Genomic DNA, 144179 nt, shown 5'->3' with positions numbered 1-144179 from the left:
CTATTCCGTTAAATTAAAGTTTTGGTCAGTAAAGAGAGGCATATTTAAGAGCATGCCCTCCGCATTTAATGTGCTATTTCTTGTTCTTGGATAACAGCACAAGTTGGTAAATACAGATGGCCTTTTTGAAGACAAGCATTACAAGTGAAAATTGCCTCCCCTCATGCATCATTTATTTTATGGCTCTTTTAGAGACATGATCTCTACATCAAACAAAGAGGGTGTGAAAGCTGTCTGCCACTACTACATTGCAGCTGCAGGGAACAGACAGACATAAGGAAAATTAAATGTAACTGCCAAAACAGCACTTTTACATCTGTAGCATTGTATGTTTTTAAATCATGGATAACATTAAATTGTTCTCCTGTACATAAACTAATATATTGTTATAGTTACTCACATGAACACCGGGGATACTCCGCAGCCTTCGTCTCCAGCAGGTTGCGCTTTCTCTCCCTATTTCTATAATCCTCTCTGGATTTATCATAGAGAATCTCATTACATTGGTACCACCACTCCACCAGTTCCCCCTCTTGTTCCCTGGTGAAGTTATATGGCCTTACCTTCTGCCATCGTACCTTTATGCTATCGTCTGCGGAGGATATTGGGGAGGCAACAGCTACTGGGGAGGCAATCTCAAATACACCTTGATCACCCTCTTCATGCTCCAAGGAGCCCACAGGCAGTGGTATATCTGGCATCTCCTCTTGCCTCTCCTCCTCTCTCTCTTGCTGAGTTTCCTCCTCATTTACCTGCATGGATAAAAACTTTCTTACTCTCTTTGACCCCTTTCTTTGCGTTTTTCTGAGAGGCATCTCTGCAAGTCTTACTGTGAAAAAGATTCTCAAACAATGACAATTAGGTGGGACATCCTCGATGGACACATGGTCCATTGGCGATATTGAGACCACCTTTTTTACTCACCTTATGTCCCTTCTGTCAAGCTTCCAGGTTTACCGTTCGCAGGAGTTCCCACGGTACCCGCAAGAGTCATTACGGATATCGCACGGATATCGCACTGGCATCTGCACTCATACAATGTTGCAACGCTGCTCAAGACACTATTGGAGAAATTCAAAAATGTTTGAATTTTCTCCTGACCTTACCAAGTCACACGACTACCTGCCGTTAGCGCCACGGAGGTCCTCGGTGGTCCACGAATGCCGTACTGCTATCGCAGAAGGTTCCCATGATGTTAAACTCTTGTTAGGTCTTGCTTCAGGTCACACCGTGAGAAAGCCCTTCTGCGCTTCAGACAGCGCGTTCGGCTAGTCCGTTGGTCTGCGGGAACTCATGGCTGCTGGTAATATGTTGATTGTCCCATCATTTTGCAAAGTTTTTGAAAAGCTGGCAGGTGAACTGACTGTCGTTGTCGGACAGAAGGCGTGCAGGGAATCCATGCATTGAGAAATGGCGCTGCAACGTTGTGTTGTTTATTTGTCCAGCCACGCCGGATTACTGTCATCAGCGGCCATGTGTTCTGCTAGGCTGCTCAGAGAGTTGTTCGCTGGTTTTGTGTGGGGCCCTTGATAGCGTGTCAGCTATGTGCGTGTCCTTGCCTTTTTTTTCATAGACAATCAAACCGCTGCAGCTGCATCATCATCCATTGTAGGTGGGCCGGAGCAGCATGAATGGGTTTATTCAAAATAGTGACCAGCGGCTGGTTTCTATAGTCACAGACTTTCCAAAAATAAAGTCCTTGAATCTTGTGCAGGCGAAAACCACTGCGAGCAATTCTTTTTCAATCTGGGCATAATGTTGTTTAGTGTCAGTTATTGTGCGAGAGGCATAAGAAACAGGCTTGCAGTCTCCATCAGTACTGGTCTGCAGGCAAGTCTGTACTGGGGCGTGGCGTGTCAAATGTAATAGTCAAATGGAAACTATTCCATAGTTTGCGACTTTCATTATGCATCATATTTTTAATGTGCACACACTAACACAGTCGAACAGCAACAGGCAATTAAATCAACACAAAAACATTTACGTAAAAAAGGTTTTATTTACTGCAAAATCTTACAGTATTTTATTTGCAGTGTCTCCTTTATAACATTTTAAATAACATTTTACAGAACAACTTGAATATTAAAACAAGGACAGCTTCAATTCTTGATTTTAAAAAATGTATACAACAATGACCCCAATCATCACATTCCAACCATTCATTACGCTTGGAATAAAGGGGATGTCATTTAAGACTGAGGGGAGAAAAAACTTTTTCACCCAGAGAGTTGGAAATTTATGGAATTCCCTGCCACAGAGGCCAAGTCACTGGATGGATTTAAGAGAGAGTTAGATAGAGCTCTAGGGGCTAGTGGAGTCAAGGGATATGGGGAGAAGGCAGGCACGGGTTATTGATAGGCGACGATCAGCCATGATCACAATGAATGGCGGTGCTGGCTCAAAGAGCCGAATGACCTCCTCCTGCACCGCCATTCATTGTGATCATGGCTGATCATTCCCTATCAATAACCCGTGCCTGCCTTCTCCCCATATCCCTTGACTCCACTATCCCCTAGAGCTCTATCTAATCTTAAATCCATCCAGTGAATTGGCCTCTGTGGCAGGGAATTCCATAAATTTCCAACTCTCTGGGTGAAAAAGTTTTTTTCTCACCTCAGTCTCAAATGACCTCCCCTTTATTCTAAGACTGTGGCCCCTGGTTCTGGACTCGCCCAACATTGGGAATATTTTTCCTGCATCTAGCTTGTCCAGTCCATTTTTAAATTTTTAAATTTTATTTTTATTAGAAGTACGGTAAGTTACAATAATACACAACACATAATACATACTTGATACATTTTTTGTACCGCTTAATTTTTTGAGCTTTAAAAAAAAGATAGAAGTAAAGGAAGTAAGGAAAGTGCGCAAGAGTCGTGAAGGTGCAGGAGAGTGTTGAGAAAAGAAAGCCCCTTAGAAAAGAAGTTAGAGAAGGAAGTAAAGAAAGAAAGTAAACCCTAGAAAAGAAGGAAAAAGAAAGGAGAAACAATCGCTCTATTATAACATTAAACTCTGCCGAAAGGGGACTGCCAACCAAGTCTGTTTTTGTTGGGGTTTTTTTTTTTACCAGATCCTGGTACCTTTTAAAAAAAAATGTATTTATTTATTTATTTATGTATTTAATCATGCATCTATTTATTTATTTATTTATTTATTTATTTGTCTGTTTGTTTATTTATTTATTTATTTATTTTTTAATTTACTGTTGCACCTTATGCTTGAAATAGTTCCAAAAACGTAAACCACGTCTTTTGGAAGTGGTCTGCTTTGCCTGCTAAGAGGAATCTCATCTCTTCCAGATGTAGTGTTTCAAACATATTTGATATCCACATTTTTATTGTTGGTGTAGGCGCATTTTTTCCAGAATTTAAGTATGAGCTTTTTTCCCATTATTAGCCCGCAGTCCATTTATAATTTCATATGTTTCTACAAGATCCCCCTCATCCTTCTAAACTCCAGTGAATACAAGCCCAGTCTTTTCAATCTTTCTTCATGTGACAGTCCCAGTAAAATTAGGCGATAAATAGTATTGGGTTGGCTAATGGGACTGAAAGATGATAAATACCCTGGGCCTGATGGTCTGCATCCCAGGGTCCTCAGGAAGGGGACTCTGGAAATAGTGGACGCATTAGTGATCATTTTCCAATGTTCAATATATACAGGATCAGTTCCTGTGGACTGGAGGATATCTGATGTTATCCTACTTTTGAAGAAAGGGTGTTGACATGGATAGAAAATTGGTTGGCAGACCGGAACCAAAGAGTAGATGTGAACGGGTCCTTTTCAGAATGTCAGGCATTGGCGAGTGGAGTGCCGCAAGGCTCGGTGTTGGGGCCGCAACTGTTTACCATATATATTAATGATTTGGAAGAGGGAATTCGGAGCAACACTAGCAAGTTTGTGGATAACACAAACCTGGGTGGCAGTGTGAGCTGTGAAGAGGATATTAGGAGGTTGTAGGGTGACCTGGACAGGTTGAGTGAGTGGGCAGATGCGTGGCAGATGCAGTATAATATAGATAAATGTGAGGTTATCCACTTTGGCGGCAAAAACAAGGGGGCAGATTGTTATCTCAATGGGGTTAGGTTAGGTAAGGGTGAGGTGCAGCGAGACCTGGGTGTCCTTGTACACCGGTCACTCAAAGTCAGCTTACAGGTACAGCAGGCAGTGAAGAAAGCTAATGGAATGTTGGCCTTCATAACAAGAGAATTTCAGTATAGGGGTAAAGAGGTTCTTCTGCAGTTGTATAGGGCTCTGGTGAGACCACATCTGGAGTATTATCTACAGTTTGGTCTCCTAATTTGAGGAAGGACATCCTTGTGATTGAGGCAGTGCAGCGTAGGTTCACGAGATTGATCCTTGGGATGGCAGGACTGTCATATGAGGAAAGATTGAAAAGACTAGGCTTGTATTCACTGGAGTTTAGAAGGATGAGGGGGATTCTTATAGAAACATATAAAATTATAAAAGGACTGGACAAGCTAGATGCAAGAAAAATGTTCCCAATGTTGGGCGAGTCCAGAACCAGAGGTCACAGTCTTAGAATAAATGGGAAGCCATGTAAGACTGTGGTGCGTAAAAACGTTTTCACCCAGAGAGTTGTGAATTTGTGGAATTCCCTGCCACAGAGGGCAGTGGAGGCCAACTCACTGGATGGATTTAAGAGAGAGTTAGATAGAGCTGTCGGGGCTAGTGGAGTCAAGGGAAATGGGGAGAATGCAGGCACGGGTTATTGATTTGGAACGATTACCCATGATCACAATGAATGGCGGTGCTAGCTCCAAGGGCCGAATGGCCTCCTCCTGCACCTATTTTCTATGTTTCTATGGGAGGCATCGCAAGTGAACGTTACTGGTAACTCCAAAGCAAAGTAGGCGAGAGTAGGTGCGCTAGCCAGCTGCAACTTGAGGATATCAAAAGCTCTTTGGTGCTGCGGATACCAGGACCATGCAATGTCTTTGTGTGTCAGTTCCCGCAGGGGGGCAGATATGTCGCTAAGGTTGGGAATACATTTCCCCAGGTAAGTTGACCATTCCAAGGAACCTTTGTAGTCTCGCAACGTCAGTAGGAACCGGCATCTTGTTGATAGCTGCAGTTTTTGACGGGTCTGCTCTGAGATCACTTGTGAAGACATGTCCGACGTAGGCAACTTCCAGGACTCGAAACTTGCACTTCAGGGGATTAAGTTTGAGCTGAATGTCTTTGGCACGGTCTAGTACTTTCTTCAGATTAACGTCATGTTCAGCCAGGTCTTGTCTGTAGATGAGAATGTCATCAACAATGATGGCGCCTGGATACTCAGCAAACAATTGTTCTATCGTACGCTGGAAACCTTTGCTGGCGGAGCTGATGCCAAAGGGCATTCTCAGAAATTTGTAGCAGCCGAAGGAGAACGTAGTAAGATTGGACGATTCTGGGTCCAGTGGAATCTGCCAAAACAAGCTTTTGGCATCCAGAACGGAGAATACTGATGCGTTGCCTATTTGAGCAGCAACTTCCTCTAATGTTCGCATAGGGTAATGCGGGCATTTGATAGCAGCATTGAGATCTCTGGGGTTTGTGCAAATAAGGATCTCCTCCTTGTTTTTCTTTGTTGCGACCACCATGTTGGAAACCCAGCCAGATGGGTCAGTAACTTCAGCAATAACACCCATGGAGGCCATCCACTTGAGTTCATTGTGAACTCTGTCATGCATGGCATGCAGAACACGATGTGGTGCTCAAACCACAGGAGTGACGTTGGGATCAACAGCAAAGTGGTACTTGAGGGGCAACTTACCAAGCTCGTCGTTAAATAGTCCTCTGTATTGAGAGAGTACTTGCTGAGTGAGAAAGAGTTGATGGACAGCACGGCCAAAGTATACTTGTCCAAGATCGTGGCATGCATTGATACCGAGCAGAGTCTCAGAATCCCCCGTGACAATTTAAAGCTTTAGGGTATGAGGTTGCTAGTCTATGGTGCATTTTAAATTACTGTCCAAGTGGGTGTAGAACATTTCCCCCATAGGCCTGAAGCGTGGCCGAGGCCTTTTCAATATGTTCAGCATTATGAATTTTTTTAAAATTCAGATAAAGTGATGACGTTACATTTCGCGCCCGTATCAACCTTCGCAATCACAGGCCTGTTATTCACAAACATGGTTACCTCAGGCTCAAGTTGATCGTTAGAGGAAGGGAGGAGAGAGTGGGTGGCAGAGCTGGTATCTGTACTTTCAGAGAGCTGTGCGGAGGACGGCAAGTCAGGCTCTTGTATTCGTTATCAGCAAGTTCATGTTGTAACAGGTGCAAACTCGGCCTTGAGATGGATTGAGCCTACGGGAACGGCAACATCTTGCACTGGTTGGATTTCTTGCAGAAATTACAGGTTTTACCATAAACAATACAGAATTCTCGACCCGTAGCATGAAAATAGTTGCAATTAGCACATTGAGCAGCAGACCTTCTCTGCTGCCAGGCCGGAGAAGGCTGGGAATGACTGTACGACAGGAGGTGTCTGTAAGATTGACACTATACTGCGAACGCTGGCCAGAGATCACAGACTTAGTGTGAGAAGATGTCATCTTAGCATTCCGACAGGCGTGCTCGGCTTGATTCAGGGTCAGGTCAGTGTTACGGAGCAGTTCATCCCCTAACTTGGTATTAAGCATACCTCCAACAATCTTGTCACGGATTAGTTCATCGCATAAATCACGAAACTGGAAGCATGCAGTGTACATCTGGAGGGTCATTGTGATGAACATAGTCGCGCACGAAAAGGCGCCAGCGTTCAGCAATGTAAAAGTCAAAGATTGGAGGACAAGGATGGCGAGACGGGTTAGCCACCATAGAGATAACTGGCACATAAAACAAATATAAAAAAACAAAACCCAATAAACATGAATGGAGTAGGTAAGACACACTCTCTGACACCATGTAATGAGTCGAGTCAAACACACATCAAGATACAACACATGTTTATTAAATTCCACTTACAGCATCAGTCTGCAGGACATTACAGTTGGGTTATTGATGGGGGACGATCAGCCATGATCACGGTGAATGGCGGTGCTGGCTCGAAGGGCCAAATGGCCTCCTCCTGCACCTAGTTTCTATGTTTCTATGTTTCTAGCAGCTATTCATACTGAATGGTATAGACAAGCTCTTGGTAATGTGAATCGCATATTAGGCGGAGCAACTATTAACAAGCACTAGAATTGGCTAGTAGGAAATTACCTATCTACACTGACTAGAGGTGAAGAATCCATTCTTGAAAAGACTCTGACTACAGGTGAAGATTCCCCTGGCGAAGTGGCTCCATCTACAGGTAATTAATCCCCTCTCAAACAGTCCTCCAGGCACAGGCAACAAATCCCATGAATAGCAGGCTCTGGCAACTCGCAAAGAATCCCCTGTTGAAGAAGCCATGACGTACAGACAAAGAATTCCCTGACAAACAGTTGCTGACAGAGAAATGTGAGGTGTTGCATTTTGATCTAACATGGCTAGGACCTACACAGTTCTGGGGAGTGTTGCGGACCAGAGGGATCTAGGAGTACAGGTGCATGTTTCCTTGGAGGTGCAGTTGCAGGTAGATCGGGTGGTCAAAAAGGCATTTGGCACATTGGTTTCATCAATCAGAGTATTGAGTATAGCAGTTGAGAGGTCATGTTGCAGTTGTAAAAGACATTGATGAGGCTGCATTTAGAGTATTATGTCTAGTTCTGGGCACCGTGTTATAGGAAAGATGTCAAGCTGGAAAGGGTTCGGAGAAGATTTACGAGAATGTTGCCAGTGTTAGAGGGTCTGAGCTATAGGGAGAGGTTGCAAAGGCTGGGACTCTATTCCTTGTAACGCAGGAGGATGAGGGGTGATCTTATAAAGATATATAAAACCATGAGAGGAACAGGTCAGGTAGATGCTCACCCTTACCCATAGTGGGTGAATTGAGGACCAGAGGACCTAGGTTTAAGGTGAAATGGAAAAGATTTAATAGGAACCTGAGGGGGGAACTTTCTCATATAAAGGGGGTGTGAATGAATGAATCTCGAATTAATCTCTTTATTGTCATTGCACATGGTAGAACAAAATTTAAAAGTCAATCCCACGGTGCGATTCACAAGAGCAATTTTAAATATATAAGAAAAGGTAAAAATATATACATATTTAAAAAAAATACAGATAAATAACAATAGCAGCTGAGGTAGAACCATTCAGTTGAATGTGAGTGTTATTTCTTATTTTGCATTGTTAAGTTCACGTATGGCTATGGGGTAGAAGCTGTCTCTGAGTCTGTTTGTGCGAGTTTTGAAAGACCTGTACCGTCTGCCAGAGGGCAGCAGGTGGAACAGGTTGTGTCCAGGGTGGGAAGGGTCCTTCAGGATGTTGGCTGCCCTGCCAAGGCAGTGAGAGCTGAAGATGTCCTTCAGGGAGGGCAGTGGGCAGCCAGTGATTTTTTGTGTGGTGTTGATGACCCTTTGAAGGGCTCTCTTGTCCACTGCAGAGCAGCTGGCATACCATGTGGTTATACAGTACGCCAGCACACTCTCGATGGAGCAGCGGTAGAAGGACACCAGCAGCTTCTCCTCCAGGTTGTTTTTCCTGAGGATCCTCAGAAAGTAGAGTCGCTGCTGGGCCTTCTTGACTGCTGTGGTAGTGTTTGTAGTCCAGGAGAGATCCTCCGTAATTTGTGTGCCCAGGAATCTGTAGTCTGAGACCCTTTCCACACAGTCCCCATTGATGAATAGGGGTTTGGGGGCTGTACTGTTCTTACGGAAGTCTATGATAATTTCCTTTGTTTTTGTGGTGTTTAGGATGAGTTTGTTGTCTGAACACGACGCTGCCAGTCTTTGGACTTCCTCCCTGTAGGCTGTCTCATCCCCTCCTGAGATACGTCCAACCACAGTCGTGTCGTCTGCAAACTTGACGATGGTGTTGGTGGAGTGGGTGGGGGCACAATCGTGGGTGTAGAGGGCGTAGAGGAGGGGGCTCAACACACAGCCCTGTGGGGAGCCGGTGCTGAGCGTGATGGGGGTGGAGAGGTGATGGCCCAATCTGACGGTCTGGGGGCGGTTAGACAGAAAATCCTTGATCCAGAGGCAGATGGGTTGGGAGAGTCCTAAATCCATGAGTTTGGTGACCAGTCTGCTGGGGATGATGGTATTGAAGGCGGAGCTAAAGTCAATGAAAAGCATCCTCACATAGCTCCCCTGGTGTTCGAGGTGGGTCAGTGCAGTGTGAAGAGCAGTGGCGATGGCATCCTCAGTGGACCTATTTGCTCTGTAGGCAAACTGGTGTGGATCGAAGGTGGGCGGGAGGCTGGCTTTGATGTGCTGCTGGACCAGCTTCTCGAAACACTTCATGATGACTGGTGTGAGAGCGACCGGTCGGTAGTCGTTCAGGCCGCTGATAACAGGCTTTTTTGGTAGTGGGATGATTGTGGCAGACTTCAGGCACGGTGGGATGATGGATTTGGACAGGGACAGGTTGAAGATTTTCGTGAAGACCTCGGAGAACTGGCCTGCACATTCCTTCAGAACCCTTCCTGTCACGCCATCCGGGCCGGCAGCCTTCCTCGGGTTCACCGCCCTGAGCACCCGCCTCACTACATGCTCCTGCACAGTGAGGGTGTAGTTGTTGTTGTTAGGGGCTGGTGGGAGAATGGTGACGGACTCTTCTGGTTCTGCCTCGAAGCGAGCAAAGAAGCAGTTCAGCTCCTCTGCCAGTGAGGTGTCGCTGTCGGCCATCGTGCTGTTGCTGGGCTTGTAGTTGGTGATGTGCTGGATGCCCTGCCACACCCGCCGTGGATCGTTGTTGTTAAAGTGGTCCTCTATTTCCTCTTGTGGGCCGCTTTGGCATCCCTGATGCCTTTCTTCAGGTTGGCTCTAGCAGCGCTGTACAGGGCTCTGTCGCCAGACCTGAAGGCGGTGTTGCGGAGAGTTTGGACCTCTTTTGTCATCCGCGGCTTCTGGTTGGGGTACACCCGGATGAGTTTGTCGACGGTGATGTTGTCAACACAGTTCTGGATGTAAAAGAGTACCGTGGATGTGTACTCCTCCACGTCCTGATTTCCAAAAATGTCCCAGTTTGTCCTTTCAAAGCAGTCCTGTAGCTGTGAGGAAGCTCCTTCAGGCCAAGTTTTAACAGTCCTGGTGGTGGGTTGAGCTTTTCTCCTGAGTGGGGTGTATGCTGGTGCTAAGTGAATGGATAGGTGATCCGACTGGCCTAAGTGTGGTAGTGGTGTGGCTCTAAACCCCTTCTTGATGTTTGAGTAGGCCTTGTCTAATGTATTTTCTCCCCTGGATGCACATTTGATGTGTTGTTCAAACTTGTGGAGAACTGATTTTAAATCTGTGTGATTGAAATCACCAGCTGTGATATGGGCTGCTTTGGGGTAGGTGTTCTCTTGTTTGCTGATAGCGCTATGGAGGTAGCCTAGGGCTATGCTAGCATTAGCATCCGGTGGGATATACACAGCTGTAACTATGACCACGGTAAACTCACGTGGAAGGTAGAAAGGCCTGCATCTAACTATCAGGTACTCCAAATCAGCAGAACAGTGTCTGTCTATGATTGTGGTATTTGTGCACCAGTTGTTGTGAACGTAGATGCATAACCCCCCTCCTTTGCTCTTTGTTTCTATCCCAGTGAAATGCTGTGCAGCCTGCTAGCTCAATGGCTCCGTCCGGTACAAGTGCGTGTAGCCACGTCTCTGTTATTAGCAGAATGCAACTGTTCGCGATGAATTTGTTTGCGGCGACCTGTAGTCTTAGTTCGTCCATTTTGTTGGTGATGGATCTGGCGTTGGTGAGAATGATGCTGGGTTTATGTGATGGTGGTTTATGTGGCTGTTGCCTTAGCCTAGCGAGTAGTCCGGACAGCGACCACGCTTTTGTTTCCTGTGCCTCCTCCGTCTCCGGCGTTTTCTGGGGCCGACAACAATCCACGGAGAGCCCGGTGTCCTGGCTGTCTCCTCCGGTATGGTGTGTGAATGCAGAAAAACACACTTAACTGCCTGTTTACACTGTAATCCGATAATCAAAAGATCCTGTCGGCTGAAAGTGAGATTCGCACGATAAAACGTAACATTGTCAAACAGACATACAAACAAAAACACACAAAAAAAGCACCGAAAGGGAGAGCTTCGAGTCGCTGCGACTGTGCGTGCCGCCATCTTGTCCTATGGGTACATGGAACAAGCTAACAGAGAAGGTAGTTCAGGCATTTAGTAAACTGTTAGACAGATACATGGATAGGACAGGTTTTGAGGTATATGGACTAAACGCGTGGCTGGTGATATTAATGTAGCTGGGACATGTTGACCAGTGTGGGCAGAAGGACCTGCTTCCATGCTGTATGACTCTGACTACAGGCGAAGTAGCCTATGAAATGTCTTTAATTCCAGGCGAAGAAATACTTGATGAACTGGTTCTGCTTAGAGGCACAGTAACTCCAATTGTACAGGCACTAACTCTAGGTAAACATCCTCCTGATAAACTGAACCTGACTACAGGAGAACAATCTTTTTATGAACAGGCTCTGATTAAAGGCAGAAGATCTCTAAATCCAGAGCCCTTGTGTACTGGCAAAGAATCTCCAATCGATTGGGCCCTGGCTACAGGCGAAGAATCTCCACTTGAACGGGCAGTGACTGCTGCTGACCATGTACAGGTTGTAGGTTGAGAAACCCTGGCAAAGAAGCCCCGACTACAGATAAAGAACAGGCCCCAACAGGCAATGAATACAGGCTCCGACTACAGTGTACAATCTGCTACCCAACTGGCCCTCACTTCAGTTGAAAATTTCCTTGAGGAACTGGCCCTAGCTACAAGCAAATACTCTCCAGTTATACAGGCCTGGACAGCGGGCAGCACAGTGGCACAGCAGTAGGGTCCCTGCCTTTACAGCCCCATGGATCCTCGTTCCATCCTGACTATGGTTGTGTCTGTGCGGAGTTTGTACCTTCTTCCCGTGACCGCGTGGGTTTTCTCCGAGACCTTCGGTTTCCTCCCACACTCCAAAGACCATGTAGGTTAATTGGCTTTGAAACATAGAAACATAGAAAATATGTGCAGGAGTAGGCCATTCGGCCCTTCGAGCCTGCACCGCCATTCAGTATGATCATGGCTGATCATATTACCTTTGTAAAGGTTGCAAATTGTAAAGCTAGTGTGTGTGGATCACTGGTCAGTGCAGACTCGATGGCCTGAAGGGCCTGTAATCGTGTAGTATCTCTAAACTAAACTAAGCAGCAGACCGTGATGGTCTCTTGGTGCACATGCCCCAACTACAAGAGTCTCCTGGTGCCCGGGACGTGGCTACAGACGGAGAGCCACCCAGTGCATGGGACGTGAATACAGGCTAAGACCCCCGCCGAGTGGCCACCCTGTCCCACCCCGAGGAGGTGGTGGGAAGGGGAAGTTGACAGGGTGAAAGGTGGAGCGGGGAGGAGCAACGGTGAGACTGGAGGAGATGGGGCTGGAGGAGGAGGTGCATCCTGACATACTCAGTGAAAGACAGACACAGTGATGGAGCAACTCAACAGACCAGGCCACATCTCTGGGGAACATGGATATGTGATGTTTCCCATCGGGATCCTTTATGTAAATATCCATATTCACCAGAGATGCCTCCTGACCCGCTGAGTGACCCCTGCAGTTCCTGGCTGCAGGTGATGAACCCTCCGATGATCAAACCCCAGCTACAGGCGAAGGAATCATTTACAAACTGGTTCTGATTATATGTGAAAAATCTCCAATAAAACAGACCTTGACTACAGGTGAATAATCCGCTTGTGAACATACCCCGCTGACTGGAGATGTATGAGCAGGCCCCGAGGACATGCCAAGAATTCCCTGATCGACAATAGGTGCAAGAGTAGGTTATTCGGCCCATCGAGCCAGCACCACCATTCAATGTGATCATGGCTGTTCATCCCCAATCAGTACCCCATTCCTGCCTTCTCCCCATATCCCCTGACTACTATTTTCAAGAGCCCTATCTAGCTCTCTCTTGAAAGCATCCAGAGAACTCGCCTCCACTGCCCTCTGAGGCAGAGAATTCCACAGACTCACCACTCTCTGTGAGAAAAAGTGTTTCTTTGTCTCCGTTCTAAATGGCTTACTCGTTATTCTTAAACTGTGGCCCCTGGTTCTGGTCTCCCCCAACATCGGGAACATGTTTCCTGCCTCTAGCGTGACCAAACCCTTAACAATCTATTATGTTTCATTGAGAGCCCCTCTCTTCGTTCTAAACTCCAGAGTGTACAATCCCAGCTGCTCCATTCTCTCAGCATATGACAGTCCCGCCATCCCGGGAATTAACCGTGTAAACCTACTCTGCACTCCCTCAATAGCAAGAATGTCCTTCCTCAAATTAGGGGACCAGAACTATAGACAACGCACCGGGTGTGGTCTCACTAGGGCACTGTACAACTGCAGAAGGACCTCTTTGCTCCTATATTCGATTCCTCGTGTTATAAAGGCCAAAATGCCAACACGCTTTCTTCACTGCCTGCTGTACCTGCATGCTTACTTTCATAGACTGATGTACAAGAACCCCCAGATCCCGTTGTACTTCCCCTTTTCCAAACTTGACGTCATTTAGATAGTAATCTGCCTTCCTGTGTTTGCTACCAAAGTGGATTAGCTCACATTTATCCGCATTAAACTTCATCTGCCATGCATCTGGTTCCGGTAGGCGGCGCGGCTCTGGCCAGTAGCGGCCTCTGCAGTCTGTCCGCGTTTTTATTATTTTCTGTCTGTGTTTTAATGTAGTTTTTGTTATTTTTTGTTGGGGTGTGTGTGTGGGGGGGTGGGGGTGGGGTGGGGAAACTTTTTAAATCTCTCCCTGCACTGGAGACCCGACCTTTTCTCGTCGGGTTTCCGTTGTCGTTGGGGCCGCAACGAGGAGCGGCCTCCAACAGGAAGAAGCCGGGGACTCTGGTGCTACGACTCACCGTCGCCGTCGCGGGGCTGGCCGAGTCCGGAACGGTTGGAGCGGTGGAGGAGCGCTGCTGCTGCTGCTGCCGCTGCTGCTGCTGCTGCTGCTGCTGCTCGATGCCGCTGCTGCTGCTGATGCGGAGGCTGCTACTGCGGGTCTGCGGACGGCGGCACCGGGAGCCCGCGGATCCCTGGAGAGAGACCGCTTTTCGGGGCTCCTGCAACGGCGAATTCTCCCGCCCGTGTTGCGGGGTTGAAGAGCTCCTGGAGCGGGGCCTGACACCACTGCCCCGCGCGGCTGGAATGGCCGCGGGACTTTGCGAGCGCACACCGGGGGCTCCAACACCAAGACCCGGTGTGCGACCTCGCACCACCCGGCGTGGCTTCAATGGCCGCGGGACAATCGCCATCGCCAGCCGGGGGCTTTGACTTTGACTCTGACATCGGGGGGGGGGGAGAGTGCAGTGGAGAGATAAGTTTTTTTTGGCCTTCCATCACAGCTTTGTGATGGATGTTTATGTAAAATGTAATTATGTTGTGTCTGGGGTCTATTTGTGTGTAATGTATCGCTGCAGAAACGGCATTTTGTTTGGACCTCCAGGGGTCCAAATGACAATTAAACTGACTCTTGACTCTTGACTCTTGATCTGCCCACTCCCCCAACCTGTCCAAGTCACCCTGCATTCTCATAGCATCCACCACACAGTTCACACTGCCACCCAGCTTTGTGTCATCTACATGTGATGAGCAGGTGTGACTACAGACGAAGAATTGAAGAGAGGCGTGGGATGCGGGAGGGGGTGGCTGGGGTAAGGGGAGAGGGTCTCCGCCTGTAGTCATGTCCCGTGTACCGGGAGACCATTGACACGCCCGCCACCGGGCACTCTCCGCCTTCCTGCATCCTGGGCAGCTGCGATCCTGGGAGATGGCGGCCAGACAGCTGATGGAGGTGGCGGAGGGCGAATTCTAGCCCACCCTCTCCCACTCCCTTTCCTCCTCATTTGCATGGGGAGACCACCCACCTGTAGTCAGGGCCGGTTCACCAGGGTATGCGTTGCGAGGGAGAGGGGGGAGGGGAGGGGGTTGGAGTAGACACGGTAGAAACACAGAAACATATAACATAGAAACATAGAAAATAGGTGCAGGAGGAGGCCATTCGGCCCTTTGAGGAAGGACCGCCATTCATTGTGATCATGGCTGATCGTCACCTATCAATAACCCGTGCCTGCCTTCTCCCCATATCCTTTGACTCCACTAGCCCCTAGAGCTCTTTCTAACTCTCTCTTAAATCCATCCAGTGACTTGGCCTCCACTGCCCTCTGTGGCAGGGAATTCCATACATATAACCATATAACAATTACAGCATGAAAACAGGCCATCTCGACCCGCTGAACACGTATTCTCCCCTAGTCCCATATACCTGCGTTCAGACCATAACACTCCATTCCTTTCCCGTCCATATAACTACCCAATTTATTTTTAAATGATAAAAACGAACCTGCCTCCACCACCTTCACTGGAAGCACATTCCACACAGCCACCACTCTCTGAGTAAAAAAGTTCCCCCTCATGTTACCCCTAAACTTCTGTCCCTTAATTCTCAAGTCATGTCCCCTTGTTTGAATCTTCCCTCCTCTCAGTGGGAAAAGCTTATCCACGTCAACTCTGTCTATCCCTCTCATCATTTTAAAAACCTCTATCAAGTCTCCCCTTAACCTTCTGCGCTCCAAAGAATAAAGCCCTCACTTGTTCAACCTTTCTCTGTAACTTAGTTGCTGAAGCCCAGGCAACATTCTAGTAAATCTCCTCTGTTCTCTCTCTATTTGTACATCCTTCCTATAATTAGGCGACCAAAATTGTACACCATACTCCAGAATTGGCCTCACCAATGCCTTGTACAATTTTAACATTACATCCCAACTTCTATACTCAATGCTCTGATTTATAAAGGCCAGCACACCAAAAGCTTTCTTTACCACCCTATCTACATGAGATTCCACTTTCAGGGAACTGTGCACAGTTATTCCCAGATCCCTCTGTTCACCTGCATTCTTCAATTCCCTACCATTTACCATGTGCGTCCTATTTTGATTTGTCCTGCCAAGATGTAGCACCTCACACTTATCAGCATTAAACTCCATCTGCCATCTTTCAGCCCACTCTTCCAACTGGCATAAATCTCTCTGTAGACTTTGAAAATCTACTTCATTATCCACAACCCCACCTATCTTAGTATCATCTGCATACTTACTAATCCAATTTACAACACCATCAACCAGATCATTGATGTACATGACAAACAACAGCGGACCCAACACAGATCCCTGTGGCATCCCACTAGTCACTGGCCTCCAACCTGACATACAACCATCCACCATTACTCTCTAGCATCTCCCATTCAGCCACTGATGAATCCATCTTGCTACTGCACCATTAATACCCAACAATTGAACCTTCTTAACCAACCTTCCGTGAGGAACCTTGTCAAAGGCCTTACTGAAGTCCATATATACAACATCCACTGCTTTACCCTCATCAATTTCCCGAGTAACCTCTTCAAAAAATTCAAGAAGATTAGTCAAACATGACCTTCCATGCACAAATCCATGTTGACTGTTCCTAATCAGACCCTGTTTATCCAGATGCTTATATATATTATCTCTAAGTATCCTTTCCATTAATATTCCCACCACTGACGTCAAACTAACAGGTCTATAATTGCTAGGTTTACTCTTAGAACCCTTTTTAAACAATGGAACAACATGCGCAGTACGCCAATCCTCCGGCACTATTCCCGTTGCTAATGACATTTGAAATATTTCTGTCATAGCCCCTGCTATTTCTACACTAACTTCCCTCAATGTCCTAGGGAATTCACCACATTCACAACTCTCTGGGTGAAAAACTCTCTGGGTGAGACTTAAATGACCTCCCCTTTATTTTAAGACTGTGGCCCTTTATTCTAAGACTGTCCACTTCTAAGACTGTCCACTTTATTCTAAGACTGTAGGTATGGGAAGGGGGGGGGGGGGGGGGGGGGGGGTGGAGAAAGAAAAGGAGAGACAGAGGGGAGGAAGGGAGGGGGACGGGGTGGGTGCAGAGGAGTTGGGAGAGGGAGTAGGAGGAGGGAGAGGGGGAGAGAGGGAGGAAGGGAAGGTGGATGGAGAAGGGGATGAGGAGGTGCAACATGACTTCCTGACATACACATGAAAGACACTCACTCTTTGCCATTTCTTTGCCCGGATTTACAACTGATCCATTTCCCGTTGAATCCTTGGACAACTAAGTGGCCACAGCTGAATCTCTGTGACCTACTGATCAGATCACCTCCATATCTAAATCATTTTATATGTCACCAACAGGAGCAGTAAAGTAGTGTTTATTGCCGCCTGTGAGGTACAGGTACAATGAATGATGAACGGGACAGGTTTGGAGATATATGGGTGAAACCCAGGCTGGTGGGACTAGTGTCGAAGGGTCATGGTGGCTGGTGTGGGCAAGTTGGGCTGTAGGGTGTAAGATTCTATGACCGTGAGCCTAAATTGTTGATTGCAGCACGACACAGACACATAGACAGACAAAACACCAAAACATTCATTATACATGTTATGGGTTTTTTTTAGAAGACAGCGAAAAGAAACAGACTGCAAAAATACAAGACATTAGTGCTAAACACAATTTTAATTTTTATGAGGATGTTGCCAGCACTTAGGTGCCTGAGATGTGGGGAAAGGTTGGACTTTTTTCATTGGAGCACAGGAGGCAGAAGGGGATCAAGATGCAAGGTAGGGTGAGTTTCTCACCCAGAGTAAGGGAATCAAGAACCAGAGGGCATCGGTTTATGGTGTGCGTGGTAACTTTTTCACTCATAGAGTGGTGTGTATATAGAATGAGCTGCCAGAGGAGGTATTTGAGGCAGGTACTATAACAGCACATGGACTGATAGATGGATTTGCAACGTTTAGAGGGATAAGGGTCATTCATGCATGAATGGGATTGGCTTAGATTGGTCACCGACGCCATCATCTAGTTGGGCTGAAGGGAGAGTTTCTCTGATGTAGAACTGACAATTGTAAAACTATTCCACAGTAAAGTGAGAGATGGCCCATGCTGTTCTGTTGTTAAAGTAGTATTAGGGTTGTGTAGTTCAGTGGGATGGCACGGTGGCGCAGTGGTAGAGCTAATGCCTTACAGTGCTAGACCTGGGTTCAATCCTGGCTACGGGTGCTCTGTGTATAGTTTGTATATTCTCACCGTGATGGCGTGGCGTTTGCCCGGGTGCTCCGGTTTCCTCCCACACTCCAAAGGCCTGCAGGTTAGTAGGTTCATTGGCACTTGGGTAAAATTGTAAATTGTCCCCAGTGTGTAGCCTATGGGGATCGCAGGTTGGCGTGGACTCGGTGTGTGGCCTATTGGGATCGCAGGTCGGCGTGGACTCGGTGGGACGAAGGGCCTATTACTGTGCTGTATCTGTAAAGTCTAAAGAACCTGATGGTTCAGTGAGAGAGATGGAGTGTGTTAGTGAGAGGTGGAGCGTGTCAGAGAGAGGAAGAGATAGTGTGTCAGTGAGAGAGAGCAATAGTGTGTCTGAGAGAGAGACGGTGTTTCATTGAAAGATGGGTGAGTCGGTGAGAGATGGAGTGTGTAAGTGATAGAAAGGTGAATTGGAGGTATCAGAGAGAGGGAGTGTTAGTGAGACAGAAAGAGAACAATGGAGTGTCAGAGAGAAAGGGTGTCAGTGAAAGAAAGAGTGTCAGAGTGAGATGGTGTTGGCCAGTGAGAGAGAGGTGTGTCAGAGAGTGAGAGGTAGAACGGATCAGTATGAGATGAACAGCTTGCCTGAGTTTGGCGCATACACCTATAAACTTTTCCTGTGCATGTGCCTGTCCAATTAACTTTCAAATGTGATAATACCTGCCACTATCAGTTCATTTCATGCACCCACCTCCCTCTGAGTGAAAAAGTTAAATCTTACAAAGGATACAAAGGCCATTTATTATCACATACACCAATTGGGGGGCGGGGGGGAGGGGGGAGGGGGAGCTGGACACAATATGCTGGAGTAACTCAGCTGGACAGGCAGCGTCTCTGGGGAGACATTTTGGAGCGAGACCCTTCTACCGACTGAGTCAGGGCAGAGGGAGACTTGAGATATATGGACGGATCAGCCATGATCATATTGAATGGCGGTGCAGGCTCGAAGGGCCGAATGGCCTACTCCTGCACCTAATTTCTATGTTTCTATGTTTCTAAGGTGTGAAAATGACAGATCAAAGCAAACACTGTACAAGGTTCATTTTGTGTAACTTCAAGATTCATTGTTAGCTTAGGGGAAGGTGTTAAGGAGGCAAACAATCAGTAAAATTAATCAGAAGGACAGTGAAACTAGTCGGAGTAATGTGGTGGAAGACGGAGAGAGGGGTATACATGAAATTGGAGAAATCAATATTCATACCGCTGGGGTGAAAGCTGCCCAGATGAAATATGTGGTGCTGTTCCTCCAATTTGCATTGGGCCTCACTGACAGTGGAAGAAGCCCAGGATAGAAAGGTCAGTGTGGGAATGGGAGGGGGAGTTAAAATGTTTCGCAACCGGGAGACCGCTCAGGGCGAGGCGTTCAGCTAAACGATCACAGAGCCTGCACTTGGTGGAGGGTAGATTGGGAGCAGTTGTTCTTGGGTAAGTCCACAGATGATGTGGGAATCATTTAAAGGCCAGCTAATCAAAGTGCAGGGTCAACATGTTCCAGTAAGGAGGAGGGAGAAGGACGGCAAGGTAAGGGAATCGTGGATGACCAAGGAGGTTGCAAACTTGTTCAGGAGGAAAAGGTAAGCATGTGCCGGGTTTAAGAAGTGGTATCAGAAGGGGATCAGGAAGAATATGAAGCAAGTAGCAACAGGGAGACCCTGGACAGATTTGGATCCTTTGCTGGAACACCAAAGGTTGTGTGGACACCTGATAGAAGGATATAAAATTATTAGAGACATAGACAGTCAGAATCTTTTCCCAGGAAATAAAAATTAAATACCAGAGAGCATGGCTTTAAGGTGAGTGGGGCAAAGTTTAAAGGAGATGTACTGGGTGCATTTGCACAGAGGGTGATGGGGGCAGGTACAATAGCGACATTTAAAAAGCGCTTGGATCGGCATATGGATATGCAGAGAATGGAGGGATATGGATTATGTTCACATAGATATGTGATGGTCTTGGCATCATGTTCGTCACAGATGTGAGCTCAAGGACCTGTTCGTATGTTATACTGTTCTGAGTTCTAAGGTCCTGAGGCAGGGGGGGGGGGGGGTGCATTACCTGCAGAGAGAAGTGATGAAGCGATTAGTTTAATTTATTATCATGTTTAACACAGACGTTGTGGGCTGAAGGGCCTGTTCATTCCTGTGCTACTGTATATTGTTCCTGATGCAATTGGCCATGCAGGACTGAGATAAAACGTTTCCTCATGTAGTGAGTTGTGAATCTTTGGAATTCTCTGCCTGAAAAGGACAAGGAGGCTCCTTTGCTAAATGTATTGAAGATTCAGCTTTTGTACATTAACGACATTGAAGGGATGTCAGTAGGGGAAAGTGTCAATGAAGGAAATGATCTTTTCGGATCAGCGGAAGGGCAAAATGGCTTCTCATATTCATCCAGTCTTGAGTCCAACTTATCTATGCTAACCAAGATGCCCTATCTACACTAGTCTTCCCTGCCTGTGTTAGGCCCATATCCCTCTAATACTCCACTGCGATATCTCCTCAACGTATGCCTAGTTTGAAGAAGTTCTCCTCCTCTCTCCGGAGACAGTTTCACAACCTCCTCTCTAACTGCACACCCTCTGTGAGCCCTTTCTGTCTCCTCCCCTTCCTTAACCCTCGAGCTATCTCGTCCCATCCCCCCGCCCTCGGGCTCCTCCTCCTCCCCTTTTTCCTTCCTCTCCCCCCCCCATCAGTCTGAAGAAGGGTTTCGGCCCGAAACGTTGCCTATTTTCTTCGCTCCATAGATGCTGCTGCACCCGCTGAGTTTCTCCAGCAATTTTGTGTACCTTCGATCTTCCAGCATCTGCAGTTCCTTCTTGAACACATCCCTCTAAACCATACCTGTCCTAATATCTTTCAAAAATTATTATCATACCTGCCTCAACTACGCTATTGTTATTACATACTGTATCACACCCCTTTAGATCCAGTTGCATTAAAATTCCCACATATTACAACACAGGTTTTATCTTTTCACATTTCTCCTCGCCTTAGTATCATTTTGTGTTATTGAAAGTCCAAAAGCCCAATTAACCCCCCCTCCCCCGGACCATGGGGAAGCGTGGAATCAAGAGTACAAATTACACTTTGAGACTAACAGTAAGTTCCAATATTCTACCATCTCTCTCTCTGACACACGCCACCTCTCACTACAGACATTCCATCTCTCTCACTCAACTGTCGAGAAAGGCAAGTAGACATGAAAGAAAACCAAATAATTCATTTTTACAGTTGGCAGTAACTTAAGAAAAGAGGAATGATTGACATCTCCATGAATGACGTGAACCATGGTGGTGAACATCAGTTTATTTTAAAGTTCTCTACATTTAATGGTAAACCAATGAGCCAGAGCTGCTATGCGTTGGAGCGACGGAATCTTCATTGCCGATCCTCTTCTCGATCACCAACGGCCCAGAGCCGTCAAGCATGGGTCCTTCACAAGCATGTTACCCCCTACCCCATCAAACCCGCCAATACCTCGCCCCATGCCAGCAAGCATCATGACCCCTCACATCCCCTCTCTCCTGCTCCCCCTTCCCTCTCCACCCTTCAATTTCCCGTCTCTATCTTTCCCCCCTCTCTGCACCCCGCCTCCCTCGTCTACCTTCTTCTCCCCTCCCCACCTCCCTCGAGGGTTGCCAACTTTCTCCCGTATAAGAGACATAAAGGTGGGTGTAGACGGGGCATGTAAGGGACAATAAGAGACTGGTGGGGGACAATAAGGGACATTGAGGGGGGACATTGAGGGGTAGGGGACAATGAGGGGGAAAGAAGGGGACATTGGGGGGTGGGGGCATTGAGGGGGAGGGAACATTGAGGGGAAGGGGAGGGGACATTGAGCGGGAGGGGAGGGGACATTGAGAGGGGGACATTGAGGGGAAGGGGGACTGGATGGGAGGGGGTAAGGGGTTACAGAGACAGGCAAAATATAGCGTACAACTGATGCACATAAGGGGGCGTGTAATTGTAGGATGGTGAATCACTCGTGCTGGTGTCAAGAGCACATGCAACACGCACGCGCGCTGTTATATCACATCTAGGATCAATCTGCAAGCGTACCCTCTGGTGGTTACAGAGTAGTAGTATTTATAATCTGTATCTTGTACAGATTACAAATATGGGACAAGGACAAGTGGAGGCCAAGTCACTGGATGGATTTAAGAGAGAGTTAGATAGAGCTCTCGGGGCTAGTGGAGTCAAGGGAAATGGGGTGAAGGCAGGCACCGGTTATTGATAGGGGACGACCAGCCATGATCACAATGAATGGCGGTGCTTGCACGAAGGGCCGAATGGCCTCCTCCTACACCTATTTTCAATGTTTCTATAACAGGATGTACCGGCTAATAGGGGTAGGTATGTTGCAAAGCCTACCTGAAGCGTCGTTGAAAATCTGTCCCAGCCCGTGTACGCGATTTTGGCGCCGTTTAGAGGGGGGGCGGGTTTAAAACGTGATTTTCTCTAGGCTGTTCCAATCGAAGACGTTCAGCCTAGTTAATTATTAACGAAAAATCGCTGGAAGACCCCGTCGCAAAAGCTATTATTAGTTTTAAAGGCCTTGTATAATAGTTATAGTAGTTTAAAAATCAATCACTAAACCCGCGACCACTGGCAGCCGTCAGGGTCGCATAGAGCAGACAACAGAAGGTAGGCTGTTTATTTTTACATTAAAAAGGGCTTCTTAAGATCCCTTTATACAAAGTTTAATATTGCGAGTAGCTCATTTTGGGCCCATTATATCCCACAGTATTTTTCTGGGCATTTGGGGGCACAAATCTAGCGCAATGTGAACGTTCTAAACCATCGCGTTACACAGGAACCCACTAGAAAGCTGATTTCAAATGGACTTTAATTTACAGCAATTGAACACTAAATTCCTTCCATTTGGCCTATAAATTAATGTAAATGAGATTTTAAAATCATGTTTTATTGTGAATTATTCATGAATATTATTTGGACACAGGGCTATTTAAAAATGTTAATCATTTATTAAGAAATGGATAGATGTTTAGATCTAGTAATTGAAGTTTGAAATTAGCTACACTTGGGTAACTGACTAATTATATGCTTTAATTTCAGGTCATCCAAGTAAGATTATTTTATATTTGTTTCAGAATGGTTCAATCTACGATAACTGAAAATTTCATTCAGTTCTCTTAATTTTTAAGAAGGTTATGGGCTTTTGACTGCACACGATCACAGCTTTTTTGTTATGTCCATAGAAAATCAATAGGGAACAAGATGCTTATTTCCGAGTATGAAAATGGCCATAACTTTTTAAATACTTGAGATATGAAAGTGAATTAGGTGTCAAATTAAACTTCTTTTTATGTTTTATCTGATGGGATAAATTACAGACTTGATTTTTTAAATCTCAAAATTTTGTAACATTGCTAATAGGGGGCAGTTGGCAACTCTACCTCCCTCCCTCCACTCTCTGCCACCTCCACTGCCGCCCGCTGGTGCAGCTCCCGCCCGCTGGCAGATGGCGAGGGTCGAGGCTGGGATTCTGGGGCGGCGGTGGCAGTGATTGCGGTCCTCCCCTCTTGGCCAGCAGATATGATGGAGGGGCAAAGCGACTCTGTACAAATGAATATTTTAACCGTAATAATTCCAGCCCAATTATTGTGTTGCCCAATGATTGGCCAGCAGGCAGCGCTGCACCTGGTCCTCCTACAATGGAGGCGGTGAACCTGCTCCTCCCGGGCTGCAGGCGGCGCTATATGCCGCTGCAATCAGTCCACCGACCCACCAGTTGGGAGGAACAGGTACAGCGCCACCTCCAGGTTGGGAGGATCAGGAACAGCGCCACCTCCAGGTTGGGAGGATCAGGAACAGCGCCACCTCCAGGATGGGAGGATCAGGGAGGATCAGGTACAGCGCCACCTCCAGGATGGGAGGATCAGGTACAGCGCCACCTCCAGGCACAGGAGGTACCAAAACACAATCATTGGGCTGGAATTATTATGGTTAAAATATTCATTTGTACAGAGTCGCTTTCCCCCTCCATTACATCTATTCCCCCTGCCCGCCCCCTCCCACGCACCCGAGGTAAAGGGGATAGGGGACCTTGATCTCCTCCCACAGTGCCACACAATGGTGGAGGCCGAAACGGGCAGCCTGAATGTTGACATTGTAAAACTCAAATAGGGTTGAGGGCTTTGTGAGGGGTAGATGTTGAGAAGGGAGTGAGGGTTCGGAGGCAGTGGAGGTTTATTGAGAAGCCTCTCCCTTCTTTGAGGGATTACTCCTGGATTACACAGTGCGGGTTGGCGTAACGACGGCTAACAAAGGATGCGAATGGCCTCCCACGCCAAGGGAGAGGGAGAAAGGACAGGCAAGGGAGAAGGAGGGGGTGATAGGAGGAGGGTGGATAAAGGTTGTGGAGGAAGAGGGAGGGTGCGGTTTTCATGCAGGACGTACCGTATATCAGAGGGAGTTTTGGGGATCAGATCTATCGACGATTCGAGGGGTGAGAGACCAGTTTCAAAGTGAGTTGTGCATTGAAGGCGGTGAGGGGGTAAAGAGGTTGTGTTTAGAGAGTGATGGAAGGATGGAGGGAGGGGGATAGAGCAGGAGGGAGTAAGATGGAGATGACATATAGGAAGGGGGAGGGGAAGTGGGTTCAGGGGGTAGCCCAGTGAAGGGGGGAGTGTCTGCGGGATAAATAGAAAGGAACAAAGCTGTGGTGCAAGAGGGGAGAGAGAGAGGGAGAGGGGGAAGGGGGTGAAAAACAAAGAGGGGAGAGGGGTTTAGGGCGAGGCCTGGAACCCTCAGGAACACCATTGATGGAGATGTGACAATGACACACAGGTAGGGAGGGGTTTGGAGGGAAATCGGAGCCTCGTGGAGGGGTTGGGACCCCGACGGAAGGGTTTAGAGGGAGGGGAGAGGACCAGGGTGGAGGGGTTTGGTGTATGGACTGGCATGGAAGGGTTTGGGAGGGGGGGGGGGGGGGGGGGGGGGGGGGGGGGGGGGGGGGGGGGGGGGGGGGGGGGGGGGGGGGGGGGGGGGGGGGGGGGGGGGGGGGGGGGGGGGGGGGGGGGGGGGGGGGGGGGGGGGGGGGGGAGGGTTTTTGAGTAGTGGGACCGGAGTAGAGGGATTTGGAGATATACAAGGTAGACAAAAGTGCTGGATAAACTTAGCGGGTGCAGCACCATCTATGGAGTGAAGGAAATAGGCAACGTTTCGGGCCAAAACTCTTTTTTGGAGATATAGAGAATGGCATGGTTGGGTTTGGAGGGTAGGAGACCATCATAAAGGGGAATGGAGGGGAGTGGAACATGATGGAGGATCTTCATGGGGTGGGTCTGGTGGGTGTTTGGGATGGGTGGTGGTGCCCTGGACGGCAAAGTGGCCTCAGGCCTGGGGCACACTGGGCTGGTCCACCGCTCCCCCCGCATCTCCAGTCTCATCCGTCGCCTCTTCCAGCTTCTCCTTGAAGCCCCGTTTGAAGAATCCGACCTGCAGTGGGAGTGGGGGGAGAACAGGGATTAGCCTCCTTCGAGGGCAGCACAGTCCGTCCAGGCCTGTAGGTGGCAGCACAGACCCTCCCAGCGTGTATGGGGCAGCATTGTCCTCCCAACCTGTAGAGGGCAGCATTATCTCTCCTCCTGGCCTGTAGCGGGGGCAGCTCTCTCCCTCATCCTCCCAGCCTTTCGGGGGCAGCACTGTTCATCCTCCCGGCCTCTAGGTGACAGCATTGCCCCCCTTCCTCCCTGCCTGTAGGGGGCAACTCTGTTCATCCTCCTCCCGGCCTTTAGGGAGCAGCACTGTCCCTCCTCCTCCCGGCCTGTAGGAGACAGCACTGACTCTCCCGGCCTATAGGGGGCAGTACTGTCCCCCTCCTCCCGGCCTGTAGGAGATAGCACTGACCCTCCCGGCCTGTAGGAGACAGAACTGACCCTCCCAGCCTATAGGGGGCAGCACTGTCCCTCCTCCCGGCCTCTAGGTGGCAGCATTGCCTTCTTCCTCCCTGCCTGTAGGGGGCGGCTCTGTTCATCCTCCTCCCGGCTTGCAGGAGACAGCACTGACTCTCCTGGCCTATAGGGGGCAGTACTGTCCCGCCTCCACCCGGCCTGTAGGAGACAGCACTGACCCTCTCGGCCTTTAGGGGGCAGCACTGACCCTCCCGGCCTATAGGGGGCAGTACTGTCCCTCCTTTTGAAGAGAGTTAGATTTAGTTGTTTGGGCTAAGGGAATCAAAGGACATGGGGGGGAAGCAGGAACGGGATACTGAAGTGTTTAAGAAGGAACTGCAGATGCTGGAAAATCGAAGGTACACAAAAATGCGGGTGAAACTTAGCGGGTGCAGCAGCATCTATGGAGCAAAGGAAATAGGCAACGTTTCGGGCCGAAACCCTTCTTCAGACTGTATGAGGTATATTCCGCTTGGGGAGTCTGCATCCTGGGGGCATGAACATTGAATTCTCCCAATTTTGTTAGCCGTTGCTGTCTCATCCCATCTCTCAGCCTTCGGGCTCCTCCTCCTCCTTTTTCATTTCTTCTCCCCGCCCCCCCAGTCTGAAGAAAGGTTTCGGCACAAAACTTTGCCTATTTCCTTCGCTCCATAGACGCTGCTGCACCCGCTGAGTTACTCCAGCATTTTTGTGTACCAACGGGATACTGATGTTGGATGATCAGCCATGATCACATTGAATGGCGGCGATGGCTCAAAGGGCCGAATAGCCTTCTCCTGCACCTTTTTTCTATGTTTTGCGGCCTGTAGGGGGCAGCATTTGATAATATCAGGCATTTTGGGTGCTTGACAAAATGGAGGATTTCTGCTTCTGTAAAACCTGCTTGTCATATTGTGTAAAAGCTGCAAAGACCATGAGGATTATGGCTCCAGGGTGTCTGTAGCCTGGGAAGGGATTGAATGTAAGTTGATGTCCAGGTGGGCTTTAATTGTCAATATGTATAAGATTTTGCAGAAGGATCTAGGTCCTGTTGCAAATGCATGCTTGGGATTGTTTGGGAAATAATGGGTTAGAATAATGTTGCCGACTATGTTGCATGGTCTTCGCGCTGTTACTCGTGATTGGTCAAGGAGAGGGGCCTTGCCCAAACTGTTTAGTTTACCTGGTAGAATGTTTCTTTACCGAGCAGAATTGTTTCCCACTGTGGTTTTTATTGAAACTATGTTATGTGATGTTTTGTGATTGGGTTAGGAAACTGTCATTCAATGTATTTTGTGATCCATATTGATAATTGGCTTGTTGGGGTCCCCCCCTTCCCCCATATATTTTCGCGCCACGGGTCTGTAAGAGTATAAAAGAGGGGAGAACACATTGAGGTGTGCCGATCTTCTGGGATAACACATTGGAGTGTGCTGATCTTCTGGAGTTATTCTATTCACACGAGGCTGATGGGCTTGTACGAGTAGAGACAAAGATTGGACCCGTGGTATTGGAATAGGCATTGTATGGGAGTTGTACAATGGAGAGAGTTAGATTTCCAGTGTTCGTATTCAGTGTTTGACTGAACATTAGGGGGGTAAGACTAGAACTGGAATGAACACATTGTCCTTCCAACTGGCCTGTAGGGGGCGCTCCGGCCTGGGGACAGGGTCATGGCCAACTCTGCAGTTGCCCCCTCCCCTCTGACCCTCCTTATCTCACCCTAGCGCCCCTCTCCCCCGCTGCCTTCCCCCCAACCTTTACCTCACCTCCCCTCTCTCACCTTGTAGAGGACGGCGGCCACAATGAGCAGCAGGATCAGGCCTCCCACTGTGCTGCCCACGATCACTGGCAGCATATTCTGCTCCTTCACCACCTCCACCCGTGTGGCCACCTGCCGGGAACAGAAGATGCCATGTCAGGGAGCGCCCCAGCACCCACCTCCCCCCCCCCCCCCCCTTATTACTCCCCTTCCCCTCATCCCTCACTACCACTCCGGCTCCTAGACCCTCTCCCCGCCTTTAACCCCCATCCCCGTCTCTAACCCTCTCCCATCTCACCACGACAACCTCCTCCCCATCTCTGTGACCCCACTCCCCGGGTCTGTCACCCCCTTCCCCGTTTCGGCGACCCCCCTCCCCGTCTCCATCCCCAGTCCCCGTCTGTGACTCCCCTCCCTGCCCGCGGCCACTACTCCCTTCTGTCTCACCGTTGCCTCCTTGAACTTGGTTGTTGCCTGAGAGATGTGGATGTATTTCTTCTCATCGTACCGCACCCTCGCGAAGCTGCTCAGCTTCAATTCCTCAGCTTTCAGCTGTCAGGGAATTGGAAATATGGATATTCATCCTGCAGCTCCCTGCTCTCATCTGCCCTCCCCCCTCCCGCAGTATGTCGCAACGTCCCCTCCCCTCCCCGTCCCCTCCCGCAGTGTGCTTCCACGTCCCCTCCCCTCCACATCCCCTCCCCTCCCCATCCCCTCCCCTCCCCTCCCAGTCCCCTCCCGCAGTGTGCTTCCCCGTCCCCCCCCCCTCCCCGTTCCTCCCCCTCTCCTCCCAGTCCCCCCCCCCCCCCGCAGTTTGCTTCACCGTCCCCTCCCCTCCCCATCCCCTCCCCTCCCCTCCCAGTCCCCTCCCCGTCCCCTCCCGCAGTGTGCTTCACCGTCCCCTCCCCTCCCCCCTCCCCATCTCAGTGTGCCGCCCCTCCCCTCCCACAGTGTGCTGTTCCTCCCTTCCCCTCACCCTCCCCTCCCCTCAGTGTGCTGTTCCTCCCCTCCTCTCCCACAACGCTCCATCGCTCCTCACCAGTGCGGGATTGGACCAGCTGATGTTTCCAGCGATGTTGAAGACCAGATGGTCTCTGTATCTCAAGGATTGGATGTCACAGACAAACAGAGTGCAGGAGGTCTTGTTACACTTCTGTTGGGGTGAGAGAGAGTGAAGGAGAGAGGGCAGGGAGGGGGAGGGGGAGGGGGTGGGGTAGAAGGAGGGACAGAGGTAGGGGGAGGGAGGTGATGAGGGCTGAGGGAGGGAGAGGGGGAAAGGGAGGGAGGGGAGAGGGAAAGGTGGGAAGGTGAAGAGGGCAAAGAGAGAGAGGGGAACAAGAGGAAGAGAGATGGTAGGAGACTGGGATATGGAGGAGGGGGAGAGGGAGGGTGATAGGAGGAGGAGGGGGAAGATGAGGAGGAGAGAAGGGGGAGGGGCAAGGGATGTGGGGGAGGTGTAGAGGAAGGAGGAGAGGGAGAGAGGGGGAAGGTGGTGGGGAGAGCGGGAGATGGAGGGGAGAGAAGGGGAGGAGGAGGGAGTGGGAGGGATGAGGGTGAGAGATGGAGGAGAAGTGGGGAGAGGGGTAGGTGGAGGGGAAGAGCGGGGGAGAAGGAGGAGGGAAAGAGATGAGGGGGGCTGAGGAGGGGGAAAGAAGGATGAGGGGTAGAGAGGGGGGGGATGGAGGAGGGGGGGAGGATGTCTAGTACCTTTGAGGGGTCCATCTCCTCAATCTGAGGCAAGTCCAACTTCTTCTGACAGGACTTGACCCTAATCTAGGGGAGAGAGAGGAGTACGTGAGGAGAGAGACCGCACACCCCCCCCTCTCTCGCGCTCCCCACCTCCCCAGTCTCCCCCCTCTCTGCACACCCTGCTTTCCCCTCCCTTCTCTCCCCCCAGCACTCATACCCCCTCTATTCACCCCCTCTACCTCACTACCCTCGTTCCCCATACCCTCTCCATGCACCCCTTCCCCATACTTTCTCCCTTCTCCCTCCTTGCTCTCCCCTGCATCCCTCTCCCCATCCCACTCTCACCACACATCTCTCTCTCTCTCCCCCACCTTCCTCCCCTCTCACCCTCTACCCCCACAAACCTATCACTCTCTCTACAACTCTTCCCCACACTCTTTCCCTTCTCTCTCTCCCCCCTCCCCTCCCCGCTCCACTCTCCCCTCTCCTCTTCCTCACCCAGGGGCTGGACACTTGCAGGTCATCCCAGGTCAGGCCCGGCCAGATCTTCACATGGACGAGGAAGGTGATGCTCACAGCAAGACTCCGCTGCTCCAAGTTTTCCACCTGAAGGGGTAGAGCTTGTCAGTTGGGGGCTTCTCCTCTCTCCCCATCCCCCTCTCCCTCTCTCCTCCCACCCCTTCTCCCACCCCCCCTCTCCCTCCCCATCCCAGTCTCCCTCTCCCACCCATACCTCTCCCTCCCACCCACCCACCCACCTCTCCCCCCACCCCCCCCTCTCCCTCCCATACCCCTCTCCCTCCCACCCACCCATCCCCCTTCTCCCTCCCCACCCCCTCCCACCCATACCTCTCTCCCTCCCACCCCACCCCCTCCCACCCATACCTCTCTCCCCCTCCCACCCCACCCCCTTTTTGCACCCCCACCCACCTTCTCCCTCCCCATCCCATTCTCCATCCCTACCTCCTCACCCACTCCCCCCTCACTTGTCCCCCCCCCCTCACATGTGCCCCTCTCACCCCCTTCTCTAATACAGGAAAAATGTTTCTGATGTTGGGAGAGTCCAGAACCAGGGGTCACAGTTTAAGTATAAACTGGCCATTGAGGCGAATTAGGATTGAGATGAAAAATGTTTTCACCCAGCGAGTTGTGAATCTGTGGAATTCTCTGCCACAGAAAGCAATGGAGGCCGATTCATTGGATGTTTTCAGTTAGATTTAGCGACCCCCCTCCCGTCTCTGTTAACCCCCCACTTCCCGCCCGCCCGCCGCCCCCCCTATCTCCATTAAACTCTGCCCCTCTCACCCTAAAGCAATGCACCAACATAGATATTCTGGGTGATAATATAAAACGTAGGGTTGGCACAATAGCACAGCAGTAGTGTTATGGGCCTGTCCCACGTTCGGTGATTTTTCAGCACTGCGGCGACTGTCAAGTTGCCGGCAATTGCCTGAAAAACCGGGAACTGGAACAGCGACTGTCAGAGTGGAACACATACACACACACACACATCGCAAAGGCGGGGGCCACGGCAAGCAGGGGAGCGCTGTCTAAAATTCACACGGTACAAAAGCTCACCAATGGGGAGGAGAGTATGGCCAAGTGTAACAGGGATCGTTGTGAAAGGTGAGATGCGTAAGGTATTAAAAATATTGTATATGAATGTGTGGTGTAAGAAGTAAAGTAGATGAACTTGAGGCTCAGTTAGAGGTTGGTAGATATGACATTGTGGGGATTACTGAGACGTGGCTGCAGGAGGATTGGGCCTGGGAACAATATTCAGGGTTAGACATCCTATAGAAAGGACAGGCAAGTGGGCAGAGGAGGGGGAGGGGGGGTAGCTCTGCTGGTGAGGGATGAAATTCAGTCCCTTGCGAAGGAAGACATAGGGACTGACGAGGTAGAGTCACTGTGTATTGAGTTCAGGAATTGTAAAGGCAACAAGACACTAATTGGTGTTATCTACAAATAGTAGCCCGGATGTAGGGTGTAAGTTGAAGTAGGAGTTAAAACTGGCATGTAACAAAGGTAATGCCACTGTGGTGATGGGGGATTTCAATATGCAGACTGGGAAATCAGGTTGGTTCAGGATCCATATAACCATAAAACCATAGAAGATCCCACGAAAGAGAGTTTGTAGAATGCCTCTGAGATGGATTCTTAGAACAGCTTGTAATGGACCCGACCAGAGAAAAGTCAATTCTGGATTTAGTGTTGTCCAATGAACCAGATATGATAAGAGAACTCGAGGTAAAGGAACCGCTTGGAGCAGGCACGTGCAAGGAAGGCACTGCCTACCCCGACTAAAATTATAAAATGGTAATTACAAAATATAAATAGTAAAGGCATGGGAGAATTTGACGTGGATAAGCTTTTCCCACTGAGATTAGGGAAGATTCAAACAAGGGGACATGACTTGAGAATTAATGGACAGACGTTTAGGGGTAACATGAGGGGGAACAAGAACTCAGAGAGTGGTGGCTGTGTGGAATGAGCTTCCAGTGAAGGTGGTGGAGGCAGGTTTGTTTTTATCATTTAAAAATAAATTGGATAGTTATATGGACAGGAAAGGAATGGAGAGTTATGGTCTGAATGCAGGTATATGGGACTAGGGGAGAATACGTGTTCGGCACGGACTAGAAGGGTCGAGATGGCCTGTTTCCGTGCTGCAATTGTTAGATGGTTATATGTTATATGGTTAATTATGCCTATCTAAGAGATCGATCTATTAGGTAGGCATAATTCTCCGTGCCTTTCATCTGCAGCACTTGCAACACGGGAAGGTCTGTGCAGCCCATGTGCCGTCAGCGCTGCTTCAAGCTGTCAATTTCAAGGGGAGCTGAAGGCAGCTGAAACTCTGCCTTTGCAGTACTGTGCAGGCGTAACAGCCTACAGCGCTAGTTTCTTGGCGGGTTTTTCAAATATGAATTGCCATTATCTGAAGAGTATCTTAGGAAACAAACACAGAAGAATGGAGTTTGTGTACCGACAATGTGGTAAGTACATTTCTTAGTGCTATATGTTTTTAAATACCATATTTCCCGGGGTGGGAAAGAGTTCCTTTCACATCGTTTGGGGAGTCGGGCCCGGGGTAAAGTTGTGGGGAGGACAGGAGTGTTGTGAAGGAGGGGGTCGGATTCATGGCACTTGCTACGCTCCTTGCACGGTGGCGTGGAATGCCACTGCATTGAGGCGGGGGGAGAAATAGCTCGGGTGGCTGTGAGCGACCGCCACGTCAGCGCCTTCTGACGGCCCCCGCTCACCTCTGGCATCTCTCTGTCTAAAAAACTCTCTCCTGCCGCTTGCCGGCCTCACTCATGTCAGCTGTTTCCCGCAAATCCTTAAATTCCGACAGCTCGATTAAGGTTACTCGGCTGTGGGAATTTAAGGATTTGCAGGAAGCGGCTGACATGAGCGAAGTCGGCGAGAGGCAGGTGAGAGGTGTTCAGACAGAGAGCACTGCCAAAGGTGAGCAGGCCGGCAGAAGGGGCTGAAGTGGCAGGTCCTGGCAGCCACTCGCAGCTACCTGAGCTGTTTCTATCCCCCTGGCCACAATGCGGTGGCTCCACGTCCTGAGCGCCGCAGCAGCGATGAGTGAGTGAGTTACTGGCATGATCGCCGACCACCTCCTGCCTTCTCCGCAACTTTACCCCTGGTCAGACTCGCCACACGCTGTGAAAGGAACTCTCCCCCCAATTGGTCCCTTGCACAAGTGTTTTCATTCAATAAGATGACAACTGATTCATCTTGTCCCGGTGTGCTCCCGTTTTTCCCACCATCTCTCCACCTGCCATCACCCTTCACCCCCCACCCATTCAGTAATGCAGAATAAAGGAGACTTGGAAGCCTTGGGCAAATTGAATTGTTACTGATTTTATTTTAATTTTTTTTATTTTAAGGGAGAGAACAATCTGCGCATGCGCGGTTTAAGTTTTTTTTTTAAAAGCCGACTGACTGCCTACCCTGAGTAATTACTCACGGCACGTGCCTGGCTTGGAGGTAGTGACCATAATATGATTAGTTTAATCTGCAATTTGAGAAGGAGAACGTTAAATCGGAAGTGTCAGTGATGTAGTTGAACAAAGGGGACTATGAAGGCATGAGAGGGGAGCTGGTCAAGGTAGACCGGAAAGGGATCCTAGCAGGAATGATGGTGGAACAGCAATGGCAGGAATTTCTGGGCATAATCTAGAAGACGCAGGATAATTTCATTCCAAAAAGGAAGAAAGATTCTAAGGGGAGTAGGAGGCAACCGTGCCTGACAAGAGAAGTTAGGGATAGAATAAAACTAAAAGAAAAACACAAAAGAGTAGCCGGAAGCCAGGGGATTGGGAAACTTTCATAGGGCAACAGAAGGAAACAAAACGGGCAATACAGGCTGAAAAGATGAAGTACGAGGGGAAGCTGGCCAGGAATATAAAGAAGGACAGTAAACGTTTCAGATATGTTAAGGGAAAAAGAGTAGCAAAGTCAAATGTGGGCCCCTTGAAGGCAGACACGGGTGAAATTATTATGGGCAATAAGGAAATGGCAGAAGAGTTGAACAGGTACTTCAGATCTGTCTTCACTAAGGAAGACACAAACAATCTCCCAGGTACTGGAGGACAGAGGATCTAAGGGGGTAGAGGAACTGAAATAAATTTTCATTAGATGAGAAAGAGTATTGGGTAGGTTAATGGGACTGAAGGATAATACATCTCTTGTGCCTGATGGTCTGTATCCCAGGGTCCTCAGGGAGGTGGCTCTAGAAATAGTGGACGCATTGGTGATTATTTTCCAATGTTCAATAGATTCAGGATTAGTTCCTGTGGATTGGAGGATAGCTAATGTTATCCCACTTTTCAAGAAAGGGGAGAGATAGAAAGCGAGAGTGGGGCGAGAGGAAGTACAGACCAGTTAGCCTGACTACGTGGGTGGTGGGAAAAATGCTGGAGTCAATTATTAAAGAGGTAATAATGGGGAATTTGGATAGCAGTAGAAGGATTAGTCCAAGTTAACATGGATTTATGAAAGGGAAATCAGGCTTGACTAATCTTCTGGAATTTTTTGAGAATGTGACAAGCAAAATGGATGAAGGGGAGCCAGTGGATGTAGTTTATCTAGTGTGTCTGTGTGTGAGTGTGTGTATGTGTTTGTGTGTGTGTGTGAGTGTGGGTGTGCTGGTGTGTGTGTGTAGGTGTATGTGTGTGCTTGTGTGCATAGGAGCATGTGCATGTGTTTGAATGTGTCTGTGTCTGCGTGCGCATGTATGTGTGTGTAGGTGTGTGTTGGTGTGTATGTGTGTGATTATGTGTATATATGTAAGTATATGTCTAGCTGTGTGTGTGTATGTGTCTGTGTGTATGAATTTGTGTGTATGTGTCAGTCTGTATGTGTGTTTGAGTGTATATGTGTATGTGTGTTTGAATGTGCATAAGTTTGTGTGTGTGTTTGTGCATGTGTGTGTAAGTGTGTGTGTTTGTGTGGATTTGTGTGCTTATGTATGTTTGCATGTGTGTGGGTTGGTGTGTTTTTGTGCGTGCACATGTATGTATGTGTATGGGTGTGTGTGTGTATAGGTGTGTGGCTGTGTACGTGTGAGTGTGTCTGTATGTGTGTATGGGTCTGTATATGTATATGTGTGTGTAAGTGTGTATGTTGTTTTGAGTGTGTGTGTATATATATGTGTGTGTATGTATGGATGTGTGTGTGTGTGTGTACGTGTCTATGCTTGTGTATGGGTGTGTGTTTGTGTGTAGGCGTGAGTGTAGGTGTGTATGTGTTCATGTGTATGTGTGCACACGCATGTATGTGTGTGTGTGTGAATGTTACACAAAAAAGCTGGAGAAACTCAGCGGGTGCAGAAGCATCTATGGAGCGAAGGAAATAGGCAACGTTTCGGGCCGAAACCCTTCTTCAGACTGATCGGGGGCGGGGGTGGGCGGGGACAAGAAAGGGAAAAGGAGGAGGAGCCCGAAGGCTGGGGGATGGGAGGAGACAGCAGGGGGGCTGAGGAAGGGGAGGAGACAGCAAGGACTAACAAAATTGGGAGAATTCGATGTTCATGCCCCCGGGATGCAGACTCCCCAAACGGAATATGAGGTGCTGTTCCTCCAATTTCCGGTGCTGCTCGCTGTGGCCATGGAGGAGACCCAGGACAGAGAGGTCAGAGACGGAGTGGGAGGGGGAGTTGAAGTGCTGAGCCACCGGGAGGTCAGCTTGGTTATTGCGGACCGAGCGGAGGTGTTCGGCGAAACGATCGCCCAACCTCCGCTTGGTCTCACCGATATAGATCTGCTGACATCTAGAGCAGCGGACGCAATAGATGAGGTTGGAAGAGATGCAGGTAAACCTCTGTCGCACCTGGAACGATTGCTTGGGTCCTTGAACGGAGTCGAGGGGGGAGGTAAAGGGACAAGTGTTGCATCTCTTGCGGTTGCAAGGGAAAGTGTCCGGGGAGGGGGTGGTACGAGAGGGAAGGGAAGAATTGACAAGGGAGTTATGGAGGGAGCGGTCTTTGCGGAAGGCAGATATGGGGGGAGATGGGAAGATGTGGCAAGTGGTGGGGTCACGTTGGAGGTGGCGAAACTGACGGAGGATTACTTTTTGTATGTGTGTGTGAATATGTGTGTGTGTGTGTCTGAGAGTGTGTGTGTATGTGTGTCTGTGTGCCCGTTTGTGTGTATGTGTGCATGTGGTGTGTTAATTGACCCTCTGTTAATCTCCCCTGAGTGTAGGGAGTGGATGAGAATGTGGGATAATGGAGAACTGGTGTGAATGGGTGGTCGATGGTCAGCATGGATTCCGTGGGCTGAAGGGCCTGTTTCCGTGCTGCATCTTTCAATCAGTCAACTGAAACAGGAATGGCAACAGACCCTTCAGCCCACCGGGTCCATGCCAATCATCAATTACCCATTCACACTAATTCTATGTTCACCCATTGGGAGAGAGCTGGTAAAGGAAGGAGGGCTGAGAGTGTCAAGGGAGAGAGAGAGGATGAAGCAACGAGGGATGAGAATGAGAGGCAGAGAGTGAAGGGGAGATGGGGAGAGAAGAGAGAGGATACGAGGAAGATAGGAGAGGGGGAGGGAGGAGAGTGGGAGAGAGGAGAGTGGTGAGAGAGTGGAGGGGGGAGAAGAAGGTGAGGGAAGACAGAGGGGTAGCGAGGTTAGGGGAGGAGAATGACCCCTCTAGCCCTAAAATCTCTGCCCTCTCGTCTTTGACATTTCCACCCCGGGGGGTGAAAAAGGTTCCGACGGGTAATTTACCCCCCTGGGGTAATATCCTTCGATCAGGTCTCTCCTCAACCTCTGACGTCCCAAAGGAAACAGTCCGTCTGTCCAACCTCTCCCTGTAGCTGAGACGCTCTAATCCAGGCAACATTCTGGTAAACCTCCTTGCACCATCTCCAAAGCCTCCACATCCTCTAAATGTTACCGCTCCCAGCCCTGGAGCTGGGGAGGAGGGGAGGGGGGGAAAGAGAGGGAGAGCAAACGAGCAGCGGGGGGAGAGTTACCTTGTAGGCGTGAGAGATGGTCTTTGTTTCAGCCTTGCTCGTCGTGAAGTTAATGTATTGTGTAGAGTCGATACTGGGACAAGATAAAACAACGTTTCAGATCCTCTGTCCCCTCCCCCTCACATCCCCCACTCCCACTCCCCACTCCCTTCTTACCTACCCTTCCCCTCCCCCACCCTCCCACTCACATCCCCTCTCCCCTCACAGCCCACCTCCCCCTCCCGAGCGTCTGTGCTTCAGCCACTCACCCTTTGATGATGACGTTAACCTCGTATTTAACTATGATGCGCTTTAATTGGAAACTTCCTCGTGTGTCATGGGCTTCATTGTTACTGGCAACAGAGAACGTTTGAGCTGGAATCAGTTCCCACGATAGGAATACACGTACCCCCTCCCCCCCCCCCACAACCCCCCCCTCATCTCCCCACAGCGCTCCCTCCTCACTACCCCTTCCATCTGCCCCCATCCCCCCCCCCCCCCCCCCCCCCACCGCCCCGGGGTCTGGGGTCTGTGGTCACCTGCTGGCGTTGACGCTGATTTCCACCGTGTCCTTCCAGTCCGCCTGCGGGTCCACGTCGAAGACCGTGTGGAACTTCATCTGTGGGTGAGAGAGGGACGGGGCCGGAGGCAACACAAGGCAGCCGTGAGTCAGAGCAGGGGGAGCGAGAGGTGAGAGAGAAGGGGGGGGGAGAGAGAGATGGGGAAGAAAGAGATGAGGGAGAGAGAGATGGGGGAGATAGAGAGATGGGGAGAGAGAGAGAGATGGGGAGGAGAGAGAGGGGGGGGGGGGGTCATGGGCCCAATTGGGGGTGGGCTAGAACCCCTCCCACGGGCTGAACATCCCACTGCCCCCCCCTCCCCCCCTCCCTTTCCCCCTCCCCCCCCCCCCCTCACCATGCTGTTGGTTCTGAAGATGGGGTGACTGATGAGACAACGCACGGATCGTAGCCCCAGTGCAGCCGGCTCCGTCCCATCGTTGCATTCAATTTTGCCGCGGCGATTCGACTGGAAGGGGGAGAGGTCATCAGTCTCTGTGTTTCCCCTCCTCTCCCACCCCCTCCCCGTCCCCCTCCCCCTCCCCTCTTACCTCCACCCGCTCTTCTCCCCCCTCACTCTCCCTTCCCTGTCCCTCTTGTCCCCCTTCTCCTCCTCTTCGTTCTCTCACTCCCCTTCCCCCCACTCCCCTCCTGCCCCCCCCCCCCCCTCTCCCCCCCCCTCCTCTCACCCCCCTTCCCTCTCACCCCCCTCCTCTCACCCCCTCCCCTCTCACCTCCCCTCCTCTCACCCCCCCTCCCCTCTCACCTCCCCTCCTCTCACCCCCCTCCCCTCTCACCCCCCTTCCTCCCCTCACCCCCCTTCCCTCTCACCCCCCCCCCCCCCCCCCCCTCTCATCCCCCCTCCTCTCACCCCCCCCCTCCACTCTCACCCCCCTCCCCTCTCACCCCCCTCCTCTCACCCCCCCTTCCCTCTCACCCCTCCTCCCCTCTCATCCCCCCTCCTCTCACCCCTCCTCCCCCTCTCACACCCCCCCTCCCCTCTCACCCCCCCCTCCTCTCACCCCCCCCTTCCCTCTCACCCCCCTCCCCTCTCATCCCCCCTCCTCTCACCCCTCCTCCCCTCTCACCCCCCCCTCCCCCCCTCTCACCCCCCCTCCACTCTCACCCCCTTCCCTCTCACCCCCCCTCCTCTCACCCCCCTTCCCTCTCACCCCTCCTCCCCTCTCACCCCTCCTCCCCTCTCACCCCCCTGGACTACCCATCCTTCTTCCCACCCCCCCTGTCTCCCTCTCTCCTCTCCCTCTCATCCATCATTCCCACTCTTTCCCAGCAGGTGAACATGGAACACTTGTCAACAGGTGGTCAGCGCGGACTCGGTGGGCCAAAGGGCCGGTTTCGATTGACTGATTGAAAAATGCACCATGGAAACAGGCCCTTCGGCCCATCGAGTCCACGCCGACCACTGATCATCCGTTCCTATCCACACCCTACACACCAGGGGCTATTTTACAGAAGGCAATTAACCTACAAACCGGCACGTCTTTGGGACATGTGACACACACACACACACACACGCTGAGGTCAGGATGAAACCGGGTCCCTGGCGCTGCCAGGCAGCGGCACTGCCAACTGCCTTTAAACAAAATGTGTTAAAGTTCCCCCTCGTCAACCAATGCAGAAGTTGCACGATTAACACTAACTTGGTGTCATGGATTGGGAACTGCTTTACTCATAGAAGGCAGTGGGTTGTGGTGGAAGGACAATGCTCTTCAATGTTGGGCTGGAACCAATGGAGGGATAGAGGTAGAGAGATAGAGGGAGAGAAAGAGGTCCCCCCTCAATCTTTTAAACTCCAGTGAGTACAGGCCCAGTGCCAACAAACACTCATCATAGGTTAACCTACTAATTCCTGGGATCTCCTCTGGACCCTCCCCAGAGCCAGCACATCCTTCCTCAGATATGGTGCCCAGAATTGCTCACAATTCCAAATGTGGCCTTACCAGCACCTAGAATCAAGACCCCACACACAGACACTCTACCCATTGGGAGCGAAGGAGACATGGTCAGTCTGGCTCTGTCTCAACCGCCTCAGAACATGGGTCGAACGATACAAAGCCCTCATGCAGAACAACCATAGACCACTGGGGGCGCTGCATTGAAGGCGCCTCTGCCTACAGCCTGTCTGTTTTTCACCTTTTTAAAATTTCAGTTTGTCTAAACTGTTTGTTTAGGAGTTACTTTAGCTTTTCTATGTGGGGGAGGGGTAAGGGGGAAACTGTTTTCCAGTCGCTTCCTGACAGGGATGCGACTATTTCACCGTCGCGTCCTCGCCTCCCACCTCGCGGCTTACCACTGGATCGGAGCGGCCTTTCCTACCGGAGACCAGGTACCGGACCAGAGCTTCGGCAGCAGCGGCGTGGGCGATACCTACCTGGATCACCGTTTGGAGCTCTGGAGCATGGGGCCTGCTGCTCCAACATCGCGGGGCTGGATTCACCGCGGAGCGGGCGATACTTACCCAGATTGCCGTTTGGAGCTCTGGAGCATTGGGCCTGCAGCATCGACATCATCGAGCTGTAGTTCGCAGAGCTCCCAATGCGTGTGGTGCTGACCGACATCTCATAGTCCCTGGGGCCCTTTGCCCAGGGCCACCAGTGTTGAATCTCCGCTCGGCGTGGCCTGGGGATGTCGGGAGCTGCGTACTCTGGTGGGAAGCGTCCGTTTTGGAAGTCCAAGCCGCTGAGGTTGGCCTGCAGTCCCGATGTCGGAGTTCCAACAACTCGGCGAGCGGGCCTGAGTGGGGGCTGCCAGTAGTGGCGAAGCGGAGGGCTCTGGAGGCCCCGACCGTGGGTGAACTTTGAGGAAGAGACTGACTTTGGTGCCTTCCCTCACAGTGGGAAACTTTTGATTCTGCTGTGTGGGGATGTTTTATGTTTAAATCTATCGTGTGTTGTGCTCTTTATTTTAGTGTATGGTGATCATATTTCACTGTGAAAAATAAATATATCTTGTATCTTGACCAACCGAACGTGACTGCGGGGAGGCAACCCAAACTATGGAGCATTGATTTACCTGCCCCCTCTTCCCACAGACCTGCAAACCTGAAGATCTCAAGGTCTTCAACCCACGTGCCAGAGACTGCGTCATGAAGTGACGGAAAGGTGCAGCAACATGACAAGAAGACCAGCTCCTTATAGAGCCTCAACATTACAACCCTGTCTTTGTATACAAGCCCTCTCAAAATAAATGCTAGCATTCAGTTTCTTTACTACTGATTCGACTTGCAGATTCACTCATAGGGAATCCTGAACCAGCACTCTCAAGTCCTTTTGCACCTCCGATTTCTGGATTCTCTCCCCCATTTAGAAAATAGTCTATGCCTTTGTTGCTACTACCACAATGCATGACTCCACACTTTGCTACACTATATTCCATCTGCCACTTTTCTGCCCAGTCCAACTCCTACTGCAGAATCCCTGCTTTCTCTACACTACCTGCTCTTCCACATATTTTCGGATCATCCGCAAACTTGGTCACAAAGCCTTCAATCCCCTCGTCCAAATCACTAATATACAACGTGAAGAGTAGCGGCCCCAGCACAGAGCCCTGCGGAACTCCACTAGTCACTGGCAGCCAAGCAGAGAAAGCCCCCTTTATTGACACTCATCAACCATATAACAATCACAGCACGGAAACAGGCCATCTTGGCCCTTCTAGTCCATGCCGGACACTTATTCTCACCTAGTCCCGTCTACCTGCACTCAGACCATAACCCTCCATTCCTTTCTCATCCATATACCTATCCAATTTATTTTTAAATTATAAAATCGAACCTGCCTCCACCACTTCCACTGGAAGCTCATTCCACACAGCTACTACTCACTGAATAAAGAAGTTTCCCTTCATGTTACCCCTAAACTTTTGTCCCTTAATTCTCAAATTATGTCCTCTTGTTTCAATCTTCCCTTCTCTCAATGGAAAAAACATATCCACGTCAACTCTGTCTATTCCTCCCATCATTTTAAACACCTCTATAAAGTCTCCCCCTTAACCTTCTGCGCTCCAAAGAATAAAGACCTAACTTGTTCAACCTTTCTCTGCAACTTAGTTGCTGAAACCCAGGCAACATTCTAGTAAATCTCCTCTGTACTCTCTCTATTTTGTTGACATTTTTCCTATAATTTGGCGACCAAAACTGTACACCATACTCCAGAATTGACCTCACCAATGTCTTGTACAATATTTTTTTTTCCATGAATTTGCATGTCATCCTTGCGCAGGGGCCATGCTAATCTTCTCTGTATCGTTCCAATTTTAGTATATGTGCTGCCGAAGCGAGCATGCCTTGTACAATTTTAACATTACATCCCAACTTCTATACTCAATGCTCTGATTTATAAAGGCCAGCACACCAAAAGCTTTATTTACCACCCTATCTACATGAGATTCCACCTTCAGGGAACTATGCACAGTTATTCCTAGATCTCTCTGTTCAACTGCATTCCTCAATTCGCTACCATTTACCATGTACGTCCTATTTTGATTTTCCTACCAAGATGTAGCACCTCACAGTTATCAGCATTAAACTCCATCTGCCATCTTTCAGCCCACTCTTCCAACTGGCATAAATCTCTCTGTAGACTTTTAAAGTCTACTTCATTATCCACAACACCAGCTATATTAGAACCATCTGCATACTTACTAATCCAATTTCCACACCATCATCCAGATCATTTATGTATATGACAAACAACAGTGGACCCAACACAGATCCCTGAGTCACCCCACTAGTCACTGGCCTCCAACCTGACAAACAGTTATCCACCATTACTCTCTGGTATCTCCCATTCAGCCACTGTTGAATCCATCTTGCTACTCCACTATTAATATACAACAATTGAACCTTCTTAACCAACCTTCCATGTGGAACCTTGTCAAAGGCCTTACTGAAGTCCATTTAGACAACATGCACCGCTTTACCCTCATCAATTTCCATAGTAACCTCTTCAAAAAATTCAAGAAGATTAGTCAAACATGACCTTCCAGGCACAAATCCATGTTGACTGTTCTTAATCAGACCCTGTTTATCCAGATGCTTAAATATATTATCTCTAATATCCTTTCCATTAATTTGCCCACCACTAACAGATCTATAATTGCTAGGTTTACTCTTAGAACCCTTTTTAAACAATGGAACAACATGCGCAGTACACCAATCCTCCGGTACCATTCCCGTTTCTAATGACATTTGAAATATTTCTGTCATTGCCCCTGCTATTTCTACACTAACTTCCCTCAATGTCCTAGGGAATATCCTGTCAGGACCTGGAGACTTATCCACTTTTATATTTTTCAAAAGTGTCAGTACTTCCTCTTCTTTGAATCTCATAATTTTCATTGCTACTCTACTTGTTTCCCCTCCCTCACATAATTCAATATCCTTCTCTTTGATGAATACCGAAGAAAATAAATTGTTCAATATCTCCCCCATCTCTTTTGGCTCTGCAGATAGCTGTCCACTCTGATTCTCTAATGGACCAATTTTATCCCTCGTTATCGTTTTGCTATTAATATAGCTGTAGAAACCCTTTGGATTTACTTTCAACTTTCTTGCCAAAGCAACCTATCTTCTTTTAGCTTTTCTAATTTCTTTCTTAAGATTCTTTTTACATTCTTTATATTCCTCAAGCACCTCATTTACTCCATGCTGCCTAAAATTATTGTAGATCTCTCTCTTTTTCCGAACCAAGTGTCCAATTTCCCTCTTTCCAATTATTACTATTTCCTTTCAACTGAACAGGGACAGATTGTCTTCTGCCATCCAGCCAACCTGCTATCCATGCTAGTATCTGCCCTTTAATACCATGGGCTGTCATCCAACTTAGCAGCCTAACATGTGGCTTTCTGAAGTAAACTACATCTACTGACTCATTTGTCTGTCCTACTTCTTCAAAGAATTCCAGTAAATTTGTCAAGCAAGACCGCCCCTTCACAAAGCCATGCTGACTTCGGCCTATTTTATCGTGAACTTCCAAGTACTCCGTAACCTCATCCTTTATAATGGACTCCAAAATCTTACCGACCACCAAAGTCAGACTAACCGGCCTATAGTTCCCACTATTCTGCTTTGCTCCCTTCTTGTGCAGCGGGGTAATATTGACAATTTCCCCATCATTGCACTACTGACTCGTGCCTTATGTAATATCAATGCCTCCACAATCTCTAAAGCCACATTTGGGGTGCAGTCTCTCCAGTCCCGGTGACTTATCCACCTTTAGCCCTTTCAGTTTCCCAAGCACCTTCTCCCTACTAATAGTCACTAACTTCCACTCCCTGACACTCTTGATTTTCAGGCGTGTTGCTGGTGTCTTCCACTGTGAAAACTGATGCTAAAAAGTGATTCAGCTCGTCTGCCATTTCTTTATTCCCCATTATCACTTCTCCTGCATCATTCTCCAGCAGTCTAATGTCCACTCTTGCCTCTTTCTTACTCTATATAACTGAAGAAACTCTTGCTATCCTCTTTTATATTATTGGTTGGTTTACCTTCGTACTTCATCTTTTCTCCCCGTATTGCCTTTTTAAGTTACTCCTGTCGTTCTTTAAAAGCTTCCCAATCCTCTGGCTTTCCACTAATCTTTGCCATGTTATACGCCTTCTCTTTTAGTTTTATATTGTTCTTGACTTCCCTTGTCATCCACAGTCGACTCTTTCTCCCCCTAGAAACTTTCTACTCCTTTGGAATGACAAGATCCTGCATCTTCTGGATTCCCAGAAATTCCTGCCATTGCAGTTCCACCATCATTCCAGCTAGTGTCCCTTACCAGTCAACTTTGGCTAGCTCCTCCCTCATGCCTACGTTGTCCCTTTTTCCCAGCTGCAATACTGACATGAGGAGGGATTTCTTTAGCTAGAGGGTGGTGAATCTGTGGAATTCATTGCCATACACAGCTGTGGACCAAGTCATTGGGTATGTTTAAAGCAGAGATTGATAGGTTCTTAAAAGGTTATGGGGAGTAGGCAAGAGAATTGGGTTGAGAGGGAAAGAAATATCAACCTTGATGGGCCGAATGGCCTCATTATTTTGAACATTTCCCATAGCATTGTTTAACGCAGACCATCACCCAAACCAACCTCCTTTCCATCGACTCCATCTACACCACGCTGCTTGGCAATGCCAGCAGCATAATCAAAGACCAGCCTCACCCCAGTCACTCCCTCTTCTCTCCTTTACCATCAGGCAAGTGGTACAGAAGTGTGAAAACGCAAGTGTGATTCAGAAACAATTTCTTCCCACCGTCCCTGTAACACGGTGGCGTAGCGGTACTTTGCTGCTTACAGTGTCAAAGACCTCGCTTTGATCCCGACTACAGTTGCTGTCTGCACAGTTTGTACGTTCTCCCCATGACCTGCATGGATTTTCTCCAGGTCGTTCCTGTTTCCTCCCACATTCCAAAGACGTCCAGTTTTGTAGGTTAATTGGCTTGGTATAAATGTAAATTATACCAAGTATGTGTTGGATCGTGTTTGTGTGTGGGGATCGCTGGTCGACATGGACTCGGTGGGGCAACGGGCCTGTTTGTGTGCTGTATCTCTAAAGTAAGTTTTTATCAAGCCACGAAACCATCCAATCACCAACTACAGAGCGGCTCCTGACCTACCATCAACAACAGTGGAACTATCTTTAATCCAAATTTACTGAATTTTACATTGCACTAAAAGTTGTTCCCTTTATCTTGTACCTGTACATTGTGGACGGTTTGATTGGAATCATGTACAGTCTTTCCGCTGACAGTAAAGGGCCTGTCCCACTTGCATGCGATTGCGTGCGTTTGGCGCGACAGGTCGCGCGAAGTTCGTGCGTGACGTCATTTACGTCATGCTTACAAATCAGCTGGGCAGGAGACGGACCGACTGAATTTGGGCGTCACACGGCGTCGGGCGGTGACGTCATCACATAACGCCACACGCTAGGCATACAACGTCAGGACGCTGCGTGCTATGTCAAGACGCGGCGTACGACCACAATGTGCCTGCGTGCGTACGTGGGCCATTGGCATGCAAAGATTTCGGTCACTACAGGAATTTCGGAGCCCCACGCGATGTCGGGACCAGCCCCGCACAACTCCATACCCCTCTGCGTGGCCATATGGCGCCCGTATGCCTCAAGCGACCACGAGGTCACGTAATTTACGAGCCAAGGTCGCGTAAGTGGGACAGGCCCTTACAGCTTTTCACTGTACCTCGGTACAGGTGACAATGAACTCAACTGAACTTGTTGTGATTGTCTTTAAAGCAACAATGTAAACTTGCAATGCTGTCAGTGGGCAGTGGTCCTAGACTGGGGTACTTTGGACAACGGAGCATTTCACTCCTTCCTCCCTCATCAACTCAAACTGAACACCGGCTGGATATTTGTTAGATCCTCCCTTTAGGTGACATCCTATCGGGGAGAGCCATGCGGCCAGGAGCAAGGACTGGTGGGCCGCGGCCTGTAGGGGACATCCAGTAACCCTGGCCCTACTCACCCCCCGAGAGGAGAGAGGAGGGAGAGTAGAGGGAGGGAGAGTAGAGGGAGGTTGGTGGAAGGATGGAGGGTGGATGGAAGTTGGAGGAGGGTGGAGGGAGGAGGGGGAAGCCGGCGATGGCAGACACGAGGAGCAAGGGCCAGTGAGAGAGTGAACCGGGGTGTTAACTTCTGCACCCTCAAGGTTGGTGAGGTGAGGAGAGGAGGGGAGAGGAGAGGGGAGGAGGGGCAGAGGAGGGGGGGGGAGGAGGAGGGGGAGAGGAGGATGGGGAGGAGGAGGGGGGGAGCGGAGGAGGGTGGAGAGGGGAGGAGGGAGGGGGGAGGGGAGGGGAGAGGAGGGGAGGAGAGTATTGCGTACAGTTTTAGTCTCCTAATCTGAGGAAAGACATTCTTGCCATAGAGGGAGTACAGAGAAGGTTCACCAGACTGATTCCTGGGATGGCAGGACTTTCATATGAAGAAAGACTGGATAGACTTGGCTTGTACACGCTAGAATTTAGAAGATTGAGGGGGGATCTTATTGAAACTTACAAAATTCTTAAGGGGTTGGACAGGATAGATGCAGGAAGATTATTCCCGATGTTGGGGAAGTCCAGAACTAGGGGGTCACAGTTTAAGGATAAGAGGGAGGTCTTTTTGGACCGAGATGAGAAAATCATTTTTTACACAGAGAGTGGTGAATCTGTGGAATTCTCTGCCACAGAAGGTAGTTGAGGCCAGTTCATTGGCTATATTTAAGAGGGTTAGATGTGACCCTTATGGCTAAAGGGATCAGGGGTTATGGAGAGAAGGCAGGGATGGGATACTGAGTTGGATGATCAGCCATGATCATATTGAATGACGGTGCAGGCTCGAAGGGCCGAATGGCCTACTCCTGCACCTATTTTCCATGTTTCTACTAGAGAGGAGAGGGGAGGGTAGCGGAGAGGAGGAGAGGGGAGGAGGGGAGAGGTGAGGAGCGGAGAGGAGAGAAGGGGAGGAGGGGAGAGGTGAGGAGGGGAGATAAGGAGAGGGGAGAAGAGGGGTGGGGTGGGGGAGGGGAGGAGGAGGGGGGGAGAGGAGGGTAGGGGGAGGAGGGGAGGGGGAGGAGGAGGGGAGGAGAGGAGGAGGTGGAGGGAAGAGGAGGGGGGGAGGAGAGGGGAGGGGGGAGGAGGAGGGGAGATGAGGGGAGGAGGAGGGGGAGGAGAGGTGGGGAGAGGTGGGGAGAGGAGAGGGAGGGGAGGGGAATGATGGGTCGTTGGACAATCCGGACGGAGACAGCAACTGGAGGCCGTGTAGCAGCCTGGGGCTCGCCTGCATCAAGAGCCGCTCCAGGAAACCGAGCGCACAGAACGGACTCGACTTGACTTTGGAAAATGCACCAAAACCTGTCGGCCCAAACTTCAGGGCTATTCCCATGCACTTTATGGTAATCGGGGATTGTGCCTAGACTGTGCCGGTGATAATAAAGAGCCCAGTCTCACCTGTACAATTTCGGTCTTACGGAAGGAAAGGCCCCTCGGGATGAGGAATGTGACCACGGTGAAGTAGGAATTCTCTCCACAATTCTCCAAGGAGACGTCCAGACCAAGGGTAGTGTGGCTCCCCACGACCAAGAATTGGGTGCTGCAGGGATAGAGGGTGTCAGAGACAGGGAGAGGGGTGTAGGGACCAGAGGTGAAATGGCATCGTAGAGATGAGGTGTGGGGTCTAGGAGCCGGCGATGGGCTGGGGATGGGGGGGGGGGGGGGGGGGGGGCAGAGGATGTGGGGGGCAAGAGGGGGAGGGGTCAGAGCTGGGGACGGAGGGGGGGATGGAAGGCCTGGAGGTGTGAGACACAGATGAGGTGGGGGGTCTAGGGGCTGGAGATGGGGGGTCCTTGGGCTGTAGGGAAGGTTGGGGGAGGGGGTGTGTTAGATTACGTACCCGCTCATGGAGAATGACACCTTCAGACGGTCGGTACAGATGTTGTCTGAGCCACACTCCTGCTCGAAGGGCAGCTGTGGGGGGTGAGGGACACATCAGCACATGTCCTCACGTCCCATCTTCCCCCGTCCCTGCCCCGATCCATCCATGAAACCTCAACCCCCTCCCCACCAGCCCGTTCTTCAACCCCATCCACCTGGTCTGTCCCTGAATCCCTGTCTCCCCCATTGGCCTTGAATACTTGTCCTCAGTCTGTCCCTCAAACCCCTCCCCCTGGTCTGGCCATCACTCTCCTCAGTCCATCTCTCAACCCCCATCTCCTGGTCAGAGTGATACAGTGTGGATCTCGCCCACGCCGGCCAACATGCCCCAGCTAGACTAGTCCCACTTGGTCCATATCCTTCCAATCCTACCCATATACCTGTCCAACTGTTTCTTAAACAATGGAATAGTCCCAGAATCAACTACCTCCTCTGGCAGCTTGTTCCATACACCCACCACCCTTTGTGTGAAAAAGCTACCCCTCAGATGCCTATTAAATCTTTCCCCTTCACCTTGAACCGATGTCATCTGGTCCTCGATTCCCCTACTGGGCAAAAGTCTACCCGATCTATTCCTCTCATGATTTTGTACACCTCTATAAGATTACCCCTCACCCTCCTATGCTCCATGGAATAGAGGCCCAGCCTACTCAACCTCTCCCTATAGCTCTCACCCTCTAGTCCTGGCAACATTCTCGTAAATCTTTACTGAACCATTTTAAGCTTGACAATATCCTATAACATGGTGCCAAGAACTGAATACAATATTCTAAATGCAGTCTCACCAATGTCCTATACAACTGCAACATGACCTCCCTACTTATTTACTCAATACTGTGACAGATGAAGGTCAAAGTGGCAAAAGCCTTTTTGACCTCCTTATCAACCTGTGATTCGACCTCCAAGGAACCAGGCACCTGTACTCCTAGATCCCTCTGCTCTACAACACTACCCATAGACCTACCATTCACTGTGTAGGTCCTGCCCTTGTTCGACATCCCAAAATGCAACACCTCACGCTTCCTTGCATTTAATTCCACCAACCATTCCACAGCCCACCTGGCCAATTGATTCTGATCCGGCTGCAATCTTTCACGACCATTTTCACTATCTGCAAAACCGCTAACTTTTGTATCATCAGCAAACCTGCAAATCTTGCCCTGTATGTTCTCATCCAAATCATTGATGTACATGACAAACAGTCACGGGCCCATCACCGAACCCTGAGGCACACCACTAGTCACAGGCCTCCAGTCTGAGAAGCAGCCTTCAACCATCACCCTCTGCATCCTTCCATGGAGCCAATTTGCTATCCATTCAACTATAGGGTGATTTCACGAAAGGTCACTAGAGCGTAGATCCGCACCCACATGATCGCAAAATTCAACTGGAGGACATGCAATACTTCCGGTACATGTTAGTGAATGGGAAAACACGCACTTTCACATCCGTTAAAAACATCGAAAACGGCCAGTTTTTGAGCTGCATTATTACTGTGCCAGTCGGGGTGACCGTGAGGCACAGATACCTAAATTTACAGTCCAAAAGAAAGATAGAAACTAAGGTAAATTCAAGAGGGAGCTGAAGGTGCAAAAATAGCGGAAGTGCTTAGTGGACAGTTGTCGTGGAGATTTAAATGGTAAATGTAGCTTCAGAAGCGTTTTCATTTTGCATGTTAAAACCCACCTGAGAACCATGGGCGATTTTGCAATTTTACTGACGGATTTTTCACTTTTAAAACTTTTCATATAACAAATGAATAAAGATAAAAAAGTCAATAATGCCTTACTTTTGATGAAATGCAGCGAGCAAACGCGATAATTCCCGATATTTTGGATCTTTAAATCTCCACGACAAATGTCCGCTGATAACTTCCGCTGGTTTAGCACCTTCAGCTCCCTCTTGAATTTACCTTAGTTTCTATCTTTCAGTATATGGACTGTAAATTTAGGTAGCTGTGCCTCACGGTCACCCCGACTGGCACAGCTCAAAAACTGGCCGTTTTCGATGTTTTTAACTGGTGTGAAAGTGTATGTTTTCCCATTCACTAACATGTACCGGATGTATCGCATGTCCTCCAGTTGAATTTTGCGGTCACGTGGGTGCGGATCTACGCTCCAGTGACCTTTCGTGAAATCACCCTATTGTCTGTCACTGATCCGTGTCCCTTCCCCACTGGTCCGTCCTCAACCCCCTCTCCACTGGTCCGACCTCAACCCCGTCCCCACTGGTCCGTCCTCAACCCCCTCCCCACTGGTCCATCCCTGAACCCCGTCCCTCCCTATTGGTCCATCCCTGAACCCCGTCCCTCCCTATTGGTACGTCCTCAACCCCCTCCCCACTGGTCCGTCCTCAACCCCATCCCCACTGGTCCGTCCATGAACTCCGTCCCTCCCTATTGGTCCGTCCTCAACCCCCTCCCCACTGGTCCGTCCTCAACCCCCTCCCCACTGGTCCGTCCCTGAACCCCGTCCCCTCCTCACTGGTCCGCCCCGAACCCTCTCCCCACTGGTACTTCCCTCCGCTCCCTTCCCCTGGTCGGATCATGTATCTCCTCATCACTGGTCCATCCCTGTAAGTCATCCCTCCCTGATCCATCCCGATCCTGCCCCTCCAGTACACACCCCGCTGCTCCAGATTCCTGTGCTGCCCTGTTTGAGGATGGGAGCCGGGTACATGCCCGATCTCTGGCCCTTGGCTACGTAGGTCATGTCCAACTGGATGTTGTTGTAGGTGTCCTGGATACAGTTCTGTGGATGGGATAAAAGGGAGGGGAGGGGGGAGCAAGGGAAGGGAAAAAGATAGAGAGAGAGGGGGTAGAAAGAGAGGGAGGGGGAAGAGAGAAAGTAGAAGAGGATTGGGGAGAGTGGCAGTGAAAGAGCGGAATAGTGAGATGGGGAGATAGAGGGGCAAAGAGAGGGAATAGAGGGGTTAAAAAGAAGAGAGATGGGGCACGAGAGAATGTGAGAGTGATGGGAGAGACAGAGGAGAAGTAAGGAATGGTCAAGGGTCGTGGAATATGTGCCAATTATCTATCAATGGTCCAACCATATCCCCCATCTTATCCCACACTCCCCTGTAACCCACCCCCCCCCCCCCCCCCTCCCCCCACCATTCACTCCTTGTCCATTTCTACAGAAAACTGAACAGTGCTCGCGGTGTTATCTAACCGTATGGGAACCCCGATGGTCTCCCGGTGTGGTCCACCCGGGCAGGAACCCTGAAATTTCTCCCGGTAGGGAATATGTGCCAATTATCCATCAATTGCCCAACCATCTCCCCCATCCTATCCTGCATTCCCACGCTCCACTGTAACCCTTCCCCCACCATTTACTCCCTGTCCATTTATGCAGAAAACTGAACAGTGCTCCCGGTGTGGTCTAACCGTATGGGAACCCTGAATGGTCTCGCGCCGTGGTCGATCTCTTTATCGATCGGTAGGTCTTACCTCAAGTTGGATCGTGAAGTTCAGGCATTCGTCGTTTTGCATTGTAAAGTTCACAGGAGGGGCTTCAGTGACCTCTGCCCTCTGAACTTTCCGCCCGGGGTCGAGGACCATTTTCATGAACATGTTAAATTTAGGTGACGCTGGAAGGAAAAGGGGCAAAAGTGAGGGTGGGGGAGGGTGTAATTCAGCGGCATGATCTCCTGCATTACAAGCCGGGGTCTAATCCAGGGGCCCTGAAGTTTATATTTTGAATAACATTGGATTATGGGCCAGAATATAATCCATGGTGTTGGGGTGGGTTTTTATACAATACCAGATCCCTGGTGTTGGGATTTAATCCAGGAATTCGTGGGGTTTATATATAGTATACCAGATCCACGGGAGTAAGTTACAGGCTGGGATCTGATCCAGGGGTACATGGAAAAATAGGTGCAGGTGTAAGCCATTTGGCCCTTCCAGCCAGCACTGCCATTCATCTATTGAGATATCTATATTACTAAAACTCTGAGCTTGACCGCGTTTGGCCCACTATGCTGCGATTTCCGACAGAACGCCACCACCTACGGCCGTCATTTTTGGCCACCTCGCTCAGAGCCCCCCTCCGCCTTATGGGTGTGGAGGATTTTTCCCATCGATGAAAAATCAGAGAGATATGAATTATTTTTTTAATTCACCATTCTCTCTGCTGGAGGGAAGGGGAGGGACTATAAAACCAGGAAGTGGTGTGCCTCATTTAGTCTCTGCAAGATGGATGAAGCCGAGGGTCACGTCTCTCTGAGCTCTGAATAACAATGAACAAATGTCTACACAACTGTGAGTCCCCTTAATTTGTTTTGAAAATGAAAATATGGTTTGTTTGAAGTAAAAAGGCACTGCCTGCAAATTGTTGTTTGGGTGCTTTGGCTTGAAGTGGAAAGGCACTACTTACTTCAAATGGTGGCTTGGGTGCTTCGGCTTGAAGTTGAAAGGCACTACTTACTGCAAATGGTGGCTTGGGTGCTTTGGCTTGAAGTTGAAAGGCACTACTTACTGCAAATGGTGGCTTGGGTGCGGTGGCTTGGGTGCTTTGGCTTGAAGTTGAAAGGCACTACTTACTGCAAATGGTGGCATGATGTTGAAAGGCACTACTTACTGCAATTGGTGGCATGATGTTGAAAGGCACTACTTACTGCAAATGGTGGCTTGGGTGCTTTGGCTTCAAGTTGAAAGGCACTACTTACTGCAAATGGTGGTGTGGGTGCATTGGCTTGAAGTTGAAAGGCACTACTTACTGCAATTGGTGGCATCATGTTGAAAGGCACTACTTACTGCAAATGGTGGCTTGGGTGCTTTGGCTTGGAGTTGAAAGGCACTCCTTACCGCAAATGGTGGCTTGGGTGCTTTGTCTTTCAGTTGAAAGGCACTCCTTACCGCAAATGGGGGCTTTGGAGCTTTGGTTTGAAGTTGAAAGGCACTACTTACTGCAAATGGTGGCATGAAGTTGAAAAGCACTACTTACTGCAAATGCTGGTAGGTGCTTTGCCTTGAAGTTGAAAGGCACTACATTGCAAATGGTGGCTTGGGAGCTTTGGTTTGAAGTTGAAAGGCACTACTAACTGCAAATGGCGGTTTGGGTGGTTTGGCTTGAAGTTGAAAGGCACTACTTACTGCAAATGGTGGCTTGGGTGATTTGGCTTGAAGTTGAAAGTCACTACTTACTGCAAATGGTGGCTTGGGTGCTTTGGCAGGAAGTTGAAAGGCTCTACTTACTGCAAATGATGGCATGAAGTTTAAAGGCACTACTTACTGCAAATGGTGGCTTGGGTGCTTTGGGTTGAAGTTGAAAGGCACCACTTACTGCAAATGGTGGCTTTGAAAGGCACTAATTACTGCAAATGGTGGCTTGGGTACTTTGGCTTGAATTTGAAAGGCACTACTTACTGCAAATGGTGGCGTGAGTGCATTGGCTTGAAGTTGAAAGGCACTACTAACTGCAAATGGTGGCTTGGGAGCTTTGACTTGATGTTGAAAGGCACTACTTACTGCAAGTGGTGGCTTGGGAGCTTTGGCTTGACGTTGAAAGGCACTACTTACTGCAAATTGCTTGGTGACATGAAGTTGAAAGGCACTACTTACTGCAAATTGTGGCTTTGGTGCTTTGGCTTGAAGTTGACTGGCACTACTTACTGCAAATGGTGGCGGGTGCATTGGCTTGAAGTTGATAGGCACTACTTACTGCAAATGGTGGCTTGGGTGCTTTGGCTTGTAGTTGAAAGGCACTACTTACTGTAAATGTTTGCTTGGGTGCTCTCGCTTGAGGTAGAAAGGCACTACTTACTGCAAATGGTGGCGGGTGCTTTGGCTTGAAGTTGAAAGGCACTACTTACTGCAAATGATCGCTTGGGTGCTTTGGCTTGATGTTAAAAGGCACTACTGCAAATGCACTTCCCATTTGCACTGTATATTGATTTTAGATAAAACGCTACCACTTGCATCTGTGATTTTTGGCCATCTTACTCAGTCCCCCTCCGCAGAGAATTCCTCCCATCAATGAAAACTAAAAGTGTTATTAGTGTTTAATAAATGTCTCTCTCCTGTCAATCACGCCATGAAAGCCACACCTTTTCCGGTGGGAGAGGGAGGAGTTATAAAACCCAGAAGTGTGGGTGTGGCTCAGTCTCTGCATGATGGGGGAGGGAGAGGTCACAACTCTGTCTGAGCTGTGAATCAACTGAACACACTGAATGTCTACTGAACTGTGTGTTCAGTGTTTTGTGTGGTTTTATGGTGGTTTCACCCTGCATGAGATGGTATGAAGCTGCACTTGAATCTGGTGGCCTTGCACCCTGCTTGAAGTGGAATGAAACCGCACTTGAATTTGGCGGCCTTGCATCCTGCTTGAAATAGTATGAAACTGCACTGAATTTAGTGGCCTTGCACCCTGCTGAAAGTGTTATGAAACTGCACTTGAATTTGGTGGCCTTGGATCCACCTTGAAGTGGTATGAAACTGCACTTGAATTCGATGGCCTTGCACCCTGCTTGAAGTGGTAAGAAACTGCACTTGAATTTGGTGGCCTTGCACCCTGCTTGAAAAGGAATTTCAAGGAATAGTCATGAGTCAACTGCCAGCCCACCAGCCGTGAGTGAGCTGCCAGCAGATCAAGCTTGAGGGACTGAGCTACCACCCCAAGAACCCATACCAGCACTCCAGAAAGCCCAATGTTGGAATTGGTGGAGAGTTGGAATATTGCGTCGGGGGACCAGCCTTCCCATGTGAACATGGGACACAACGGGTCCCACTTAGTTTAGTATTATCTAAAATCAGTACCCTTTTCCTGCTTTTTCCCCATATCCCTTGATTTCTTTTGCCCAAAGAGCTAGATCGAACATCCAATGAATTGGCCTCCACTGCCTTCTACGAATTCCACAGATTCACAACTCTCATGGTGAAGAGGTTTTTCCTCATGTCAGTCCTAAATGGCCTACCCCTTTCTCCTTAAACTGTGACCCCTGGTTCTGGACTACCCCAACATCGGGAATTTTTCACCTGCCTCTAGTCTGTCCAATCCCTTGAGCATTTTATGTTTCTACTAGACTAAGTGGAAGGACATTATTGCCATAGAGGGAGTGCAGAGAAGGTTCACCAGACTGATTCCTGGGATGTCAGGACTGTCTTATGAAGAAAGACTGGATAGACTTGGTTTATACTCTCTAGAATTTAGGAGATTGAGAGGGGATCTTATAGAAACATACAACATTTTTAAGGGGTTGGACAGGCTAGATGCAGGAAGATTGTTCCCGATGTTAGGGAAGTCCAGGACAAGGGGTCACAGCTTAAGGATAAGAGGGAAATCCTTTAAAACCGAGATGAGAAGAACTTTTTTCACACAGAGAGTGGTGAATCTCTGGAACTCTTTGCCACAGAGGGTAGTTGAGGCCAGTTCATTGGCTATATTTAAGAGGGAGTTAGATGTGGCCCTTGTGGGCTAAGGGGATCAGGGGGTATGGAGAGAAGGCAGGTACGGGATACTGAGTTGGATGATCAGCCATGATCATATTGAATGGCGGTGCAGGCTCGAAGGGCCGAATGGCCTACTCCTGCACCTAATTTCTATGTTTCTATGTTTCTAACCCGTTGGATCCCATGTTCACATGGGAGGGCTGGTCCCCCGACGCAATATTCCACCTCTCCACCAATTCCAATTTTGGTGGCCAATAGGGGGGCTTTCTGGAGCGCTGGTATGGGTTCTTGAGGTGGCAGCTCAGTCCCTCAAGCCTGATCTGCTGGCAGCTCACTCACGGCTGGTGGGCTGGCAGTTGACTCATAACTATTTCTTGAAATTCCTTTTCAAGCAGGGTGCAAGGCCACCAAATTCAAATCCACGTTCCTATCATTTCAAGCAGGGTGCAAGGCCACCAAATTCAAGTGCAGTTTCTTACCATTTTGAGCAGGCTGCAAGGCCACCAAATTTAAGTGCAGTTTCCTACCACTTCAAGCAAGGTGCAAGTCCACCAAATTCAAGTGCAGTATCCAACCACTGCAAGCAGGGTGCAAGGCCATCGAATTCAAGTGCAGTTTCATACCACTTCAAGCTTGATCCAAGGCCACCAAATTCAAGTGCAGTTTCATACCACTCTCAGCAGGGTGCAAGGCCACTAAATTCAGTGCAGTTTCATACCACTTCAAGCAGGATGCAAAGCCACCAAATTCAAAAGCAGCTTCATACCATCTCATGCAGGGTGAAACCACCATAAAACCACACAAAACACCAAACTCACGGTTCAGTAGACATTCAGTGTGTGCAGCTGATTCACAGCTCAAACAGAGTCATGACCTCTCCCTCCCCCATCATGCAGAGACTGAGCCACACCCACACTTCTGGGTTTTATAACCCCTCCCCCTCCCACCGGAAAAAGTGTGGCTTTCATGGCGTGATTGACAGGGGAAAGACATTTTTTAAACACTAATAACACTTTTATTTTTCATTGATGGGAAGAATTCTCTGCGGAGGGGGACTGAGTAAGATGGCCAAAAATCACAGACGCAAGTGGTAGTGTTTAATCTAAAATCAATATACAGTGCAAACAGGAAGTGCATTTGCAGTGGTGCCTTTTAACTTCAAGCCAAAGCACCCAAGCCGCCATTTGCAGTAAGTAGTGCCTTTTAACTTCAAGCCAAAGCACCCAAGCCACCATTTGCAGTATGTAGTGCCTTTCAACTTCATGCCACCATTTGCGGTAAGTAGTGCCGTTCAACTTCAAGCCAATGCACCCACACCACCATTTCCAGCAAATAGTGCCTTTCAACTTCAAGCCAAAGCACCCAAGCCACCATTTGCAGTAAGTAGTGCCTTTCAACTTCAAGCCAAAGCATCCAAGCCACCATTTGCCGTAAGTAGTGCCTTTCAACTTCATGCCATCATTTGCAGTAAAAAGTGCCTTTCAATTACCAGCCAAAGCACCCAAGCCACATTTGCAGTAAATAGTGCCTTTCAATGTCAAGCCAAAGCACCCAAGCCACCAATTGCAGTAAGTATTCCCTTTCAACGTCAAACCAAAGCACCCAAACCACCATTTGCAGTAAATAGTGCCTTTCAACTTCAAGCCAAAACACCCAAACAACCATTTGCAGGCAGTGCCTTTTTACTTCAAACAAACAATATTTTCATTTTCAAACCAAATTAAGGGGACTCACAGTTGTGTAGACATTTCTTCAGTGTTATTCAGAGCTCAGAGAGACATGATCCGTGGCTTCATCCATCTTGTTGAGACTGAGTGAGGCACACCACTTCTTGGTTTTATAATCCCTCCCCCTCCCTCCAGCAGGGGCAGCAGAGAGAATGGTGAATTTAAAAAATATATATATTTCTCTGATTTGTCATCAATGGGAAAAATCCTCCATACCCATAAGGCGGAGGGGTGCTCTGAGCGAGGTGGCCAAAAATGACGGCCGTATGTGGCGGCGTTCTATCGGAAATCGCAGCACAGTGGGCCAAAAGCGGTCAAGATCAGAGTTTTTGTAATATAGATAAGATGCCCTCTCATAAAATCAAGGCCAGTCCACTCAATCTTTCCTCATATGATGGTCCCACCATCCTGGGAATTAACCTGGTGAACCTACGCTGCATTCCCTCAATAGCATGAATGTCCTTCCTCAAATTAGGAGACAAAAATTGCATACAATGCTTCAGGTGCGGTCTCACCAGGATCCTGTACAACTGCACTAAGACCGACCTCTTCTTCTTGCGTATGGCGTGCACAGCCTAAAGTTGTAGGACAACTTGTTCTATTTGATCTTATTTGTTGTGCACGCCAGGCTGATTGCATTCTTGAAACAGGTCGGACCACGTGAAGGTTGCAATAACCATATAACCATATAACAATTACAGCACGGAAACAGGCCATCTCGGCCCTTCTAGTCCGTGCCGAACACTTATTCTCCCCTAGTCCCACTAATCCAATTTATTTTTAAATGATAAAAACGAACCTGCCTCCACCACCTTCACTGGAAGCTCATTCTACACAGCCACCACTCTCTGAGTAAAGACGTTTCCCCTCATGTTACCCCTAAACTTCTGTCCCTTAATTCTCAAGTCATGTCCCCTTGTTTGAATCTTCCCTACTCTCAGTGGGAAAAGCTTATCCACGTCAACTCTGTCTGTCCCTCTCATCATTTTAAAGACCTCTATCAAGTCCCCCCTTAACCTTCTGCGCTCCAAAGATTAAAGCCCTAACTTGTTCAACCTCTCTCTGTAACTTAGTTGCTGAAACCCAGGCAACATTCTAGTAAATCTCCTCTGTACTCTCCCTATTTTGTTGACATCCTTTCTATAATTAGGCGACCAAAATTGTACACACCAATGCCTTGTACAATTTTAACATTACATCCCAACTTCTATACTCAATGCTCTGATTTATAAAGGCCAGCACATCAAAAGCTTTCTTTACCACCCTATCTACATGAGATTCCACTTTCAGGGAACTGTGCACAGTTATTCCCAGATCCCTCTGTTCACCTGCATTCTTAAATTCCCTACCATTTACCATGTACGTCCTATTTTGATTTGTCCTGCCAAGATGTAGCGCCTCACACTTATCAGCATTAAATTCCATCTGCCATCTTTCAGCCCACTCTTCCAACTGGCATAAATCTCTCTGTAGACTTTGAAAATCTACTTCATTATCCACAACCCCACCTATCTTAGTATCATCTGCATACTTACTAATCCAATTTACCACACCATCATCCAGATCATTGATGTACATGACAAACAACAGTGGACCCAACACAGATCCCTGTGGCACCCCACTAGTCACTGGCCTCCAACCTGACAAACATCCATCCACCATTACTCTCTGGCATCTCCCATTCAGCCACTGTTGAATCCATCTTGCTACTCCTCCATTAATCCCCAACCATTGAACCTTCTTAACCAACCTTCCGTGAGGAACCTTGTCAAAGGCCTTACTGAAGTCCATGTATACAACATCCACTGCTTTACCCTCATCAATTTCCCGAGTAACCTCTTCAAAAAATTCAAGAAGATTAGTCAAACATGACGTTCCAGGCACAAATCCATGCTGACTGTTCCTAATCAGACCCTGTTTATCCAGATGCTTATATATATTATCTCTAAGTATCCTTTCCATTAATTTGCCCACCACTGACGTCAAACTAACAGGTCTATAATTGCTAGGTTTACTCTTAGACCTCTTTTTAAACAATGGAACAACATGCGCAGTATGCCAATCCTCCGGCACTATTCCCGTTTTCTGTCATAGCCCCTGCTATTTCTACACTAACTTCCCTCAATGTCCTAGGGATTATCATGTCCGGACCTGGAGACTTATCCACTTTTACATTTCTCAAAAGTGTCAGTACTTCCTCTTCTTTGAATCTCATAGTTTCCATAGCTACTCTACTTGTTTCCCTTACCTCACATAATTCAATATCCTTCTCCTTGGTGAATACCGAAGAAAAGAAATTGTTCAATATCTCCCCCATCTCTTTTGGCTCTGCAATAGCAGTCCACTCTGACTCTCTAATGGACCAACTTTATCCCTCATTATCCTTTTGCTATTAATATAGCTGTAGAAACCCTTAGGATTTACTTTCACCTTACTTGCCAAAGCAACCTCATATCTTCTTTTAGCTTTTCTAATTTCTTTCTTGAGATTCTTTTTACATTCTTTATACTCCTCAAGCACCTCATTTACTCCATACTGCCTATAATTATTGTAGATCTCTCTCTTTTTCCGAACCAAGTGTCCAATTTCCCTTGAAAACCATGGCTCTTTCCAATTCTTACTATTTCCTTTCAACCGAACAGGGACATAAAGATTCTGTACTTTTAAAATGTCACCTTTAAATGTCCTCCATTTCTCTTCCACATCTTTCCCATAAAACAAACTGTCCCAATTCACTCCTTTTAAATCCTTTCGCATCTCATCAAAGTTAGCCTTGTTACATTTGTCTAAATCGTTAATATATTAATAACCATATAACAATTACAGCACGGAAACAGGCCATCTCGGCCCTACAAGTCCGTGCCGACACAACTTTTTTCCCTTAGTCCCACCTGCCTGCACTCATACCATAAGCCTCCATTCCCTTCTCATCCATATGCCTATCCAATTTATTTTTAAATGATACCAACGAATGATACCCCAAAAACCGAGATGAGAAGAACTTTTTTCACACAGAGAGTGGTGAATCTCTGGAATTCTCTGCCACAGAGGGTAGTTGAGGCCAGTTCATTGGCTATATTTAAGAGGGAGTTAGATGTGGCCCTTGTGTCTAAGGGGATCAGGGGGTATGGAGAGAAGGCAGGTACGGGATACTGAGTTGGATGATCAGCCATGATCATATTGAATGACGGTGCAGGCTCGAAGGGCCGAATGGCCTACTCCTGCACCAAATTTCTATGTTTCTATGTTTCCACTGGAAGCTCATTCCACACCGCTACCACTCTCTGAGTAAAGACGTTCCTCCTCATGTTACCCCTAAACTTCTGTCCCTGTAAATAACTGGGGTTCCAGCGGCAAGCCATGCGGCAATACACTTGTCACTACTTGCCATTCTGAAAAGGACCCGTTAAGTCCTACTGTTTGCTTCCTGTCTGTTAACCAGTTCTCTATCCATGTCAATACCCTACCTACAATACTATGTGCTCTAATTTTGCACACTAATCTTTTGTGTTGGACCTTGTCAAAGGCTTTTTGAAAGTCCATATACACCATCCCTTATCCATTCTTCTTGTTATATCCTCAAAAATTCCAGTAGATTAGTCAAGCATGATTTCCTCTTCATAAATCCATGCTGACTTTGACCAATCCCATCACTGCTTTCCAAATGTGCTGTTAAAACATCTTTAATAATCGACTCCAGCATCTTTCCCACTACCGATGCAAGGCGAACTGGTCTATAATTCCCCGTTTTCTCTCTTCTTCCTTTCTAAAAAAATTGAGGTACATTAGCTACCCTCCAGTCCACAGGAACTGATCCAGAATCGAGAGAACTTTGGAAAATGATCACCAATGCATCCACAATTTCTAAGGCCACCTCCTTGAGTACTCTGGGATGCAGACCATCAGGCTCTGGGGATTTATCTGCCTTCAGTCCCAACAGTTTACCGAACACCATTTCCTGACTAATGTGGATTCCCTTCAGTTCCTCCCTCCCACTAGATCCCCTGTTCCCTAGTATTTCTGGGAGATTGTTAGTGTCTTCCTTGGCGAAGACAGAACCAAAGTACTCGTTTAACTGCTGTGCCATTTACTTGTTTCCCATTATAAATCCACCTGTCTCTGATTGTAAGGGACCTACATTTGTCTGCACTGATCTTTTCCTTTTTACATATCTAAAGCTTTTACAGTCAGTTTTTATATTCCCCACAAGCTTAATTTCATGCTCTTAATCAACCCCGTTGTCGTCCTCTGTTGTTCTAAACTTCTCCCAGTCCCCTGGTTTGCTGCTTCCTCTGGCCAATGTTTATGCCTCCTCCTTGAATTTAACACTATGCTTGATTTCCCTCATTAGCCACGGTTGAGCCGCCTTCCCCGTTTTATTTTTTCACCAGACAGGTATGAAGAATTTCTGGAGTTCATCCATGCGGTGTTTAAATCTTTGCCATTGCATCTCCACCGTCAACTCTTTAAGTATAATTTGAGAGGACCCGACAGCGAAAGTGGAGAGGTCAATGATGGCACCGACCGACGGACGAGGTCAAACCATGTGGAAGTGAGGACGCCGCTGCAGACATAAGGAACAATAGGGACCCGGAGTGGAGGGACCGCTGTGGGGGTGGGGGGGGAGAGCAACGGGGACCCGGCGTGGGAGGGGGGGGGGGGGGGGGGGGGGGGGCATGTGTTTATAAAGTATTCAACTCAATTCAATTCCTGGAGGAGTACAAAGGAGCAAAGTAGAAACAGAAATCAGAAGGGCAAAAAGGGGCCAAGTGATAGCTCTGGAAGGTAGCATTAAGGGCAATCTCAAGAGATTTTATAAATATATAAGGGGGGGGGAGGGTAACTAGAGAGAGAGAGTGGGACATGTCAGGAATTAAAGCGGTCACCTCTGTTTGGAGCCACAGGAGATGGGCAAGGTCCTCAATGAGTATTTCTCGTCTGTATTTACCAAGAAGACAGATGGACATAGAAAATAGGTGCAGGAGTTGGCCATTCGGCCCTTCAAGCTAGCACCGCCATTTAACATGATCATGGCTGATCATTCAAAATCATTACCCCATTCCTGCGTTTTCCCCAGGTCCCTTGATTCCCTTAGCCCTTAGTGCTAAATCTAGCTCACTCTTGAAAACATCCAGTGAATTGGCCTCCACTGCCTTCTGTGGACTGGGTCAGTCAATGGAAGTGTCTCGAGAGCAGTCAGTGTTACAGTCTGAGAGGTGTTGAAGGCCCCATCATGTGCAAAGGTAAACAACTCTCCAGGGCCTGAGCAGATATATCCGAAAAACATCATGGGAAAATAGGAAATTTACGATTCATCTTTAAATACAGGAGAGATGAATTAGGAACAGTCAACATGGATTTGTGCCTGGAAGGTCATGTCTGAGAAATCTTCTTGAATTTTTTGAAGAGGTTACTAGGGAAATTGATGAGGGTAAAGCGGTGGATGTTGTCTATATGGACTTCAGTAAGGTCTTTGACAAGGTTCCACATGGAAGGTTGGTTAAGAAGGTTCAATTGTCGGGTATTAATGGTGGAGTAGCAAGATGGATTCAACAGTGGCTGAATGGGAGATACCAGAGTGTAATGGTGGATAACTGTTTGTCAGGTTGGAGGCCGGTGACTAGTGGGGTGCTTCAGGGATCTGTGTTGGGTCCACTGTTGTTTGTCATATACATCAATGATCTGGATGATGGTGTGGTAAATTGGATTGGTAAGTATGCAGGTGATACTAAGATAGGTGGTGTTGTGGATAATGAAGTTGATTTTCAAAGTCTACAGAGAGATTTAGGCCATTTGGAAGAGTGGGCTGAAAGATGACAGATGGAGTTTAATGCTGATATGTGTGAGGTGCTATATCTTGGTAGAACAAATCAAAATAGGACGTACATGGTAAATGGTAGCGAATTGAGGAATGCAGTTGAACAGAGGGATCTAGGAATAACTGTGCATAGTACCCTGAAGGTGGAATCTCATGTAGATAGGGTGGTAAAGAAAGCTTTTGGGGTGCTAGCCTTTATAAATCAGAGCATTGAGTATAGAAGTTGGGATGTAATGTTAAAATTGTACAAGGCATTGGTGAGGCCAATTCTGGAGTATGGTGTACAATTCTGGTCGCCAAATTATAGGAAAGATGTCAACAAAATAGAGAGAGTACAGAGGAGATTTATTAGAATGTTGCTTGGGTTTCAGCATCTAAGTTACAGAGAAAGGTTGAACAAGATAGGTCTTTATTCTTTGGAGCACAGAAGGTTAAGTGGGGACTTGATAGAGGTCTTTAAAATTATGAGAGGGATAGACAGAGTTGACGTGGATACGCTTTTTCCATTGAGAGGAGGGAAGATTCAAACAAGAGGACATAATTTGAGAATTAAGGGCCAAAAGTTTAGGGGTAACATGAAGGGAAACTTCTTTACTCAGCTGTGTGGAATGAGCTTCCAGTGGAAGTGGTGGAGGCAGGTTCGATTTTATGATTTAAAAATAAATTGGATTGGTATATGGACGGGAAAGGAATGGAGGGTTATGGTCTGAGTGCAGGTAGATGGAACTAGGTGAGAGTAAGTGTTCGGCATGGACTAAAATGGTCGAGATGGCCTGTTTCCGTGCTGTAATTGTTATATGGTTATATAGGTACTGGAAGACTGGAGGGTGGCAAATGTTGTGCCTCTACTCAAGAAGGGCTGCAGGGAAAAAGCTGGGAACTATAGGGCAGTGAGAACATATGTAGTTGGAAAGTTACGAGAGAGTATTCTGAGGGATAGGATATACAGGCATTTGGATGGGCACGGGCTGATTAAAGATAGTCAGCTTGGTTTTATACGTCTCACAAACCTGATTGATTTTTTTGAAGACATGACCAAATAGGTCAATGAGGGCAGAGCTGTAGATGTGTACATGGACTTCAGCAAATCATTCAACAAGGTTCCGTATGGTAGGCTGCTCTGGAAGGTTAGATCGCATGGAATCCATGGAGAGATAGCTGAATGGATAGCAAATTAGCTTCATGGAAGGAAGCAGAGGGTGATGGTGGAAGGTTGCTTCTCGGACTGGAGGCCTGTGACTAGTGGTGTGCCTCAGGGTTTGGTGCTGGGCCCGTTACTGTTTGTCATCTACATCAACGATTTGTATGAGAACATACAGAACAAGATTAGCAAGTTTGCTAGTGATACAAAAGTAGGTGGATTTGCAGATAGTGAAGGTGTTTGTGAAAAATTGCTGCAGGATCTTGATCGATTAGCCAGGTGGGCGGAGGAATGGTGGATGGAATTTAATACGGAGAAATGTGAAGTGTTGCATTTTGGTAAGTCTAACATGGGCAGGACCTACACAGTTAATGGTAGGCCTCTGGGGAGTGTTGTGGAACAGAGGGATCTAGGAGTGCAGGTTCATGATTCCTTGAAGATGGAGTTACAGGTAGACAGGTTGGTCAAAAAGGCATTTGGCACATTGGCCTTCATCAGATGGGAGGTCATGTTGCAATTGTACAAGATGTTGGTGAAACCGCATTTAGAGTATTGTATTCAGTTCTGGTCAGCATTTTATAGGACAGATGTTATCAAGCTGGAAAGGGTACGGAGAAGATATACAAAAATATTGCCTGGGCTGGAGGGTGTGAGCTATTGGGAATGGTTGCGTAGGCTGGGTCTTTATTCCTTGGGGCGCAGGAAGAAGAGGGGATGATCTTATAGAGGTGTATAAAATCATGAGATGAATAGATCGGGTAGATTAACAGAGTCTCTTGCCCAGAGTAGGTGAATCGAGGACCAGAGGACATAGGTGTAAGGTGAAGGGGAAAAGATTTGATAGGAATCTGAAGGGCAACTTTTTCACACAACGAGTGATGAGTGTATGGAACGAGCTGCCAGAGGAGGTAGTTGAGGCTGGGACTATCCCAAAATTTAAGAAACATTCATGAAACAGACAAGTGCATGGATTGGATATGCTTGGAGGGATATGGACCAAACACAGGCAGGTGGGACTAGTGTAGCATGGGCAAGTTAGGCCGAAGAGCCTGTTTCCACACTATAACTTAATGAGTCGGGGGGATATGGGGAGAAGGCAGGAACGGGGTACTGATTGGGAATGATCAGCCATGATCACATTGAATGGCTCAAAGGGCCGAATGGCCTACTCCTGCACCTATTCAAACAAGAGGACATGACTTCAGAATTAAGGGACAGAAGTTTAGGGGTAATATGAGGGGGAACTTCTTTACTCAGAGAGTGGTAGCGGTGTGGAATGAGCTTCCAGTGGAAGTGGTGGAGGCAGGTTCATTGGTATCATTTAAAAATAAATTGGATAGGCATATGGATGAGAAGGGAATGGAGGGTTATGGTATGAGTGCAGGCAGGTGGGACTAAGGGGAAAAAAAATTTGTTCGGCACGGACTTGTAGGGCCGAGATGGCCTGTTTCCGTGCTGTAATTGTTATATGGTTATATGGTTATTGTCTATTGACTCCAAACGTTTGGTTGCCAGACAGGAAACAAAGAGTAGGGATTAACTGGTCCCTTGCAGAATTGCAGTCCGTGACAAGTGGAGTATAAGAATGCATGGTGACTTGGACAGGTTGGGTGAGTGGGCAGATGCATAGCAGATGCAGTTTAATGTGCATAAATGTGAGGTTATCCACTTTGGGAAAAGGGGAAGTACAACGAGATCTGGATGTCTTTGTGCATCAGTCACTGAAAGTATGCATGCAGGTACAGCAGGCAGTGAAGAAAGCCAATGCCAGTGGCCTTCATAACAAGAGGAGTTGAGTATGGGAACAAAGAGGTCCTTCTGCAGTTGTACAGGGCCCTAGTTAGACCACACCTGGAGTGTTGTTTGTAGTTTTGGTCTCTGAATTTGAGGAAGGACATTGTTGCTATTGAGGGAGTGCAGCAGATGTTCACAAGGTTAATTCCCGGGATGGCGGGACTGTCATATATTGAAAGAATGGAGCGACTGGGCTTGTAAAGTCTGGAATTTATAAATATGAGCGGGGATCTTATTGAAACATATGATTATTAAGGGATTGGACGTGCTAGAGGCAGGAAACATGTTCCAGATGTTGGGGGAGTCCAGAACCAAGGGCCACATATTAAAAATAAGGGATTGACCATTTAGAATGAAGATGAGGAAAAACCTTTTCACCAGGCACGTGCCGTCAGGGTGGGCAAGGTAGGCACTGCCTACCCTGACTAAAATTATAACATGCTAATTATTAAATATAAATATAAAGGCATGGGAGAATTATGCCTATCTAAGAGATCGATCTATTAGGTAGGCATAATTCTCCGTGCCTTTCAACCGCAGCACTTGCAACACGGGAAGGTCTGTGCAGCCCACGTGTCGTCACCGCTGCTTCAAGCCGTCAATTTCAAGCAGGGCTGAAGGCAGCTGAATATGGATTGCCATTATCTGAAGAATATCTTAGGAAGCAAAGAGAGAAGAATGGAGTTTGTGTACCAATAATGTGGTAAGTACATTTCTTGATGCTATATGTTTTTAAATACCCTATTTCCCGGGGTGGGGGGTGTTCCTTTCACAGCGTTTGGGGCAAAGATCTTATAACCATATAACCATATAACAATTACAGCACGGAAATAGGCCATCTCGACCCTTCTAGTCCGTGCCGAACACATAATCTCCCCTAGTCCCATATACCTGCGCTCAGACCATAACCCTCCATTCCCTTCCCATCCATATAACTATCCAATTTATTTTTAAATGATAAAAACGAACCTGCCTCCACCACCTTCACTGGAAGCTCATTCCACACAGCTACCACTCTCTGAGTAAAGAAGTTCCCCCTCATGTTACCCCTAAACTTCAGTCCCTTAATTCTCATGTCATGTCCCCTTGTTTGAATCTTCCCTACTCTCAGTGGGAAAAGCTTTTCCACGTCAACTCTGTCTATCCCTCTCATCATTTTAAAAACCTCTATCAAGTCCCCCCTTAACCTTCTGCGCTCCAAAGAATAAAGCCCTAACTTGTTCAACCTTTCTCTGTAACTTAGTTGCTGAAACCCAGGCAACATTCTAGTAAATCTCCTCTGTACTCTCTCTATTTTGTTGACATCCTTCCTATAATTAGGCGACCAAAATTGTACACCATACTCCAGAATTGGCCTCACCAATGCCTTGTACAATTTTAACATTACATCCCAACTTCTATACTCAATGCTCTGATTTATAAAGGCCAGCACACCAAAAGCTTTCTTTACCACCCTATCTACATGAGATTCCACTTTCAGGGAACTGTGCACAGTTATTCCCAGATCCCTCTGTTCAACTGCATTCTTCAATTCCCTACCATTTACCATGTAAATAGCTATACGATCTATAGCTATAAGATCTTTGGTTTGGGGAGTCTGGCCCGGGGTAAAGTTGCAGGGAGGGTTGTGAAGGAGGGGATCTGGATCATGCCAGTAATCCACATGCAACACTCCTTACGCGGAGCCACCGCATTGTGGCTGGGGGGGGGGGGGGAGAAATAGCTCGGGTGGCTGTGAGCGGCCGCTGGGCCGGTCAGTGGAACCAGCCGCTACCTCAGCGCCTTCTGACGGCCCCCGCTCACCTCTGGCATCTCTCCATCTAAAAACCTCGCTCCTGCCGCTCGCCGGCCTCACTCGTGTCAGCCGCTTCCCGCAAATCCTTAAATTCCGACAGCGCGATGCAATCATTGAGGTTACTCGGCTGTGGGAATATAAGGATTTGCAGGAAGCGGCTGACATGAGCGAAGTCGGCGAGCGGCAGGTGACAGGTGTTCAGACGGAGAGCACTGCCAAAGGTGAACGGGCCGGCAGAAGGCGCTGAAGTGGCCGCCAGATCTGCTGTCGGGTCCCGGCGTCTGCTCGCAACTCCCCGAGCTGCTTCTACCCCCGGCCACAATGCCGTGGCTTCACGTCCGGAGCGCTGCAGCAGCGATTAGTGAGTGAGTTACTGACATGATCCCCGACCCCCTCCTTCTCAACACTCCTCCTCCCCCCCACCCATTCAGTAATTCTGAATAAAGGAGACTTGGAACCCTTGGACAAATTTTACAGAGAGAACAATCTGCATATGCGAGGTTTAAGTTTTTTTTTTAAAGCCGACTGACTGCCTACCCTGAGTAATTAATCACGGCACGTGCCTGTGTTTCACCCATATATATACACCCATATATATACACAGATTAGGGTTCGAGGCTGGGATCTGATCCAGTGGGTTCCTGGTTTACCTGGTAACTTCTTGGTGAGCTCGCGAAGGGTAAAGCACATCATCACCAACACTTCAGGCTTCCTCTGTGAATTTTTGGGACAGTCGACATCTTTCAGTTTGATTTTCGGTGGGTCGAACGTGGTGTGAACTTTGACATCGACAACAGGCTGGGAACTATGGGAGTAACAGAGCGTTTATTAAAAATTGCAGCAGGCTCCATCATTTGGGGAAGTGGGCTGAGGAACGGCAAATGGAGTTTAACACAGATAAGTGTGAGTTAATGCATTTTGGGGAAGTCAATCGAGGGCAGGACCTTCACAGTGAATGGCTGGGCATTGGGGAGTGTTGTAGAGCAGAAGGGTCTTGGAGTGCAGGTACAAAGTTTGCTGTAAGTGGTATCACAGGTAGATAGGGTGGTCAAGAAGGCTTTCAGCACACTGGCCTTCACCGTCAGAGTGATGAGTATACAAGTTGGGACATTATGTTACAGTTGTACAAGGTGCTGGTGAGGCCACACTTGGCAGTACTGGGTAGGAAGGAACTGCAGGTGTTGGTTTTTTAGGATGTGAGAAGTAAAATGGATGAAGGGTGCCAGTGGATGTAGTGAGAGACTGGTGACTAAAATTAGAGCACATGGTATTGGGGAAGGGTGTTGGCATGGATAGAAAATTGATTGGCAGAGCAGAAGCAAATAGTAGGAGTGAACGGGTCCTTTTCAGAATGTCAGGCGGTGGTGAGTGGAGTGCCGCAAGGCTCGGTGTTGGGGCCGTAACTGTTTACCATATATATTAATGATTTGGAAGAGGGAATTAGAAGCAACACTAGCAAGTTTGCGGATGACACAAAGCTGGGTGGCAGAGTGAGCTGTGAAGAGGATGTTAGGAGGTTGCAGGGTGACCTGGACAGGTTGAGTGAGTGGGCAGATGCGTGGCAGATGCAGTATAATATAGATAAATGTGAGGTTATCCACTTTGGTGGCAAAAACAAGGGGACAGATTATTATCTCAAACGGGGTTAGGTTAGGTAAGGGGGAGGTGCAGCGAGACCTGGGCATCCTTGTACACCGGTCACTGAAAGTTGGCTTACAGGTACAGCAGGCAGTGAAGAAAGCTAATGGAATATTGGCCTTCATAACAAGAGGATTTCAGTATTGGAGTAAAGAGGTTCTTCTGCAGTTGTATAGGGCTCTGATGAGACCACATCTGGAGTATTGTGTACAGTTTTGGTCTCCTAATTTGAGGAAGGACATCCTTGTGATTGAGGCAGTGCAGCGTAGTTTCATGAGATTGATCCCTGGGATGGCGGGACTGTCATATGAGGAAAGATTGAAAAGACTAGGCTTGTATTCACTGGAGTTTAGAAGGATGAGAGATGATCTTTTGGAACATGTAAAATTATAAAAGGACTGGACAAGTTCGATGCAGGAAAATGTTCCCAATGTTGGGCGAGTCCAGAACCAGGGGCCACAGTCTTAGATTAAAGGGGAGGTCATTTAAGACTCAGGTGAGAAAAAACCTTTTCACCCAGAGTTGTGAATTTGTGGAATTCCCTGCCACAGAGGGCAGTTGAGGCCAAGTCACTGGATGGATTTAAGAGAGTTAGATAGTGGAGTCAAGGGATATGGGGAGAAGGCAGGCACGGGTTATTGATAGGGGACAATCAGCCATGATCACAATGAATGGCTCGAAGGGCCGAATGGCCTCCTCCTGCACCAATTTTCTATGTTTCTATGTAAATCGTAGATAGGTGCAAAAAGGCAGAGTAACTCAGCAGGACAGGCAGCATCTCTGGAGAGAAGGAATGGGTGACGTTTCGGGTCTGAAAAAGGGTCTCGACCCGAAACGTCATCCATTCCTTCTCTCCAGATATGCTGTCTGGCCCGCTGAGTTGCTCCAGCTTTTTGTGTCTGTCTTGGGAGTACAGCTTTGGTCAGTTTTGATCACCCTGCTTTCAGACAAATGTCATTGAGCCACTAAGAGTGCAGTGCTGCAAAGAGGATGTTTCCAGAGTAATGGGGAGAGGTTAGCTTTTATTACTTGGAGCACAGGAGGATGAGGGGTGAACTAACGGAGGGGTATAAGATTATGACACGAATGGATAGGGTGAATGCAAATTAATTTACCTCCAGGGTAGGGGAATCAAGTACCACAGGACATAGGTTTGAGGTGAGAGATTTAACAGGCTGGGATCTAATCTAAGGGTTTGTTGGGGTATATATGTTGAGTAACAGATCCCAGGGAGTGGGTTACAGGCTGGGATCTAATGCAGGGGTTTGGGAGGAGAAGATTTACAGAATAACAGAACCCAGGGAGTGGTTCCGATTTATTAGGAGATCATGAGGAGATCATGACTTTTTCACGCAGAGTGTGATGGGTAAATGGAATGAGGTCAAGTACTACAACAGTATTTAAATTTCGGATACATGGATAGGAAATGTTTAGAGATGGGGAGAGGGAGCGCCGTGGGTAGGGGGGGGGGGGGGAGGAGGGAGTTGGAGAGGGAGGGGGGGAGGCAGATGGTGGGGAGATGGAGGGGGGAACGGAGGAGGGGGGAGGGAGGAGAGGTGAGGGAGGAGGGAGGGCGCCGCATGAGTAGGGTGGGACTGGAAGGTGGGGATGGAGAGACGGGGCCAAGAGCCATGTACCGGAAGACAACGACTTTTCCCAGGGCTCCCACGGCAAAATCGGACAGACCATCACTGCTGACGTCTATCGCTCCGTGGATGGCGCGGCCGAAAAACCGTAGGCCGGTCTTCACGTCCGCCGATCGGATATGCTGTGGGAGAGGAGAAAGAGGGAGGGGGAGTGTGGTCAGAGTCAAGAGCAAGGCTCCCCTAGCAACCCCCGACAGGCCTCCCCTAGCAACCAGTGACAGGCCTCCCCTAGCAACCGGTGACAGGCCTCCCTTGGCGACAGGCCTCCCCTAGCAACAGGCCTCTCCTAGCAACAGTCCTTCCCTCGCAACCGGCGACAGGCCCCCACTTGCAACCAGTGACAGACCTCCCCTGGCAACTGGTGACAGGTCTCCCCTAGCAACCAGCCTCCCTTGTTAACAGGTCTCCCCCAGCAACCGGCCTCCCTTAGCAACTGGCTACAGGCTTCCCCTAGCAACCAGCGACAGGCCGCCCAGAGCAACCGGAGCCTGGCTTCTCCTAGTAACCGGCGACGGGCCTCCCCTAGCAACCGGCCTCTCCAAGCAACCGGCAAATGTACTCCCAAGCAACCGGTGACTGGCCTCGAGGATTGCCAACTATTAGCCAGGACATCCCATATATTGGGCTAAAGAATGGACCCTGCACCCTCTCCTTCCCATTCACCACTTTACACCTACTTAAGGCAAGACTCCAGTATGAAAAGACTGGGCCATTTCCCACCCCAACAGACACTTCACACCCACTCACAGCCTGACCTCAGTCTGTAAAGACTGGGTCCTTCTACACCTATCCCCCTCCAATCACCACTTCACACCCAATCATCCACACCCTCTGTGCTGCAAAACATCACTTATCCAATATCTTCTTCTTCTATATTACTAAAAGTCTGATCTTGACCGCTTTTGGCCTCTGTGCTGCGATTTCCGAGAGAACGCCGCCACCTTCGGCCATCATTTTTGGCCACCTCGCTCAGAGCCCCCCTCCACCTTTCAAGACTGGAGGACTTTTCCCATCAATTAAAAATCAGAGAGATATTAATGTTTTTTTTTAATTGCCACTCTCTCTGCTGCCCCTGCTGGTGGGAGGGGGGAGGGACTATAAAACCCAGATGTAGTGTGCCTCACTCAGTCTCTGCAAGATGGAGGAAGCCTGAGGGTCATGTCTCTCTGAGCTGTGTATAACACTGAACACATGTCCACTCACATTCACATGTGAATGCCCTTAATGTGGTTCTAAAATGCTTGCAAAAAGTGTCTATTGTTTCTAAAATGGTTGCAAAAAGTGTCTATTGGTTCTAAAAGGCTTGCAAAAAGTGTCTATTGGTTCTAAAATGCTTACAAAATTGTCTCTATTGGTTCTAAAATGCTTTTAAAAAGTGTCTCTATTGGTTCTAAAATGCTTGCAAAAAGTGTCTCTATTGGTTTTAAAATGCTTGCAAAAAGTGTCTATTGGTTTTAAAATGCTGGCACAAAGTGTCTCTATTTGGTTCTAAAATGGCTGCAAAAAGTGCCTATTGGTTCTTACATGCTTGCAATAAGTGTCTCTATTGGTTCTAACATGCTTGCAACAAGTCTCTATTGGTTCTAAAATGCTTGCAAAAAGTGTCCCTTTTGGTTCTAAAATGGTTCCATAAAGTGTCTCTATTGGTTCTAAAATGCTTGCAGAAATTGTCTTTTGGTTCTAAAATGCTTGCAGAAATTGTCTCTATTGGTTCTAAAATGCTTGCAAAAATTGTCTATTGGCTGTTGTTGTGGTGGTAACTGCTTTGAAATGCTTTGAAAGACATGACTTCAGAATTAAGGGACAGAAGTTTAGAGGTAATTTGAGGGGGAACTTCTTTACGCAGAGAGTGGTAGCGGTGTGGAATGAGCTTCCAGTGGAAGTGGTGGAGGCAGGTTCATTGGTATCATTTAAAAATAAATTGGATAGGCATATGGATGAGAAGGGAATGGAGGGTTATGGTATGAGTGCAGGCAGGTGGGACGAAGGGAAAAAAAAGTTGTTCGGCACGGACTTGTAGGGCCGAGATGGCCTGTTTCCGTGCTGTAATTGTTATATGGTTATATGGTTATTGCAAAAATAAAATGGCTGCTTCGAAAGGCTGCACTGCAAAAACAAATGGCTGGTGGTGGTAATATAGAAGTTATATAGAATGTATATAGAAGAAACACGTTACTTCTTAAATATAACCAATATGCTTACAACAGTAAGGATGTCAGCTATTTTTTTTGTGTGCTCAAAGTCAAAGCTCAAAAACATGTTATTGCTTAGTTTATATTTTGCTTTAGACTAGAACTTTATGATAACTTAAAAATTGAAAAGAAAAGAAAAAAGGACAGTACAAGGTTAAAGTTTGTAAAAACATACGCACTAAGCAGCCAAAGATAAGAACTGAAATTACAATAAAATACTGCGTGAAAGGATAGTTCAGTGAGCATTTGGAGAATGGCAAAGCTGTGATATCTCTGAGTGTTCCAGGCCCAGGTTTGTGCAAATTAAAAGCCTCTCGGCTTCTTGAAGAATTCTCTGTGTCTGTGTCATTTATATCTTTAATTTGAGTCATGTAAACTACGACAGTAATTGCTTTTAAATGGCTGCACTGGAAAATAAATGGCTGTTGGGGTGGTATCTGCTTTGGAAGGCTGCACTGCAGAAAAATGGCTGTTGTTGGTGGTGGTAACTACTTTAAAAGTGTCTATTGGTTATACCATGCTTGCAAAAGGTGTCTATTGGTTCTAAAATGCTTGCAAAAAGTGTCTATTGGTTCTAAAATGCTTGCATAAAATATCTATTGGTTCTAAAATGCTTGCAAAAAGTGTCTCTTTTGGTTCTAAAATGCTTGCAGAAATTGTATTTTGGTTCTAAAATGCTTGCAGAAAGTGTCTATTGGTTCTAAAGCTTGCAAAAAGTGACTATTGGTTCTAAAATGCTTGCAAAAAGTGTCTCTTGGTTCTAAAATGCTTGCAGAAATTGTCTTTTGGTTCTAAACTGCTTGCATAAAGTATCTATTGGTTCTAAAGCTTGCAGAAAGTGTCTATTGGTTCTAAAATTGCTTGCAAAAAGTGTCTATTGGCTGTTGTTGTGGTGGTAACTGCTTTGAAAGGCTGCACTGTGAAAAAATGGCTGTTGCTGGTGGTAACCGCTTTTAAATGGCTGCATTGGGAAAACAAATGGCTGTTGTTGATGGAGGTAACTGCTTTGAAAGGCTGCCCTGCAAAAAAAAAATGGCTGTTGTTCGTGGTGGTAGCTGCTTTTAAAAGGCTGCACTGGAAAACAAATGGCTGTCGGTGGTGGTGGTAACTGATTTTAAATAGCTGCACTGGAAAAAAAATGGCTGTTGGTGGTGGTAACTTCTTTGAAAGGCTGTAATGCAAAAAAAAAGGTTGTTGGCGGTGGAGGTAACTGCTTTGAAAGGCTGCATTGCCAAAAAGAAAATGGCTGTTGGTGGTGGTAACTGCTTTGAAAGGCTGCACGGCAAAAAAAATGGCTGTTCTTGGTGGAAACTTGACATCTTCCTGTTTGCACGAATATTGATTTTAGATAAAATGCTACCACTTACAGCTGTGATATTTGACCATCTTACTCATTTCCTCGCCACTCATCAGGTGCAGAGGATTCTTCCCATCAATTATAAATAAAAGTGGTGTTAGTGGTAAAAAAAAATTGAGAATGTTTCTACTGTCAATTATGCCATGAAGGCCACGCCCCTTCCAGTTGGAGGGGAGGGATTATAAAACCCGTAAGTGTGGGTGTGGCTCAGTCTCTGCAAGATGGGGGAGAGAGAGGTCACGACTGTGAGCTGTGAATCAACTGAACACATTGAATGTCTACTGAATTGTGAGTGTGGTGTTTTGTGTGGTTTTATTGTGGTTTCACCCTGATTGAAATGGCATGAAACTGCACTTGAATTTAGTGGCCTTGCACCCGGCTTGAAGTGGCATGAAACTGCACTTGAATTTGGTGGCCTTGCACCCTGCTTGAAATGGCAGGAAACAGCACTTGAGTTGGGTGGCCCTGCGCCCTGCTTGAAGTGGTCGGAAACTGCACTTGCATTCGGTGGCCTTGCACCCTGCTTGAAGTGGTCGGAAGTTGCACCTGAATTTGGTGGCCTTACACCCTGCTTGAAGTGGCAAGAAACTGCACTTGAATTTGGTGGCTTTGCACCCTGCTTGAAGTGGAATTTCAAAGAATGGTCGGGAGTCAACTGTTAGTCCACCAGCCATTAGTGAGCTGCCAGCACATCAGACTGAGCTGGCACCTCAAGAATCCATTTGGCCCACAATGTCCATACTAACCAGTCCCTTCAGCTACAGTACCCATACTGCATCGGGGGACCAGCCCTCCCGTGTGAACATGGGACCCAACGGGTCCCACTTAGTCTAGTCAACAATAAAAATAGAGGAGATGGAGAGGCTTTTCAGAGGACAAAAAAGCCGAAAAACTCCAGGACCTGACAATGTTTTCCCCTCTACTCTTAAGGTCTGTGCCAAGCAGCTGGCACAGGTTTATACAGACATTTTAACCAGTCCATTACAAACATGTACTGTCCCTGCCTGCTTCAAAGTCTCCACTATCGTCCCTGTACCCAAAAAGGCAAGGATTACTTGTCTTAATGACTACAGGCCTGTCGCACTGACCTCTGTAGTCATGAAAACACTCGAAAGGTTTGTGCCGGCCAAGCTGAAAAATATCACAAACTGCAGTTTTCATATCGGGCCAATAGATTTGTGGATGATGCAGTCAACCTGGGCCTGCATTTCATCCTACAGCACCTAGACCGCCAGGGGACCTATGCGAGGATCCTGTTTGTTGATTTTAGTTCTGCATTCAACACCGTTGTGCCAGAGCTACTACACTCTAAAAAACATTCCGAGTTAACTGTGCCTGAACCCCTCTGTCGGTGGATCACCAGCTTCCTGACAGACAGGAAGCAGCATGTGAGGCTGGGAAAGCACATCTCGGACCCGCAAACACTCAGCGTAGGAGCACCGCAAGGCTGCGTACTCTCTCCTCTCCTCTACTCTCTCTACACCAACTACTGCACCTCGACAGACACCTCTGTCAAGCTTCTCAAGTTTGCGGACGACACAACCGTGATTGGACTGATCCAGGATGGGGAGGAATCTGCCTACAGACAGGAAGTGTCACAGCTGGCGGCCTGGTGCCATCGCAACAACCTGGAGCTCAATGTTCTTAAGACAATGAAATTGATTGTAGACTTTAGGAGATATCCCACTTCCCTCACCCCACTCACCATCAACACCACAGTCACATCTGTGGAGTCTTTTAAGTTCCTGGGAACCAACATCTCCAAGGACCTTAAGTGCGTGACTACCATCGACTCCAGTCAAAAACTCACAACAGAGGATGTACTACCTACGGCAACTGAGTAAGCACAATCTGCCACAGGCAATGATGGTCCAAATTCTACATGGCCATCGTAGAGTCTGTTCTCACCTTCTCCATCATGGTCTGGTTTGGCTCAGCCACAAGCACGACACCTGGAGGCTGCAGCAAATCATCCGATCAGCAGAGAAGATTACTGGCTGCAACCTTCCCTCCATTGATGAACTGTACACTGCAAGGGCCAGGAAGCGAGCGGGCAAGATCATCTCTGACCCCTCTCACCCTGGCCACAAACTCTTTGAATCACTTCCCTCTGGAAGGCGACTCCGGACTGTCAAAGCTGCCACAGCCAGACATAAAAACTGTTTTTATCCACGAGTAGTTGCTCTACTCAACAGCCAAAAATCTGTAGCCTCCCTTTGATCTGGTATTTTGTTAGTTCACATGCTTGATCAATGGTGTTTTATCGTTAATGTTTTATTATTATTAATGTTTAGTGTTTTCTGAGTCATTCGTAACTGTCACTGTTGTTACTTGTGGGCGGAGCAGTAAGGCAAATTCCTCGTATGTGAATACTTGGCTAATAAATGTACTTGCTTACTTACTAAATTAGTTTGTCCCAAACGGGACCGCCCTTGTCCCATATTTGAATGCTACTACTCGGGTCGAGGGGACTGTCGGGTCCCCGGCCCCACCTCCACCCGTCCCGACGTAGTGCAGCCCATGGAGTGCAGTAGCAGTACCTCGCCCGTGGCCCCTGTCAGTCGGCAGCCCGGTCCTTTCACCACCACCACTACCCCTCCTTCTCATGGCCGATCATGGGTTCACGAGCTGGACGGGGTGCTGAACTTTGCGCGCGACCTCACGCGGCCTGGGCCAAAACTCCTCAGCTGATTCCCTGGCTGGGCTTTGTGTGCAGTTCAGCAACCGGGCCAACTCATCATTCACCCAGCCATGGCCAAGTCAGTCAACGAATTGCCTTCGGGAATTTGTCCCGTATTTTGACCTTTTGCCCTTTATTTGGGATTGAGAAAGTTGGCGACCATACTAGCCTCCACCAACAACCAGCGACTGGACTCTCTAGAAACCGATGACTGGTCTCCCCTAACAACTAGCCCTAGGCAGCAGTGCCCGACGCCTGGGTTTAGGCTAACCCTAACAACCGGTGACAGGCTTCTCCCAGCAACCAGCAACAGGCCTCCCGTAGCAACGGACAAGAGGCCTCCCTTAGCAACTGGCACACAACCTAAGGCCTAGGAGTCAGGCTTCCGCCAGCAACCAGCGACAGGTCACTAGGCTTGGGAGTTAAGGGCCTGCCCCACTGTACAAGGTAATTCAAAAGTTCTCCTGAGTTCTCCCCTGATTCGAGCTCGTGTAATGTATGTAGCAGGTACGGAGGAGCTCGTGGATGTCTCGTACGAGTATAAAGTAACAATTTTTTTCATCACGAGTATTTTTTTACTACAAGATATCCACGATCTCCTACTTACCCGCTACGTACATTACACGAGCTCGAATCAGGGGAGTACACGGGAGAACTCTTGAATTACCTCGTACAGTGGGACAGGCCCTTTCGGCCTCCACTAGCAACGGACAAGACGCCTTCCCTAGCAACCAGGGCCAGACCTCCCCTAGCAACGGTGAGATGTTTCTCGTAGCAACCGGTGGTGGGGGGTGGGGGGGGGGGGGGGGGGGAGGGAACTGCCTGAGGCCTGGGAGTTAGGCCTTCCGTATCACAGGACAGGTTGGCCCTCGCATCCAGTTTACAAGCAACCGGACGGACGGAGGGAGAGAGATGGAGGGGGAGAGACGGGGAAGGGAGAGAGGGGAGAAGAAGGGGAGAGAGAGAGAGAGAGAGAGGGTACCTCCACTGACCTTCAAGGCCAGATTTCCTGAAGCCTGGGTGTTAGGCCTTGCCTAGCACTTGGCACCAGGCCTTAGAGGGAGGGAGGAAAGGAGGGAGGGTGGGGTAGTGTGAAGGAGAGAGGGAGGGAGACAGGCCTGCCCAACAATCAGTGACAGGCCGCTCAGCCTCAGGCCTGGGAGTTAGGCCCCCCCCCCCGTAGCAACATGGGGGAAGGCCCTGATACTGACCTGTGCCGCGGGGCCCTTCAGCCCATCTGCCGAGCCGAGGAAGATGTAGACGGAGCCGCTATTCCCGTCCTCCAGTGGCGCTCCCACCGCCACGTCTGCCACACCGTCCCCATTCAGATCCCCCAGGCGGGCGATGGAGGCCCCAAACCGGGCCAGAGGCTGCTCTCCTCCCTCCCCAACTAGGGGGGTCCGGGGAGAGAGGTCGCCCTGCCGGGGGAGAGGGTGCATATGAGTGAGAGGGGGAGATGGGAAGGGGGAGAAGAAGAGGAGGCGAGATAGGGGAGGAAGAGGGGAGGGAAGATGGGCGGAACAGAGGGGGGGAGACATGCGGCGGAGGGGGGGGGGGGTGAGTTAGAAATGGAAATGGGCAGGAGAGGTGTGTAGAGAGAGGGTAATGAGAGGGTAGACATAGAGAGAGGTTAGTGAGTTGGGGGGGAGAGAGAGTGAGAGGAGGAAGGGGGGGGGGTAGAGCCCACAGAGGAGATGAGAGTGGGTTAGCTCCCCCACTGCACCCCTCCACCCCACATATCCTTCCCCTCATCCCTTTATCGCACCCATCCCCTCCCCACCCCCTCCGCCCCTCGTACCTGCTCAACCGGCTCCTGCCCTCCTTACCCTTACCCATCCCCTCCAAACCCCTCTTCCCAACCCCCTCCCCCCCCCCCCCTTCCCTAAACAGAGACATCGTTGGACTTTGGGGAGGGTACTGTCACAGTGATGGTGGTGTGGGAGGGTCACAGTGACGGGGGGGGGGGGGGGGGGGAGGGAGGAGGATTAGGAGCAATATACCTCTTGGAATTTGTAGACGAAGACCATGCCCCCCGTGGCCGGCCTCGAGTGGTGCGGAGCTCCCACAAGGATCAAATCAGTCACTCCATCATTGTTCAAATCCACAGCACACAGCACCGATCCGAAATACGAGCCCATCTGGGGGAGGACATCACCTATCAGTGCCCACGGGAGGGAGGGAGGAAGGAGGGGGGAAGGGAGGAGGAGGGAGGGAGGAGGAATGAGGGGGGTGGTGGGATGAATGAGGGGGGAAGGGAGATGGAGGGGGGGAGGGAGGAGGGGAAGTAGGGAGGCGGAAGGAAAGGGAGGGGGAAAGGGAGGGGGGGGTGGAGGGGAACGGGGATGAGGGAGGGTAAGGGCAGGGAGGGGGCAGGATGAGGGAGGGGAGGGGAGAGGGAGGGTAGTGGAGATGGGGGGGAGGAGGAGGGGGGGATGTGGAGGGGGAGGGAAAGAGTAGGGGGGGATGAGAGAGCAGGGGGGGGAGGAGGAGGAAGAGGGAGGAGGGGGAGTGGGAGGGAGGAGGAGGTGGAAGGAGGGGGGAGGAGGTGGAGGGGCGCGCAGGGGGGGAGTGATGATAAGGAGGGAGGAGGAGAAAGGGGGGAGGAGGGAGGTGGGCTGATGAGGAGGGAGGGAGGGTGGGCTGATGAGGAGGATGCGGGGGGTAAGAATGGAGGGGGAGGGGGGAAGGGAAGATAAGGAGAGGGGGAGGGGGGTAGTGGGGGAGGAGGTCGGGCAGGAGGAGGGTGGGAGGAGGAGGTGGAGAATCAGTGGGGGAGGAGGAGGAGGTGTGGGGATCTGGAGGGGGGGATGGGTTGGAGGGGGGAAGGTGAGAAGGGAGGGGGATGAGGGGGGGGAGGAGGGGGGGGAGGGGGAGGGGAGGGGGAGGACGAGGGAGGAGGGAGAAGGGGGAGGAGGGAGAAGGCAGAAGGACGAGGAGGAGGAGAGAAGGGAGGTGGAGGGAGAAGGGGGGGGGAGGAGGGAGGGGGAGGGGGGAGGGGGAGACGGGAGGGGGAGAAGGAGGGGAAGGGAGGGGAGGGAGTGGATGAAGGGGGGAAGAGAAGGAGGAGGGGGAGGAGGAGGGGAGGGGTGAGGGTGGGGAGGGGAGGGAGAGAGGGGAAGGGGGAGCAGGAGGGGGGGGGGGAGGGTGGAAAGAGTGGGTGGAGGGATGAGGAGGTGGTGGAGCAGGGGAAGGGGGGGGGGAGGGGGGGGGAGGGGGGGGGGGGGGGGGAGGGGGGGGGGGGGGGGGGGGGGGGGGGGGGGGGGGGAGGGGGGGGGAGGGGGGTGGAGGAGGAGAAGGAGGGAGAGAGAGGGAGGGAGGGAGAGAGGGGGGAAGAGGGGGGGGGGGGGAGGGAAGGGGAGAGGAGGGGGGGGGGGAGGGGGGGGAGGAGAGGGGGGGAGGAGAGAGGGGGGGGAGGAGGGGGGGGGAGGAGGCGGAAAAGGGGGAGGAGGAGAGGAAAAGGGGGAGGGGGAGGAAGGAGGGGAGGAAGAGGGGGAGGGGGAGGAGGGGGAGAGGAGGAGGAGGGGGAGGTGGGAGGAAAGAAGAGGAGGGAGAGGGAGGAATAAGGGGGGGGAGGGGGGGAGGAGGGGAGGAGGAGGTGGAGGCAGGGGGAGGAGGAGGGAGGGGGGAGGAGCAGGGAGGGGGGGGGAGATGGGAGGGTTAAGAGGATGGAGGAGGACGGGGGGACAGGTGGGAGGGAGAGGAGGAGGGGGGAGGAGGAGGGGGAGGGGTGAGAAGGGATGTGGAGGGGAAGGGGGGAAGGAGGGAGGCGCAAGGGGGGAGGGGGAGGGGGAGAGGAGGAGGGAGGGGGAGGAGGAGAGGGGGGGGAGGAGGAGGGGGGAGGAGGAGAGGGGGGAGGAGGAGGAGGGGGGGAGGAGGGGGGGGGGAGGAGGAGAGGGGGGGGGGAGGAGGAGGAGGGGAGAGGAGGAGGGGGGGGAGGGGGGAGTAGGAGGTGGAGAATGGAGGAGGGGGAGGGAGTGGTTGGAGGGAGGAGGGGGGGAGGAGGGAGGGGGATGGGGAGGAGGGTGGAGGGGGGGGGAGGGAGGGGTGGGTAGGAGGGTGGAGTAGGGGGTTGGAGGTAGAGGCGGAGGTGGGAGGGAGGAGGGGGGGTAGAGGTTGGAGGGGGGCGAATGGAGGAGGGGAGGGGGGGGAAAGGGAGGAAAGAGGCGGGGGAGGAGGAGGAGGAGAGGTGGAGGGTGGAGGGGTGGGTGGAGGGATGAAGAGGGGGTGGAGCAGGGGGAGGGGGGAGCAGGGGGAGGGAGGGGGGAGGAGGGGTGGAGGGGTGGAGGGGGAGGGATGAAGAGGGGGGGGAGCAGGGGGTGGAGCAGGGGGGGGGGGAGGGGGGGAGGGGGAGGAGGAGAGGGGGAGGGGGAGGGGGAGAGGGGGAGGGGGGGGGAGGGGGGGGGGGGGGGGGAGGGGGAGGGGGGGGGGGGGAGAGGAGGGGGGGGGGGGGGGGGGGGGGGGGGGGGGGGGGGGGGGGGGGGGGGGGGGGGAGGAGGGGAGGAGGGGGAGGAGGGGGGAGGAGGAGGGGGGAGGAGGGGAGGAAGAGGGGGAGGAAGTGGGTGGAGGGAGGAGGAGGGGAGGAGCAGGGGAGGGGAGGGGGGGAGGAGGGGGAGGGGGTTGAGTAGGCGGGTGGAGTGGGGGGTGGGGGGGAGGAGGAGGAGGGGGGGAGGGAGGGGAGGGGGTACAGGTTGGAGGGGGAGGATGGAGGAGGGAGGGGGGAGAAGGGAGGAAGAGGGGGGGAGGAGGAGGAGGTGGGACGAGGAATGGGGGGGAGAGTGGAGGAGCGAGAGGGAGGAGGATGGAGGTAGGGGGAGTGGGGAGGGGGGGGGGAGGAGGAGGGGGAGAAGGGAGAGGTGGCAGGGGAGGGGGAGTGGGGAGGGGGGGAGGGGAGGAGGGGGAGAAGGGAGGGGGGAGAGGAGGGGGGAGGTGGGAGAGAGGAGGAGGTGGGGGGAAGGTGGGAGGGTGAGGAGGAGGGGGGAGGGGAGGGGGAGTTAGGGGGAGGGAGGGGGAGTAGGACGAGGGGAAGAGGGAGGAGGAGGGGGAGAGGGAAGGGAGGGGGACGGAGAGGGAAGATGGAGGGGAGAGGAGGGAGGGGGAGGGGATAGGAGGGAGGCCCCGCGGGAGGGGAAAAGGGATCTCACCTGAGTGCTTTCTATTTTCTTTGTGTGGTGAGAGAGCCAACGTTGGTTATAGACCAGCACCAGTCCACGGTGTCTGTACCTCGGTGCCCCAGCAACGTAATATCTCCCTCTGCTGCCCCGGGCCTCCTCCACGCTGTACCCTGGGGAGAGGAGAGAGTCACCAGTCCATCTCTCACACCCCCTCCGCACCATACATGCCCCAGCCCGTCTCTGTGACCCACCTCTCCCTGTCTCACTGCTGCACGAGTGTATTTAAACTAAATAGTGCGGGGGTGGAGACAAACTGGAAATACAAGGATGGAGTTAACGGGAAAGAGAATATAAGAAAAGCTAAGAAAGACACCAGAATAAACGGGGCAGAAAGCTCAGGAAGGGATAGGAGAGCATGGCCAAGTGAACTAGGAATCGATGTGAAAGGTGAGGGGAGTAATGGATTAAAAGTATTATGTATGAATGCGCAAAGTATAAGAAATAAAGTGGATGAGCTTGAGGCTCAGTTAGAAATTGGCAAATATGATGTTGTGGGAATTACAGAGACATGGCTGCACGAGGGCCAGGGCTGGGAACTGAATATTCAAGGGTGTACATCCTATCGAAAAGACAGACAGGTGGGCAGAGGGGGTGGAGTTGCCCTGTTGGTGAGGAATGAAATTCAGTTCCTTGCAAGGGGTGCGATAGAATCCAGAGAGGTAGTCAATATGGATAGAACTGGGGAATTGTAAGGGTAAAAATACCCTAATGGGACATCTACAGGCCCCCAAACAGTAGCCTGGATATAGGGTGCAAGTTGAATCAGGAGTTAAATTTGGCATGTCATAAAGTAAATGCTACGGTGATTAAGGAAGATTTCAACATGCAGGTAGATTGGGAAAATCAGGTTGGTACTGGACCCCAAGAAAGGGACTTTGTGGCCTGCCTCCGTGATGGATTCTCAGAGCAGCTTGTATTGGAGCCTACCAGGGAGAAGGCAATTCTGGATTTAGTGTTGTGTAATGAGCTGGATTTGATAAAGGGAACTCAAGGTAAAGGAGCCATTAGGAGGCAGTGACCATAATATGATATGTTTTAATCTACAATTTGAGAGGGAGATGGGAAAATCGGAAGTGTCAGTATTATAGTTGAACAAAGGGGACTATGGAACTAAGAGCGAGGAACTGGACAAAGTTGACTGGAAAGATACACTAGCAGGGATGACAGTGCAACAATGGCAGGTACTTCTGGGAATATTACAGAAGGTGCAGGATCAGTTCATTCCAAAGAGAAAGATTCTAAAGGGAGTGAGGGGCGAACATGGCGGACAAAGAAAGTCAATGACAGTATAAAAATTAAAAAGTATAACACAGCAAAGATGTGCAGGAAGCCAGAGGATTGGGAAACTTTTAAAGAGCAACAGAAAATAACTAAAAAGGCCATACTTGGAGAAAAGATGAGGTACGATGGTAAGCTAGCCAAGAATATAAAGCAGGATAGTAAAAGCTTCTTTAGGTATGTGAAGAGGAAAAAATTAGTTATGACCATAGTTGGACCCTTTAACACTGAAAATGTTTTTTTTAATGGGGAACAAAGAAATGGCAGATGAGTTGAACAGAGGCACACTGGTGCACACGTAACAACTTGTCACTAAACACCTCCAAGACCAAGGAGCTGATTATTGACTTCAGGAGGTCCCATAATGGAGAATATGCTCCAATCTCCATTTACGGGGAAAGTGTGGAGAGAGTATCCAGCTTTAAGTTTCTGGGCAATCACATTTCAGAGGACCTCACATGGTCCACCAACACCGCTGCGCTGGTCAAGAAGGCACAGCAACGACTGTTCTTCCTGAGGACATTAAAAAAGACTGGTCTGCCCCAACAGCTGCTGACAACGTTCTACCGCTGCACCAGAGAGCATATTAACGTATAGCATCTCTGTGTGGTATCTCACTGCACGAAGGCGGAGAGGAGAGCTCTTCAGCGAGTCATCCACAGAGCGCAGAGGATCATTGGGACAGAGCCACCAGCCTTAGAGGGCATCTACCACACACGGTGCCTCAGGAAGGCCGTCAGCATCCATAAAGACTCATCACACCCCTGTAATGGACTGTTCGAACTACTTCCCTCCGGCAGGCGTTACAAGGCCTTCTACGCCCGAACCTCCAGACTCAGAAACAGCTTTATTCCCAGAGCTATAGCGGCTCTGAACCGGCCCTGCTGAGTGCCCCCCACCCCCCTCGGATGGTCAAGACACACAGCTTATTTATTTATTTTAACCATATAACCATATAACAATTACAGCACGGAAACAGGCCATCTCGGCCCTACAAGTCCGTGCCGACACAAATTTTTTTCCCCTTAGTCCCACCTGCCTGCACTCATACCATAACCCTCCATTCCCTTCTCATCCATATGCCTATCCAATTTATTTTTAAATTTTAAATCTTAAATTTTACTTTTCTTTTTCATCGGTTGGAGCTTCATACTAAATCTTGTTGCACTGACGTGCAATGACAATAAAAGATATTATTATTATTATTATTACTTTGGATCTGTCTTCACTAAGGAGGACACAAACAATCTTCCTGATATAGTAGTGGCAAGAGGATCTGGGGTGACGGAGGATCTGAAGGAAATCCACATTGGGCAGGAAATGGCGTTGGGTAGACATATGGGACTGAAGGCTGATAAATCCACAGGGCCTGATGGTTTGCAGCCCAGGGTACTTAAGGAAGTGGCTCTAGAAATTGTGGACACACAGTTGATCATTTTCCAATGTTCTATAGATTCAGGATCAGTTCCTGTGGATTGGAGGGTAGCTAATGTTATCCCACATTTTAAGAAAGGCAGGAGAGAGAAAATAGGGAATTATCGACCAGTTAGCCCGACATCGGTGGTGGGGAAGATGCTGGAGTCATGAAATAGCGGCACATTTGGATAGCAGTAACAGGATCGGTCCGAGTCAGCATATATTTATGAAGGGGTAATCATGCTTGACTAATTTTCTGGAATTTGTTGATGATGTAACTAAGAAAATGGACAAAGCAGAGCCAGTGGATGTAGTGTACCTGGACTTATAGAAAGCATTTCATAAGGTCCCAAATATGAGATTAGTGGGCAAATTCTGAGCACATGGTATTGGGGGTAGAGTGTTGACATGGATAGAAAATTGGTTGGCAGACAGGAAACAAAAAGTAGGGATTAACGTATCCCTTTCAGAATGGCAGGCAGTGACTAGTGGGCTACCGCAAGGCTCGGTGCTGGGACCGCAGCTATTTACAATTTACGTTAATGATTTAGATGAAGGGATTAAAAGTATCACTAAGGAAGACATAAATGATCTGCCGGAAATAGCAGGGGCTCGCGGGTCAAAGGAGGTGGAGGAATTGAGTGAGATCCAGGTTAGTCGGGAAGTGGTGTTGGGTAAATTGAATGGATTAAAGGCCGATAAATCCCCAGGGCCAGATAGGCTGCATCCCAGAGTACTTAAGGAAGTAGCTCCAGAAATAGTGGATGCATTAGTAATAATCTTTCAAAACTCTTTAGATTCTGGAGTAGTTCCAGAGGATTGGCGGGTAGCAAACATAACCCCACTTTTTAAGAAGGGAGGGAGAGAGAAAACGGGGAATTACAGAACAGTTAGTCTAACATCGGTAGTGGGGAAACTGCTAGAGTCAGTTATTAAAGATGGGATAGCAGCACATTTGGAAAGTGGTGAAATCATTGGACAAAGTCAGCATGGATTTACGAAAGGTAAATCATGTCTGACGAATCTTATAGAATTGTTCGAGGATGTAACTAGTAGCGTGGATAGGGGATAACCAGTGGGTGTGGTGTATCTGGACTTCCAGAAGGCTTTCGACAAGGTCCCACATAAGAGATTAGTATACAAATTTAAAGCACATGGCATTGGGGGTTCAGTATTAATGTGGATAGAGAACTGGCTGGCAAACAGGAAGCAAAGAGTAGGAGTAAACGGGTCCTTTTCACAATGGCAGGCAGTGACTAGTGGGGTACCGCAAGGCTCAGTACTGGGACCCCAGCTATTTACAATATATTAAATGATCCGGATGAGGGAATTGAAGGCAATATCTCCAAGTTTGCGGATGACACTAAGCTGGCGGGCAGTGTTAGGTGTGAGGAGGATGCTAGGAGACTGCATGGTGACTTGGATAGGCTGGGTGAGTGGGCAAATGTTTGGCAGATGCAGTATAATGTGGATAAATGTGAGGTTATCCATTTTGGTGGCAAAAACGGGAAAGCAGATTATTATATAAATGGTGGCCGTTTGGGAAAGGGGGAGATGCAGTGAGACCTGGGTGTCATGGTACACCAGTCATTGAAGGTAGGCATGCAGGTGCAGCAGGCAGTAAAGAAAGCGAATGGTATGTTAGCTTTCATAGCAAAAGGATTTGAGTATAGGAGCAGGGAGGTTCTACTGCAGTTGTACAGGGTCTTGGTGAGACCACACCTGGAGTATTGCGTGCAGTTTTGGTCTCCAAATCTGAGAAAGGACATTATTGCCATAGAGGGAGTGCAGAGAAGGTTCACCAGACTGATTCCTGGGATGTCAGGACTGTCTTATGAAGAAAGACTGGATAGACTTGGTTTATACTCTCTAGAATTTAGGTGATTGAGAGGGGATCTTATAGAAACTTACGAAATTCTTAAGGGGGTTGGACAGGCTAGATGCAGTAAGAGTGGTCGCGATGTTGGGGAAGGTCAGGACAAGGGGTCACAGCTTAAGGATAATGGGGAAATCCTTTAAAACCGAGATGAGGAGAACTTTTTTCACACAGAGAGTGGTGAATCTCTGGAACTCTCTGCCACAGAGGGTAGTTGAGGCCAGTTCATTGGCTATATTTAAGAGGGAGTTAGATGTGGCCCTTGTGGCCAAGGGGATCAGAGGGTATGGAGAGGCGGCAGGTACGGGATACTGAGTTGGATGATCAGCCATGATCATATTGAATGGCGGTGCAGGCTCGAAGGGCCGAATGGCCTACTCCTGCACCTAATTTCTATGTTTCTATGTTTCTATGTTTCTATGTATCATTAGCAAATTTGCAGATGACACAAAGCTGGGTGGCTGTGTGAACTGTGAGGAGGATGTTATGAAGATGCAGGGTGAATTGGACAGATTACGTGAATGGGCAGATGCGTGGCAGATGCAGTTTATGTGGATAAATGTGAGGTTATCCATGGTGGGAAAAACAGGAAGGCAGATTATTATCTGAATGGTGTCAAGTTAGGAAAGGGGGAATTACAACGAGATCTAGGTGTCCTTGTTCATCAGTCACTGAAAGTAAGCATGCAGGTACAGCAGGTAGTGAAGAAAGTTAATGGCATGTTGGCCTTTATAACAACAATAGTTGAGTATTGGAGCAAAGAGATACTTCTGCAGTTGTGCAGGGCCCTAGTGAGACCATACCTGGAGTATTGTTGCAGTTTAGGTCTCCAAATTTGAGCAAGGACATTCTTGCTTTTGAGGGAGTTCAGGATAAGTTCACGAGGTTAATTCCCGGGAAAAAACCTTTTCATCCAGAGAGTTGTGAATCTGTGGAATTCTCTGCCTCAGAAGCTCAGAAGGCAGTGGAGGCCAATTGTCTGGATGCTTTCAAGAGAGAGTTAGGGCTCAAAAAGATAGCAGAGCCAAGGGATATGTGTTGAAGGCAGGAACAGGGTACTGATTGTGGATGTTCAGCCATGATCACAGTGAATAGCGGTGCTGGCTCGAAGGGCCGAATGGCCTACTCCTGCACCTATTGTCTTTCACCCCCTCCCCTCAACCCCCTTCCCATCGCTGTGACCCATCCCATTTAGACCCAACACCCCTCCCCCCTCTCCATGACCCCCTCCCCTTCCCGTATCCGAGACCCCTCTGGCCATTCGCTCACCGAGGTATGCGTTCTTCATACTATCCCGATCAAATGTAGCGTTGATGAAGGGCTGGATGCCTGATGTCGATTGGTAGATGCCTCCTGACCAATCATAGGCTCCCGCTGCCCCGTACACTATGGAGTCCTGTAGGGGAGGGGGGAGAGGGGTGTGAGGGGGGAGAGGGAGGTGAGGGGGGAGAGGGATGTGAGGGGGGAGAGGGAGGTGAGGGGGGAGAGAGGGAGGTGAGGGGGGAGAGGGAGGTGAGGGGGGAGAGGGAGGGTGAGGGGGAGGGGAGGTGTGAGGGGGAGAGGGAGGGAGGGGAGGGGGAGAGGGAGGTGAGGGGGGAGAGGGAGGTGAGGGGGGAGGGGGGGGTGAGGGGGGAGAGGGAGGTGAGGGGGAGAGGGAGGTGAGGGGGGGAGGGAGGTGAGGGAGGGGGAGGGAGGTGAGGGGGGGAGAGGGAGGTGAGGGGGGGAGAGGGAGGTGAGGGGGGAGAGGGAGGTGAGGGGGGGGAGAGGGAGGTGAGGGGGGAGAGGGAGGTGAGGGGGGAGAGGGAGGTGAGGGGGGAGAGGGAGGTGAGGGGGGAGAGGGAGGTGAGGGGGGAGAGGGAGGTGAGGGGGGAGAGGGAGGTGAGGGGGGAGAGGGAGGTGAGGGGGGAGAGGGAGGTGGGGGGGGAGGGAGGTGAGGGGGGAGAGGGAGGTGAGGGGGGAGAGGGAGGTGAGGGGGGAGAGGGGGAGGGAGGGGAGAGGGAGGTGAGGGGGAGAGGGAGGGAGGAGTGAGGGGGAGAGGGAGGTGAGGGGGGGAGAGGGAGGTGAGGGGGGAGAGGGAGGTGAGGGGAGGGTGAGGGGAGGTGAGGGGAGGGGGGAGAGGGAGGGTGAGGGGGGAGAGGGTGGAGGGGGGGGGAGGTGAGAGGGAGAGTGAGGGGGGGGAGAGGGAGGTGAGGGGGGAGAGGGCGGTGAGAGGGGGGAGAGGGAGGTGAGGGGGGACAGGGACAGGGAGGAGGGAGGTGAGGGGGGGAGAGGGAGGTGAGGGGGGGAGAGGGCGGTGAGGGGGGAGAGGGAGGTGAGGGGGGAGAGGGAGAGGTGAGGGGGGAGAGGGAGGTGAGGGGGGGAGGAGGTGGAGGGGGGGAGGGAGGTGAGGGGGAGAGGGAGGTGAGGGGGGAGAGGGAGGTGAGGGGGGGGGGGGAGAGTGAGGGGGAGGGAGGTGAGGGGGGGGGAGGGAGGGGAGGGGAGGGGGGAGAGGGGGGGAGGGAGGTGAGGGGGGAGAGGGAGGTGAGGGGGGAGAGGGAGGTGAGGGGGAGAGGGAGGGAGGTGAGGAGGGGGTGAGGGGGGAGGTGAGGGGGGGGAGAGGGAGGTGAGGGGGGAGAGGGAGGGAGGGGGAGAGGGAGGTGAGGGGGAGAGGGAGGGAAGAGGGGAGTGGAATAATTTGGGGAGGGGGATCACTCCTTTCTCGCTCCCTCCCCTGCCTACTCTCCCCTCACTCACTACCTCCCTCCCATGGCATACCCTTCTCTCCTCTGCCCTTCCTCTCCTCACCCAGATGCTCCCTTCTTTCCCCCTTCTCTCCCCTCCCCTCCTTCACTCCCTCCCCTTCTGCAGTGCCCCCTCCTCCCTGTTCCCCACCCCCTCTCCACATCATTCCCTCATCTCTCTCCCCGGCCCACAGCGCTCTGTCCTCTCCCTCCCTCTCTCCCCCTCTCTCTCCCCCCCCCCCGTCCCCAGGCGTTCCCCCCTCTCCCGTCCCCTCGCCCTCTGCCTCTCCAGTCCTGTCCCACAGTCCTCCCTCCCTTTTCCCCCCTCCGTCGCTCCCCTCCCCCTCCTCTCCTACCTCACCATCTCCGTCCCCTCCTCTACCCTCTGCCCACCCCCCTCCCCTGCTGCTCCCTCCCTCTCCCCCCCCCCCCCCCCCCCCCCCCCCCCCATCTCTATCTCTACCCGCACTTCCCCCTCCCCCCGCCCCGTATCCTCACTCACCTCAGTCACCAGTGAACTGATCCCCTCTTGTGCCATCTCCAATTGGAAGGAACTCTCTCCTTTCTTTTCAGTCCCTGAGTGGGATGGAGAGAGTGAGGGTCACACACGGTGGATGGAACAGGCTGGAACTCTGGCTCCATCATCTACATTAGTCCGTGTACTTCACATACGCCATGTTACCTCTCTGCAATCTACAAGGCAGGAGAGTGGGCGAGAACTCTCCCTACCCTGCTCTCCACCTGTCACTGACTCCCCAGTGCCCAGGATAGACAATGGACAACAGGTGCACAAGTAGGCCATTCGGCCCTTCGAGCCAGTACCGCCAATCACTGTGTTCATGGCTGATCATCCACAATCAGTACCCAGTCTGCTCCCCATATTCCCTGACTCTGTTATCTTTATAACTATATATATAACCATATATATAACCATATCTTTAAGACCTCTATCTAACTCTCTTGAAAGCATCCAGCCAAATGGCTTCCACCGCCTTCTGAGGCAGAGAATTCCACAGATTCACAACACTCACGTTGACAATTTGTTCCTCATCTCCGTTCTAAATGGCCTACCCCTTATTCTAAAACTGTGGCTCCTGGTTCTGGACTCCCCCAACATCGGAAACATGTTTCCTGCCTCTAGTGTGTCCAATCCCTTAATAATCTTATATCTCAACAAGAATCCCTTTCATCCTTCTAAATTCCAGAGTATACAAGCCCAGCCGCTCCATTCTATCAATATATGACAGTCCTGCTGTCCCAGAAATTAACCTCATGGACCTACGCTGTACTCCCTCAATAGCAGCAATATCCCTCCTCAAATTTGAAGATCAAAACTGCACACACTATGCCAGGTGTGGTCTCACTAGGACCCTGTACAACTCTTTGCTCCTATATTCAACTCCTCATGTTATGAAGGCCAGCATGTCATTAGCTTTCTTCACTGCCTGCTGTACCAGCATGCTTGTTTTCAGTGAGTGATGAACAAGGACCCCCAGATCTCGTTGTATGGTTGATGGTTGAAAGGTTCAAGAACTTCAAATTCCTGGGCGTGCACATCTCTGAAGATCTTTCCTGGTCCGAGAACACTAACGCAATTATCAAAAAAGCTCATCAGCGCCTCTACTTCCCGAGAAGATTATGGAGAGTCGGATTGTCAAGGAAGACTCTCTCTAACCTCTACAGGTGCACAGTCGAGAGCATGCTGACCGGTTGCATCGTGGCTTGGTTCGGCAATTTGAGCGCCCTGGAGAGGGAAAGGCTACAAAAAGTAGTAAACTGCCCAGTCCATCATCGTCTCTGACCTTCCTTCCATTGAGAGGATTTATCGCAGTCGCTGCCTCAAAAAGGCTGGCAGTATCATCAAAGACCCACACCATCCTGGCCACACACTCATCTCCCTGCTACCTTCAGGTAGAAGGTACAGGAGCCTGAAGACTGCAACAACCAGGTTCAGGAATAGCTACTTCCCCACAGCCATCAGGCTATTAAACCTGGCTCGGACAAAACTCTGATTATTAATAACCACTTTCTGTTATTTGCACTTTACCAGTTTATTTATTCATGTGTGTATATATTTATATCATGGTATATGGACACATTTATCTGTTTTGTAGTAAATGCCTACTATTTTTTTCTGTGTGTGTAAACAAAGCAAGAATTACATTGTCGTATACAGGGACACATGACAATAAACTCACTTGAACTTGAACTTGCCCTTTTCCCAATTTGACACCATTCAGATAATAATCTGCCTTCCTGTTCTTGCCACCAAAGTGGATAATCTCACATTTATCCACATTAAACTGCCATGCATCTGCCCACTTACCCAACCTGTCCAAGTCACCCTCTCATTCTCATAGCATCCTCTTCACAGTTCACACTTCCACCCAGCTTTGTGTCATCTGCAAATTTGCTAATGTTATTTTTAATCCCTTCATCTAAATTGTTAATGTATATTGTAAATAGCTGCGGTCCAAGCACCGAGCCTTGCGTTACCCCGCTAGTCACTGCCTGTCATTCTGAAAGTGACCCGTTAATCCCTACTCTTTGTTTCCTGTCTGCCAAACAATTTTCTATCCATATCAGTACCCTACTCCCAATACCCTGTGCTCTAATTTTCTCACTAATCTCTAATGTAGGACCTTATCAAATGCTTTCTAAAAGTCCAGGTACACTACATCCACTGGCTCTCCCTTGTCCATTTTCCTAGTTGCATCCTCAAAAAATTCCAGAAAATTAGTCAAGCATGATTTCACCTTTGTAAATCCGTGCTGACTCGGACCGATCTTGTTACTGCTATCCAAATGTGGTGCTATTTCTTCTTTTATAATTGACTCCAGCATCTTCCCCGCCACCAACGTCAGGCTAACTGATCTATAATTCCCTACTGTCTCTCTCCCATCTTTTTTAAAAAGTGGGTTAACATTAGCTACCCTCGAATCCACAGAAACTGATCCTGAGTCAGTAGAACATTGGAAAATTATCACCAATGCCTCCACGATTTCTGAAGCCACTTCCTTAACTACCCTGGATGCAGAACATCAGGCCCTGTGGATTTATCAGCCTTCAGTCCCATCAGTCTACCCAACACCATTTCCTGCCTAATGTGGATTTCCTTCAGTTCCTCCGTCCCCCTAGATCCTCTGTCCACTAGTACATCAGGGAGATTGTTTGTGTTTTCCTGACAGATCCAAAGTACCTGTTCAACTCATCTGCCACTTCCTTGTTCCCCATAATAAATTCACGTGTTTCATTCTTCAAGGGTCCAACTTTTGTCTTAACTATTTTTTTCTTCTTCACATACCTTAAGAAGCTTTTACTATCCTCCTTATATTCCAGGCTACCCCATCTTTTCTCTCTGTATTGCCTTTTTATCTTCTGTTACCTTCTGTTGCTCTTTAAACATTACCCAATCATCTTGCTTCCCGCTCATCTTTGCTATGTTATACTTCTATTTTATTTTTACACTGTCCCTGACGTCCCTTGTCAGCCATGGTCGCCCCTTTCTCCCCTTGGAATCTTTCTTACTCGTTGGAATGAACTGATCCTGCAACTTCTCTATCATTCCAAGAAATACCAGCCATTGTTGTTCCACTGTCATCACTGCTAGGATATCTTATAACCATATAACCATATAACAATTACAGCACAGAAGCAGGCCATCTCGGTCCTTCTAGTCTGTGCCGAGCATTTACTCACACCTAGTCCCATCTACCTGCACTCAGACCATAACCCTCCATCCCTTTCCCGTCCATATATCTATCCAATTTATATTTAAATGATAAAATCAAACCTGCCTCCACCACTTCCACTGGAAGATCATTCCACACAGCTACCAATCTCTGAGTAAAGAAGTTCCCCCTCATGTTACCCCTAAACTTTTGTCCCTTAATTCTCAAATCATGTCCTCTTGTTTGAATCTTCCCTACTCTCAGTGGGAAAAGCTTATCCATGTCAACTCTGTCTATCCCTCTCATCATTTTAAAAACCTCTATCAAGTCCCCCCCCTTTACCTTCTGTGCTCCAAAGAATAAAGACCTATCTTGTTCAACCTTCCTCTGTAACCAGGCAACATTTTAGTAAATCTCCTCTGTACTCTCTCTATTTTGTTGACATCTTTCCTATAATTTGGCGACCAGAATTGTACACCATACTCCAGAATTGGCCTCACCAATGCCTTGTACAATTTTAACATTACATCCCAACTTCTATATTCAATGCTCTGATTTAGGCCGGCACACCAAAATCTTTCTTTACAACCCTATCTACATAAGATTCCACCTTCAGGGAACTATGCACAGTTATTCCTCGATCCCTCTGTTCAACTGCATTCCTCAATTCGCTACCATTTACTGCCAAGTCCTGCCAAGATGTAGCACCTCACACTTATCAGCATCAAACTCCATCTGCCATCTTTCAGCCTACTATTCCAAATGGCCTAAATCTCTCGGTAGATTTTGAAAATCGACTTCATTATCCACAACACCACCTATCTTAGTTTCATCTGCATACTTACTAATCCAATTTCTACACCATCATCCAGATCATTTATGTATATGACAAAGAACAGTGGACCCAACACAGATCCCTGTGGCACCCCACTAGTCACCGGCCTCCAACCTGACAAACAGTTATCCACCATTACACTCTGGTATCTCCCATTCAGCCACTGTTGAATCCATCTTGCTACTCCACCATTAATACCCAACAATTGAACCTTCTTAACCAACCTTCCATGTGGAACCTTGTCAAAGGCCTTACTGAAGTCCATATAGACAACATCCACCGCTTTACCCTCATCAATTTCCCTAGTAACATCTTCATAAAATTCAAGATTAGTCAAACATGACCTTCCAGGCACAAATCCATGTTGACTATTCCTAATCAGATCCTGTTTATCCAGGTGATTATAAATATTATCTCTAAGTATCCTTTCCATTAATTTGCCCACCACTGACGTCAAACTAACAGGTTTATAATTGCTAGGTTTACTCTTAGACCCCTTTGTAAACAATGAAACAACATGTGCAGTACGCCAATCCTCCGGCACCATTCCCGTTTCTAATGACATTTGAAATAATTCTGTCATAGCCCCTGCTATTTCTACACTAACTTCCCTCGATGTCCTAGGGAATATACTGTCAGGACCTGGAGACTTATCCAATTTTATATTTTTCAAAAGTGTCAGTACTTCCTCTTCTTTGATCCTCATAGTTTCCATAGCTACTCTACGTGTTTCCCTTACCTCACATAATTCAATATTCTTCTACTTAGTGAATACCGAATAAAATATATTGTTCAATATCTCCCCCATCTCTTTTGGCTCTGCAGATAGCTGTCCACTCTGACTCTCTAATGGACCAATTTTATCCCTTGTTATCCTTTTGCTATTAATATAGCTGTAGAAACCCTTTGGATTTACTTTCACCTTACTTGCCAAAACAACCCCATATCTTCTTTTAACTTTTCTAATTTCTTTCTTAAGATTCTTTTTACATTCTTTATACTCCTCAAGCACCTCATTTACTCCATGCTGCTTATAATTATTGTAGATCTCCCTTTTTTTCCGAACCGTGCTCAATTTCCCTTGAAAACCAGGGCTCTTTCCAATTTTTATTCTTTCCTTTCAACCGAACAGGAACATAAAGATTCTGTACTCTTAAAATTTCACCTTTAAATGTCCTCCATTTCTCTTCCACATCCTTCCCATAAAACAAAATGTCCGAACTCACTCCTTTTAAATCCTTTCACATCTCCTCAAAGTTAGCCTTTCTCCAATCAAAAATCTCAACCTTTGGTCCAGTTCTGACCTTCTCCATAATTATATTGAAACTAATGGTATTGTGATCACTGGACCCGAAGTGCTCCCCAACGCATACCTCCGCCACCTGACTCTTCTCATTTCCTAACAGGAGGTCCAGCACTATCCCATCTCTACGTATTGCCGCAAAAACTATCCTGCACACATTTTACAAACTCCAAACCATCCAACCCTTTTACAGAATGCGTTTCCCAGTCTGTGGAAAATTGAAATCTCCCACAATCACTACCTTGTGCTTACTACTAATATCTGCTATCTCCTTACATATTTGTTCTTCCAATTCTCGCTCCCCATTAGGCAGTCTATAATACACCCCTATAAGTGTTGCTACCCCTTTCCCATTTCTCAGTTCCACCCAAATAGCAGGGCTCTAATTTAATGGTTGCCCGGGTGCCACTGACCACTCAAAGTGCCACTGGGCAACCTAAACGGCGAGTCATTTTACCCGGCTTGGCAACTTGGTTTATACCGTAGACCGAAATGTGGCGTGACGGGGTGGTCAGAGCGAATGACGGGCCCCGCGCAGCAGCAGCAACAGTTCCATCTCCTCTCACTCCTCCTGCAGCCTGCCCTGCCTGATAATGGCCGCTGCTGCCACTCTGCTTTCAAAGCAAACCCTTGGAGGAGGGAGGTGTTGGTCAGAGGCGGAAGGGGAGGGGTGGGGGTGGCTGAGGATAGAGCGCGGTGATTGGAGGAGGGAGACGTGCCAAAACACTCTCGGCAGCCCTCCACCGCAGCCAGGATCGATCCGGCGCTGCAATCGCTGCTGAACTGCAACTGGACCATCCCCGTCCCTACCCGATGGTGGCCAGAGGTGTCGGGAGTCAGGCGGGCGCAGTGCCCCGAGGCCCACAGCCAGCGCAGAGAAGCAGCGCTAAACCCAGCTCAACTGTGCCTGTCCCGCCAGCTTAACTTACAGCCCTGTGTAGATTGAGACAGGGCTGTAGGCGGGACAGGTTTAGTTCAGCTGCATTTAGCGCTGGATTGAGCTGTAATTACCGTTCACGGGGCCTCCGAATCCTCGGCGCATGTGAGTGTGTGCATGCGCGTGCGGCCGCCAAGCTATTCTGTCCCCCGTCCCCTCTATATTTTGATAGCGATTTCCGTGCCTGACAGGGACGTCCAAGGCAGCGATGATGCTGGTGCTGTCCGAGGAGCGCTGGCCTTCCTGCCCACCTCCTCTGCCTCTTCCTCTCTCTCACTCTCTCTCTTGTACACCCCCCTCCACCCCCTTATCCTGAGACCCCTCCTCTCCATCCTGCACTGATACCCATTCCTGCCTCTATACAGTCTTCAGTGCCATCCCCTGTGCTCCCCTCCTCACCTACCCCCCCCCATCTATTCATCCTGCACTGATCTCCCTAGCCACCTTGCAGTGATTCTCCTGCCACTCCCCATCAATCCTATACTGGTCCCCCCTTCCCATCCATGGTGCACTGCTCCTCCCCTTCATCCAGCACTGCACCCCCCATCCATCCTGCACAGATCCCTCCCATTCAACCCACTTTCATCCACCGCGCTCTCCCCTCACAATTTTACCTACTCCAACCAACACGCACTAATTCCCCTGCCTCAATCCATCCAATCCTCACCGATTGCCTTCTCAAGCCTCCCCACCACCATCTATCCATCCTGCACGGATTCACACACACACACACACACCCCAAAGCCTATTGTGCTGGAAATGTCTTCAGAGCTAACATCGACTGTTTGATAACGGAATGCGATCAAATATATATTAATTCCCAATGTTGTTATTTGTTTTAATTCATACAGATGGATAATTATGGATAAATTAATTAAATTGTGAACACGTGAAACATTAAAACCGCAGTGTTCGATTGTCACAGCTACCGTTGACACGTTATTACAGAATTCATTTTAACGGCAAATCAATGCTCTTAACATGGAGTATCAGTACTGTAGTTATTTACTGAGCAACATTCACAACTATATGTTGGATTTATCCAGGTTTTACTTCTACAGTCAGTCATATACATCACAAATTTGATCAGGAGTTATTTCAGTTGAAATTTTAGAGTTAATTCTGAAGTGGGAATGATGGAAAAGCGTTTATCAACAATTTTTTTTTTTAATTGTTGCTTACAAACTGGGTATCTTCATTGCTGTTCACAACACGTACATCTAATCGCAATGTCCGGTCATGTGTCGTCTTGACACCTTTAAATATATTACCAAAAGAACATTTGCTGCATTTATGTCCTTTGGCCATCTCTTGTTAGTTAGTGTAATGTTTAACCTGTCAGATGGGTATAGTCAGTTTTAACAGCTATTATCATAAAATGCCTTTAGAAAATTGCTTGCAACCTGTATATTTTGTTGTGGATAAATTATGTGGGAAGCGAGAGTGTTTCTGTACCAATAGCAATAACGACCCATGGCCATGTCATGATAATGTTCGGTCCTTCACAGAAAACATGCTTGTAGTGTGCATGGTTAGGCATATATGTTATCAAGGTCCAGAATTTATTGACACAGGTTGATCATACGCTGAATAATCCAACCACATTTTTGTTTGGAAGTGGAAATAAATAATAAAAATTGCATTAATTGCAATGTGTAAAAAGAGTTGAGATACTGTATTATCATTTTGCTGCATGTCATTGTGGTATATATCATGTCTTGATTGGTGAATATGTTAGTTTGTGACTATATTTGAAGCAGAAATAATATGTGAATGCTTCATTGAACATAATTCCAACTGGTAACTATGGACTTCGTCCGAGCACGCGTCATGCAACCCATCTTAAATGACCTCCTAAAATGTCAATTGGCAACCTAAAGAACTGCCATGGTTGCCCGGCAACAGGGGAAAAAAAGTTAAGCAAGAGCCCTGAATAACCTCCCTAGACGAGCCCTCTAATCTATCCTGCTAAAGCACTGCTGTAATATCTTCCCTGACAAGCAATGCAACACCTCCACCTCTTGCCCCTCCAATTCTATCACACCTGAAGCAACGAAATCCTGGAATATTTAGTTTCCAATCACAGCCCTCCTGCAACCATGCTTCACTGATCACCACAACATCATACTTCCACGTGACAATCCAGGCTCTAAGTTCATCCACCTTTCTTACAATGCTCCTAGCATTAAAATATACACATTTAAGAAACCCACCCTCTCTTATTCTCTGTTTATTGTCTTTTTCTTCTTTCTCCCCTACATGTTGGGTCCGAGTGCTTCCCTTCTCTGCCTCCTGCCTCACACACTGCCTACTAGCTTTCTCTATTTGAGTCCCTCCCCCCAACCATTCTAGTTTAAAGTCTCCCCAGTAGCCTTTGCCAATCTCCCCGCCAGGATATTGGTTCCCCTCAGGTTCAAGTGCAACCCGTCCTTTGTGTACAGGTCGCACCTTCCCCAAAAGAGGTCCCAATGATCCAGAAACTTGAATCCCTGCCCTCTGCACAATTCCCTCAGCCCTCAGCCCTCAGATCTTCCAGTCAACTTTGGCCAGCTCATGGCTCCATAGTCCCCTTTGTTCAACTATAATACTGACACTTCCGATTACTTCCCATCTCCCTCCCAAATTGTAGATTAAAACCTATCATATTATGGTCACTACCTCCTAATGGCTCCTTTACCTCGTGTTCCTTTATAAAATCCAGTTCATTACACAACACTAAATCCAGAATTGCCTTCTCCCTGGTAGGCTCCAATACAAGCTGCTCTAAGAATCCATCACAAAGGCACTCCACAAACTCCCATTCTTGGGATCCAGAACCACCTGACTTTCCCAGTCTACCTGTTTGTTGAAATCTCCCATAACAACTGTAGCATTACCTTTGCAACATGCCAGTTTTAACCCTATATCCAGGCTCCAGTTTGGGGGCCTTAGATTAGTCCCATTAGGGTATTTTTACCCTTACAATTCCCCAGTTTTATCCATACTGACTCCACATCTACTGTTTCTATGTCACCCCTTGCAAGGGTCTGACCTCACCAACAGAGCTACCCCACCACCTCTGCCCACCTGTCTGTCTTTTCGATAGGATGTATACCCTTGAATATTCAGTTCCCAGCCCTGGTCCTCTTGCAGCCATGTCTCTGTAAATCCCACAACATCATATTTGCCTATTTCTAACTGAGCCTCAATCTCGTCCACTTTATTTCTAAGACTTTGTGCATTCATACATAATCCTTTAAACCACTACTCACATCACTTTTCACATTGATTCCCCCCCCCCCCCCCCCCCCACTATTTAGTTTAGGGATAAGCGGTCACCTTCGATGGCGAAGATCTTCTCCTGCAGCTGGTTCTGGATCTGGTCCAGGGCCTGGAAGTTTCCCACCTGGAACACGTTCCCAATTTCGGATGCAATGGTTTGTAGCTCTGCCTTGGCATTCGTGTTGCTGAAGGCCGAGCCCACCTGTGGGAGGTCACAGGACAAGCGTCACATACTCACCCTTCACCGTCTGGGCAAATGGCAGGGATGGGGAGTGTAGAGACTAACAGAAGCCACTGGATAAAGTGGCCCATGGGAGGCATGTCAAAGTTGCGCACAAGATAAAGGCAGAAGTAGCTGGGATACATTGGCCGGTGAGGGCAAGTTGGGGCGAAGGGCCTGTTTCCACACTATTACTCATGGACTCTACCCTCTGCAACTTTGAACTTCCTGTCAATGCAGTTGTTTACCCCCAGAGTTGGGAAATGGAGAAGCAGAGGATACAGGTTGAAGGTGAGGGGGGACAGGTCTAACATGAACCTGAGGGGCAACTTCTTCACACAGAGGGTGGTGGATGTAACAAGCTGCCAGAAGAGGTAGTTGAGGCAGGGTGTATCACATTGATGGGAAGATTGGACAGATTCATGGAAAGGTTTAGAGGAATATGGAAAAGATACTTAGAGATAATATATATAAGCATCTGGATAAACAGGGTCTGATTAGGAACAGTCAACATGGATTTGTGCCTGGAAGGTCATGTTTGACTAATCTTCTTGAATTTTTTGAAGTGGTTACTAGGGAAATTGACGAGAGTAAAGCAGTGGATGTTGTCTATATGCGCTTTCGTAAGGCCTTTGACAAGGTTCCTCGTGGAAGGTTGGATAAGAAGGTTAAACTGTTGGGTATAAATGCAGGAGTAGCAAGATGGATTCAACAGTGGCTGAATGGGAGAAGCCAGAGGGTAATGGTGGATGGCTGTTTATCAGTTTGGAGGCAGGTGACTAGTGGGGTGCCTCAGGGATCTGTGTTGGGTCCTTTGTTGTTTGTCATGTACATCAATGATCTGGATGAAGGGGTGGTAAATTGGATTAGTCAGTATGCAGATGATACCAAGATAGGGGGTGTTGTGGATAATAAAGAGGATTTCCAAAGTCTACAGAGTGATTTAGGCCATTTGGAAAAATGGGCTGAAAGATGGCAGATGCAGTTTAATGCTGATAAGTGTGAGGTGCTACACCTTGGCAGCACAAATCAAAATAGGACGTACATGGTAAATGGTAGGGAATTGAAGAATACAGTTGAACAGAGAGATCTAGGAATAACTGTGCATAGTTCATTGAAGGTGGAATCTCATATAGATAGCTCAGAGAATTGCTAAGGACAAACTGCACCCCCTCCACATACACCTGGATCTCCTGCCATCAGGCAAGAGATATCGAAGCATCAAAGCCTGGACTACAAGACTGCTAAACAGCTTCCTACCACAGGCTGTGAGGCTGCTAAACAGTCACTCTGTACTCACAGTCACTTGATTCTGTGGCTGGCACGGACACTTTAATAACTGGCACTGGCCACTCAAATCAGCTGCCCCGGACATTTTTTATGATTGGTTTATTGTATTTTAACATTGTGTTTTTACCTGCTTTTAACTATTTATACTGTTCCATCAGGGACTGGATTGTTTTTAGTGTTATTATGTGTGAAATGTTTTAAATTTCATGTGCGATGCTCCGCTATTCACTGGGAAACGTCTTTTCATTTTGCACTGTACAACTGTTGCTTGCAAGATGACAATAAAGGTTGATTGATTGATTGATAGGGTGGTAAAGAAAGCTTTTGATATGCTAGCCTTTATAAATCAGAGCATTGAATATAGAAGCTGGGATGTAATGTTAAAATTGTACAAGGCATTGGTGAGACCAAATCTGGAGTATGGTGTACAATTTTGGTCGCCCAATTTATAGGAAGGATGTCAACAAAATAGAGAGAGTACAGAGGAGATTTACTAGAATGTTGCCTGGGTTTCAACAACTAAGTTACAGAGATAGGTTGAATAAGTTAGATCTTTATTCTCTGGAGTGCAGAAGGTTAAGGGGGGACTTGATAGAGGTCTTTAAAATGATGAGAGGGATAGACAGAGTTGATGTGGACAAGCTTTTCCATTTGAGAATAGGGAAGATTCAAACAAGAGGACATGACTTCAGAATTAAGGGACAGAAATTTAGGGGTAACATGAGGGGCAACTTCTTTACTCAGAGAGTGTTGTGGAATGAGCTTCCAGTGGAAGTGGTGGAGGCAGGTTCGTTGGTATCATTTAAAAATAAATTGGATAGGCATATGGATGAGAAGGGAATGGAGGGTTATGGTATGAGTGCAGGCAGGTGGGACTAAGGGAAAAAAAGTTGTTCGGCACGGACTTGTAGGGCCGAGATGGCCTGTTTCCGTGCTGTAATAGTTATATGGTTATATGGTTAATATGGCCTTAACATGGGCAGGTGGAATTAGTGAAGACGGGCACCTTGGTCGGCATGGGCGAGTTGGCCGAAAGGCTTGTTTCCACATTGTGTAAGTCTGAGAGTCTGAGGCACTGTTGGTGAGAGGGAGAGTGAGAGGGGAGGTGGGTGAGGGGGGGGGGGGGGGGGGGGGGGGGGGTCAGTGAGGGGGGTGGGTGAGGGGGGGGATCAGTGATGGGGGATCAATGTGGGGGCGGGGGGTTCTGTGAGGAGGAGTGGGTGAGGGGGTGTAGGTGAGTGGGGGGGTCAGTGAGGGGGGTGTGGGTGAGAGGGAGGGGGTGAGGGAGCCCCTGGGTGTGTGGGGGAGTGTGGGAAAGAGGTAGAGGGGGGCCAGGGAGAGGGGGGGGAATGGGACGGAGGGAGAGGGAAGGAAAGGGAGAGGGAGAGGAAGAAGGGCAAAGGGGATGGGGAGAGGGGGGGAGAAGGGGAGAGAGGGAGAGAGGGAAAGGGGCGGGAGAGGGGGAGGGAGAGGGAGAGGGAGATGGAGAAGGAGGAACCTCACCCCAATGGCGTAGCGTGTGATGCGTTTACGTTTGGCAGCATCAACGGCAGGCTGGAAATAGCGGTTCTGGGATTCTCCGTCAGTGATGGTGATGAGGATTCGCTTGGCGTTGTCCCTTGCGCCCCGACGCAGGATTGAAGATGCGGTCACTGTGAGGGAAATGGGGAAAGGAAGGATTGACGAAGATACCTCCCTCCCGCGTCACTCCCTCCCTCCTGCAAAGCTCCTTCCACTCTTCCTCGCTTCCCTCCACCACCATTCCCTCCTCTCCCAGCCACCCTCTCCTTCCACTCTCCCTCTGTCCCTCTCTCCCTCTCCTTCTCTCCCTCTCTCCCTCTCCTTCTCTCCCCATGTCCCCTCCCCTCCCACAGTGCCCCCCCCCCCGACACACTACTCACGCAACGTATTTCATCCCGTTTGGAGTGTTCGTTCCTCCTCCCGTTTGACGAATAGCATCCACAAGCCCGGTTTTGTCCCAAGCAGAATTATATTTGTGAAAATCAAACTCCGTCTGGACATTACTGCTGAATTGAACGACAGCGATCTAGTTTGTGAAACAAAGCTAGGGTTAGTTTATTATTGTCACGTTTACCGATGTTCACACAGCACAGTACAGAACCAGGCCCTGCAGTCTGCCTTGACAATCCATACACGTCCCAGCTGCCTGCGCTTGGCTCATGTCCCTCTCAACCTTTTATGCATTTACCTCTCCAAATGTTTCTTAAACGTTAAGATGATTCACGTCACTGGAGCAGAGTTAGGCCAATCGGCCCAGAGTCTACTCTGCCATTCAATCATGGCTGATCTAGCCCTCGCTTGCAACCTCGCTCCTGCCTTCTCCCCATAAGCCCTGTCACCCGTATTAATCAAGAATCGATCAATCTCTGCTTTAAAAATATCCATTGACTGGGCCTCCACAGCCATCTGTGGCAATGATTTCCGCAGATTCACCACCTTCTGTAAAGAAATTCCTCCTCATGTTGTGGGAATTTTGGGAAGAACTGAGTTGTTTTTCCATTTTGTCATCAACATGGGCAGCACTTCACTCTGTGGGAATCGGATCTTTTGACTCTATGGGCCACCTCGTCCTGGCCTGTGGCCTAGGAGTCAATAGTTCAATTAATACAAAGAAGAACTGATGAACTCAAGGGTGCACCGAGACTCTCTAATCTTCCCACATAGAAGGAAGCCTGTCTCTCTGTATGACGTTACTGAATGTTGGATCACAATGGTGAGCCCTGTAAACAAGTAAACAGTACGTGACCAACCTTGCTGCTACGCTTTCAAAAATGATATTGTAGCGGAATCTAGTGGCTAAATAGTGTATGCAGAACCGTCGTCATTGGTCAGGACTGTCATGTGACAGGGTTTGTTCACGGGCTTTTCAGTCTGTTCAGTAGTTAGTGCTCTTCACGACGACAAGAGCTTAAAATGTAATTCCCGACTAAGTGAGTTACCAACGTAATTGCCGACGTGGTTAAAGTGTTTTTGACAATAAAGAACATTTTGCTCTACACGCTTGGTCTCGCTACAATTGGTGACCCCGTCCATCTGAACGTAATGGACTCAGCCGATAACCTCAATGCCAACCCAGCCCAGCAAAACATAGTTTGACTAAAGCTGCCCGTTTTCTGGGCGGCTCAACCTCACGTGTGGTTTCAACACATAGAAACATCGAAACATCGAAAATAGGTGCAGGAGTAGGCCATTCGGCCCTTCGAGCCTGCAGCGCCATTCGATATGACCATGGCTGATCATACAACTCAGTATCCTGTACCTGCCTTCTCTCCATACGCCCTGATCCCTTTAGCCACAAGGGCCACATCTAACTCCCTCTTAAATATAGCCAATGAACTGGCCTCAACTACGTTCTGTGGCAGAGAGTTCCAGAGATTCACCACTCTCTGTGTGAAAAATGTTTTTCTCATCTTGGTCCTAAAGGATTTCCCCCTTATCCTTAAGCTGTGACCCCTTGTCCTGGACTTCCCCAACAATATCAGGGAAGATATTACAGCAGTGTTTGGCAGGATAGATTAGAGAGCTCTGAAGAAGGGTTTCGGCCCGAAACGTTGCCTATTTCCTTCGCTCCATAGATGCTGCTGCACCCGCTGAGTTTCTCCAGCTTTTCTGTATAACCTTAGATTGGAGAGCTCGTCTAGGGAGGCTATTTGGGTGGAACTGAGAAATGGGAAAGGGGTAGCAACACTTATAGGGGTCTATTATAGACCGCCAAATGGGGAGCGAGAATTGGAAGAGAACAAATATGTAAGGAGATTGCAGATATTAGTAGTAAGCACAAGGTAGTGATTGTGGGAGATTTCAATTTTCCACACATAGACTGGGAAACACATTCTGTAAATGGGCTGGATGGTTTGGAGTTTGTAAAATGTGTGCAGGATAGTTTTTTGCAACAATACTTAGAAGTACCTACTAGAGAAGGGGCGGTACTGGACCTCCTGTTAGGAAATGAGATGGGTCAGGTGGCAGAGGTATGCGTTGGGGAACAGTTCGGGTCCAGTGATCACAATACCATTAGTTTCAATATAATTATGGAGAGGGACAGAACTGGACCTAGGGTTGAGATTTTTGATTGGAGAAAGGCTAACTTTGAGGAGATGCGAAAGGATTTAAAAGGAGTAAATTGGGACAGTTTGTTTTATGGGAAAGATGTGGAAGAGAAATGGAGTACATTTAAAGGTGAAATTTAAAGGGTACAGAATCTTTATGTCCCTGTTCGGTTGAAAGGAAATCGTAAAAACTGTAAAGAGCCATGGTTTTCAAGGGAAATTGGACACTTGGTTCGGAAAAAGAGGGAGATCTACAATAATTATAGGCAGCATGGAGTAAATGAGGTGCTTGAGGAGTATAAAGAATGTAAAAAGAATCTTAAGAAAGAAATTAGAAAAGCTAAAAGAAGATATGAGGTTGCTTTGGCAAGTTAGGTGAAAGTAAATCCGAAGGGTTTCTACCGCTATATTAATAGCAAAATGAATAACGAGGGATAAAATTGGTCCATTAGAGAGTCAGAGTGGACAACTATCTGCAGAGCCAAAAGAGATGGGAGAGATATTGAACAGTTTCTTTTCTTCGGTATTCACCAAGGAGAAGGATATTGAATTATGTGAGGTAAGGGAAACAAGTAGAGTAGCTATGGAAACTATGAGGATCAAAGAAGAGGAAGTACTGACACTTTTGAGAAATATAAAAGTGGATAAGTCTCCAGGTCCGGACAGGATATTCCCTAGGACATTGAGGGAAGTTAGTGTAGAAATAGCAGGGGCTATGGCAGAAATATTTCAAATGTCATTAGAAACGGGAATAGTGCCGGAGGATTGGCGTACTGCGCATGTTGTTCCATTGTTTAAAAAGGGGTCTAAGAGTAAACCTAGCAATTATAGACCTGTTAGTTTGACGTCAGTGGTGGGCAAAATTAATGGAAAGAATACTTAGAGATAATATATATAAGCATCTGGATAAACAGGGTCTGATCAGGAACAGTCAACATGGATTTGTGCCTGGAAGGTCTTGTTTAACTAATCTTCTTGAATTTTTTGAAGATGTTACATGGGAAATTGATGAGGGTAACGCAGTGGATGTTGTATACATGGACTTCAGTAAGGCCTTTGACAAGGTTCCTCATGGAAGGTTGGTTAAGAAGGTTCAATGGTTGGGTATTAATGGTGGAGTAGCAAGATGGATTCAACAGTGGCTGAATGGGAGATGCCAGAGAGTAATGGTGGATGGTTGTTTGTCAGGTTGGAGGCCAGTGGCGAGTGGGGTGCCACAGGGATCTGTGTTGGGTCCATTGTTGTTTGTCATGTACATCAATGATCTGGAAGATGGTGTGGTAAATTGGATTAGTAAGTATGCAGATGATAGTGAGATAGGTGGGGTTGCGGGTAATGAAGTAGAGTTTCAAAGTCTACAGAGAGATTTATGCCAGTTGCAAGAGTGGGCTGAAAGATGGCAGATGGAGTTTAATGCTGATAAGTGTGAGGTGCTACATCTTGGCAGGACAAATCAAAATAGGACGTACATGGTAAATGGTAGGGAATTGAAGAATGTAGGTGAACAGAGGGATCTGGGAATAACTGTGCACAGTTCCCTGAAAGTGGAATCTCATGTAGATAGGGTGGTAAAGAAAGCTTTTGGTGTGCTGGCCTTTATAAATCAGAGCATTGAGTATAGAAGTTGGGATGTAATGTTAAAATTGTACAAGGCATTGGTGAGGCCAATTCTGGAGTATGGTGTACAATTTTGGTCGCCTAATTACAGGAAGGATGTCAAGAAAATAGAGAGAGTACAGAGGAGATTTACTAGAATGTTGCCTGGGTTTCAGCAACTAAGTTACAGAGAAAGGTTGAACAAGTTAGGGCTTTATTCTTTGGAGCGCAGTAGGTTAAGGGGGGACTTGATAGAGGTTTTTAAAATGATGAGAGGGATAGACAGAGTTGACGTGGAAAAGCTTTTCCCACTGAGAGTAGGGAAGATTCAAACAAGGGGACATGACATGAGAATTAAGGGACTGAAGTTTAGGGGTAACATGAGGGGGAACTTCTTTACTCAGAGAGTGTTAGCTGTGTGGAATGAGCTTCCAGTGAAGGTGGTGGAGGCAGGTTCGTTTTTATCATTTAAAAATAAATTGGATAGTTATATGGATGGGAAGGGAATGGAGGGTTATGGTCTGAGCGCAGGTATATGGGACTAGGGGAGATTATGTGTTCGGCACGGACTAGAAGGTTCGAGATGGCCTGTTTCCGTGCTGTAAATTGTTATATGGTTATTGGGAACAATCTTCCTGCATCTAGCCTGTCCAACCGCTTAAGAATTTTGTAAGTTTCTATAAGATCCCCCCTCAATCTCCTAAATTCTAGCGAGTACAAGCCAAGTCTATCCAGTCTTTCTTCATATGAAAGTCCTGACATCCCAGGAATCAGTCTGGTGAACCTTCTCTGCACTCGCTCTATGGCAATAATGTCCTTCCTCAGATTTGGAGACCAAAACTGTACGCAATACTCCAGGTGTGGTCTCACCAAGACCCTGTACAACTGCAGTAGAACCTCCCTGCTCCTATACTAAAATCCCTTTTGCTATGAATGCTCACATACCATTCGCTTTCTTCACTGCCTGCTGCACCTGCATGCCTACTTTCAATGACTGGTGCACCATGACACCCAGGTCTCGTTGCATCTCCCCTTTTCCTAATCGTCCATCATTTAGATAATAGTCTGCTTTCCTGTTTTTTGCCACCAAAGTAGATAACCTCACATTTATCCACATTATACTGCATCTGCCATGCATTTGCCCACTCACCCAAGCTATCCAAGTCACCTTGCATCCTAGCATCCTCCTCACAGCTAACACTGTCCCCCAGCTTCGTGTCATCTGCAAACTTGGAGATGTTGCAATTCCCTCATCCAAATCATTAATATATATTGTAAATAGCTGGGGTCCCAGCACTGAGCCTTGCGGTACCCCACTAGTCACTGCCTGCAATGCAAATGCAGAGGTTGGCAATAGCTTTAGCAGCTTCTTCATTGGGTGTGGTAGAATTAAGGAGAGAGAGAGAGGCAGGGAGAGAGAGCGTAGCGGGGAGAGAGAGAGGCGGGTGAGAGGGAGAGGCAGGGAGAGAGAGAGAGAGGCGGGGAGAGAGAGGGAGAGGCAGAGAGAGAGAGAGAGGCAGGGAGAGAGAGGCAGAGAGAGAGAGGCAGGGAGAGAGAGAGAGGCAGGGAGAGAGAGAGAGGCAGGGAGAGAGAGAGAGGGAGCGAGGGAGAGAGAGCAAGGGAGAGGGAGAGAGAGAGGGAGAAAGATGGGAGGAGAGAGAGAGAGGCGGGGAGAGAGAGAGAGAGAGAGGCGGGGAGAGAGAGAGAGAGGCGAGAGGAGAGAGAGATTGGGGGAGAGAGAGAGAGAGGGGGAGAGAGAGGGGGAGAGGGGGAGTGAGACAGAGAGAGCGAGAGAGAGCGAGAGGTGGGGCAGAGAGAGAGAGAGAGAGAGAGAGGCGGGGGAGAGAGAGAGAGAGAGAGAGAGAGAGAGAGAGAGAGAGGGGGAGAGAGAGAGAGAGAGAGAGAGAGAGAGAGAGAGAGAGAGGGAGAGAGAGAGAGAGAGGCGGGGGGGAGAGAGAGAGAGAGAGAGGCGGGGAGAGAGAGAGAGAGAGGCGGGGGGGGAGAGAGAGGCGGGGAGAGAGAGGCGGGGAGAGAGAGATGTAGCGGGGAGAGAGAGAGATGTAGCGGGTAGAGAGAGGCAGGCATGGGAGTCCAGCTGCGGGAGACGTGTGGGGGGGGTGTACTTGAGCGGGGGGCGGGCCAGGTGGGCCTCGATTGGTGGGCATGTGAGTCAGTAAAACACAGAGTCCAGCACTGGATCAACTAAAGGGCCTGTCCCACTGTGGGGACCTAATTTGCGAGTTTAGTAGAGTTAGCACTCGACTCAAACTCGCAGCATGGTCGACACATCGTCCCAGGAGGTCTATGTAACTCTCCTTCATGCTCGAGAGAAGTTCGAGCAAGAATTTAATTGTCCTATCTGGGACACATGACAATAAACTCAGACAATCAGGCAATTTTTCATATCATGGCGTAAATCTCTATTGGAATACATAAAAATGTCACCGTTAGCGCGTTGTGCTTTCGAGGAGATGTTAAACGCACACGAACATCACACAAATACACACACAAATACACACACATTCAAGATCAGAGTTTTATAAGTATGAAAAAGATATATAACAATATATATTTGTGTGTGTGTGTGTGTATATAATATATACACACAATCTCTCTCCTGGGATTAATAAAGTTCTATCATATAGTATTGTGTGTGTAGGAAGGAACTACAGATGCTGGTTTAAACTGAAGATAGACACAAAAAGCTGGAGTAACTCAACAGGTCAGACAGAATCCCTAGACAAAAGGAAAATATTACGTTTTGGGTTGGGTCTGAAATAGGTTCCTGCAGACCTTTTGAATGTGGAAGGAAACAAGAGCACCCGGAGAAAACCCATACAATCAAAGGGAAAAGTAGCAAACTCCATACAGACAGCACCCATATTCAGGATCAATTTCGGGTCTCTGGCACTTTTAGGCAGCAACTTTATGTCTAATGTACTGCCCCATAGTCTTGAACCTAATTACAACATACACTAGCTGTAAAGGGGGCCATAGCGTCACTTGGAGATTTAAAACTGAAAATGGATAGTGTCTTGTTTGTAGTAACCAAAGTTATCAACGTATAATATTTTGTGTGTTGGAAAACAAAATATAGTGGCACAGCTGGTAGTCTTGCTGCCTCACACGCCAGAGATCTGTGTTCGATCCTGTCCTCGGGCACAGTCTGTGTTGAATTTGCACATTCTCCCTGCAAGCGTGTGGGTTTCCTCCCACATCCCAAAGACGCATTGGCTTTGTAGGTTATCTTGTCTCTGTAAAATTGCCCCGAATGTGTAGGGAGTGGGTGAGGAAAGTGGGATAACAGAACTTGTGTGAATGGGGAGACAAAAATGCTGGAGAAAATCAGCGGATGAGGCAGCATCTATGGAGCGAAGGAAATAGGCAGTGTTTCGGGTCGAGACCTTTCTTCAGACTGATGTAAGGGTGGGGGCGACGAGAAGAAGAAAGGAAGAGGTGGAGACAGTGGGCTGAGGGAGAGCTGGGAAGGGGAGGGGAAGGAGGAAGAAAGCAAGGACTACCTGAAATTAGGGAAGCCAATGTTCTTACCGCTGGGGTGTAAACTACCCAAGCAAAATATGAGGTGCTGCTCCTCACTCTGGCCATGGAGGAGGCCCAGGACAGAAACGTAGGATTTGGAATGGGAGGGGGAGTTGAAGTGCTGAGCCACCGGGAGATCAGGTTGTGAACTGAGTGGAGGTGTTGTGCGAAGCGATCGCCAAGCCGACGTTTGGTCTCACCGAAGTTGATCATACGCTGAATAATCCAACCACATTTATGTTTGGAAGTGGAAAGGCATAATAGAAATTGCATTCATTGCAACGTGTAAAAAGAGTTGAGTTACTGTATTGTAATTTTGCTGCATGTCATTGTGGTATATCGCATGTCTTGATTGGTGACTATGTTTAGTTTCTGACTTTATTTGAAGTAGAAATAACATGTGAATGCTCAAGTGACCATAATTCCGACTGGTAACTACGCACTTCGTCCGAGCACATTACCGCACGCCTCATGCAAGCCATCTTAAATGACCACCTAAACTGTCATGTCGCAACCTAAAAAGCTGCCATGTTTGCCCGGCTGGCAACAGGGGAAAAAAGTTAAGTTAGATCCCTGTAGTCTATAAGATCCCTCATTCTCCTGCACTCCAAGCAATACAGTCCCAGCCTGCTCAACCTCTCCCTATAGCTCAGACCCTCGAATCCTTGCAACATCCTCGTAAATCATCTCTGCACCTTTTCCAGCTTAACAAGATCTTTCCTATGGCATGTTGACCAAAACTGACCACAATACTGTAAATGTGGCTCTATTAATATCTTGTACAACTGCAACATAACCTCGGATATATATTCAATACTCTGACTGAAGAAGGCCAATGTGCTAATAGCCTTTAACCACCTTATCTACGTGTGACTCCCTTCAAGGAAGTGTTCCTGTGCTCCTAAATCCCTCTGCTCTACAACACCACCCAGACCCTACAATTCACTACAGATCTCATGCCCTTGTTAGACTTCACAAAGTGCAACACCTCACTTTCTCTGTATTAAACTCCATCAACCATTCCTCAGCCCACCTGGCCGACCGATCAAGTTCTTGACACCATCTTCTTCATCTGCATCCCCGCAGTTCATGTAACCATATAACCATATAACAATTACAGCACGGAAACAGGCCATCTCGGCCCCACAAGTCCGTGCCAAACACTTATTTTCCCCTAGTCCCATCTACCTGCACTCAGACCATAACCCTCCATTGCTTTCCCATCCATATACCTATCCAATTTATTTTTAAATTATAAAATCGAATCTGCCTCCACCACTTCCACTGGAAGCTCATTCCACACAGCTACCACTCTCTGAGTAAAGAAGTTCCCCCTCATGGTACCCCTAAACTTCTGACCTTTAATTCTGAAGTCATTTCCTCTTGTTTGAATCTTCCCTACCCTCAGTGGGAAAAGCTTATAGAAACATAAAAAATAGGTGCAGGAGTAGGTCATTCGGCCCTTCGAGCCTGCACCGCCATTCAATATGATCATGGCTGATCATCCAACTCAGTATCCCGTACCTGCCTTCTCTCCATACCTCCTGATACCTTTAGCCACAAGGGCCACATCTAACTCCCCCTTAAATATAGTCAATGATCTGGCCTCAACTACCTTCTGTGGCAGAGAATTCCAGAGATTCAACACTCTCTGTGTGAAAAATGTTTTCCTCATCTTGGTCCTAAAAGATTTCCCCCTTATCCTTAAACTGTGACCCCTTGTTCTGGACTTCCCCAACATCGGGAACAATCTTCCTGCATCTAGCCTGTCCAACCCCTTAAGAATTTTGTAAGTTTCTATAAGATCCCCCCTCAATCTTCTAAATTCTAGAGTCCAAACCGAGTCTATCCAGTCTTTCTTCATATGAGTCGTGACATCCCAGGAATCAGTCTGATGAATCTTTTCTGTACTCCCTCTATGGCAAGAATGGCTTTCCTCAGATTAGTAGACCAAAACTGTACGCAATACTCCAGGTGTGGTCTCACCAAGACCCTGTACAACTGCAGTAGAACCTCCATGCTCCTATACTCAAATCCTTTTGCTATGAATGTTAACATACCATTCGCCTTCTTCACTGCCTGCTGCACCTGCATGCCTACTTTCAATGACTGGTGTACTAACACACCCAGGTCACGTTGCATCTCTCCTTTTCCAAATCTGCCACCATTCAGATAGAAACATAGAAACATAGAAAATAGGTGCAGGAGTAGGCAATTCGGCCCTTCGAGCCTGCACCGCCATTCAATATGATCATGGCTGATCATCCAACTCAGTATCCTATACCTGCCTTCTCTCCATACCCCCTGATCCCTTTAGCCACAAGGGCCACATCTAACTCCTTGTTAAATATAGCCAATGACCTGGCCTCAACTACCCTCTGTGGCAGAGAATTCGAGAGATTCACCACTCTCTGTGTGAGAAATGTTTCCCTCATCTCGGTCCAAGAAGATTTCCCCCTTATCCTTAAACTGTGACCCCTTGTTCTGGATAATGGTCTACTTTCCTGTTTTTGCCACCAAAGTGGATAACCTCACATTTATCCACATTATACTGCATCTGCCATGCATTTACCCACTCACCCAGCCTATCCAAGTCACCTTGCAGTCTCCTAGCATCCTCCTCACAGCTAACACTGCCCCCAGCTTCGTGTCATCCGCAAACTTGGAGATGTTGCATTCAATTCCCTCGTCCAAATCATTAATATATATCGTAAATAGCTGGGGTCCCAGCACTGAGCCTTGCGGTACCCCACTAGTCACTGCCTGCCATTGTGAAAAGGACCTGTTTACTCCAACTCTTTGCTTCCTGTCTGCCAGCCAGTTCTCTATCCACATCAATACTGAACCCCCAATACCATGTGCTTTAAGTTTGTATAGTAATCTCTTATGTGGGACCTTGTCGAAAGCTTTCTGAAAGTCCAGATATAACACATCCACTGGTTCTCCCCTATCCACGCTACTAGTTACATCCTCGAAAAATTCTATAAGATTCGTCAGACATGATTTACCTTTCATAAATCCATGCTCACTTTGTCCAATGATTTCACCACTTTCCAAATGTGCTGCTATCCCATCTTTAATAACTGACTCTAGCAGTTTCCCCACTACCGATGTTAGACTAACTGGTCTGTAATTCCCCGTTTTCTCTCTCCCTCCCTTCTTAAAAAGTGGTGTCACATTAGCTACCCTCCAATCCTCAGGAACTAATCCAGAATCTAAAGGGTTTTGAAAAATTATCACTAATTCATCCTCTATTTCTGGGGCTACTTCCTTAAGTACTCTGGGATGCAGCCTATCTGGCCCTGGGGATTTATCGGCCTTTAATCCATTCAATTTACCTAACACCACATCCCGGCTAACCTGGATTTCACTCAGTTCCTCCATCTCATTTGACCCCCGGTGCCCTGCTATTTGCGGCAGATTATTTATGTCTTCCTATCCACGTCAACTCTGAGTAAAGAAGTTCCCCCTCATGTTACCCCTAAACTCTGTCCCTTAATTCTGAAGTCATGTCCTCTTGTTTGAATCTTCCCTATTCTCAAAGGGAAAAGCTTGTCCACATCAACTCTGTCTATCCCTCTCATCATTTTAAAGACTTCTATCAAGTCCCCCCTTAACCTTCTGCGCTCCAAAGAATAAAGATCTAACTTGTTCAACCTTTCTCTGTAACTTAGTTGCTGAAACCCAGGCAACATTCTAGTAAATCTCCTCTGTACTCTATTTTGTTGACATCCTTCCTATAATTGGGCGATGAAAATTGTACACCATACTCCAGAATTGGTCTCACCAATGCCTTGTACATTTTTAACATTACATCCCAACTTCTATACTCAATGCTCTGATTTATAAAGGCTAGCACACCAAAAGCTTTCTTTCCCACCCTATCTACATGAGATTCCACTTTCAGGGAACTATGCACAGTTATTCCTAGATCCCTCTGTTCAACTGCATTCCTCAATTCGCTACCATTTACCATGTACATCCTATTTTGATTTGTCCTGCCAAGATGTAGCACCTCACACTTATCAGCATTAAACTCCATCTGCCATCTTTCCAACTGGCATAAATCTCTATGTAGACATTGAAAATCTACTTAATTATCCAGAACACCACCTATCTTAGTATCATCTGCATACTTACTAATCCAATTTACCACCCCATCATCCAGATCATTGATGTACATGACAAACAACAGTGGACCCAACACAGATCCCTGTGGCACCCCACTAGTCACTGGCCTCCAACCTGACAAACAACCATCCACCATTACTCTCTGGCATCTCCCATTCAGCCACTGTTGAATCCATCTTGCTACTCCACCATTAATCCCCAACCATTGAACCTTCTTAACCAACCTTCCGTGAGGAACCTTGTCAAAGGCCTTACTGAAGTCCATGTATACAACATCCACTGCTTTACCCTCATCAATTTCCTGAGTAACCTCTTCAAAAAATTCAAGAAGATTAGTCAAACATGACCTTCCAGGCACAAATCCATGTTGACTGTTCCTAATCAGACCCTGTTTATCCAGATGCTTATATATGTTATCTCTAAGTATCCTTTCCATTAATTTGCCCACCACTGAAGTCAAACTAACAGGTATATAATTGCTAGGTTTACTCTTAGAACCCTTTTAAACAATGGAACAACATGCGCGGTACGCCAATCCTCCGACACTATTCCCGTTTCTAATGACATTTGAAATATTTCTGTCATAGCCCCTGCTATTTCTACACTAACTTCCCTCAATCTCCTTGGGAATATCCTGTCAGGTCCTGGAGACTTAGCAGTGTCATCTTCACGTGTTGGATACGCTTACCTGAGTGTTCATGCTTGCAAACTTAGTCATCATAGCCTTGACAAAAACCTTCATCTCCAGAAAATCTCTGCTACGAACACTTCCAGATCCATCGATGAGGAAAGCCAGGTCAAGACTCACCTTGGGACACACTGGGGAGAGATTAGACAGGTCTGAACATTACTAATCACCCCAACACATAGAGTGTTGCTATCTCTCTCTCTAACACACACACACAAACACACGCACACAGCCACACACACACAGTGCAGGTATCTCTCTCCGAAATACCGGCAACATTGGCGTGTGCAAGGGAGAGAGAGAGACAGATAGTTAGCGAGATAGAGAGATAGATCGAGAGGATGTAGGGGAGAGAGAAGAAAAAGACAATAAACAGAGAATAAGAGGGTGGGTTTCTTAAATGTGTATATTTTAATGCTAGGAGCATTGTATGAAAGGTGGATGAACTTTCATGAAAACTGGATGGGCTAGGACATGACTTCAGAATTAAGGGACAGAAGTTTAGGGATAATATGAGGGGGAACTTCTTTACGCAGAGAGTGGTAGCGGTGTGGAATGAGCTCCCAGTGGAAGTGGTGGAGGCAGGTTCATTGGTATCATTTAAAAATAAATTGGATAGGCATATGGATGAGAAGGGAATGGAGGGTTATGGTACGAGTGCAGGCAGGTGGGACTAAGGGAAGAAAATTTGTTCGGCATGGACTTGTAGGGCCGAGATGGCCTGTTTCCGTGCTGTAATTGTTATATGGTTATATGTTATATGGTTAACTTAGAGCCTGGATTGACACCTGGAAGTATGATGTTGTGGCGATCAGTGAAACGTGGTTGCAGGAGGGCTGTGATTGGAAACTAAATATTCCAGGAGATCGTTGCTTCAGGTGTGATAGAATTGGAGGGGCAAGAGGAGGAGGTGTTGCATTGCTTATCAGGGAAGATATTACAGCAGTGCTTTAGCAGGATAGATTAGAGGGCTCGTCTAGGGAGGCTATTTGGGTGGAACTGGGAAATGGGAAATGGGAAAGGGGTATCAACAATTATAGGGGTGTATTATAGACCGCCAAATAGAAAGCGAGAATTGGAAGAGCAAATATGTAAGGAGATTGCAGATATTAGTAGTAAGCACAAGGTAGTGATTGTGGGAGATTTCAATTTTCCACACATAGACTGGGAAACACATTCTGTAAATGGGCTGGATGGTTTGGAGTTTGTAAAATGTGTGCAGGATAGTTTTTTGCAGCAATACATAGATGTACCTATTAGAGAAGGGGCAGTGCTGGACCTCCTGTTAGGAAATGAGACGGGTCAGGTGGCAGAGGTATGCGTTGGGGAGCACTTCGGGTCCAGTGATCACAATACCAATAGTTTCAATATAATTATGGAGAAGGTCAGAACTGGACCTAGGGTTGAGATTTTTGATTGGAGAAAGGCTAACTTTGAGGAGACGCGAAAGGATTTAAAAGGAGTAAATTGGGACATTTTGTTTTATGGGAAAGATGTGGAAGAGAAATGGAGTACATTTAATGGTGACATTTTAAGAGTACAGAATCTTTATGTCCCTGTTCGGTTGAAAGGAAATTGTAAAAATAGGAAGGAGCCCTGGTTTTCAAGGGAAATTGGACAGTTGGTTCGGGAAAAAAAAAGGGAGATCTACAATAACTATAGGCAGCATGGAGTAAATGAGGTGCTTGAGGAGTATAAAGAATGTAAAAAGAATCTCAAGAAAGAAATTAGAAAAGCTAAAAGAAGATATGAGGTTGCTTTGGCAAGTAAGGTGAAAGTAAATCCAAAGGGTTTCTACAGCTATATTAATAGCAAAAGGATAACAAGGGATAAAATTGGTCCATTAGAGAATCAGAGTGGACAGCTATCTGCAGTGCCAAAAGAGATGGGGGGGATATTGAACAATTTATTTTCTTCGGTATTCACCAAGGAGAAGGATATTGAATTATGTGAGGTAAGGGAAACAAGTAGAGTAGCTATGGAAACTATGAGATTCAAAGAAGAGGAAGTACTGACACTTTTGTGAAATATAAAAGTGGATAAGTCTCCAGGTCCGGACAGGATATTCCCTAGGACATTGAGGGAAGTTAGTGTAGAAATAGCAGGGGCTATGACAGAAATATTTCAAATGGCATTAGAAACGGGAATAGTGCCGGAGGATTGGCGTACTGCGCATGTTGTTCCATTGTTTAGAAATGGGTCTAAGAGTAAACCTAGCAATTATAGACCTGTTAGTTTGACGTCCGTGGTGGGAAAATTACTGTAAAGGATACTTAGAGATAATATATGTAAGCATCTGGATAAACAGTGTCTGATTAGGAACAGTCAACATGGATTTGTGCCTGGAAGGTCATGTTTGATTCATCTTCTTGAATTTTCTGAAGAGGTTACTCGGGAAACTGATGAGGGTAAAGCAGTGGATGTTGTATATATGGACTTCAGTAAGGCCTTTGACAAGGTTCCTCACGGAAGGTTGGTTAAGAAGGTTCAATGGTTGGGTATTAATGGTGGAGTAGCAAGATGGATTCAACAGTGGCTGAATGGGAGATGCCAAAGAGTAATGGTGGATGGTTGTTTGTCAGGTTGGAGGCCGGTGACTAGTGAGGTGCCACAGGGATCTGTGTTGGGTCCATTGTTGTTGGTCATGTACATCAATGATCTGGATGATGGGGTGGTAAATTGGATTAGTAAGTATGCAGATGATACTAAGATAGGTGGGGTTGTGGATAATGAAGTCGATTTTCAAAGTCTACAGAGAGATTTATGCCAGTTGGAAGGGTGGGCCGAAAGATGGCAGATGGAGTTTAATGCTGATAAGTATGAGGTGCTACATCTTGGCAGGACTAATCAAAATAGGACGTACATGGTAAATGGTAGGGAATTGAAGAATTCAGGTGAACAGAGGGATCTGGGAATAACTGTGCACAGTTCCCTGAAAGTGGAATCTCATGTAGATAGTGTGGTAAAGAAAGCTTTTGGTGTGCTTGCCTTTATAAATCAGTGCATTGAGTATAGAAGCTGGGATGTAATGTTAAAATTGTACAAGGCATTGGTGAGACCAAATCTGGAGTATGGTGTACAATTTTGGTCGCCCAATTATAGGAAGGATGTCAACAAAATAGAGAGAGTACAGAGGAGATTTACTAGAATGTTGCCTAGGTTTCAGCAACTAAGTTACAGAGAAAGGTTGAACAAGGGCGAAGGTGAACATCCAGAAGTGGCAGTGCGTGTCGGCACAAACGATGTCGGAAAGAAGGGGATGAATATTCTGCAGCGTGACTTTAGAGAGCTCGGAAAAATGTTGAAAAGCAGGACCTCCAGGGTTGTTATCTCTGGTTTGCTTCCAGTTCCCCGTGCTGGCGAGAGCAGGAACAGGGAGATACGGGACCTGAACGTGTGGCTGAGGAACTGGTGCACGGGGCAGGGATTTAGATTCTTAGATCACTGGGATCTGTTTTGGGGTAAGGGGGAACTGTACAAAAGGGACGGATTGCATCTTAACAGGTGTGGGACCAGCATTCTGGCAGGCAGGTTTGCCACTGCTACACGGGTGGTTTTAAACTGAATAAGGGGGGTGGGGTGTCGAATGGGATAGTAGAGGATGGAGTTAAAGGGAAAGGGTTTCTTAAATGTGTGAGCGTAGAGACAGAGGGGTGTAAAATGAGAATAGAAGCAATAGGTAGCAAGGTGAAAAGTAAAAGTGGCAGGCTGGCAAAACCAGGGCAAAAATCAAAAAGGGCCACTTTTCAACATAATTGTATAAGGGGTAAGAGTGTTGTAAAAACAAGCCTGAAGGTTTTATGTCTCAATGCAAGGAGCATTCGTAATAAGGTGGATGAGTTGAATGTGCAGATAGCTATTAATGACTGTGATATAGTTGGGATCACAGAGACATGGCTCAAGGGTGACCAAGGGTGGGAGCTGAACATCCAGGGATATTCAATATTCAGGAGGGATAGAGAGAAAGGAAAAGGAGGTGGGGTAGCGTTGCTGATTAGAGAGGAGATTAACGCAATGGAAAGGAAGGACATTAGTTTGGAGGATGTAGAATCGGTATGGGTAGAGCTGCGAAACACTTAGGGGCAGAAAACGCTGGTGGGTGTTGTGTACAGGCCACCTAACAGTAGTAGTGAAGTTGGAGATGGTACCAAACAGGAAATTAGAAATGCGTGCGACAAAGGCAAAACAGTTATAATGGGTGACTTCAATCTACATATAGATTGGGTGAATCAAATTGGCAGGGGTGCTGAGGAAGAGGATTTCTTGGAATCTATGCGGGATAGCTATCTAAATCAACATGTAGAGGAACCAACGAGAGAGCAGGCTATTTTAGACTGGATATTGAGTAATTAGGAAGGGTTAGTTAGCAATCTTGTTGTACGTGCCCCCCTTGGGCAAGAGTGACCATAATATGGTTGAGTTCTTCATTAGGATGGAGAGTGACATTGTTAATTCAGAAACAATGGTTCTGAACTTAAAGAAAGGTAACTTTGAGGGTATGAGACATGAATTGGCCAAGATTGACTGGCAATTAATTCTAAAAGGGTTGACGGTGGATATGCAATGGAAGACATTTAAAGACTGCATGGATGAACTACAAAAATTGTTCATTCCAGTTTGGCAAAAGAATAAATCAGGGAAGGTGGTACATCCGTGGATAACAAGGGAAATCAGGGATAGTATCAAAGTGAAGGATGATGCGTACAAATTAGCCAGAAAAAGCAGCATACCGGAGGACTGGGAGAAATTCAGAGACCACCAGAGGAGGACAAAGGGCTTAATTAGGAAAGGAAAAATAGATTATGAAAGAAAACTGGCAGGGAACATAAAAACTGACTGCAAAGGTTTTTATAGATATGTGAAAAGAAAGAGATTAGTTAAAACAAATGTAGGTCCCTTGCAGTCAGAAACAGGTGAGTTGATCACGGGGAACAAGGATATGGCAGACCAATTGAATACCTACTTTGGTTCCATCTTCACCAAGGAAGACATAAATAATTTGCCGGAAATAGAAGGGGACCGCGGGTCAAAGGAGTTGGAGGAATTGAGTGAAATCCAGGTTAGCCGGGAAGTGGTGTTGGGTAAATTGAATGGATTAAAGGCCGATAAATCCCCAGGGCCAGATAGGCTGCATCCCAGAGTACTTAGGGAAGTAGCTCCAGAAATAGTGGATGCATTATTAATAATCTTTCAAAACTGGCTGGCAAACAGGAAGCAAAGAGTAGGAGTAAACGGGTCCTTTTCACAATGGCAGGCAGTGACTAGTGGGGTACCGCAAGGCTCAGTGCTGGGACCCCAGCTATTTACAATATATATTAATGATCTGGATGAGGGAATTGAAGGCAATATCTCCAAGTTTGCGGATGACACTAAGCTGGGGGGCAGTGTTAGCTGTGAGGAGGATGCTAGGAGACTGCAAGGTGACTTGGATAGGCTGGGGGAGTGGGCAAATGTTTGGCAGATGCAGTATAATGTGGATAAATGTGAGGTTCTCCATTTTGGTGGCAAAAACAGGAAAGCAGACTATTATCTAAATGGTGGCCGACTAGGGAAAGGGGAGATGCAGCGAGACCTGGGTGTCATGGTACACCAGTCATTGAAGGTAGGCATGCAGGTGCAGCAGGCAGTGAAGAAAGCGAATGGTATGTTAGCTTTCATAGCAAAAGGATTTGAGTATAGGAGCAGGGAGGTTCTACTGCAGTTGTACAGGGTCTTGGTGAGACCACACCTGGAGTATTGCGAACAGTTTTGGTCTCCAAATTTGAGGAAGGACATTATTGCCATAGAGGGAGTGCAGAGAAGGTTCACCAGACTGATTCCTGGGATGTCAGGACTGTCTTATGAAGAAAGACTGGATAGATTTGGTTTATACTCTCTAGAATTTAGGAGATTGAGAGGGGATCTTATAGAAACTTACAAAATTCTTAAGGGGTTGGACAGGCTAGATGCAGGAAGATTGCTACCGATGTTGGAGAATTCCAGGACAAGGGGTCACAGAGAGAGAGACAGAGACACAGAGACACAGAGAGACAGAGAGACAGAGAGACAGAGAGACAGAGAGACAGAGAGACAGAGAGACAGAGAGACAGAGAGACAGAGAGACAGAGAGACAGAGACAGAGAGACAGAGACAGAGAGAGAGACAGAGACAGAGACAGAGACAGAGACAGAGAGAGAGACAGAGAGAGAGAAAACAAAAATATCGGGATTTATCACGTTTGCTCGCTGCATTTCATAAAGACTAAGGCATTATTGATGTTTTGATGAAATGCAGCGAGCAAACGCGATAAAATCCCGATATTTTCGATCTTTATAACTTCCGCTGTTGTTTTCCCTTCAGCGCTCTCTTGTCTTTACCTTCGTTTTTCTTTATCTTCTGAACTCTAAAGTAGGATATCTGTGCCTCGCGGTCACCCCGACTGACACAGTTATTTACAGCTCAAAAACGGGCCGTTTTCGCGGTTTTTAACAGGTTTGAAAGTTCGCATTTTCAGCATCAATAACATGTACTGGAAGTGACGTTTGTACCCCAGTTGGATTTAGCGGTCACGTGGGTGAGGATCAATGATCCAGTGACCTTTCGTGAAATCACCCTATATAACAATGTTTTTTTATCATGCCAATAAAGTTATAAAATTGAAAACATTGAATTGCGAGAGAGAGAGGGGGGGAGAGAGAGAGTGAGAGAGATGGAGATGCACTGACAGAGAAAGAGAGAGAAAGAGAGAGAGAGAGAGAGAGAGAGGAGAGAGAGAGAGAGAGAGAGAGAGAGAGAGAGAGAGAGAGAGAGAGAGAGAGAGAGAGAGAGAGAGAGAGAGAGAGAGAGAGAGAGGAGGGGGGGAGAAGAGAGGGGGGAGAGAGAGAGGAAAGAGTGGGGGAATGGGAGAGAGAATGGGAGAGTGATAAGGGGCGGGGGAGAGAGGGGGGGGGGAGGGGGGGGGAGAGGGGGGGGGGGGGGGGGGGGGAGAGGGGGGAGAGGGGGGGGAGAGGGGGAGGAGGAGAGGGGGGGGGGGGGAGAGAGGGGGGAAAGGGGGGAGAGGGGGAGAGAGAGGGGGGAGAGAGGGGGGAGGGGGGAGAGGGAGGAGAGAGAGTGGGAGAGAGAAGGGGGGAGCGATAAGGGGAGGAGAGAGAGAGGAGAGTGAGAGGGAGGGGGGGAGGAGAGGGGGAGAGGGGGGAGAGAGGGGAGAGGGGGGGGAGGGGGGAGGGGGGAGAGGGGGGAGGAGAGGGGGGAGGGAGGGGAGAGAGGGAGGGAAAGAGTGGGGGAGGAAGAGAGAGAGAGGGCGCGGGGATCTGGGGAGAGTGATAAGGGGAGGGGGAGAGAGGGGGAGGGTGTGGGTGAGGACAAGGGGTAAGGAGAGATAATGGAGGAGGGAGAGGGGCAGAGGGAGAGGGGGGGTGGAGGTTGAGTGGGATATGGAGACCGGAAGAACCCGTCTCCAACCGTGGTGATAGCAGGAGCAAGAGGACCATTAGTGAATGGCCCTGGGGAACGCCGACTTACCTGGGAGATTTTTCGGGACTCTCGCAAAATGATTCAGTGTTCGATCGATGTCGTAACAGAACCCGTTGATATAAGTGTTGGTGAAGCATTCGTAGCTGAACCTTGGTATACAAACCTGGCAGAGAGAGGGAGGGGGAGAGGGAGGGAGAGGGAGAGGGGGAGACAGGGGAGAGGGGGAGAGGGGGAGAGGGGGAGAGGGGGAGAGAGGGGAGAGAGGGAGAGGGGGAGAGGGGGAGAGAGGGAGAGAGAGGAGAGAGGGGGAGAGGGGGGGAGGGGAGGGGGAGAGAGAGAGGAGGGGAGAGAGGGAGGGGGAGAGAGAGAGAGGAGAGAGAGAGGGAGAGGAGAGAGAGAGGGGAGAGAGAGAGGGGAGAGAGAGGGGGAGAGAGGGAGAGAGAGAGAGAGGGGGAGAGAGAGGGGGAGAGAGAGGGGGGAGAGAGAGGGAGAGAGGAGGAGAGAGAGAGAGGGAGAGAGAGGGGGAGAGAGAGAGGGGGAGAGAGAGAGAGGGGGGAGAGAGAGAGAGGAGAGAGAGAGGGGGGAGAGAGAGAGGGAGAGAGAGAGAGGGAGAGAGAGAGAGAGGGGGAGAGAGAGAGGGGAGAGATAGAGAGAGAAGAGAGAGGGAGAGAGGCAGGGAGAGAGAGGGGGAGAATAAAGTGAGAGGGGGAGAGAGAGGGGGGAGAGGGGGAGAGAGAGGGGGAGAGAGAGAGGAGGAGAGAGGGAAGGAGAGAGAGGGGAGAGAGAGAGGGGGGGAGAAGGAGAAAAAGAGAGAGAAAGGGAGAGGGGGAGAGAGAGGGGGAGAAAGGGAGAGAAAGGGAGAGGGGAGAAAGGGAGAGGGGAGAAAGGGAGAAAGGGAGAGGGAGAGAGAGGAGAGAGAGAGAGGGAGATAGAGAGAGAGAAAGAGAGAGGGAGAGAGCGTGAGGGAGAGAGGGGAGAGGGAGAGAGGAGGAGAGACGAGCGAGGGAGAGGGAGATGGAGAGTGGGAGGGTGGAGGAGAGAGAGAGGGTGAGAAATTTCAATAAGCCCTTGCTCAAGGAGTGTGTGTGTTAGTGTGTGTGTGAGAGTGTGTGTGTGTATGAGTGTGAATGTGTGTGTGTGCGCGTGTGTGTGTGTATGTGAGTAGATGAGTGTGTGAGTGTGTGTGTGAGTGAATGATGGACAGTGCGGGGGCGTTTGCTGTGAGGGTGGGTCTGACCCGCGGGAGTAGTGACATTTTCCCTGACTTCCTCCATTCTTTATTTTCAGTAATTAATTTATGTTTACAAGATCTTGTTTCTATTTATGTTCTCTTTCCTTCACATTCACTTTACGGGGTCTCACACACACACACAGTGAGGCACCCTCCACCCCATTTTTAACATTTCTCTTTCTCTCTGTGTCTCTGCCTCCGTCTCTCTCTCCGTCTGTCTCTCTCTGTGTCTCTGACCGTCTCTGCCTCGTCTCTGTCTCTGCCCCGTCCCCGTCTCCATCTCCATCCCCGTCCCCGTCCCCGTCCCCATCTCCATCCCCGTCCCCATCTCCATCCCCCCCGTCCCCATCCCCGTCCCCATCTCCATCCCCGTCCCCGTCCCCATCGCCATCCCCGTCCCCGTCCCCATCTCATCCCCGTCCCCGTCCCCATCCCCGTCCCCACTCTCCGTCCCCATCTCCGTCCCCATCTCCATCCCGAGTCCCCATCTCCGTCCCATCCCCGTCCCCATCCCCGTCCCCATCCCCGTCCCCATCCCCGTCCCCATCTCCGTCCCCATCTCCGTCCCCATCTCCATCCCCGTCCCCATCTCCGTCCCCATCCCGTCCCCATCCCGTCCCATCTCCATCCCCGTCCCATCTCAGTTCCCATCTCCGTCCCGTCCCCATCCCGTCCGAGTCTCCGTCCCCATCTCCATCCCCGTCCCCATACATCCCCGTCTCCGTCCCCATCTCCATCCCCGTCCCCATCTCCATCCCCGTCCCATCCCCGTCTCCGTCCCCATCCCGTCCCCATCCCCGTCCCCATCTCCATCCCCATCTCATCCCCGTCCCCATCTCCATCTCCATCCCCGTCCCCATCTCCATCTCCATCCCCGTCCCCATCCCCGTCCCCATCTCATCCCCGTCCCCATCCCGTCTCCGTCCCCATCTCCATCCCCCGTCCCCATCTCCATCTCCATCCCCGTCCCCATCCCCGTCCCCATCTCCATCTCCATCCCCGTCCCCATCCCCGTCTCCGTCCCATCTCCATCCCACGTCCCCGTCCCCGTCCCGTCTCCGTCCCCATCTCCATCCCCGTCCCCGTCTCCGTCTCTGCCCCCCACGTCTCCATCTCTGCCCCGTCCCAGTCCCCATCCCCGTCCCCGTCCCCGTCCCCGTCCATCCCCGTCCCCATCTCCGTCTCTGCCCCGTCCCCCGTCCCGTCCCCGTCCCCGTCCCCGTCCCCATCCCCGTCCCCATCCCCTTCCCAGTCCCCGTCCCCTTCCCCGTCTCCGTCCCCATCTCCGTCCCCATCTCCGTCTCCGTCCCGTCTCCGTCCCCGTCTCCGTCTCCGTCCCCGTCTCCGTCTCTGTCTCTGCCCCGTCTCCGTCCCCGTCTCCGTCCCCCGTCCCGTCCCCGTCTCCGTCCCCGTCTCCATCTGTCTCTGTCTCTGCCCCCGTCTCCGTCCCCGTCTCCGTCCCCGTCTCCGTCCCTGTCTCCGTCCCCGTCTCCGTCCCCGTCCCCGTCCCCGTCCCCGTCTCCGTCCCCGTCCCCGTCCCCGTCCCCGTCTCCGTCCCCGTCTCCGTCCCCGTCCCCGTCCCCGTCTCCGTCTCCGTCCTCGTCTCCGTCCCCGTCTCCGTCCCCGTCCCCGTCCCCCCAGAGTCTGGTACACAAAGTGAAGCTGCTGTGACCACCATGATCCACGATCCTGAAGCCTCCATTGCGCACATCTTGCACTTGTTTCCCCTACTCCGGGTCCAATGACATGATCTATTCCCCTTACTGAACCAATGAAGTTCAAGCCTGCCTAACATCTCTCTTTAGCTCAGGCCTCTCCAGTCCTGGCAACATCTTTACAAATCTTCCCTACATTCTTTCCGGCTTCACGACATCTTTGCTGCCGATCAACAATACTGGAAATGCAGCCTCACCAACGTACCCCTCAGGCTCCTATTAAATCTTTCTCCCCTCACCTTAAAGCTATGTCCTCTGGTTCTCGATTTTTTAAATGTTCTTGAGAGACTAAATGCTCAGATTATCTTTGTTCAGGAAACTCATGTTAGGCAAGATGACAATCTACGATTCTTCAAGTTTTGGAGAGGACAGCAGTTTCATTCAAATTCACAGGCTAAGGTGAAAAGAGTCTCTATTTTTATTGACTCCTCAATTACGTTTGTTCACTATGAAACAATTTCTGATCCATATGGCAGATTTATGGCGATTACCGGTGTTATTTACAAGCAAAAAGTTGCTTTGGTGAATGTCTACACACCAAATATTAATCACCCTGAAGGTACACAAAAATGCTGGAGAAACTCGGCGGTTGCAGCAGCATCTATGGCGTGAAGGAAATAGTTTTGGGACGAAACCCTTTTTCAGACCTTCTTCTTCATTGATCACCTTGAGTTTTTTTTAAACAGTTAATTGCATCCTTTCCTAATTTAAATGAACACTTTTTAATAATGGGTGGATATTTCAATTGCTGTCTGAATCCCTTGATTGGCAGGTCTACATCTGATCATGTGCTTCCAAATAAATCAGCTAATTTTATTCTTTTTTTTAACTTGACTGGAATGTTAGAAAATTGGAGATTCTTACACCCAAATGACAAAAATGTTCTTGTTGCTTTCATGTATATCATAGTTATTCTAGGATTGATTATTTTATACTAGATTCTCGGCTAGTTCCATCGGTCACTGCATGTGAGTATGATGCAATTGCTATTTCTGATCACGCACCATTGAAACTAGCGATCAAACTACCGGATTCCAAGTTTAGTGCTAAACAATGGCGATTTAATGCTACTTTGCTTCAAGACTTAAACTTTATTCATTTTATGAAAGATCAGATTGCTTTTTACTTCTTGACAAACTCTAATGAAGAGATATCCAATGGTGTAGTCTGGGATGCTTTTAAGGCATATATTTGTGGACAAATTGCGATTACTCCGCGGGATTATAAAAACAAACTCAAAAAGAAATATGTATATTGGCTGACGAGATTACGGAAATTGATAACAAATATTCAAAAGCTCCTAGTTTAGAGCTCTATGACTAGAGTTGAAATTCAATTGAGATATGATTTGTTATTAGTATCACCGATTGAGAAGCAGCTACTCAAAACCAAATGTCAATTTTATATACATGCCGAAAAATCTGGTAAATTACTCGCTAATCAGTTGAAAGCGGTGTCAGCCAAGCGTCAGATTACTAAAGTGAGTAAATGGGATGGTACACTAACTGTAGGCCATGACAAAATTAATAAATTATTTCAGGAATTTTGTAACTCCCTATACCAATCAGATTTTCCTACTGATTCCAATATAATGCATGGGTTTTTAAAGTAACTAAACTTACCAATTTTACCATATAATGAGTCTCTGTTGTTAGATGAACCATCACGGAAGAAGAAATACAGAAAGCAATTTTTTCAATGAATTCTGGTAAAGCTCCTGGTTTAGAAAGGTTTACAGTAGAATTTTTTTAATTTGTTGTCTCCCTGGCTAGGCAAGGTATTTAAAGAAGCCTTTTTAAGGAATAGTTTAACAAAATCTTTTTATGAAGCTTCTATTTCTTTAATTCTTAAAAAAGATAAAGACCCTACTGAAGTGACATCATATAGACCTATATCAATGTTAAATGTAGATTCCAAAATTCTTTCCAAAATATTAGCTATGAGATTGGAAAATATTTTACCGCATATTATCTCTGAAGATCAGACAGTTTTATTAAAAATCGTTACTCATACTTTAATGTTAGGAGATTAATGAATATTGTATATACCTTGTAGGGGGGGGGGTGGAGAGGAGAGGGGGGGGGGGGGGGGGGGGGGGGGGGGGGGGGGAGAGAGAGAGTGCCTTTTTACTTCAACCCAAAACAACTATTTGCAGGCAGTGCTTTTTTACCTCTAACCATATTTTCATTTTCAAACCAAATTAAGGGTACTCACAGTGCTGTAGACATTTGTCAGTGTCATTCAAAGCTTTGATTGAGGCACACCACTTGCAGAGACTGATTGAGGCACACCACTTCCTGGTTTTATAGTCACTCCCCCTCCCTCCAGCAGGGGCAGCAGAGAGAATGGGGAATGTTGTAAAAATGTTAATATCTGTCAATTTTCATCGACGGGAAAAATCCTTGGCACATACATGGCGGAGGGGGGCTCTGAGCGAGGTGGCCAAAAATGACGGCCGTAGGTGGCGGCGTTCTCTCGGAAACCGCAGCACAGAAAGCAGAGTTTTAGTAATGTAGATACCGAGAAGGCGTTTGGTAGAGTAGCATGGGAATACTTATTCAATACACTTAAACATTAGCTGATATATCTTATACCTCAGGCTTCTAATAATCAGTGATCCCATTTTTTCAGGCTCTTTCGAGGTACTAGACAGGGCTGTCTTTTAAGTCCTTTACTATTTGATATTGCTTTGGAACCTTTAGCCACCGCTATTAGGGAATCCTCTAATATTTTTGGTATTGTCCGTGGTAATAAGACACATAAGTTATCTCTTTATGCAGATGATCTGTTGTTATTTATTTCTAACCCTGAGAAATCTATTCCGGCAATAGTAGCATTATTTAATCAATTTAGTAGTTTTTCTGGTTATAAAACATAGAAACATAGAAAATAGGTGCAGGGGTAGGCCATTCGGCCCTTCGAGCCTGCACCACCATTCAATATGATCATGGCTGATCCTCCAACTCAGTAACCTGTACCTGCCTTCTCTCCATACCCCCTGATCCCTTTAGCTACAAGGGCCACATCTAACTCCCTTTTAAATATAGCCAATGAACTGGCCTCAGCTACCTTCTGTGGCAGAGAATTCCACAGATTCACCACTCTCTGTGTGAAAAATGTTTTTCTCATCTCGGTCCTAAAAGATTTCCCCCTTATCCTTAAACTGTGACCGCTTGTTCTGAACTCCCCCAACATCGGGAACAATCTTCCTGCATCTAGCCTGACCAACCCCTTAAGAATTTTGCAAGTTTCTATAAGATCCCCCCTCAATCTTCTAAATTCTAGCTAGAACAAGCCGAGTCTATCCAGTCTTTCTTCATATGAAAGTCCTGACATCCCAGGAATCAGTCTGGCGAACCTTCTCAGTACTCCCTCTATGGCAAGAATGTCTTTCCTCAGATTAGGAGACCTAAACCTTAGTAAGAGTGAGCTTTTTCCATTAAATAATCTTGTTTCGAATTATGGACAGTTTCCACTTAGATTGACTACCGAAAGTTTTACTTATTTAGGTAATAAGATCACCAAGAACACTAGGATTTATTTAAAGCTAATTTTATGCCTTTAAATGACCATATTAAACATCAGTTTACTAAATGGTCACCAATGTCCTTATCCTTAATTGGCTGAAACAATGCTACTAAAATGTTCATTTTACCTACATTTCTGTATTTATTTTGGACGATACTAATTTTTATTGCCAAATCTTTTTTTGATATTATAGATTCCAAAATTTCTTCATATATATGGCAGAATAAAAATTCCAGACCAAGTAAAATATATTTACAGAAATCAAAAAAAGATGGTGGTTTGACACTGCCGAACCTTAGACTTTACAACTGGGCAGTCAATGTTCGTTATTTAACATTTTGGTCAAAAGATTTAGAAGATACACAATGCCCAGGATGGTTAAACCCTTGAACGTGATTCCTCACAAGGGCTATCATTGGCTTCTATTCTAGGGGCTTCGTTACCTTTCACAATTACGAGTTTGAATAAATATACGACTAACCCAATAATAAGACATACGTTTCGAATATGGTTTCAATTTCGTAATTGTTTTGGACTAAATGATTTTATCTTATCGAGTCCTATCTTGTCCAATTTTCTCTTCCAACCATCTAGTACTGATCAAGTCTTTTTGTTATGGAAGAGGAAGGGATTAGTAGCTTTTCGTAATTTGTTTTTGGATGGTTGTTTTATGTCTTTCGAACAACTCTCCAATAAATATAATATACCTAACTCACACTTTTATAGATATTTACAAATTAGACGTTTTTTGAAGGCTACGCTACCCCTTTTTCCGCTACCACATCAAACCGAAATGTTAGATTTAGATTTGAACCCGTATCAGAAAGGATTAATGACTATTTATGAGTTGATTTTGAAATTACAAATAGATATATTTGACAAAATTAAGAATGACTGGGAAAGAGAACTCCAAATTTCTCCATCTATAGAGAAATGGGAGAGCATTCTTCAATGTGTGCAAGACTCGCTCTGATACAATTCAAGGTGGTTCACAGAGCTCATATGTCAAAAGATAAGTTAGCTCGTTTTTATGGTCATATAAATCCTACCTGTGACAGATGTAACTCTGCAGTGGCCTCACTGACCCATATGTTTTGGGTCCTGCCCTTCTTTGGAAAAATATTGGAAATAAATCTTTGATACTATTTCTGTAGTCTTAGGCATAGATTTACAACCTCACCCTATTACTGCAATTTTTGGACTACCAATGTTAGGTTTTATTCATTTGTCCCGCTCCGCCCATCGGTTGATTGCTTTTACCACATTAATCGCCAGAACATATTTTTCACCCAGAGAGTTGTGGCTTTATGGAATTCCCTGCCACAGAAGGCAGTGGAGGCCAAGTCACTGGATGGATTTAAGAGAGAGTTAGATAGAGCTCTCGGGGCTAGTGGAGTCAAGGGATATGGGGAGAAGGCAGGCACGGGTTATTGATAGGGGACGATCAGCCATGATCACAATGAATGGCAGTGCTGGCTCGAAGGGCCGAATGATCTCCTCCTGCACCTATTTTCTATGTTTCTATGTTTCTATGCATGAAAAACATACCCCTCAGGCTCCTATTAAATCTTTCTCCTCTCACCTTAAAGCTATATCCTCTGGTTCTCGATTGCCTTGCTCTGGGCAAGACACTGTATGTCTACCCAATCTATTCCTCTCATGATTTTGTACACCTCTATAAGATCACCTTTCATCCTCCTGCACTCCAAGGAATAGAGTCCCAGCCTGCTCAACCTCTTCCAATAACTCAGGCGCTCGAGTCCGTCTCTGTAAATCTTCTCTGTACCCCCTCCAGCTTGATAACATCTTTCCTGTATCATGGTGCCCAGAACTGAACACAATGGGACCTCACCAACATCTTATACAACTGCAACATGACCTCCCAACTTCTATACTTAATACTCTGACTGATGAAGGCCAAAGTGCCAAGACTCTTTTTGATCACACTATCTACCTGTGACTCCACCTTCTAGGAACCTGTACTCCTAGATCCCACTGCTCCACATCATTACCCAGAGGCCTACCCTTCACTGTGTAGGTCCTGCCCATGTTATTGCTCCCAAAATGCAACACCTCACATTTCTCTGTATTAAAGTCCACCAACCATTCCTCCGCCCACCTGGCCAACTGAGCAAGAGATTCTGCTGATATTTTTCACAAACATATTCACGATCTGCAAAACCACCCACTTTTGTGCCATCTGCAAACTTGCTAATCTTGCCCTGTACGTTCTCATCCAAATCATTGATGTAGATGACAAACAGTAACGGACCCAGCACTGAACCCTGAGGCACACCACTAGTCACAGGCCTCCAGTCCGAGAAGCAACCTTCCACCATCACCCTCTGCTTCCTTCCATGGAGCCAATTTTCTATCCATTCAGCTATCTCTCCATAGATCCCATGCGATCTAACCTTGCAGAGCAGCCTACCATGCGGAACCTTGTCGAACGCCTTACTGTAAGTCCATGTACACAACATCTACAGCTCTGCCCTCATCGACCTTTTTGGCCAAATCTTCAAAAAACTCAATTAGACTCGTGAGACATGGCCTCCCACGTACAAATCTATGCTGACTTTCCCTAACCAGCCCTTTTTCATCTAAGTGTACCTGCACTCCGTTACCTCTGGTCTACCTACCTGTGATGCCACTTTCAGGGAACTATGTGCCTGTCCTCCTAGTTCTCTCTCTGGTCTACAACACTCCCCAGGAAATTCACTGTGAAGGTCCTGCCTTGATTAGACACCCCAAACAGCAACACATCACACTTACTGCATCAGCTTTTCCTCTGCCCTGTTGCCAAACTGATGAGATCCCGCTAGTCATAGTCATGGAAATAGACCCGCTGGTCCAGAGATAGGTCCGTCAGAGCTGGGCCGAAGGGCCTGTTGCTGTGCTGTGTGATTCTACAAACTGATTTGAATTGAAATTCAAAGTATGACAAGGCATGGAACTAATTCTCCAACAGTCAAGAACGGGGTACTGGTTGTTGATGATCTGCCGTGATCTCATTGAATGGCGGTGCTGGCTCGAAGGGCCGAATGGCCTACTCCTGCACCTATTGGCTATTGTCTATCTATAGACCTTTCCTGCAGAAAGTCTGAACAAGGTTTTCTCATGACCTCACAAGATAACTTTCGTCCCTGCCCACTTCCCTTCTCTGATATTTTTAGAAGTTCCTTCCTTCTTTTTTTGCCGACATTTAGTTCCTCTGTTCTTTTTTATGACTTCCTCTTTGAACATAACAGGAAGTGCCTGGATAAAGTGTGGGGCTTGAAGATAAGGGAGAGTAAACCATTAATAAGATCGTAAGTCAGAGGAGCAGAATTAGCTAGTTGGCCCATCATGCCCGATGTTGGGGAAGTCCAGAACAAGGGGTCACAGTTTAAGGATAAGGGGGAAGTCTTTAAGGACCGAGATGAGAAAATCATTTTTTACACAGAGAGTGGTGAATCTGTGGAATTCTCTGCCACAGAAGGTAGTTGTGGCCAGTTAATCGGCTATATTTAAGAGGTAGTTAGATGTGGCCCTTGTGGCTAAAGGGATCAGGGGGGTATGGAGAGAAGGCAGATACGGGATACTGAGTTGGATGATCAGCCATGATCATATTGAATGGTGCTGCAGGCTCGAAGTGCCGAATGGCCTACTCCTGCACCTATTTTCTATGTTTCTAAGTCTACTCCACCTTTCAATCGTGGCTGATCTATCTTTCCCTCTCAACCCCATTCTCCTGCCTTCTCCACGTAACCTTTGGCGCCCTCTTACAATTCAAGAAACTGTCAATCTCTGCTTTAAAAATGTCCAATGACTTGGCCTCCACCACCGTCAGCGGCAATAAATTCCAGATTCACCTCCCTCAGGCTGAAGAAATTCCTCCTTGTCTGCATTCTGAATGGACGTCCTTCAGTTCTGACATTCTGCCCTCTTGTCCTAGATTCACCCATTAGAGTCATAGCATAGAAACAGATCCTTCAGCCTAACATGCCCACATCAACCAACATGCCCCATCTACACCACAAGTTGCATTTGGCCCATATCCCTCTAATATCACATATCTCCTCCGGCAGCTCGTTCCATACACCCACCATCCTTTGTGTAAAAAAACTGTCCCTCATATCTATCTATTATTATATAAAACTGTGTGCCTACCGCCGTCCGTCCGGCGTCCAGCGTCTGTCCGCCATCCGTCCGGCTGCCTGCCTTTCTTCCTTTTGATGTGTTCCATCGTGTGATGTCACAATGCCCAATGTTCACATATGTCCAATCGGTTTGGATCCATTTACATATGCCTTTGCAGGAGCCCCAGCCCCTGTTGAACGTTCCATCATGTGATGTCACAATGCCCAATGCTCAAATACATTCTTGCCATAGAGGGAGTACAGAGAAGGTTCAACAGACTGATTCCTGGGATGTCAGGACTTTCATATGAAGAAAGACAAGATAGACTCGGCTTGTACTCGCTAGATTTTAGAAGATTGAGGGGGGATCTTATAGAAACTTACAAAATTCTTACGGGGTTGGACAGGCTATATGAAGGAACATTGTTCCAGATGTTGGGGAAGTACAGAACAAGGGGTCACAGTTTAAGGATAAGGGGAAAATCTTTTAGGACCAAGATGAGAAAAACATTTTTCACACAGAGAGTGGTGAATCTCTGGAATTCTCTGCCACAGAAGATAATACCCCTACTCCACTCTCCTTTCCCTCCCAGATCTCCCCAGTTTCCTCCTCCTCCTCCTCTCCCCTCCCTTCTCCTCTTCTCACCCTCCCCTCCCCCCACCCCGTCTCCCCCTCCCCCCCCCCCCCCTCCACCCTCCTGTGTGTTTGGGGGGTGGTTAGTGTGAGTGTAATGCCGCAGCCCCCCCACAAACGCGTGTTGGGGAAACAGACCCTCTCTACCCTACCCCCTTCCCTCTCTCTCCCCCGCCCTCCTTCCTGCTACCCCCCCCTGTCCCTCTTCCACACCACTCCCCTACCCCCCTCCCCCCACTTCAACTTCTCTCTCCACTTAGCCCACCCCTCTCCGGGCTCCCACCCCTCTCCCCCTCCCTCAAACTCTCCCCCCCACCCCTACCCCTTTCCCCAACCCCACTGTCCCTCTTCCACCACCCTCCTTCCCCTCCCCCTGCCTTCCCCTTCTCTCCCCCCACTCTCCCTCCCAACTTTTTCCCCTCTCCCCCCCCCCCCATCCCCCTCACTCCACAATCTTAACCCTCCCCCCTACCCCATCTCCCCTCCCCATCCCCCACTCCTCTCTCCCCCTCCCCCCATTGCTCTCTCCTCCCTTCCCCTCCCCCTCCCCCTCCCATCTCGCTTTCCTCAGCCCTCTCCCATCCTCCTCCCACCCCCATCCCTCTCTCCCCACCCCGCCTCTCCCTTCCCACTCCCTCCACACTCTTCCCCCCTCTCTCCCCTACCCCATCCCCCTCCTCCCCTCCCCTACCCCATCCTCCCCACACCTCTCTCTCCCTCCCCTCTCTCTTCCCCTTGCCAAAGGGAGAGTACAGAGAAGGTTCACCAGACTGATTCCTGGGATGTCAGGACTTTCATATGAAGAAAGACTGGATAGACTCGGCTTGTACTCGCTAGAATTTAGAAGATTGAGGGGGGTTCTTATAGAAACTTAAAAAAATTCTTAAGGGGTTGGACAGGCTAGATGCAGGAAGATTGTTCCCGATGTTGGGGAAGTCCAGGACAAGGGGTCACAGTTTAAGGATAAGGGGTAAATCTTTTAGGACTGAGATGAGAAAAACATTTTTCACACAGAGTGTGGTGAATCTCTGGAATTCCTGCCACAGAAGGTAGTTGAGGTCAGTTCATTGGCTATATTTAAGAGGGAGTTAGATGTGGCCTTTGTGGCTAAAGGGATCAGGGGGTATGGAGAGAAGGCAGGTACATGATACTGAGTTGGATGATCAGCCATGATCATATTGAATGGCGGTGCAGGCTCGAAGGGCCGAATGGGCTAATCCTGCACCTAATTTCTATGTTTCTAAGTTTCCCTCTCACCTCTCTCCCCTCTCCCTCTCTCCCCCCCGCCCCGTTCCCCTTACCCCTCCCTCCCCCACTCTTCTACTTCTCTCCCCCTTACCCCAACCCTCTCTCCCTCCCCGTCCCCCTCCCTCCACTCTTCTCACCCTACCCTCTGCCCACCCCGTCTCCCTCGCCCTCCCTCCACCTGTGTGGTTAGAGGTGGTTAGCGTGAGTGTGATGCCACAGACCCCCCCCCCCTACAAACGCGCGTTGGGGAAACAGACCCAACGGGTCCGCACTTGGTCTAGTTCCTATTAAATCTGTCCTCTCTCATCTTAAACCTATGATTCTTGTTTCCACTACCCTGGGTAAAACGGTGCATTTCCCTTATCCATTACTCCAAGGAATAGAGTCTCAGCCTGCTCAACCTCTCCCTGCAGCTCAGGCCCTCGAGTCCTGGCAACATCCTTGTAAATCTTCTCCGCACCCATCCTGAACTCCAGTGAGTACAGGGCCAGAGCCATCAAATGGACCCACATAGAAAACATAGAAACTAGGTGCAGGAGGAGGTCATTCGGCCCTTCAAGCCAGCATCGCCATTCATTGTTATCATGGTTGATTGTTTGCTATCAATAACTCGTGCCTGCTTCACCCTATATCCCTTGACTCCACTAGTCCCTAGAGCTCTATCTAACTCTCTCTTAAATCCAAATAGACAAGTCCTGATATATTAACCCATTCATCCCTGGAATCATTCTCGTCATCCTCCTCTGGAACCCTCTCCAATGCCAGCATGTCTCTCCTCAGATATGGTGCCCAAAATTGCTCACAAGACAACAAATGCTCATAGAGCCTCAGCATTACATCCCTTCTTTTATATTCTAGTCCTTTCAAACTGAATGCATTTGTCTTCCTTACCACTGGTTCAACTTGCAGATGAACCTTTTGGGAAATCCTGCACCAGCATTCCGGAGTCCGCCTGTATCTCCCATTTCTGAATTCATCCCATTTGGAAAATAGTCGACATCTTTATTCCACATGGCTCCACACTTTTCTCGGCTGTATTCCATCTGCCAATTCTTTACCCACTCTCCCAATCTGCCCAAGTCCTTGTGGAGAGTCGCTACAGTTTCTCTGGAACATCAGATGATGAGGGGAGACTAGCTCGATGCATGTCAAATTATCAAAGGCAAATCTATGCTTGGATTAGTCAAGGACATATAGTCAAACAGCATAGGAACAGGCCCTTTGGCCCAACCTGCACACACAGTCCAACGTACTCCATCTACACTAGTCCCATTTGCCTGCGTTGAGCCCTATACTGCTAAACCTCTCCTATCCTTGTATCTGTCCTAATGGCTTTTAAATGTTGTGACAGTACCTGCCTCAACGAACTCCTCCAGCAGCTCATTCCCTATATCTTTATGTACAAATGTTGCCCCTCCAGTTCCCATTAAATCTTTCCCCCTCACCATAAACCTACAATCTCTGATTCTCAATTCCCTTCCACTGGGTAAATCCTGCACTCCACAAAATAAAGTCCTAGCCTCGCTAATCTCTGCCTGTAGTTCAGGTCCTCAAGTCCTGGCAACATTCTTGTAAATCTTCTCTGCACCCTTTACAGCTTCCACATCATCACAACAACACCACCACCAACAAAAAGAGTAGCAAAGTCGAATGTCGGTCCCTTGAAGGCAGACACGGGTGAAATTATTATGGGCAACAAGGAAATGGCAAAAGAGTTCAATGGGTACTTCGGATCTGTCTTCACTAAGGAAGGCACAAACAATCTCCCAGATGTACTGGAGGACAGAGGATCAAAGGGGGTAGAGGAACGGAAAGACATTTTCATTAGGCGAGAAATAGTATTGGGTAGGTTAATGGGTCTGAAAGATGATAAATCCCCTGGGCCTGAAGGTCTGCATCCCTGGGTCCTCAGGGAAGTGGCTTTAGAAATAGTGGACACATTGGTGATAGTTTTCCAATGTTCAATAGATCCAGGGTAAGTCCTGTGGATTGGAGGATAGCGAATGTTATCCCACTTTTCAAGAAAGAAGCGAGAGAGAAAACGGGGAATTACAGACCAGTTAGCCTGACTTCAGTGGTGAGAAAGATGCTGGAGTCAATTAGTAAAGAGGTAATAATGAGGCATTTGGATAGCAGTAAAAGGATTAGTCCAAGTCAACATGGATTTATGAAAGGGAAATCATGCTCGACTAATCTTCTGGTCTCTTTTGAGGATGTGACAAGTAAAATGGATGAAGGGGAGCCAGTGGATGTAGTGTATCTAGACTTTCAGAAAGCCGTTGATAAGGTCCCGCACGGGAGACTAGTGACTAACATTAGAGCACATGGTATTGGGGGTAGGGTGTTGATATGGATAGAAAATTGGTTGGCAGACCGGAAGCAAAGAGTAGGAGTGAACGGGTCCTTTTCAGAATGTCAGGCAGTGGCGAGTGGAGTGCCGCAAGGCTCGGTGTTGGGGCCGTAACTGTTTACCATATATATTAATGATTTGGAAGAGGGAATTAGGAGCAACACTAGCAAGTTTGCGGATGACACAAAGCTGGGTGGCAGAGTGAGCTGTGAAGAGGATGTTAGGAGGTTGCAGGTTGACCTAGACAGGTTGAGTGAGTGGGCAGATGCGTGGCAGATGCAGTATAATATAGATAAATGTGAGGTTATCCACTTTGGCGGCAAAAACAAGAGGGCAGATTATTATCTCAATGGGGTTAGGTTGGGTAACGAGGAGGTGCAGCGAGACCTGGGTGTCCTTGTACACCGGTCACTGAAAGTTGGTTTGCAGGTACAGCAGGCAGTGAAGAAAGCTAATGGAATGTTGGCCTTCGTAACAAGAGGATTTCAGTATAGGAGTAAAGAGGTTCTTCTGCAGTTGTATAGGGCTCTGGTGAGACCACATCTGGAGTATTGTGTACGGTTTTGGTCTCCTAATTTGTGGAAGGACATCCTTGTGATTGAGGCAGTGCAGCGTAGGTTCACGAGATTGATACCTGGGATGGCGGGACTGTCATATGAGGAAAGATTGAAAAGACTAGGCTTGTATTCACTGGAGTTTAGAAGGATGAGGGGGTATCTTATAGAAACATGCAATTATAAAAGGGCTGGACAAGCTAGATGCAGGAAAAATGTTCCCAATGTTGGGCGAGTCCAGAACCAGGGGCCACAGTCTTGGAATAATAGGGAGATCATTTAAGACTGAGGTGAGAAATAACTTTTTCATCCAGAGCGTTGTGAATTTATGGAATTCCCTGCCACAGAGGGCAGTGGAGGCCAAGTCACTGGATGGATTTAAGAGAGAGTTAGATGGAGCTCTAGGGGCTAGTGGAGTCAAGGGATATGGGGAGAAGGCAGGCACGGGTTATTGATAGGGAATGATCAGTCATGATCACCACGAATGGCCTCCACATGCACCTATTTGCTATGTTTCTATGTGTCTATGTTTCTTGAACAACTGAAACATGACATGCCAACTTCTATACTCAATACCCAGATAGATGAAAGTACTTTCCGGGAACGAGGTACCAGCACTCTCGATCCTTCTGATCTACAAACACTGAGCTATAAGGAGAGATTGGACACACCTGGACTGTTTACGCTGCAGCTTCATAGGTTGAAGAGAGGCCAGATAAAAGTATATAAAATTATGTGTGGCATAAATAAACTGTCAGAAATATTATGCCCCCAGGTGGAAAGGTCAAAGGCAAGTGTGTGCGTGACCCCAGGGAAATGTGTGTGTGTGCACGTGTGCTTGTGCGTGTGCATGTATGTACATGTATGTGCGCCTGGGTGCATGTCCGTTTGCATGCGCGCGTGTGCGTTTTGTGTGCAAATGTGTGCATGACATAGACATGTGTGCACATATGTGTGCATGCATGAGTATGCATGCATGCGTGCGTGAGACTCCGGGCAGATTGATTGTCAAACGTAACGGTGCGGTAACTTACCACAGCCTTATTTTCACCAGTTGTCATCGAAAGGCCAATGTTATTCGTCCCCGATGATTCTGTTTGGAAGCAGAAAGCAAGAAACACAGCAACTAAATGACAATGGAACAAAAGTGTTTAAGAAGGAACTGCAGATGCTGGAAAATCAAAGGTAGACAAAAATGTTGGAGAAACTCAGCGGAGAGGCAGCATCTATGGAGCGAGGAAATAGGCGACATTTCGGGTCAAGGCTCTTCTTCAGACTGATGTGAGGGTGGGGGGTGGGGAGGGGTGGGAAGAAGAAAGGAAGAGGCGGAGACAGTGGGCTGAGGGAGAGCTGGGAAGGGGAGGTGAAAGTTGGGACTACCTGAATTTGGAGAAGTCAATGTTCATACAGCCCAAGCAAAATATGAGGTGCTGCTCCTCAAATTTACAGTGGTCCTCACTCTGGCCATGGAGGAGGCCCAGGACAGAAAGGTCAGATTCGGAATGGGAGGGGGAGTTGAGGTGCTGAGCCACCGGCAGATCGGGTTGGTTATTGCGAACCGAGCGGAGGTGTTGGGTGAAGTACAAAAGTAATCATTTGTAAACTAATGGGGAACAGCTAACGTGCTTAGGAAATAACTGTAGATGTTGGTTTCAATTGAAGGTAGACACAAAATGCTGGAGTAACTCAGAGTGAAAGCCAGCATCTCTGGAGAGAAGGAATGGGTGACATTTTGGGTCAAGAGCCTTCCTCAGACTCCAGTCACCCATTCCTTCTTTCCAGAGATGTTGCCTGTCCTGCTGAGTTACTCCAGAATTTTGTGTCCACCAGGGAACAGCTAACTCCCTATATTCCCCCTCCCCTCCCAAAGTGCGACGTTCTCCCTTCGTCTCCCTCCAAGACGCAGGGAGGCGTGTCCTGTACAGGCTCCTCCTCCACACCCTGCACTTCCTCGCCCTGGTCCACCGTCCGGACACCAAGTGGCGGTCAGTGTTGCCTTCCGGTCATGAGGGGGGCCCCCGGTGGGGGTCCCTCTACGCAGGGATTCTCCCCCTCTACATTGGGGACCTGGGGTGGAGGGTATTGCACCGAGGAGTTCCCTGCAACCTGTTTCTCTCGCGGTTCACAGACTCGCCAGCCGCCTGCCACTTTTGCGGGCTGGAAGAGTCTGTGTACCACGTGTACATGGAGTGCATGAGGCTGCAGCCACTGTTTGAATATCTAAAGGGGCTGCTCCTTGCCTTCTGGCTGCATTTTTCACCCACCATCCTCATCTTTGGACACCCTGTGCGTAGGGGAGAGGATAGGGCTGAAGATGTCCTGGTTGGGTTGCTCCTGGGCCTGGCCAAGCTGGCCATCCGCGAGTCACGGCGCTAGACGGTGGAGGGCTCTACCCGGGCCAGCTGCCTGCCCCTTTTCCGGTGTTACGTCCACGCCCGGGTGGGATTAGAAAGGGAATACGCCCTGTCTGTGGGCACCCTGAGGGAGTTCAGGGACCGCTGGGCTCCGCAGGGTGTTGAATGTATCCTCAATAAGGATTGTATCATAATTGTATAATAGTTTAGTATGGATATATGTTTGTATTGTATTTATGGTGGTGGGTTCTGGCTTGTTTTATTGTAGTGTAAATATTATTTTTTAATAATTGAATAAATGTTTTGATTAAAAATAAAAAAATAAAAAAAATAAAAAAATAAATAAATAAAAGTGCGACGTTCTCTACTCTCACACTCCCCTCCCTCCCTCCCTCCAGTCCCCCTCTCCCTCCCCCTCCCTCCAGTCCCCCTCCTTCCCCCCGCTCCTTCCCATCACTCCCTTCCCAGTCCAGTGCTCCCTCCTCTCCTCCTTCCCTCCCACAACTCTTCCTGCTCACCCCCTCCATCCCCTCCCATAGTGCAGAACCCCCCTCCTCCTCCTCTCCCCCTCCTCTCCCCCCTCCCTCCCCCCCTCTCCTTCCTCCTGCCCCCCTCACATTCCCTCAGTTCTGTCCCCTCTCCCCATCCATCCTCCGTCTCCCCCTACCTCAGTGCAGTGCTCCCCGCATTCCTCTCCTCTCCACTGCCCTCTGGTTGTGCGCTGCTCCCCCCACTCCCCTCCCTCTCCTCATATCCCCTCCTGCATTGTTGTGTCCCTTCTCCCACTCCTCTTGGGGGCTGTCAGAGCGGATGACACAACAAGATTGAGTGGCAGCCAGGGCTGTGACTCCAACCCTGGTGCTGAGGCTCAACAGGGAAAGTGACATCAGGCAGAGACGTAGTGGTGGTGGGGAACTCGACAGTCACAGGTGTGGACAGGAGATTCTGAGGCAGCAGGCGAGACTCCAGGATCGTGTGTTGCCTCCCTGGTCCCAGGGTCCAGGCCATCTCGGAGCGGTTGCACGGCATCCCCAAGAGTGCGGGGGAGCAGCCGCAGGTTGTTGTGTATGTTGGCACGAACGATATAGGTCGTAAGAGGAAGGAGGTTCTGCAACACAAGTTACTGAATTGCGTAGAAGACTGAAAAGCAGGATCTACAGGGTAGTGATCTCAGGATTGTTTCTAGTACCTCGTGTTAGTGAAGGTAAGAACAGGAAGATAGGGAGAACAGGAAGATAGGGAGGTTTCTATAGGGGAAATTAATGTGTGGCTGAGTAGATGGTGCAGGAAACAGCAATGTAGATTTCTGGATCATTGGAATCTCTTCTGGGGCAGGGGGGACCTGTACAAAAGGGACGGGTTGCACCTAAACTGGAGAGGGACCAACATCCTACGGAGCAAGTTTAACGGGACCAACATAGCGGGCAAGTTTTCGAATGCTACACGGGAGGGTTTAAACTAGATTGCCAGGGGAGTGGGAGGCTGTTGTGGTTGGTGGACAGAATAGGCAGGTGCAAGGCGGAGAGCAAGGAAGGAGGTTGGTTTAAACTGCATGTATTTTAATGCAAGGGGCCTGGCGGGTAAGGCAGATGAGCTTAGGGCATGGATAGGTACGAGCGACTGGGACTTTGTAGCCATGACTAAAACCTGGTTCAGGGAGGGGCAGGATGGCAGCTCAATGTTCTAGGGTACAGGAGAGACAGGGGTGATGGGGAAAAGAAGAGATGGGATTGCATTGTTGGTTAAAGAGCATGTCACAGCTGTTATCAGAGGTGACATTATGGACGGTTCATCTAGTAAGGCTATATGGGTGGAGCTGAGGAACAAGAAACGGATGCTCACTTTGTTGGGGGTGTAGTACAGACCCCCGAATAGTCAATAGGAACTAGAGAACAAATGTGATTGCAGACAGCTGCAGGTCAAATAAGGTTGTTGTCGTAGAGAATTTTAACTTTCCCAATATAGACTGGGAAAATCATAGCGTGAAGGGTTGAGATGGGGTGCAATTCCTCAAAAGTGTTCAGGAGAGTTTTCTTAAGCAGTATGTGGAGGCCCCCACATGTGAGAGGGCAACACTGGATCTAGCATTGGGAAATTGGGAAGGCAAGTTAATGAAGTGTTTGTGGAGGAGCCTTTTGGAACCAGTAACCACAGTTCGATTAGGTTTAAGATAGTTATGGATTGGGACAGAGAGAGTCCACGTGTTAACATGTTCAACTGGGGTAAGGCCAACGTTGAGGGTGTGAGAGAAAGTCTCGCTCAAGTGGACTGGAGCAGGTTATTTCAGGGGAAAGGAACATCGGCCATGTGGAATGTGTTTAAAAGTGTGCTGACGAAAGCTCAGGATGTGTACGTCCCCGTTAGAGTGAAGGCCAAAGCTGACAAACGTAAGGAAGCTTGGCTGACAAGGGAAATTGAGACGTTAGTCAAAAACAAGAAGGATGCATGGGACAGGAATAGGCAGCTGGTGGGATCAAGTGCATCCCTGGAGGAGTTTCAGGAACTAAGGAGTAAACTGAAAAGGGAAATCAGAAGAGCAAAAAGTGGCCAGGAGAGAGCTCTAGCGGGTAGCATTAAGGACAATCGCTAAAGATTTTATAAATACACTGGACTAAGTGGGGCCCGTTGGGTCCCAGTCACAGGGGAGGCCCGGTCCCCCAACACAACCCACTCCCCAACACAATATTCCACCACACACCCATAGCCCCTAACTGTGCAGGCGCGGCTCGGGGGCAAGAACGGGGAGGTTGTGGGGGAGCAGGTTGTGGGGGGGAGGGGATTGTGGGGGGGGAGGGGGGGTTGTGGGGGTGGGGATTGTGGGGGAGAGGGGGGTTGTGGGGGAGGGGTCCCCTCCCTCCCTCCCTCCCCCTCTCTCCCCCCCGTACCTGGAATGTTGAGCTTGCTGCAACTGCTGTCCCTCCGTACCGACACTTGTAGACGGCCCCCGTGGCCAATCCATTTTGGTCTTTCAACAAAGGAGCCCCCACTAGAATCCTGGGGATGTTTACAGAATGTTACAGATCTTACTCCCACCCAGTCACCGATTATCACCATATTCCCCGCAGTATTCTCCCCTCCTCCCAAACCCCCTCACCCCCTCCCACCTCACCCCTCCTTCCCCAAACCCCCTCACACCCCAACCCCCTCACCCCCTCCCGCCCCCCTTCTCCCACATCCCCCTCCCCCTCAACCCACCCAAGCCCTCACCCACTCAAAGCCCCCTTCATGATGGGAGTGGGAGTGGGGGGGGGGGATGGGGGGGGGTGTGGTGGCAAGGGGAGGGGGGAGGGGAGTGATAGGGAGGGGATGGGGTGTGGGAGGGGACGAGGGGTGGGTGGGGGGAATGGGGGGGATGTGGTGGCAAGGGGAGGGGGAGAGGGGGGGGTGAGGATGGAGGGGGAGCGGAGTGGAAGGGGAGGGGGTGGAGGGGAGGGAGGGGAGGAGGAGGTGGTGGTGAGGGGATGGGAGGGGGGGTGGGGAGGAAGGGAGGGGAGGGGGCCGATGGAGGTGAAGGACCCACCAGTTCTCGGTGCTGCCCTTGAACAATGCGACGGTGAAGCCAAAATGTGATGCGTCGTCTAGGGAGGAGAGGAGAGGAGAGGAGAGAAGGGAGGGAGGGGGAGAGAGAGAGAGAGAGGAAGGGAGAGTGGCGATAGAGAAGACGAGTGGAGAGGGCAGAGTGAGGGACAGAGAGACAGAGAGGATAGAGGGAAAGATAGAGTAGAGGGAGAGAGAGGGTGACAGAGAGAGAGGAGAGGGAGAGCGAAAGATAGCGGAGAGGAGAGGGCAGAGAGAGAGACAGAGAGAGAGGAGAGGGAGAGAGAGAGAGGAGGAGAG

General features: G+C 48.6%; 1 protein-coding gene and 1 non-coding gene across 2 annotated transcripts; both read right to left on the bottom strand.

Moving 5' to 3' along the window:
• Positions 1-25212: 25212 nt before the first annotated feature.
• On the bottom strand, positions 25213-143926 carry LOC129715683 (integrin alpha-X-like). The gene is given in 30 exon segments (XM_055665542.1): positions 25213-25627; positions 27845-27955; positions 28271-28375; positions 28863-28976; positions 29531-29596; positions 30011-30118; positions 37008-37080; positions 37256-37339; positions 37526-37605; positions 37902-38012; positions 47495-47636; positions 47937-48010; positions 50602-50727; positions 51426-51565; positions 68293-68447; positions 70918-71048; positions 78367-78573; positions 79156-79293; positions 82297-82436; positions 88166-88292; positions 90119-90192; positions 99681-99825; positions 102637-102759; positions 102761-102785; positions 103035-103180; positions 115159-115289; positions 122659-122773; positions 139023-139081; positions 143228-143336; positions 143863-143926. Coding segments are annotated over 28 exon segments (3123 nt in total). The 5' UTR covers positions 139050-139081; positions 143228-143336; positions 143863-143926; the 3' UTR covers positions 25213-25522.
• LOC129715684 (U6 spliceosomal RNA) lies at positions 41740-41846 on the bottom strand. Its single transcript, XR_008726539.1, has one exon. It is a non-coding gene; the product is annotated as a U6 spliceosomal RNA (small nuclear RNA).
• Positions 143927-144179: the final 253 nt, after the last annotated feature.

This window comes from Leucoraja erinacea, unplaced genomic scaffold (genome assembly GCF_028641065.1).
Source record: "Leucoraja erinacea ecotype New England unplaced genomic scaffold, Leri_hhj_1 Leri_131S, whole genome shotgun sequence".
Taxonomy (NCBI): Eukaryota; Metazoa; Chordata; class Chondrichthyes; order Rajiformes; family Rajidae; genus Leucoraja; species Leucoraja erinaceus.
Note: the sequence above shows the minus strand (reverse complement) of the source record. Positions and strands in the feature narration are given on the sequence as shown.